This window comes from Primulina tabacum, chromosome 1 (assembly GCF_025594145.1).
Source record: "Primulina tabacum isolate GXHZ01 chromosome 1, ASM2559414v2, whole genome shotgun sequence".
NCBI lineage: Eukaryota > Viridiplantae > Streptophyta > Magnoliopsida > Lamiales > Gesneriaceae > Primulina > Primulina tabacum.
Window position 1 is genome coordinate 19152975 of NC_134550.1, and position 144179 is coordinate 19297153.

The 144179-nt window shown below is 36.7% G+C and overlaps 6 protein-coding genes, 1 long non-coding RNA gene and 2 other non-coding genes across 14 annotated transcripts; 4 read left to right on the forward strand and 5 right to left on the reverse strand.

Annotated features, from left to right (window-relative positions):
• The first annotated feature begins 74 nt into the window (after positions 1–74).
• LOC142542692 (7-deoxyloganetin glucosyltransferase-like) lies at positions 75–1794 on the forward strand. The gene is made up of 2 exons (XM_075649467.1): positions 75–642; positions 849–1794. The coding sequence occupies exons 1-2, from the start codon at positions 153–155 to the stop codon at positions 1775–1777; spliced, it is 1419 nt and encodes a 472-aa protein (XP_075505582.1). The 5' UTR covers positions 75–152; the 3' UTR covers positions 1778–1794.
• Positions 1795–14353: 12559 nt separating this feature from the next.
• On the forward strand, positions 14354–14438 carry TRNAM-CAU (transfer RNA methionine (anticodon CAU)). Its single transcript is given in 2 exon segments — positions 14354–14391; positions 14403–14438. It is a non-coding gene; the product is annotated as a tRNA-Met (tRNA).
• Positions 14439–33457: 19019 nt separating this feature from the next.
• LOC142506055 (uncharacterized) lies at positions 33458–34181 on the reverse strand. Its single transcript, XM_075619193.1, has 2 exons — positions 33997–34181; positions 33458–33842 (listed from the first exon to the last, which is right to left on the reverse strand). The coding sequence occupies exons 1-2, from the start codon at positions 34179–34181 to the stop codon at positions 33458–33460; spliced, it is 570 nt and encodes a 189-aa protein (XP_075475308.1).
• A 132-nt stretch (positions 34182–34313) lies between these two features.
• Positions 34314–35084, reverse strand: LOC142506064 (uncharacterized). Its single transcript, XM_075619203.1, has 2 exons — positions 35039–35084; positions 34314–34984 (listed from the first exon to the last, which is right to left on the reverse strand). Exons 1-2 carry the CDS (start codon positions 35082–35084, stop codon positions 34314–34316), a joined length of 717 nt encoding a protein of 238 aa, XP_075475318.1.
• A 14125-nt stretch (positions 35085–49209) lies between these two features.
• Positions 49210–54332, reverse strand: LOC142542699 (protein HIGH CHLOROPHYLL FLUORESCENCE PHENOTYPE 173, chloroplastic-like). The gene is made up of 13 exons (XM_075649478.1): positions 53520–54332; positions 52796–53008; positions 51925–52129; positions 51727–51802; positions 51282–51417; positions 51067–51171; positions 50849–50929; positions 50609–50698; positions 50461–50526; positions 50300–50356; positions 50140–50217; positions 49706–49753; positions 49210–49472 (listed from the first exon to the last, which is right to left on the reverse strand). Exons 1-13 carry the CDS (start codon positions 54180–54182, stop codon positions 49401–49403), a joined length of 1890 nt encoding a protein of 629 aa, XP_075505593.1. The 5' UTR covers positions 54183–54332; the 3' UTR covers positions 49210–49400.
• Positions 54333–55267: 935 nt separating this feature from the next.
• On the forward strand, positions 55268–55353 carry TRNAY-GUA (transfer RNA tyrosine (anticodon GUA)). Its single transcript is given in 2 exon segments — positions 55268–55304; positions 55318–55353. It is a non-coding gene; the product is annotated as a tRNA-Tyr (tRNA).
• Positions 55354–73522: 18169 nt separating this feature from the next.
• LOC142542721 (uncharacterized) lies at positions 73523–95278 on the forward strand. 4 transcript variants are annotated; one of them, XR_012819573.1, is made up of 4 exons: positions 73523–73820; positions 73900–74003; positions 94567–94667; positions 95123–95278. It is a non-coding gene; the product is annotated as an uncharacterized LOC142542721 (long non-coding RNA). The 4 variants fall into 4 exon arrangements; XR_012819574.1 differs by lacking the exon at positions 95123–95278 and having other exon boundaries at positions 73524–73820; positions 94585–95106; XR_012819572.1 differs by lacking the exon at positions 95123–95278 and having other exon boundaries at positions 73524–73820; positions 94567–95105.
• Positions 74830–76291, reverse strand: LOC142542707 (uncharacterized). 3 transcript variants are annotated; one of them, XM_075649500.1, is made up of 3 exons: positions 75837–76291; positions 75524–75628; positions 74830–75431 (listed from the first exon to the last, which is right to left on the reverse strand). In XM_075649500.1, exons 1-3 carry the CDS (start codon positions 75912–75914, stop codon positions 75141–75143), a joined length of 474 nt encoding a protein of 157 aa, XP_075505615.1. In that variant the 5' UTR covers positions 75915–76291; the 3' UTR covers positions 74830–75140. The 3 variants fall into 3 exon arrangements, with proteins under 3 accessions (XP_075505615.1, XP_075505621.1, XP_075505606.1); XM_075649506.1 differs by having other exon boundaries at positions 74994–75349; positions 75547–75628; positions 75735–76130; XM_075649491.1 differs by having other exon boundaries at positions 75007–75431; positions 75735–76108.
• A 45016-nt stretch (positions 95279–140294) lies between the features above and the next one.
• Positions 140295–140744, reverse strand: LOC142506082 (uncharacterized). Its single transcript, XM_075619232.1, has one exon. It carries the CDS (start codon positions 140742–140744, stop codon positions 140295–140297), a length of 450 nt encoding a protein of 149 aa, XP_075475347.1.
• Between the last annotated feature and the right edge of the window lie 3435 nt (positions 140745–144179).

Consider the following 144179-nt stretch of genomic DNA (forward strand, 5'->3'; position numbering starts at 1 on the left):
CCTTGGGAGCAAAAAAAAAAGTCATCCATCAAGCTCGATCAGTACACATTACAAGTTGTTGAATATAATATTCATCCATTATTTTTCTACCAAACCCAAATTCATGAAACTAGCTCTTCATTTCCCAACACAAAAATAAGGCCAAGATCGATATGAAGCCTCACGCCGTTGTTATTCCATATCCAGCACAAGGCCACATCGCCCCTGTCCTAAAACTAGCCAAACTGCTGCACCACCGGGGCTTCTTCATCACCTTTGTCAACACCGAATTTAACCACAACCGTCTGGTTCGAGCTCGAGGGCCCCAATCCGTCGCGGGTCTCGAAGATTTCCAGTTCAGGACGATCCCCGATGGGCTCCCGCATTCCGACAAGCACGCAACACAAGACATACCGCAGCTCTCTGATTCACTCACGAGGAATGGCTTGCCTCCTTTCTTGGAACTCGTCAAGAATCTCGACGAGTCGCCCGATTGTCCTAAGGTGAGCTGCATAGTGTCCGATGGGGTGATGAGCTTCACTCTTGATGCTGCGGAGCAGCTCGGGATTCCTGAGGTTGTGTTCTTTACTACTAGCGCTTGTGGCTTCATGGGATACTGTTGCTATGTTGAACTTGTGGAAAGAGGGATGTTTCCTCTTAAAGGTAAGAAGGATTTATATATGGCAAAATTAAATATTTTTCTAGATGGGCTATCTCTACACTTTTTGGCACATTAAATTGGAAGTGCTTTTTAGTTAGTCCCGATGTAATGGTTGGTTAATATTAACAAGTGAAGCGACAGATGGATATCTTGAAACCGAGCTATAATTGGTAAGATTAACATTAATTTTAGTTTCTTGGTGTCGCAGATGAAAGTTACTTGACTAATGGATATCTTGAAACCAAGCTGGATTGGGTGCCGGGGATGAAGGATATCAGACTAAGAGACTTTCCAAGCTTCATTCGATCCACCGATCCCGATGAAATTATGGTTCATTACAATATTTTGCAGACCAAAAACGCCTCCCGGGCCAAGGCAGTGATAATCAACACCTACGACGAATTGGAGAAGGAAGTACTGCACGCCATCGGGCAGAAATTCGATCGTGTCTGCACCATAGGTCCACTCCAATTGCTCGAACGGGTCGTCAAGAGGCCGGAGGTGAAGTCCATCGGCTCGAGTTTGTGGAAAGTAGACGACGAGTGTATCAACTGGCTCGACCAGAGAGCACCGAATTCCGTGCTGTACGTGAATTTCGGCAGCATCACGGTCTTGTCCCCTGAACAACTGCTGGAGTTCGCGTGGGGGCTTGCGAATAGTAATCAGAATTTTCTATGGATCATTAGACCGGATATGGTCAGTGGGGATGAGGCGATTCTCCCCAAGGAGTACTCAAAAGAGGTTAAAGATCGTGCCATGATGGTGGAGTGGTGTTCCCAAGAACGAGTGTTGGCTCACCCCTCGGTGGGCGGTTTCTTGACGCATTCGGGTTGGAACTCGACCATCGAATGTATATCAGAAGGTGTACCGATGATCTGCTGGCCGTTTTTCGCTGAGCAGCAGATGAACTGTCGATACGCGTGCACCGAATGGGAGATCGGATTGGAGATCGAGGGGGACGTCGAGAGGGAGAAGGTGGCAAATTTGGTTAAAGTTTTGATTGATGGGGAGAAGGGGAAGGAGATGAGGAAAAAGGCTTTGGAGTGGAAGGATAAATCGCAGTTGGCTGCTAAGCCTGGTGGCTCTTCTTACCATAATTTGGAGGTTTTGATCAATGAGATTCTTCTCATGAATTAAGACCAAATTTGGATGTTCCATTTTAGTTTCTTTGAAGCCTTTTTCTCGTACATGGACATTTCTTCGATTTCGATGTGTTTAAATTTGGTGTGGAATAAATATTTGTTTTTAATGAAAAGGAGAGAAATATTATTAATCAGCCGATGAACGACGGAGGAAGTAATCACGTGGTTCTAAAATTTTACATTTGAATAATGATGATAGTGATCACTTACAAGAAATAACAGAGTGCCAAGGCGAAATTAAACAAATCTCCACTCATTTACTCCTAACATAAAACATAATTTTGGGAGGAAGATGGGTGAAAGATATGTCGAAAAATGCTATTAGAAGAGTTTTGATAAAGTAGATTTGAAAATAATGAATGAGTAAATTTCGTGGCTTCCTTTGGTATACGTTCTAATTTACCATGTCTCGAGAAAATCTCTGATTTAATCAACGTGCAAAATATAAAAAAAAAAAAAAAAAAACAGAGACCTTTTTGAATATTTACTCAATCACCATAGGCCTCACATGTTCTTATGTAGGGCCTCTGAAAGCCACAAATCCAATGAGTGTACTCCATCGCGCGTGGGGCTTTTTTAAAAAATATTATTATTTAAAAAATAATTCATTAAAATATTGTGAGACAGAGAAGGTTGTAAAAGTGATGCTTTCCCGGATTTTATTTTATTTTAATTTTTTTTAAAAAAAGAAAAACAAGTGGTCACGAATTATTAGAAGACCTTCGTGTGACACTGGGGGCATCGTTATTATCACCATTAACTAATTCTCTCGAGATGAAAAATTACTTGCGTCGTATTATGATATGTCAAACTAATTTATATATTTTAATTTGATGTATTTTATGCAAGATTTGATTACATATTGATCCTATCGTCAGTAGTTTTCGTACTTGTTGTGATAATATTTATTAAATGTCTACGATTTTTTACATGATATAGTAAGTTTATTGATGCGATCCTGGTGAAATGAACGAGCAGGGTCCGGTGCTCCACCGGATCTGCTATCAAAATAATAAAGGAAACTGAGCAAGGACTATATATGTGATGAAGATATATCTCTGCAATATGGCTTCAGCTATAACCTGCAAACAAGAAAAGAACTCGTGAATGGGCGCCGGAGGGGGTGTCCGGCGTGGCCACTCCGATGCTTAAGTCAGCAGGTGAAGATGATAACCAGTGTTGCTTAAATAAAAGTAAAGGCTACTGGTGTAAATATGTGTGTTAACATGTGTTGGTGAATGAATCATTCTCCAGAACTAGAGAAGAAGAGGAAGCCAAAGTCCCCCAGATGAATTACATACCTGCTATTTATAGGAAGGAAAATCAAGAATTACCTCGATTTACGCATACAACTACCACTCATAGCCTTTGATGTTGACTTCCTGTCAAGCCACTCTACTCTTCCATCATGTCACATAATAGGATTCAATCAGGTGCGCTTCTCGAGACAAGATCTTATCTTCTGAACCACTCGAGTGCGGCACTGTTATCGAGGTGCCCGGGTAGGATGCCTCCCGGGAGATTTATACAAGAGCCCGAGCGTCTGTTTACTCGGGGAATAGAGCCCGGGCTTGCACCTGCCCGGCTTCAGAAGAATCCATCCTGCAGATTAACCCAGATTTGGGCTATCCACTTAGCATCCATGACCCGGGCTATCCTAAGAGTATCATTTATATTGAAACAGTATAATTTTTTAACATAAACCAAATTGAAAATAATACAACACTTAATGAAGCAAATAAATCAAAACACTTGATATTCTAATATTTATAAGACAATTGAATACTGAACCTCACGAAAGAATAAAATTTATTTAATACTCTTATAAAATGCGAAATCGGCGTTGCGAACATAAGTATTTGCCATAATAACTCCACCTTCTCACGTGCACCTAAATTCATGAGAACAATTATTTATTACTAAGTAATTTTATAACAAAAATTATAATTACATTAATCACTTCACATGATATCAAGTAAAAATAATGAAGAACACGTTATTATAGATTTTTTACCTCCCACATTGTCTCTCTTTCAATGATGGTTGATCCATCTCATTTATTATGTGTGTCATGCAATCTCTACAAACCTACCTCTTTTCTTGCCTTATGCTATTGTGTTGTAATTGGAATGTTGGTTCATCCCAGTATTGTCATCATGAACAGGGTAGAATCTTTCATCATATGTGTTCACGTATTCGCTCGGTGTAAACCATGGTTGTACAAGCTGTGCGGGATTTAATCCAAACCATTTTGCTGCTGATATAACATATGAACAAGGAATTCTAAATATTGTCCATTTACCACACGTGCAATCACGTGTAGAAATGTTAACAGCTTGTATGTGATGCTAACGACCTGGTCTTGCTCCTTTGGTCAAATTTTATTACTCGATGTTCAATTGTAGAAATGTTAACAGCTTGAATGTTCAATTGATTTTTTTTTACCATCATTTTATTACTTCGGGTTCTGCGTTGAATGAAATAGTGAACGCATCGTTGTAAGGTCAACTCTACTATTGCAGTTTTAATGAGACGTCGAACCCCTTTCAACACACCATTAATACACTCAGACATGATCGTCATCATTATCACTGATCTCCATACATCCACCATCATGGGCCAATGACCAGTTTTCCTTTGGGATGTTTGGCAAATAAGTGAAAGTTGCTGCATTATTTGTTCTGATTGATTTCATTGTAGCATTAAATTTTCCTATTTGGTGTTGCGTCCCTGCTTTCCAACATAAGTCCTTCAAATGAATGTCTTTGAACTTACTGTTGAAATTCGAGCTTACATGCCTCGAACAAAAACGATGAACACCACGGGGAAGCTTGAAGTCAGGGAGATCTTACACTGCACTTGTCATACCCGCATGTCTATCAGATATAAGGCACACACCTCTACACCCTTTGATAACATGTCATGCAACATTACTTAGGAACCAATGCCAAGACTCATAATTTTCTTCATCAACAAGCACAAATGCTAGAGGCAAGACCTGTTTATTGGCATCCAAGGTAACTGCTATAAGTAGTTTGTGCTTATACTTGGTGTACATATGGGTACCGTCTATACTGATTATGTTGCGACAAAGTCGAAAACCATCTATACATGGTTTGAAGGCCCACAATACAAAGTTCAAAATTTTATGTGGTTGGTCATATGATCGAAGGTGCTTCCACTCTACAATAGTTCCTGGATTGTACTTCGACAAAGAACCCATATATTTAGGAAGCAAAGTTACAGAGCTTTCCCAAGTGTCATAGACGATCTCCACCGCTCGCCTTAAACTCTGTCATGCATTAACATACAATATATCATACCCATATTTTGCTTTTATACTTTCTCGCATATACTTGATCTCGTATGCAGGATCACAACGTACGATTCCCAAAAGTGTACTGGCTATCATGTTGACGTCAAGATTGTGGTGATCTATCCCCACTTGGCTAGATATGAATGTGTGTTCATCATTATATTTTGTGATCATTAAATACCCTGATTTCTTTTTCATTGATGCTCGAAGTCCCTACCCACAATTGCCACCTTCTGACCCGTTCTTGTATTTGACCTTCCAAATTGTCAGAGAACTTTCGACAACAATATATTCACGTCTCAAAACTTGAACAGAAAAATCATTCATTGAAGCTATTAAATCTTGTTTGCTCTTAAAAACCATTTTCACAGCGAGCTCAGGCCTATCAGGATTGTAAAATTTGTTCGTGGTGTTGAAGGAAGAACAAACGAATCTTGAATTTGTTCGTCAAATACTTCATTGAAAAATTGGAGAATTTCACGTAAATGTTGCTCTGGTGCATTAGGAAAGTTCTCTGTCATGGTAGCTCCAGACATCAGGACACGCGACGATGTGCCTTCATTTGCATTGTCAACATAGTCATTATCTTCTCCGTCAATTGATATAGCATATAAAAATCATCATCGTTATTCATGACATGATGAGATCCGGGATATGATGAACCTGTAGCAGTCGAGACTTCTAGCAAAAACCTAGGCTTGCTACCCACCCTCATTTTCAAAAATTTAGACCGAAACCTAGGGTTTGGAAAAGCTGTAGCAGCCGAGACTTCTAGCAGACCTAAGAGGGATTTTTTGAAGATTTTGGAAGAATAAAGTGTAGGAAAGTCGTCTCCCAATCGTCTCTACCATTCTCTCGCACCAAATATCGAGTTCTGAGTATTTTAAATCACAAAATCACGCCCTGTACCTTTGTTTTCTCATCATTCACAGCATAATACGTATTTTTGAATTATCTTTCATGGTATACGATAGATCTAATGTTTTATTTATGTTTTGATCGAATATGCATGGAAAAACCTTTTTTTCTTCCCTTGAGGCTCACGTTTTTGGCATGGTTTGAAGGAGGCTTCCAGGTTCAGTGTTTAGGTGTTGAATCACAGCAGGTTTGAAGGTTTTTAATTGCTGGAATCGAATATAGATCAAGCCATGTAGAGGGCCGATCGGATCATAAGGTTTTGGGGACGTTTTTAGCTCGATCGGGTAGGGGAAGAGGGACAGCTGTGCATGGGCTCGTTCCAGGCATTGTTTCAGGTTCTGATGGGTCTGAGTAAGGTCTCGGTGTTCCATGGTTGCTGGTCGAAAGGGCTATCACCGTGGGCTAGAGGCTAGGTCGCACGAGTTAGGGGTTGGGGCGCGTGGGTGTGTTTCTACGTGCTTGGCTCTCTTTGGGTGGTTCAGGCAGGTGCTCAGGGGTTTCATCTTGGTCCTAAGTTGGGTGGTTAGGGCCTGGTCTTGATGGCTTGGGGCTAGGGCCGATGGTTAGAGCCTAAGGGTTCGAATTAGGATTTCAGTTGTTGTGCAGAAATTTTCAACGGGTTAGGTCAAGGTTCCAAGGGTCATAAAGGGTTTGATTGGTGCTGTATAAGGCCTGGTTATACATTGTTAAGCTATGGTTTAAGTTTGGGAAAAACTGATTGAGTTTCAGGTTAAAACCGGTACTCCGGTCCAAGTTTTAAAACGAATTATGAAACTTAGTTAATGGGCTTGGGTTATGTCTAAGAAGGATTAAAAGTGTGTTTTACGATGTTTTGGTAAGTTTGAATGGATTCGGGTTGAAGTTCTAAGGTCCAAGAGTAAAATGATCAAGTTAGTGTTTCAGAGGCAAAATGGTCATTTTATACTTGAACAAGGTTAACAGTCCTGGCATTGTCCTCATAATTGAAAGTTTATGTATAAAAATGTTTATCTTGAATGAATGTGAATTTTTATGTAAAATGGTAAAGAATACGTTGCATGCTTGCTTTCAAAAAAATGTTATATGCATGAATTTTTATAAGTGATGGATATGATAAATATTTTGAAGGGGTGATTTGATTGTGACTAATATGAATACGAATACAAAATAATACAATGACATGTAAGGCCAATGTTCAGTTGACGAGTGATAGTGTCGCTAATGTCCCCATCACCTGGTACCATTGTAATAGTAAGATTGATCAATCGACAAACAGCTAATATAAAAGTCATAATTAATGATCTCATTTCATCTAAGGGGAAAACGTATATGTACATGATGTCAGGAAATGATTATGTTTATGTTTATGTAAGATCATGAAAGTTATGATACTTACAGTACTTTCACTGTTGCATATTATGTATATGTGTATTTTGTTATCGTTGTTAAGGTGTGTTTGATGCAGGTGAGAATGAGGAGACAGGGGGTGCCGATGATTGATCTGATTGAACTGGTGGAGTACGAGAACCCGAGGACCTTGCGTTATTTCCGCAAATATGATCTTTGAGGATATGTTTAAGCTGCATTTTAAAACAGTTTATGATTTCAATGTGTTTATGGTTTGACATATTGTACCGTCTTACTTGATTCTTTTGTTTTTACACAGTAGACGCGTAGGGTGGTTCATTTCTATGATTTTAACTGCAATGATTTATTCAGTAGTCAAATTTATTTTTAATAGCAACTTTCGAATGTTTATACATATGGGCGTATGTATATGCTTCGGACATTGGCTAGATTTTTTTTTTAAAAAAAGTCAGTAAACGTTTAGGGTCGTTTCAGCGTCTGTCTCACAACCCGTTCTTCTCGGGCACGCTATGGCGAGTAGAAACCTCCGCCCCAGCACGCCTATCTCGGCTTTCATGTCCATAGCACCTGTAAATCAACCCAAACACATGAAAAACAATGTTGATTCCTAACATGTAATAAAAATAACTAAATTTACACGAAATCTCACGACACATGCATAAATGTGATGAAATGACACAATAAAAAATTCAAAAACACCTATCAAGCACAAGGTTGGGATGAAATTTAAAAGTGAGAATGGATTTTTTAAATTTTACAAGAAGTAATGCATATGCATGGATTTTTTTGTAATTTAATTTATTTTTGTAATTTAATAATAACATATAACCCTCTATGTAACCACTCGTAACATTTTTCTTATTATTGAGTTCCTTATATATTTGTATCATTCATTGTATGAGTCAACTCAAATTGATTAGACGTAGAATGAGAATTCCATATTAAAAAATCGAAAAATTAAACATTTTCAAAAAAATAAAACATGTTGTGAAAAGTAAAATTTTATGGTAAAAAGTAAAAATCTCAAACTCTCAAAATTTACCAAACTACACACTTTATAATATTTTTCTCTCTACTCAATTGTGAATTTCTTCACAAATGGTGAGGCTATTTATAGAATTTCTTTACAAATAATCCAAAAATAAAATGCATCATTACCTACATCATCACACACTAATTTTCAATATTTACAACTTTTATTTTCAACATTCAAATATTCAATACACGCATTTTAAATATTATTTTTCAACACTCTCCCTTGTGATGATGATCATAATGATTGTATTCATTACGTGTTTTTATACTGCCTCGTTAAAAAACTTACTAGGAAAAACCTATTGGTATAAAAACCATAGTAAGGAAAAAAGAGTGCAGTCACGTAAACTCCCCCTCATGTTGACATGAACAATTCTTCACAAATTTCGTAGATTGCGCATCCCAATATTATATATGTGCTTTCTGAATATTGTCGTAGGAAGTGCCTTTGTGAAGAGATCTGATGAGTTTTCACTTGATTGAATGTGACGAACATCAATATATTTATTCTTCTCAAGCTCCTTGGTGAATGCGAAAAACTTAGGAGGAATATGTTTAGTTCTATCGCTTTTTATGTATCCTTCTTTCATTTGAGCAACACATGCAGCATTACCTTCATACAGTATCACAGGCTTCTCGTCGAATGATAATCCGCATGAGATTTGGATATGTTGGGTCATGCATTTTAACCACACACATTCACGGCTTGCTTCATGTAGTGCAATAATTTCGGCATGATTTGATGAAGTTGTTACGAGTGTTTGTTTCTGTGAACGCCAAGAAATTACAGTGCCTCCACGAGTAAATACATATCCAGTTTGGGAACGTGCATTGTGTGGATCAGATAAGTATCCAACATCAGCATAACCAATTATACTTGGATTAACATCTTTTGAATACAAAAGTCCCAAGTCTGTCGTTCCTCGTACATAACGGAATATATGTTTAATTCCGTTCGAGTGTCTCTTTGTTGGATATGTGCTAAATCTTGCCAACAAATTTACAGCAAAAGATATATCAGGCCTTGTACAATTTGTAAGATACATAAGGGCACCGATAGCACTTAGATATGGTACTTCTGGACCAGGAATATCTTCATCATCTTCACATGGACGGAATGGATCTTTTTCTATGTTTAATGATCTAACAACCATTGGAGTACTTAAAGGATTTGATTTATCCATATTAAAACGTTTAAGGATCTTTTCTGTATAATTTGTCTGGTGAACAAATATTCCACATTCTTTTTGTTCAATTTGTAAACCCAGACAATACTTTGTTTTTCCAAGATCCTTCATTTCAAATTCTTCCTTCAAGTATGAAACAACTTCTTGAATTTCCTTATTCGTTCCAATGATGTTTAAATCATCAACATATACAGCAATAATTACGCATCTGGATGTTGTTTTCTTAATGAAAACACAAGGGCATATTGAATTATTTACATATCCCTTTTTCATCAAGTGATCACTTAGTCGATTATACCACATTCGACCGGATTGTTTTAACCCATATAATGATCTTTGTAATTTCACAGAATAACATTCTCTGGGTTTTGAACTTTGTGTTTCAGGCATCTTAAATCCTTCAGGGATTTTCATATATATATATTACTATCAAGTGATCCATATAAGTAAGCTGTAACAACATCCATAAGACGCATTTCTAAATTTTCAAATACCGTCAAGCTAATCAAATACCGAAACGTAATTGCATTCATCACGAGAGAATACGTTTCTTCATAATCAATTCCAGGCTTTTGAGAAAAACCTTGTGCAACAAGTCGAGCTTTATATCTTACTATTTCATTTTTCTCATTTCGCTTTCGAATAAAAACCCATTTGTATCCAACAGGTTTTACACCTTCAGGTGTAAGGACTACAGGTCCAAAAACATTACGTTTATAGCGAATTCAATTCAACCAGGATGGCTTCTTTCCATTTTATTCAATCCTGCCGATTTTTACATTCACCAAAAGATTTTGGTTCATGATTTTCATTATCATTTATGATGTCGATTGCCACATTATAAGAAAATATATCATCAATTTCTTCTATATCTTTTCGGTTTCATATTTTTCCAGTATTAATATAATCGATAGAGATTTCATTATTCTCGTCAGTTTGTGGTTCTGACAGAACATTTTCATCATCATGTGTTTCTTCAGGAACACCATTCTCTATTTTGTGATCATCATGTGTTTCTTCAGGAACATCATTTTCTATTTTGTGATCATCGTGTTTCTCTATGAATTTTCTTTTTCGAGGATTTTTATCCTTGGAACCGACTGGCCTTCCACGCTTCAAGCGTTTAATGATATCATGAGTATCTTCAATTTGTTTCTTCGGAATTTCAATTCGAGCAGGGGCATTTGCAGCATGTATATATGATTTAGTTACCCCTTTTGTGTCTACAAATGCATCTGGTATTTGATTTGTTATTCTTTGCAAGTGCACAATTTGCTGTACATCTTTTTCACATTGTTTTGTTCTTGGATCCAGATGTATCAATGATGATACATACCATGTAATTTCCTTCTCGGTATTTTTCTGTTCTCTCCCTAACATTGGGAAGATTTCCTCATTAAAATGACAATCAGCAAAACGTGCTGTGAACACTTCGCCGGTCCGAGGTTCAAGATATCGAATGATTGATGGACTATCATAACCGATATAAATTCCAACCTTTCTTTGAGGTCCCATTTTCTTTCGTTGCGGTGGTGCAATAGGCACATACACCATACATCCAAAAATTCTCAGATGAGAAATGTCTGGTTCTTTACCAAATGCAAGCTGCAATGGGGAGTATTTATGATATGCACTTGGTCTGATGCGAATTAATGAAGCAGCATGTAAAATTGCATGTCCCCATATAGAAATAGGGAGCTTTGTTTTCATAATCATTGGTCTAGCAATCATTTGCAGACGTTTAATCAATTATTCAGCCAATCCATTCTGTGTATGTACATGAGCAACAGAGTGTTTAACAATGATTCCCATAGACATACAATAATCATTGAAAGTCTGGGAAGTAAATTCATCAGCATTATCAAGTCTAATTTTCTTGATTGTATAATCGGGAAATTGATTCCTCAATTTTATTATTTGAGCAAGTAATCTTGCAAATGCATCATTTCGAGTTGACAATAAACATACATGTGACCATCTGCTGGAGGCATCAATCAATACCATAAAGTATCTGAATGGTCCACATGGTGGATGGATTGGTCCACAAATATTACCCTGAATACGTTCAAGAAACATTGGTGATTCAGTTTGGATTTTGGCTGGTGATGGTCTTATAATAAGTTTTCCAAGAGAACATGCTTTACATTGAAACTTATTATTCTGAAAGATCTTCTGGTCTTTCAGCGGATGACCATGTGTATTTTCTATAATTCTTCGCATCATTGTTGAACCAGGATGTCCTAATCGATCATGCCAATTGGTTAATATTGAAGAATTATCAACTACCATGTTTGATTCAATGGGACTTATATGTGTATAATGCAATCCAGTAAGGAGCATTGGTAGTTTTTCAATAACATATTTCTTTCCTGATTTATATGTGATAAGACGCATATACTTCTCATTCCCTTAATTCATTGTTTGAGTATCATAACCATGAGAATATATATCATTAAAACTCAACAATTTTTTTTCGATTGTGGTGAATATAAAGCATCATTGATCAAAAATTTTGTACCGTTAGGTAACAAAAATTGTGCTTTACCACATCCTTTAATCAAGTCTACAGGACCTGATATTGTATTCACCGTTGTTTTTGTTGGTTTTAGTTCCAAGAAATATCTTTTATCTCGGAGGATAGTATGCGTTGTACCACTATCGGGTATGCAAACTTCAGCTTTGCTCATAGTATTTTCCATATTTGAACTTCAAAAAAAATATGCAATGAAATAAAATTACTGACAATACATATGTAAATATAACACATATCATAATTGTACAATAAAACATTATTATATGAATACATGAAAAATAAATTATTGTACATTTATATTCTACCATTATATTGTTCATTTTCAGAGAAATCATTGAGAAAATCTGTAGTATCAATATTGTTCATTTCTATTCCACCAACATATTAATCATTTCCAGAGAAATCATTCATAAAATCAGCAGCATCAAAATGAGTTGAATCACTCAAGCGGTCACTGCGTTCTGTGAAGTTGGTCTCTTTTTCTTTCCCCTTTATCGATTCTTTATAGAGCTTGCAAATGTGCTCAGGGGCTCGACAAATACGAGACCAATGTCCTGGAGTGCCGCATTTGAAACAAGAACTTTCAAATCTTTTCAAGTGATTTTAATTAACACTCATGTTCTCATGATGCATTTTCTGTGGGTGGTTCGTGACGCCCTTTTGAGATGAGTTATAAAAATAACTATCTCTATTCTTTTCAAAACAACGGCCTCGACCACGACCACGACCACGACCACTTCCACGTCCACGTCCACGACCACGACCTCGACCTCGACCAAAACCTTGTCTCTGGATTTGATTTTGGTTTTCAGGTTTAAATTCATTTTTACTCACAACATTTACTTCTGGAAATGCTGTTGATCCAGTGGGTCGGGACTGATGATTTCTCATTAATAGCTCATTGTTCTTTTCCGCCACAAGAAGACAGGCGATGAGTTCAGAATATCTCGCAAATCCACGCAATCTATATTGTTGCTGTAAAGTTATATTTGATGCGTGAAACGTGGAAAATGTTTTTTCAAGCATTTCCGATTCTGTAACCTCATGTCCACAAAATTTTAGCTGCGAGATTATTCGATACATCGCTGAATTATAATCACTGACTTTCTTAAAATCTTGGAATCTTAACATATTCCATTCATCACGGGCGGTCGGAAGTATAACTTCCCTTATATGTTCAAATATTTCTTTCAATCATTTCCACAGAGCCATGGGATCTTTTTCGATGAGATATTCTCATTTTAAACCTTCATCTAGATGTCGACGCAAAAATATTATAGCTTTTGCTTTTTCTTGTGATGAAGATATACAATTTTCTTTAATGGTCTCGCTTAGACCCAATGACTCAAGATGCATTTCCACATCGAGAGTCCATGGCATATAATTTTTTCCCGTGATGTCGAGCGCAACAAATTCGAGCTTTGTCAAATTTGACATGGTGGTACTAAAAAAATTACGATGCATTTTATTAGTTAATGAATATTGCAATACAAAGTAATGGATAAACAACAAGTACAAGCATTTGTAAAAATAAAGAAAACACACGAGGAGGATATTCTCCGATAAATAAAAGACTCGTGAGTATGATAACCAAAATAATTAAAAATAACCTTGAGAAAAACATCTTCTTTTTTCTTCGAAAATGTGATGAAGAATAATTTTTAGATAATAGGAGAAAGTTGGAGTGATTGAAAGAGTTTGTGAGATCATATTTATAGAGCAAAAACTAGCCGTTTTGTTACCGTTTATGACCGTTGGTGTACAAAAAAATAAATGTATGTATTTGTATAATTTTATGATAATAATATGGTGTATATAATATTAGTCATGTTTAAATAATTATGTATATCATATCATATTATTATATTGGGGTGTCTCATAAGTTATTTTGTTTAAAAATCTTAGAGGCTTTTGTACTTGTCGTATCTCTTACCGGGTTAGGTGGGTTAGGCGAGGGGGTAGCTTCGGCAAATCTCCAACCACTCTTCAACGCTTTAAAGATAACGTAGTCAATCAAATAAAAACATTATATTTACTTTTTTTTTTTATGTATTTATACAAATACTGTCTACGATGAGACTACCACGTGCATTCTAATATGGGAATTTAATAATTCAGAATTATTGTATAGCTTTTTCCCTATAAATATGTTGGTATGTAATACAAATATTTTATTTCTATTGGACTTTTTTAAATATTTTATATATATGAACAACTCAGGTATTTACAGCAATTGGGGTGGTGGCGCAGTTGGCTAGCGCGTAGGTCTCATAGCTTCTGAGTTATCCTGAGGTCGAGAGTTCGAGCCTCTCTCACCCCAAAGTTTCCTTTTTATCTTTTTAAAAATATTCACATTTCTAATCTAAAAATTATGTATACTTACTTAACTCTCTCTCTCACCCTCATTCACAAATATAATAAATAAATTACTATTTGTTAAAACTCTATTCCACTGATATTTGGAACAGCTAAAAAATCTCTCTAGGCTCCTCGAGTGCGTAAATGGTTGACGACATCTTTCAAATGGTGAGAAAAAGTTGGCCGATGATTCTGTTCCTAATCGACTAGGATGTAAAATATTTTTATTTTGCAGTACAAAATGTTTAAACATAAGTGAAAAAAATATTATTTATAACTTAGCACAGCTGATTCTAAAATTGTGAGAAATAACTTCGATGAAACTTCATTTTAAAAAAATATAATCTCTAAGTGCATATGAATATTTTCAAATACACATAAAAAATATTTAACTGAAGTTATTTTTCTAACTATTCCGGACTGCTATTCGATACTAGAAAACAAGACATTACACATCAAAAGAAAAATTGTAAAATAATTTCGGTGAATTATTTAATTAAAAAATGATATTTTCGTGTGTATTTCAGCATGTTAAAAAATAAAATAGACCGCACAACGAAGGACAGATAGTGTGTACCAAGTAAGTAGTATTCACACCTGTTCAATGGGGTTCCACATATCATATTTGATACGATCCGGGTGAAATGGAAGAGCCGGGTCGGATGCTCCACCGGATCTGCTATCAATATATGAGAAATAAGAGCAAGACGTCTGGATCAAAAACTTTCTTCCTGAGATATCTGAAAGGATGTGCAACTAAGAAAGTAATCACGTGAATGGGCGCCGGAGGGGTATCCGGCGTGACCACTCCGATGCTTAAATCAGTGAAGGACTCAAGTTGTAAACCAATGTAACCAGGTGATGGTTGTGGTAGTGGTGTGGAAGGTGAGCAATAAATGTGTGTATTTAAGACCTGAATAGGGAATAAATACAAGGAGAGAACCTGTTATTTATAGTAGATGATATAATGATGATCTCGTTCTTTGTGCTGATCATTAATTATAGTAGGACGGCTGATTATACTCTATTGTTCTGACATATCAAATCTCCTACTAGTCACATCCAGCCTACCTGATTTTTTTAACCACTTGTATTAGTGTCAGAGATAGGTCGGCCGCACACACCCTACTTTGTCGGCGTAATTAAATGCAGCACTCATATCGAAGTGGCCCAGGTAGAATGCCTATCGGAAAATTACATGAGAGCCCGGGCATCCAATAACCCTAGGGAGGTTATGTCCCGGGTGTTTCAATGGTCCGGCTTTTGACTGGCCTCTTCACATATTCTCCCTGTCAAGTCATACTCTCAACGTCTCGAGCAGCTTGAGATCCGGATTTCTATTCAGATTGTCGTCTTATTGACCCGGGAATAGTCCATCCTCCTGACTCGAGCACTATCCATGGCTCGGCTCTGTAATAGCCAAGCCTGGTGAACGGTATGGTTTAAGATTTCGTATGATTATTGGCTATTTGGGTAAGTTTAAGTATAGTTTTGATGTTAAGGATGACGATTTATGATTTATAGTATTGTTGATGATAGATGTTGTGTAGTTTGATTGTAGCGTCATTACGATTAAATTTATGATAATTCGTATGTTGAGCCAATTGGTATGAGGCCAATTGGAGTGGTTAGATAAGACATAGAGGTGTAACTTTCTTATTTTGAGTTTTGTTCAAATCATTGTGGAAGGTAAGCCACAAGTGCCTCGAAGTGTGTCGTGTGTTTCGACTTTCCTCCAGTGATACATGTTGGGAGATTTAGCATAACTTTTTACTCAAACCTCCAAATGATCTGAAATTTTGAGAGGTTCAAGAAAAGACATAGAACTACAACTTTGTAGTTTACCATTTTTCCAAATTATGACGGGAAGAGGCGTTTCGGAGATGATTTTTGGAGAAGTTGTGCGCAGAGTGGAGAGCGCACCCGCGCTCTAAAAGATGACCGCACCCGCGGTCTACTGTTTCAAATTTTTGGATGAGTTGCCGAAGTCATAGCGCACCCGCGGTGCATGGGCTAGCGCACCCGCGGTCTGTGAACAGTAAAGTCGTGTTTTTGGTGTTTTAAGGTATAAAATAGGTGGAGACTTCACTTTTCTCTCATTTCTTTCCCATTCTCTCGGTTTCTTCAGAGCAAGGAAGCTAGGGTTCCTTTTCCTTTCATTTCATTCCTTTGATTCAAGCATTTTGTTGGATTATTGAAGTGAGATCAAGATAGTTTTGGGTTCAAGGAAGCTAAGGTAAGCTTTTGGTCTAGTTTATTCTTAGTTTTTGGTGTTGGAGATGATATGGGTTTGTTGATGGTGTTGGTTTATGGATTAATTGATATGGGTTTTTGATTATTGAGATATTGATGGTATTATATATGGTTTATTGTTGTAGGAATTCAACCAAGGGTTTAGATTGAAGGTGTTCTTGTTGGTAGTAGTGGAATTTCATTCTTGTGCTCACATGATAATATATGTATGGTATTTCAATGGTTGCTATTCCCTTCATTTGATTCATGATTATGTATTGATACACTTGTTATATATATTGGAGGCATTTTATGTCTCAATTGTGAAAAAGGGAATACAAGAGAAAGAGTATGCAAAGTGTTTGATAAAATGCCCAAGAGAGAGTTCAAATGTTTTATGGATTGATAGATACATAGTCAGAGATTGCATGCAATTAGTTGATCAACGACCATCTTATATCCCTCAGAGTTGTCGATTTATATCGATGTGATATAGGTACAGAGATAGAGATACTATATAGATATCAATCCAACCAGAGTAAAGAGAAATACCATCGTTATTGTTATTATTGCTATGATATTCATGTTTCAGAATATTCATGTTTCAGAGTTGATGGTATTTAATGCTTTCAAAGCCATGTTTTACAGAATATGCTATGTATCCATTGTTATGTAAGAGTTCCACTTGCTGAGTTTTATACTCATTTCAGTTATTCATGTTATGCAGATAAGAGCGATGGACCAGGACGTTGATTGGAGCCGGGGTCATATGCATATCATAGATGGAAGGAAGAAGATATTTTGATAGCTCTTTGGACATGATCATACAAATGATATTTTGTATTTTGGTTTCATCATTTGATTGATCATGTATATACTTTTGTTTGTAAAAAGTGAATTTATGTGGGTGTCAAGAAAATTTTTAAATCCTTCCTCCCTTCAAAGAAATGTTTATTTAAATTCCGCTGTTATTTTACTAAAACGGGCTAGAGCGTTACATTTAGTGGTATCAGAGCACCGTTATTTGGACCAATGCATATGACTTCGTCTACTTTCAACGGTCCGGGTATGTCTTTGCTTGCATCTATTTATTGTTATCGATTGATATGTATTATGTGAGCACATTGTAGGAGTTATGCCTCATAAGAGAAAGGCTTCAGAGGGTGAGGATAGTTCTTCATCTAGAGTTGTCGATGAGTTCGGCAAGTTATTGAAAGAGCAGGCCAAGGTCCATAGTGAGCAGATCCAGCAGTTGCTCCGTCTGCAAGGTACAGGCCAAGGTAGAGGACAAGGGAGAGGCCAAGCGGCTCAAGCAGTTGGAACCGATGGGATATTTACTGCTTTCAAGAGAATGGATTCGCCTGAGTTTGCAGGAAGCACTGATCCATTGGTGGCATTAGAGTGGATCAAGGCACTTGAGGCTATTTTTGATCATCTTAACTTTGAAGACAAGGACAGAATCAGTTGTGCAGTGTTCATGTTAGTCAAAGCTGCACGCATTTGGTGGAATGCTACCGAGGTAAGTGTGGATGTACCGGCATTGAAGTGGCAGGAGTTCACTGATCTTTTCTATGACAAGTACTTCCCTGATTCACTTCGAGCTCGGAAGGTGACTGAGTTTTTGGAGCTTCGTCAAGGAGGTATGAATGTCGATGAGTATATTCTGAAGTTCGAAGAGGGCTGTCTCTTTGCCCCGTATATTGCCTCCAATGACAAAGACAAGGGTGCTCATTTCATTAGAGGCCTTAGAGCAGAGATCAGAAGGGACATCAATATGTCGAAGGCGGTGACATTCAAAGAGATTGTGGCTAAGGCTTTGTTGGCCGAGCAAGATGAGAAAGATATTGCAAGAGAGAGACAGGCGAGACAGCAGGCCATTGCTCAAAGAGGCCAGGGTTCGAATCAAAGAGGAAAGGATCGTTTCAAAGGAAAAGGCAAGTTTGAGTCGAGTCCTAAACCACCAGCAGTTCCATTTGATCCAGAGAGGCCCTTGTGTCCCAAGTGCAGTAGGCATCACAGGGGAGAGTGCAGGTTTGGTTCTTATACTTGCTACCGATGTGGCACTGCAGGCCATATTGCCAAGGATTGTCCGAGAGGATCGGGTAAAGAGAAGGTGCAGGGTCGCATCTTCACCATGACGAAGGAAGGTATAAATCTTGATTCTTCTGTGATCTCTAATACTATTTTAATTTCAGGCAGAGTAGCTACGACATTGATAGATACAGGTGCTACTCATTCTTTTATGTCTGAATTATTTTTGAGATCTTTGGGTATAGTTCCTTCTGTTATTCCCCTCCAGTTTAATGTTGTATTGCCTTAAGGAGATGTGTTGTGCCCGACGTCTATTGTGTATTCATGTTCTGTTCAAATTGATGAGCGAGTGGTTTATGCCGATTTGATTGTTATTCCGATGGTTGCGTTTGATATTGTACTTGGCATGGATTGGCTATCAACTTACCGTGCAGTGATTGATTGCGTTGCCAAGACAGTGAAATTTGCAGATGATGCAAATAAGGAAGGTATGCTTGCCAGTACAGGTACTTCGCTGGTTTTTCCTTTTATTTCGTGTCTTGAGGCTAAGAAGTTGTTGTTTAGAGGTTGTGATGGGTTTTTGGCTTCGATTGTTGATATGGATGGAATTGTGAAGTTGAATATTGATGATATTGATGTTGTGAGAGAGTTCCCTGATGTTTTTGAGGATGATGTGTCGGGTTTACCGTCGGACAGAGATGTAGAATTTGTGATTGATCTAGTTCCAGGTACGGTTCCTATTTCTAAGGCTCCGTATAGAATGACCCCTACAGAGATGAAAGAGTTGAAGGCGCAGTTGCAGGATCTTTTGGATAAAGGTTTCATTCGGCCGAGTTCTTCGCCTTGGGGAGCTCCGGTTCTTTTTGTTAAAAAGAAAGATGGGTCTTTGCGGTTATGCATTGATTATAGAGAAATCAACAAAGTGACGATTAAGAATAAGTATCCGTTGCCACGGATAGACGATCTTTTTGACCAATTGCAAGGGGCTACAGTGTTTTCGAAGATTGATCTTCGATCTGGCTATTATCAGTTGAAAGTTAGGGAGTCTGATATCCCTAAGACGGCGTTCCGGAGCAGGTACGATCATTATGAATTTCTGGTTATGTCGTTTGGTCTGACTAATGCTCCTTCAGTCTTTATGGATCTGATGAACCGGGTGTTCAAGCCGTATTTGGATAGCTTTGTCATTGTTTTCATCGATGACATTTTGATCTATTCCAAGAACAGAGAGCTTCATGCAGAGCACCTCAGAGTTGTTCTTCAGTTGTTGAGAGAGAAGAGGTTGTATGCTAAGTTGAAGAAATGTGAGTTCTGGTTGGAGCAGATTTCTTTCTTAGGCCATGTTGTCTCGAAGGATGGTATAGCTGTTGACCCAGTAAAGATTGAGGCGATTCAGAAGTGGTCTATTCCTACCACTGTATCAGAGGTACGCAGTTTTCTTGGTTTGGCGGGTTATTATCGTCGTTTTATTTCAGATTTTTCCAAGATTGCCCTGCCGTTAACCAATCTGACGAGGAAGACTGTGAAGTTTGAGTGGTCCAATGATTGCCAAAGTTCATTCCAAGAGTTGAAAGATAAGTTGACGTCAGCTCCTGTACTTTCTTTGCCCAGTGGTTCAGAGGACTTTGTTGTTTATACCGATGCGTCGAAGAAGGGTCTTGGTGCAGTGCTGATGCAGCGTGGGAAAGTTATAGCTTATGCTTCTCGCCAGTTGAAGGACTACGAGAAGAATTATCCTACGCATGATTTGGAGCTAGCAGCAGTGGTTTTCGCCTTGAAAATCTGGAGACATTATTTATATGGCGAAAAGTGTGAAATTTTCACGGACCACAAGAGTTTGAAGTATTTGTTTTCTCAGAAAGAACTCAATATGCGACAGAGGAGGTGGTTAGAGCTTGTCAAAGATTATGATGTGACGATTAGTTACCACCCAGGGAGAGCGAATGTTGTAGCAGATGCTTTGAGCCGTAAGTCAAGTTTTTCTTTGAGTTCTTTGATTCAGAAGCCGTTGTTGTTAGACTTGCAAAGAGAAGAGATAGCTTTAGTAGTACCGGGAACCATTGCTCGCTTTTCAGCGTTGGTCATTCGGGCTACATTGACAGACAGGATCCGTAGAGAGCAAGCCAATGATGTACAATTGACAGAGATGAGAGCTAGAGCAGAGGAGAGAGGTAATTCAGAGTTTGGGATGAATAGAGATGGTTTGTTGACATTCAGAGGTCGTATATGCATTCCTATTGGGGATGATATTTGGCGAGATGTTTTGACAGAGGCACATACCATGCCATATTCGATACATCCAGGTAGTACCAAGATGTATCAGGATCTTCGTAGACTCTATTGGTGGCCAGGTATGAAGAAGGATATTGCCATGTTTATTTCTCAGTGCCTAACTTGTCAGCAGGTGAAAATTGAACATCAGAGACCTGCTGGGACATTGCAGTCATTGCCGATTCCTCAATGGAAATGGGAGCACATTACGATGGACTTCGTGACTGGTCTTCCCAGAACGCTGAAAGGTTTTAACTCTATTTGGGTTATTGTTGATCGGTTAACCAAGTCAGCGCATTTTCTCCCAGTTAAGACGACGTAGTCCATGAACCAGTATGCCGAAGAGTATATAGCAGAGATTGTTAGACTCCATGGTGTTCCTGTGTCGATTGTGTCTGATCGTGACCCTAGATTTACTTCAGAGTATTGGAAGAGTTTGCACAGAGCCTTGGGTACACGGTTAGCATTCAGTACAGCATATCATCCCCAGAGCGACGGTCAATCAGAGAGAGTTATTCAGATTTTAGAGGATATGCTCAGAGCTTGTACTATAGACTATCCAGGTAGTTGGGATTCCAAATTGTCTTTAGTTGAGTTCACGTACAATAACAGTTACCAAGCGACAATCGGCATGGCACCATATGAAGTGCTTTATGGCCGAAAATGTAGATCTCCCTTGTATTGGGATGAGATTGGTGAGAGGAAGATGTTGGGTCCAGAGTTGGTCCAACAGACAGCTGATGTTGTTACTGTTATTCGAGAGAGGATGAAGACAGCACAGTCGAGACAGAAGAGTTATGTTGATGTGCGTCGTAGGCCGTTGCAGTACCATGTGTTCTTGAAGATAGCACCTCTTAAGGGTGTGATGCGGTTTGGCAAGAAGGGAAAGTTGAGTCCGAGATTTATTGGCCCATTTGAGATCTTGGATAGAGTTGGTGATCGAGCCTACAGGTTAGCCCTACCGCCAGATCTTGACAGAGTTTACAATGTTTTTCATGTATCTATGCTCAGGAAATATATTGCGAATCCTTCCCATGTTCTTCGTCACGAGCCATTGGATTTGACGCCGAATTTGACTTACCAAGAGATTCCGATCCAGATTCTGGATCGCAAAGATAAAGTATTGAGAAACAAAGCGATCGGCATTGTTAAAGTCCTTTGGAGGAATCATTTGATTGAAGAGACCACGTGGGAACCAGAGGACGAGATGAAAGAGAAGTACCCTGAGTTGTTTGCGCAGTGACGTCAATTTCGAGTACGAAATTCCTCTAAGGAGGGGAGATTGTAATAGCCAAGCCTGGTGAACGGTATGGTTTAAGATTTCGTATGATTATTGGCTATTTGGGTAAGTTTAAGTATAGTTTTGATGTTAAGGATGACGATTTATGATTTATAGTATTGTTGATGATAGATGTTGTGTAGTTTGATTGTAGCGTCATTACGATTAAATTCATGATAATTCGTATGTTGAGCCAATTGGTATGAGACTAATTGGAGTGGTTAGATAAAACATAGAGGTGTAACTTTCTTATTTTGAGTTTTGTTCAAATCATTGTGGAAGGTAAGCCAAAAGTGCCCCGAAGTGTGTCGTGTGTTTCGACGTTCCTCCAGTGACACATGTTGGGAGATTTAGCAAACCTTTTTACTCAGACCTCCAAATGATCTGAAATTTTGAGAGGTTCAAGAAACGACATAGAGCTACAACTTTGTAGTTTATCATTTTTCTAAATTATGACGGGAAGAGGCGTTTCAGAGGCAATCTTTGGAGAAGCTGTGCGCAGAATGGAGAGCGCACCCGCGCTCTAAAAGATGACCGCACCCGCGGTCTACTGTTTCAAATTTTTGGATGAGTTGCCGAAGGCATAGCGCACCCGCGGTGCATGGGCTAGCGCACCCGCGGTCTGTGAACAGTAAAGTCGTGTTTTTGGTGTTTTAAGGTATAAAATAGGTGGAGACTTCACTTTTCTCTCATTTCTTTCCCATTCTCTCGGTTTCTTCAGAGCAAGGAAGCTAGGGTTCCTTTTCCTTTCATTTCCTTCCTTTGATTCAAGCATTTTGTTGGATTATTGAAGTGAGATCAAGATAGTTTTGGGTTCAAGGAAGCTAAGGTAAGCTTTTGGTCTAGTTTATTCTTAGTTTTTGGTGTTGGAGATGATATGAGTTTGTTGATGGTGTTGGTTTATGGATTAATTGATATGGGTTTTTGATTATTGAGATATTGATGGTATTATATATGGTTTATTGTTGTAGGAATTCAACCAAGGGTTTAGATTGAAGGTGTTCTTGTTGGTAGTAAGTGGAATTTCATTCTTGTGCTCACATGATAATATATGTATGGTATTTCAATGATTTTAATGTGCTATTCCCTTCATTTGATTCATGATTATGTATTGATACACTTGTTATATATATTGGAGGCATTTTATGTCTCAATTGTGAAAAAGGAATACAAGAGAAAGAGTATGCAAAGTGTTTGATAAAATGCCCAAGAGAGAGTTCAAATGTTTTATGGATTGATAGATACATAGTCAGAGATTGCATGCAATTAGTTGATCAACGACCATAGGCTTATATCCCTCAGAGTTGTCGATTTATATCGATGGGATATAGGTACAGAGATAGAGATACTATATAGATATCAATCCTACCAGAGTAAAGAGAAATATCATCGTTATTGTTATTATTGCTATGATATTCATGTTTCAGAATATTCATGTTTCAGAGTTGATGGTATTTAATGCTTTCAAAGCCATGTTTACAGAGTATGCTATGTATCCATTGTTATGTAAGAGTTTCACTTGCTGAGTTTTATACTCATTTCAGTTATTTCATGTGATGCAGATAAGAGCGATGGACCAGGACGTTGATTGGAGCCGGGGTCATATGCATATCATAGATGGAAGGAAGAAGATATTTTGATAGCTCTTTGGACATGATCATACAAATGATATTTTGTATTTTGGTTTCATCATTTGATTGATCATGTATATACTTTTGTTTGTAAAAAGTGAATTTATGTGGTTGTCAAGAAAATTTTTAAATCCTTCCTCCCTTCAAAGAAATGTTTATTTAAATTCCGCTGTTATTTTACTAAAACGGGTCAGAGCATTACAGGCTCCATGACCCGGGACATCCCGAGATATCATCACTCCCTCCTTAAATAGTCGGGGTAGAGTCGTACTCGCTTTCTCGATTATTCTTGTGCCCGGTCAGGAAAAATCATTTGTCGTTTAGTATCTAAGTCATTGGTGCTGATGCCATGATATTAGGGCTGACGTAAGCCCTATAATTAAAATCTGTCAGACATTTTTCATATTCCGAGAAAAGAATCATTGCGTCGCCTCGATTTCCGAGCCTGTCTTTTCAAATAACCCGCGCGATTTCCCAGGCGAATCTCAATCGTTCATTTTCTTTACGATCAACGGCTCAGATTAGTTCCTTCATCCCTATATATATCCGTAACTTAAGTTCATTTTCACTTTTTCACTTCTCACGCTTTCCTTCGAATTTCATTTCTGCTCCTCCGGCGACGCGTCTTTCCTCAGGCGATCTCCCCGTTACCAGCCACTAGCTACTCCCTTCTCCTCGTAAGTTTCTCTTTACTTCCTACCTCTCGCTTCTTATTCTTTTTCATCATGTCCAATTCTACATCTTCCACTTCTGGTAAAAATGTCAGGATCGGCGGAGGATAACTCCCCGACTCCTTCTGAAAATTCCGTCCACATCTCCATAGGTATCCCCATTCCTTCATTCCGAGTTCTTCCTAAACAAACCAAAGCATCTTCTTCCCGACCTACTGGCCCCCAGGGCAACGGGACCACTGTGGTTTTCCACTAGTGACCTCTAACCTTCGCCCCGGGGCTTCTAATGAAATTAGGTCCCTAGGGTCGATCTCCTCCACCCATAAGATTAGGATACCCGAGCCAAATGATCACCCGGATGCTCCACCCCGGGCTTTCAGACCTTCTTCATAGAACAACTTAAGAGTGGTCTTCGATTCCCCATTCATCATTTCTTCGAGGGGATTGCCCGGTTCTTTGGGCTCCCGATTAACCACCTCCACCCTAATGTCTTTAGGATCAGGGCTGCCACCTTTATTCTTTTCCGTATGAAAAATCTACCCATCAACTCCTCCATCTTTCATTTTTTTTATTCATGTCGCTATAGTGAAGGGGTCTTTTCTTTCATGGCCCGTATGAAGTATCAATTTTTGACAGACATCCATTCCTCCTTGAAGGGATGGAAAAAATTTTTTTTTCTTTTTACAACTCCCAAATCTTCCAACATGTGCCACGGGTTTTCTATCCTCTCTTCCCGAGCAGCCTGAACTCCCCCGAGACTATAAACTTCTCCCTCCTTTCACCCAGTCCTGGGATGATATAGAGGGCCAGTCTTTCCTGTCTTCATTGTTAATTGGGGGGATAATCTGGTGTACTATGGGATCAGGCCCTGGCCTGAAGACCCCGTGGACCAGATGATCGATGAATTTAGCCAGGCTGGGTCACGGGCCGGTAAATTAATTTCCCCTTAATCCTTCTTAACATGTTTTTATTGTTCTAACTCCTCTCTTTGATGCAGCAGAAGAAGAGATGATCAAGGTCAGCCTTCCTGAAGCAGCTGCCAAGAAAAAGGCTGAACAAAGGCAAGCCCGAGCAGAGAAGAAGGCCCGAGAAGCACAAGAAGAAGAACGCTGAGCCCGGGCAGAGCTGAGGCCCGGGAAGAATCTGTCCCTACCAGGGAGGAGGCCACCTCTCTGGCTAGTGAAGAGGACCCGGTTCCTCTAAATCACCGCAAGAGGAAGGCTGTAAGGTCCAAAATTAAGACGACGTAATCCAACGGCATGCAAATCTAGGAATTCTGAAAAAAGGTTAATTAAATTATTTTAATTGCTTACTTGATTATGTGAATATGCATGATTATATATTAAATAGGATTTTATTGTCATTATGCATAAAATTGTATTTTTGAGGATTATTCAAATTGCGATCGAAGAATGGAGACCGACAGCTGAAAAACGTAAAATATTTTTATTAAATAGCTGTTTTTAATTATTTAAAATATGGTTATTGCTTTTTAGTATTTTTGAAAATAAAGGGTTTTGAGGTGATTTTATACGTCGGGACGTAATTTTTATCGCTGTCAGTTTTTCATCAAAAATATGAACTTTTAAGTAACCCGGCTATTAAATTCACCAACCTATTTTTATCAAACCACTTTTATGATCTAATTAAATCATATTTGAGACTAATGGGCTTAATTTAAGTGGCTTAATAGGCCTAGCCTAGTTAGCAAATTAAATTAGCTATTTAAAAGTTTTTAATCATCAAAACCCTACACTTTTTACAATCAATAATCGGCCACCAAATTTTTATTTCTGAAAATTCTCTCCCAACCACTCTCAACCCCACGGCACACACACTCACAATTTCAAGAGAAAATTCGAAGGGTGCTAAGGGAAACAAGCCAAAGGTTTTGTCCCGTTTTTCGCCGCCAACGGTTTTTTGTACGTATATAATGCAAAGACACGCCATATTCTTCCTTTTACTCATCATTCACACCATGGTATTTTTTAAATTTAGTTTGCATGGAAAACAAGTGGTAACTTGTGATATTCACGTTCTTTTCATGTGTTGTTGTTTTTGGCTTGTTTTTGATTCCATATTCATGTTATTATGTGGTTATGAGGGCTGCCATGTTAGGAGTACAATCAAGGGGGTTTACTCGAAGCATTAGGGTCATAAAACTCAACCATAACACAGCACACTATCAAGGGAAATAAGCTGAACCACTTTTCTGTCAAGGGGGATGAGGGGCTCGTCTTTTTGAGTTGGGTTGCTTGGCTGGTGTTCGGTTGGGACCATGGCTTGGCTAGGTCAGTGAGGGGTCAGGGGAAGAGTCCTAGCCATGCTAGGACTCGAAATCCAGGGGCTGGAAGGAGTCCTTGCCAACAAGGACTCCACCCGAGAATAAGCTGTGAAAGTTGCGCAGGTTGGCAGCAGCTTGTGCAGGCTTGTGGCTCGGCCAGGGGCTTTGGGGCTGGGCTAGGTTAGGTCCTTAGGGTCCTAGGAAGGTGCTTGAGGGGATGGTTCAAGGGTTGGCTTGGTGGTTGGGGCCCTAGCAGCAAAAAACGTGGGAAACGTGAGTCGGCAGCAAGGGGGCTGCGTGAGGTTGCTGTCAGCTTCAGGGGTTCGCTGCTCGGGTTTAGGGGATTGGGCTGGTCTGGGTCGAGTCTGGGCGTGGTCTAGGGATGGTCAGGGTTAGGTGGGTTCGGTGGTTAAGGGTTGGGAGAAGTCCTAGACTAGTTAGGAACTCTTTTGTTCAAAGACACTAACACACGCACGCAAGAATGCAATCAGACCTTCTGTCCAGCAAGTTTTTGAGCGGGCCAGGGCCGGGTTTTTCGGCTGGGCTTGGTCAGTAGGGTCCATAGGTGGGTTGGCTAGGTTTTGGCTCAAGGATGGCTTGGGCGTGGCTCGAGTAAATTAGGAGATGGCTTGGTGTGTTCGATAAGGTGTCAATTTCGAATTTAATTAGACTAAAATTGAATCCATGGGTTCATGGGGGTGGCTCATGACTTTTAAGGGTAGAATAAATATTAAAAATATTATGTTAAAAATTTGGGATCAAAATAACGAGTTTTGGATTTATTCGGGATTTAATTGCCGCACGAAACGCTAATTAACGAGTTAATTGAAACGCCTAATTTTAAGCTTTATAAAATTATGAAAAATTAGGTTTAAGCTTAAATAATTATTATAAGCCTAAGTTTTTAATTTTGGAATGTTATATTAAGCTTTGGTTTAATTCGGGATTAAAACACATTAATACGTCACATTTAAAGATTAATTTAAAAGTCGTCGATTTAAGCCAAATAAAAATATGAGAAAATTCACGTAGGCTTAACTAATTATTTGAGACATGTTAGAGTCAAGGAAATTAAGAAAAAAAATAAAAAACGTGAAATTTTACGTCTAGGGGTAAAGCGGTCATTTTATACCTAGAAATTAGTAAACGTCGTGGCAATGTCCTGAATGCTTTTTAATATGCTAATATGATTATTTTCAATGATTACGGATGTTTATGAATTTTTATATGTTAATATGTAAATTTTAAATGTTTATGAATTTTTAAGATGTTAAAACGTTTATTTTAAATGTTTACGGATTTTTAATATGTTAAAATGTTTATTTTAAAATGTTTATGGATGTTTATGATTTTAATATGTAAAATTATGATTTTTAAATGTTTATGGATTTTTATGGTTTAACATTAGCATTTAAAAGATATGTTGCATGTTTGGTTTAAAAGAAAAACAATATTATATGCATGTTTTATTAAGTGATGGAAATACGAAATGTTGAAGGACGTGAATGGATTGTGACTAAATATGTTGGAAATATCGTGAGGGTTATGGTCCCAGTGGGAGCCCGACGATCGTGTTTCCTTGGATACGGATACGAATACGAATACGTGATACGAATACGAATACGAATATGTTAATACGTTGGCCAAGGCCCAGTTGACGGGTGAGAGTGTTGCTGGTGTCCCCGCCGCCCAGTACTGTGGTTACATGTAGATGGATCCATCGCCCAATACGATTAAGAATACGAGTCACAATCACGATCTGAATTCAACAAACACGAACATGAACATGAATATGGATATGGATACGAATATGAATATGTTTATATGATTATGTTTATAAAAATGTTTAAGTTAAAGTTTATGTATTATTATGAAAACGATATTTAAGTACAAGTAATTTTCACTGTTGTATGTGAACTGTATTACGTATTACTAGTTATCAAGGATATGACGTGTTGAGTCTTTAGACTCACTAGGTGTGTGTGATGCAGGTGATATAATAACTATGATATTGGAGGTCTTGATGGGTGATTTTGCTGGACTGTCGGTGCACACAACCCGAGGACCAGCGCTTCTTCTTTTCCGCATTTACGTTTTATGATTCATGATTTACGTTAAAGATTTTAAGACTATTTATTTACGTTTTTGAGAGATTTTGAGAGGTTTATTATGGGCTATACGTTTCAAACTTATTGCTTTTTAGGTTGGTAAAACATGCGATGATTTCATTTTTATGACTATTTCACTTGATTTTTAAAATGCTAGTTGGTGGGCAGACGTTTCAAAGGCTCCCATGGAGCCGATCACAGAGGCCATTACCGTGGAGAAGGAGCCCGAGATACCTGTCCGCTCACCTATTCTTCCCGGCTCTTCTGTTGGCCACACTTTCCAGGGTGAAGTTCCCTTGAATTTGCCAAATCTTTTTAGCGATGAGGTGAGCATAGATCTGACCAAGATGGTGCGAGGCCTTCTTCGTCCCATAGAAGTGGATCACCCCAATGGACTTAATTCCAACCAAAAGTTGTATGAAGGGGTTTCCCGGTCCTTCTCTGTAAGTTACTCAACTCCTCCTTCTCCCCCTTCTTTTTTTTTTGTATCACCAGTCTGACCTTTCTTTAATTTGCAGGGCTTGCAGATGCCGATATTTGCATATGAGCAAGTGTCTGGTGCGGCCAAGAATGCACACCAACAGGCCTCCTCCATCGGGAGATGCATGATAAACTGCAGGAGGAACTGATCCGGGTGAAGAAGATCCACGAGCACGTCTTGGCTCGGGAAAAAGCTAGCTGGAAAAAGCAAGTAGATTTGGCCCAATCAGCACTGGCTGAGGCTCGATCAGAGTTGGTGTCATTCTGCAAAAAGTTTGACGACTCCTCAGAGACTACCAAGCTAGAACTACAGGCTGCTAGGGAAGAGGCAGCATCCTCTCGGGCCCGGGCTGAAGAAATGACGGCTGCTCTGGAGATTTTGAAGTCTTCTCAAGATGAGAAGATGGCCCAATTCTTGAAGTCCCGGGAGTTTAAGAAGATGGTGGCTGATAAGGCCTTTCCTTACTTTGACCTGGGTTTCAACAAATGCCTAGAGCAATTCCAGGAGGCAGGCCTCATTCCTCCAGACCAAGAAGACTTCCCTGATCTGGTCAAAGCTGCAGCTTCTGTAACGTCCCGAAAATTTGAAGGTCCATGTGAACCACATGCATGCACGTCCCGAAAATCTGAAGGTCCATGTGAACCACATGCATGCAAATTATTAAATTTCTTTGGTATTTTATTAAATTCTTTTAAAGCATAAAATGCATGTTTATTTTATTAATTTGTGTTTAATTGTATTCATGCATTTTATGCATAATTATTGCATGATAGGGATTTATTTCATGAATTTTATCACTTCATACATTAGGGTTTCTAGATGCATTTCACGCTCGAACGAGGAACGGAGACCAGAGAATTTTCAGGAAAAATTATTTTATAAAATGATTAAATTTTATTAATTTATTTGAGGTGTTTTTAATTGTATTTTTCTATAATGGGATTTTACCGGGTATTCTTACCCGCAGGATTTTATTTTAACGGTACGCGAATTTTATCGAATCAGGGGACTTTAATGGTTCGGCTAATATTTTAAAAATCTTTTCAACACGAAATATTTTTCGGAAGTGCGTTTGGAATTATTGGACCAACTTTTGGACTTCTTGGGCTTAAAACTCTTTTATAAACCTTTAAAATACAATTGTGGCCCATTAACCTATCATTATCTATTTAATTAACATTTAAACACCATTTGCCCTAAACCTAATCCCATCTCAGCCGACACCCACCTCTTTCAGATTCCCACCCCTCGGTTTCATCACCAGCAGCTGGAAGCTTTCGGTGTTTGGCTTGTTCTTGCAATAAAATTTCACCCGGGTCTCCATTTGCTTCGTTTTTGGTTCTTCCTCTCATTAAGGCATGCTTTGTATCATTTCTTTCTGCATCATACATGTATTATATACTGATGAATGTGTTTATGCATGATATGTTTCGATCCAGCCCTATACGTAACAGATGGGTTCGGTTTTCACACGTTCATGCTATCTTCTTATTTGTGCTCACGTTTTTCTTAATTGAGTTGCAAGGGGCTGTGGCTTGGGGCTGTTCAAGATCTGATGGTAGTGTCACGATGGAGTCTTGGAGTGAAAATGGTGCAGTGCTGCTGTAGGAGGAGAGATCGAGAGGTGATGTCTTGGGTTTTGTTCGGTTTGGCATGATCGAAAGGTTCGGAGGTGCTGCGATGCATGGACTCGAACCAAGATGGGTTTCAGACCTTGTAGAGTCTAGTAAAATGCTAGGAATGAGCCATGAGTGTTTGGTCGAAGGGAGAGCTCGATCCTTGGTAATCTAGCGTGAATCGTGAATGGAGATGCTAGTTTCGGGTGGGTTCTGCACTGTGTCTGGTGTAGCAATCTTAGGCATCGGTTAGCCTCTTTTTATAAGGGTCATTAGAGTCCTAATGAGGTGCCTTAAAGGCTGGACAGGTGGGGGCTTAAGAGGGGACCGAAAGGTTAAGAAAGGGGGAACCATGTGTGTGAAAATAATTGAGCGGCCGATAAGGTTTTGAGAAGATTAGGTGCTGGCCGAAACTTCAGGGATTTAAAGGACTTAATTTAAGTAGTAATAGGTATAGGAGTTGTTTAAATTATGGTTCAAGTTGGAAAAAAAAAATTGGGTTGTGTTTCGACTCGATTCGGATTAAAACCGGGACACCGGTCCAAGTTTTAAAACGAATCGGTTAAGTTTGGTTTTGGGCTCGAATTTATGTCTAGGAATGCTTTTGAAAATATTTTGGGACATTTTAAAGAGTTTGGTAATCTTCGGGTAAATTTTAGAGGTCCAGGGATGAACGGGTAATTTTTGAGTTTCTAGGGGCAAAATGGTCATTTTGCAACCGGGGTGAGATTTTGGTCCTGGCAGCGCCCTGAGCACAAATTCATGATATTTTAACTGTTTATGCATCATGTTCATGATTTTTACGCAATTACGATAAATACGATGCATGCTTGGTTTAAAGGAAAAATTACGTATATGCATGCTTTTATTAAGTGATGAATATGATGACACGTTTTGAATGAAGTGATTTAGTTGTGACTAACACGATGATATGATTGGAGATATCGTGAGGGAAAAGGCCCCAGAGGGAGCCCGTTTACGGGAGAAGGCCCCAGAGGGAGCCCGACGATCGTATTTCCATTGACATGATATGATAGGCCCAGGCTCAGTGGGCGGGTAATGCCGTCGCTGATAACCCTCGCCGCCGGGTACCGCGGTTACACATAGATGGATCCATCGACTGACATGATGACATGATTATACGAAAGTCACAGCTAATGAACGGAATTCAAATTAAGATTTTAACACGTATATGATGATACATGATGAGACATGTTTTGACACGTTACGATTTTACACGACACGCATATGTTCAAGTTTTTAAGCTCATGAAATGTATGTTGATTATGCTATTTTTCACTGCTGTGTGCTACGTATATGTACTTGTTATTACTGGTACAGGTGTGTTGAGTCTTTAGACTCACTAGGCGTGTGTGATGTAGGTGAACATTTTGATCAGGGGCCCGGAGTGCCGAAGACTAAGTAGGCAGGCGGAATGTGCGGTGACACGACCCGAGGACCATTATTTTTCCGCATATTGATTCACGTGTTTTGAGAGGAGTTGCACATTTTTATATATTGATGATATTACGATTTTTATACGTTTACGTTTACGTTGATTTTGGATGTCGTTAGTTATTTTTTAAACTGCGTTATTCTTGTTGGCAAATAAATACGATTATTTAAAATGTTACTTTGTAATTGCGAGCTTTAAAAAAATATATATATTTCCGCATGTTAAAACGAGTAGACGTTTCAGCTTCTCTCCTGGAAGAAGAAGAGGAGGAGGCCCCCAAAATAGACTAGAGTTTCTTCTCTTTTTCTTTTTTTTCGGACTTCCGATCACTATGTAATGGTTCTTTATGTTTAATGATAATATTCTCGTGCATTTGATAATCGTTTTAAAATATTTCCAAGTGTTGTGAATGACTTGAAATTTCTTCAAATATCCTAATGGATTCTAACCAACCTTCACCAAGCATATTAGTAATCGGAGTATAAGCGCTTGGGTTCCATAAATAATCAATCTTGGTAAATCAAGGTGCAGGTCCCCAGGCCAGGGTATGGGTCCCTGGACTTAGGAGATAACCAGGGTGTGGGTCCCTGGGCCAGGATACGGGTCCCTGGACCGGGCCAGGGTACGGTCCCTGGACTTAGTAAATGACCGAGGTGCGGGTCCCTGGGCCAGGGTACGGGTCCTTGGACTTAATAGATCACCGAGGTACGGGTCTCCGGGCCAGCGTACGGGTCTCTGGACTTAGTAGATGACCGGGGTGCGGGTCACCGAGCCAGGGTGCGTGTCCCTAGACTTAGTAGACATTTCCTTGAATATTTTATTTATTTGATGCATGTAATAGATAAAAAGACTTTTAAACATAATATTTCTTCAAATGAAACGCATTCCATGGTCTCTTAAGTGCGTGCCCATGAGAATCTTCTAAATATAAGCTGCCCCCGAGCTGACTCTTTGAATTACTTTGAGAGGTCCTTCCCATCGTGCTTCTATCTTCCCCACATCACCTACCGGCTTTACTTTTTTCATAACCAGACCCCCCACTTGAAAATATCGTGCTCGAACGTGTTTATTGTAGGATTTCATTACCCGGCTTTGATAGGCTTCCATTCGAATGGCTGCCCGATCTCTTTTTTCTTCAACCAAATCAAGCTCAATGGCCCGGGTCTGATCATTGTTACTCGGATAAGATTCTATCCGAGTAGAAGATTGTCCGATCTCCACAGGTAAGACAGCTTCCGAACCAGCCGTTTGAGGTGTAGTTCGATATGCCCACAATATACTCGGTAATTCTTCAACCCAGTCCTTTCTTTTTCCATGAAGTCGGGCTTTTAATGCTTGTACAATGATCCTGGTTGGTTACCTCAGTTTGGCCATTGGCTTGTGGGTAGGCTACTGAGGTGAAAGACTGAACTATCTTCATTTCTTGACACCAAGATGTAATTTTCTTCCCCTGGAATTGCCTCGCATTATCTGGAATCAATCTTCTTGGGATGTCAAATCTGCAAACAATATTTTTCCAGAGAAATTTCATCACCTCTTCCTCAGTTATTTTGGCCAAAGGCTCAGCCTCCACCCATTTAGAGAAATAATCCACAGCCACAAGAAGGAATTTTTTCTGTGCCCGGGCTATTGGAAATGGGCCCATGATATCCAACCCCCATTGATCAAAGGGACAAGATGCTGAGATGGGTTGCATGTCAGCAGCTGGGCGATGATGAAAAATTAGAATGGCGCTGGCAACCCTTACATTTCTGAACAAGTTGAGAAGCATCTTGATTCATCCGGGGCCACTAAAATCCGGATAATATATCTTTTTCCGAGACATGGCAGTCCCACAGAGATGTTCACCACAGCACCCTTCATGTATTTCTCTGAGGACATATTCCACCTCGTTTTCTGATAAACACTTGAGGAAAGGGCCTTGATATGATCGTCTGTACAAAACGTCACTCAAAAAGACAAACCCGGGTGCTTGCTTTCTGATTTTCAGAGCTTGAGCTCGATCTTCCGGGAGTTTTGCATGGACTATACACTCGATTAGAGGAGTCATCCATGAATTTTTTCGAGTAGGTGGCACCTCTTCATCAATAGAGAGCACCAGCTGGGTAAAACACAGGACTTCCCGAGTACTTATGTCTGACATAGAGGCGGCTAATTTGGCTAAGGTATCAGCCTCTCCATTCTCTTCTCTGGGGATCTGTTCAATGCTCCATTCGGTTAGAGATGCTGCCCGGGCCGTGATGAGCCCTAGATATTTGAGCATTTTTTCATTCTTGGCCTCGTATGTTCCTCTTATCTGCTGGGCGACTAGTTGAGAATCAGAGTTAATAATGACCCAGGAAGCGCCGACTTCTCGAGCGGCTTGTAGTCCGGCTAGAACGGATTCATACTCAGCTTCATTATTGGTGACCCGAGAATCGATTCTCAGGGCCAATTTAATCTTTTCTCCTGATGGAGCGATCAGAACCACCCCAACTCCACATCCTTATAAGTTCGATGCACCATCAACAAAAATTCTCCATATTTCCTCTCCTCCTGGTTGGGCCATTTCTATCAAGAAGTCTGTCAATGCTTGGTATTTTATAGCAACTCGAGATTTATATTCAATGTCATATTCCCCGAGCTCTATTGTCCATTTAACCATTCTGCCCGATACTTCAGCATGTGTCATGATTCTTCCAAGCGGGGAGTTAGTGAGAAACACAATAGGATGTGAGAGAAAATATGGTCTCAGCTTCCGGGCAATCATCACCAAGGCTAGGGCTATTTTCTCTACTTCACTGTAATTCAACTCTGCTCCTCTGAGGGCATGACTGACGTAATATTCTGGCTTTTGGTCGGTCCCCTCTTCTCGGATAAGTACGGAGCTAACAGAATATTCCGTGTTGGACAAATAGACCCACAGCTTTTCCCTGGGCTCAGGCTTGACAAGGACGGGTAGTTCGGATAAATGCTTTTTTAGATCTTGAAAATCCCGTTAGCATTTTTCATTCCATCCAAACTTTTGCGCCTTCCTCAGGACTTGAAAGAATGGGTAGCTTCTATGGGCAGACCGGGAAATAAATCGAGATAAGGCAGCGACTTTCTCGGTCAATTTTTGTACTTCCCTGGACAGATTGAGGCGAAGGCATGTCAATCACTGCTTTGATCTTTTATAGGTTTACTTCAATTCCCCAATCGGTTACCAAGAATTCCAAGAATTTTCCACTTCTGACCCCGAACACACATTTGGCTGGGTTGAGTTTTATTCCATATTGCTTCTGGGTGGTAAAGGTCTCGCCAAATCATCAACAAAGCAGGAGACTTCCTAGGTCTTGATCAGAATATCATCCACATACACTTCAATGTTCCTTCCTATCTGCTTCTGAAAAACATGATTTATCAGACGTTGGTCTGTGGCATTGGCATTCTTCAATCCAAAGGGCATAACCACGTAGTAGAAAGTGCCTCCAGAAGTGATAAAACTTGCTTTATCTTGATATTACCGGGCTAAAGAGATCTGATGGTACCCCTGATAAGCATCCATAAAGCTTAATAATTCGAAACCAGATGTTGAGTCCACCAGTTGATCAATCTGAGGAAGTGGATAACAATCTTTGGGACAAGCTTTATTTAAATCCCGGAAGTTTACACACATCCTTCATTTCCCGGTGGCCTTTGGAACAAGGACCACATTCGAGAGCCAAGTAGGGAATTGTACTTCTCGAATGTGGTCGGCCCGTAACAGCTCTCTCACTTGTTCGTCAATGACTTTATCTTTCTTCGGGCCAAAATGCATTTTCTTCTGCTTCACGGGGCGGGTTCCCGGGATAATATTTAGTTTATGCTCGGCCACCTGGGGCGAGATCTCGTCTAATTCCTGCTGAGACCAAGCGAAAACATTGATGTTAGCTTTCAAACAATTTAGTAGATTTATCCGGGTGGACGCATTGATGTCTCGGGCCACCCGGATGTGTTTCCCCGACTCAATTTCCATCGCCTCTTGTTCTTCCTTCGCAACAAAATGCACCTCTCTCTCCTCTGCCACGTCCTCCTCCCTTCGAATTACCCTTTTCCCCTTGTCCTCCCTCCTCGCCCTCTTTTGATCCACTCGGATAGTCTCCCCATAACATTTCCGAGAAGAAGGCTGGTGTCCCTTGACATCCCCGACTCGTCCTCGTACTGGGAATTTAATTTTTTGATGATAATTGGAGGCCACAGCTCTCATCTCATTCATAGCTGGCCTCCCAAGGATAATGTTATATGAGGACGGGGCATCCACCACTGTAAAGACCGTCATGACTGTCTTTGGCAAATCTCCAGTTCTTAGGGTTAATGGCAATATTATCTCCCCTTCTGGATATACAGCGTGACCCGCGAAACCAAACAAGACAGTCTCAACCGTCTCCAATTGGTAGTCATGTAAATCAATTTGAATCATGGCTTCTTTGAAGATCTCCAATTGGTAGTCATGTAAATCAATTTGAATCATGGCTTCTTTGAAGATGACATTGACAGAGCTGCCATTGTCAACGAAAACTCTGAGTACATCATAATTAGCCACTCGGGCTTGAATAACGAGAGCATCATTATGGGGTAGGCTTACTCCCCTGAGGTCTTTTGGGCCAAAAATTATGACTGGTTCATTCATTCCCTTCCCATCAATTTCCAGACATTCTCTTCTGCTTCTTGCCTTCCGAGCCCAGTTAGAGTCACCATCTGTGGACCCTCCTGAAATAATTTTTATCAGCCCTCGAATCGGGGAAGAGTCTTTCCTTTATGTCTTCTTACTTCTCTTCTCCTGGGATTTCCCCTCTTCTCTCCCACTTCCACACGGGATATCAGCCGTTCTCATAGGAGCATCAAGTCCGGGACGCCGAGATAACCAAGGTGGTTGTCTGGGCCTATCTCGAGAGGGATGAGATTCCGGCATAGAGCGCCTACCAGATTCCTTCCTCAGAGTTCGGCATTCACTTGTATCATGAGAACATTCTTTGTGAAGGGTGCAAAACCCCTTCTTCTCTGGTTTTGGTAATCATGCCATCGAACTTGGAGGCAGGGCTACGTCTGAACTGCATTCTTGAATTTCTCGATCCCGGGAAATTCTCAAGGGTACATGAGAGAACTGCCCTGAGCCACTCTTCTTGTGAATTCTCTCCTCGGGCCTGACATCCCGATCTCCCCTGGCTCTTTTTAAGGCCTCTCTTTTTTGGTTCTGCGCCTCTTTCATGTTGATGTATTTCTCTACCCGGGACAAGAGAACTTCAAAGTTCCCGGGCAATTTCTTTGTTAAAGATCGGAAGAAATCTCCCTCCCATAACCCTTGCATAAAAGCAGTAGTTTTTGTCTCGGGGGCGCAGGCGGGAACATCCAAAGCTACTCGATTAAATCTCTTGATGTATGCCCTTAAAGTTTCATCCTGGCCCTTCTTCTCTTCAAACAGACTAAAAGCAGTCTTCTTATATTTCTTGCTGCTACTGAACTGGTGCAAGAATATTTTTTGGAAATCTTCGAAGGATTGGATACTTTCAGGCACTAATCCTTCAAGCCACCTCTGAGCCGAGTCCACCAAAGTAGTCAGGAATACTTTGCATTTGATTTGATCCCCATAACAATGTAACATGGCCATGTTTTCGAATCGAGCAAATTGTTCTTCAGGGTTAGAACTCCCATCATAGTCTTTGATTTTGGTTGACTTGAAGTGCCAGGGAAGTGGTTCCCGGACAATGATATCAGAGAATGGACAACCCTTGACAACTTGAACACTGCTTTTAGAACCAACTTGCCCCTCCAAGACTCACCTTCTTCCTCAACTTTTCTAACTCCTCTGCCACAGTAGGAGACTTAGAACCTGCACTTGACTCCCTCTCCTCCTCCCTTCTCTCTTCCTCCTGCTCCTTTTTCGCATGCTCTTGTTCTTGCTCTGGCCAAGTAGAATGATTAGCAAGGGGCCTCTTTGCCAAAGCTGCCTCCACATCATCAGATACAATTTTGGCCCAATCCTCAGGTGTTAAGTTAATAGTAGGCCGGGGACCAGTGAGTGGCTGGCCACCTGCACCAGAAAGATGTGTGTTATTCTCTTCCTGGATCCGAGAAGTGTCTTGGTTCGTCCTCCTGGTAGGAGCCATATCAACGTCTTATAACTCTATTTTTCCCACAGACAGCGCCAATGATGCGATTTGGGTGAAATGGAAGAGCCGGGTCGGATGCTCCACCGGATATGCTATCAAGGTAAGAGAAATAAGAGCAAGACGTCTGGATCGAAAACTATCTTCCTGAGATATCTGAAAGAATCTGCAACCAAGAAAGTAATCACGTGAATGGGTGCTGGAGGGGTATCCGGCGTGACCATTCCGATGCTTAAGTCAGTGAAGGACTCAAGCTGTAAACCAATGTAACCAGGTGATGGTTGTTGTATTGGTGTGGAAGGTGAGCAATAAATGTGTGTATTTAAGACCTGAATAGAGAGTAAATGCAAGGAGACAATCTGGTATTTATAGTAGAGGATATAATGATGACCTCGTTCTTTGTGCTGATCATTAATTATAGTAGAGCGGCTGATTATACCTTATTGTTCTGACATGTCAAATCTCCTACTAGTCACATCCAGCCTACCTGATTTTGTCAACCACTTGTATAATTGTCAGAGATAGGTCGGCCGCACACACCCTACTTTGTCGGCGTAATTAAATGCAGCACTCATATTGGATGGCCCGGGTAGAATGCCTCTCGGGAAATTGCATGAGAGCCCGGGCATCCAATAACCGGGGAAGTTATGTAGAACCCGTAAATTAGACTACGTATAAGCCATGCATAATTTCTAGCATTTAAATTAAAATGATTTTTATTGCATGAGTATTTAAATTCTTTTCTTTAAATTTAATTATTTTACGAAGTAGTTTAATTGTTACATTTTTAGTTAAATAAGTGAGGCCGGACTGGAGTTGGAGTATTGAGATAAAATTTAATACTAAGAAAACATTCCTAGAATTTATTTAAGATAAATAATAAGTTTATTTAATGTAAAAGAATTTTTAAGGAACTATTTGAATAATTTGAAATAAGTAGTAAATAAAGTTCAATAATCAATTTCTTAATTCACTAAAATATTTAATGAGTAGATAAAACACTAGATATTTAAAATTCAATAATTAAGAAATAATTTTCCCCTCCATTTTTATTATAATTTTCGGCCATAGCACTTTAAAAGATTTAAATATTGTCAACTCTCCATCATTAATTTATTTCCTTATCTTCTCTTGGGAGATAATTCCATCACATTTAATCCTCATTTAATTATTATTTAAGCAATATTTATACCATGTTTATCTAGCAATATTTTCCTCCTTTTTAAATTAATAAAATCGGCCCCTCCATTATTTTAAAGATTTGAATTAAAATTTGCCAACTCATTTTCATTGATATATATTCCTAATCCATTTCTTGATAATTAATCCCCTCACTTTAAATCCTCATTTAATTAGTAATTAAGCAATTTCCCTACCCTACTTTAACCAAATAAAATCGGCCACCTCTTGGTAGGATTTGATATTGATTTGTCAACTCATCATTTTATTTCTTTCCTTATCTCTTTTCTTGGTAAATAATCACTCATTATTTAATCTTCAACAATTAAATAGTTAAGCATTATTTCCTCCCTTGCTCCTAGACACCATAATCGACCAAGTGCACCCCTTGATTAGCCTACAAATCTTTTGATATCATTCTTGTTTCCTATCTAACCAATAAACTAGGATAGAAAGATTCATTTCCTTCCATTTATCTTGCAACCTCCCATCTATCTTCCTAGACTCCCTCCCCACCATTATCACCGAATTTCAGAACATTTGAGAGAGGAAAAAACGTGAGGTAGCAAGGAGAAAAACAAGAGAGAAAATCGAGAGAAACAAGAAAGTGAAGAGTACTTCGTCTCCTCTGCGCCGCGTCGTTGTTTTTCTTTTGTTTTCTTCAAAACAAAATCCAGGCATGTTTATATTTTTATTTACTCTTCAATCAAGCCATATAGATATTTTTAAACATAGCATGTACATGAATTTATTGCAAGAAAACCGAAATACATGAGTGACATTTTCGAAAATGCATGTGCAGAATTTTCTGTTTTCTTTCGTGCTTCACGGGTTCCATGTTTGTGTTGTTTCAGATGGTTGGCTCGTGTCCAAGCTCTCAAGGCTGCCCCTAGACATGTGCTAGGGTGTATTACGATAATTTTGGTTCATTTGTTCCAGCCCTATGCATGCTGAAATTCAGAATTTACAGCAACTCATCCCTAGTGCCACTTTGTGTCCGATTTCTCTTGTTTGCTGTCAAAGGAGGATGTTACTGATCTTGGCTGCCCTAGGGGCTATATCCATGGTTAGAACATCTCCTTTTCATGTCTAGGACATGACCAAGTCGGCCTTTCATGGCTTGGTTCATGGTCCTATCAGTTTTTAAAAACAAACAAGAACATCGCCCATCGGTTTCGGTTTTCTGATTTTCGCGTGTGTGAGTTTGGTTTCGGTTCAAGGGTGTTGTGTGGATCTTGGTTGGCTTCTAGCCCTTAGCCACGGTTCACACAATACCTCATGATGTCTAGATAATGCCATGATCAATCAAATGGTCACTGGAATGGTCCATGACAGCCGAACAATCGCAGCACCCCACGCATGAAGGTGTGCTCTCGGGTGGAATCACTTGGCTTGTTTCCGTTGTGGTTTGGATTGTGGCTGGACTAGGGCCCTTAGCCATGGTCCAAGCCAACCCTTAGGATGTTGGGAAGAGGTTCTTGTCGGTGGTTCAAGCCCCAATGGCCATTAGCCTCGCAAACAACGCAAAGAAACGCAAGCGCCACTGCTGTATTTTTGTGACAGCAAGTTGTGCTTCGGTTCAGAGGTGTGTTTCGAGTTCTTGGTTGGCTTTTAGCCTATGGCCTTGGACTGGACAGTACCCCATTGAGTTAGGAAGGTCATGTTTTTGGCCGTTCCTGATCTGGTCAAGTTTAGAGGTCGTACGAGAATTTACGGTGCAATGTGACAAAGTGACTCTCGAAAGAGAGTTTCATGTTTTTTGCCTCCATTCACCAAATTTCGAAGTACTGAAATGTTAGGAGCATTATTTCATCATTTTAAGTGTATTTTAATCATGACTAAATGATGGTTCGGTGTTGGTTCGGGTTGGCACGGAGTCATGATTAAATACCAAGTTATTGGGCATAATTGATGTATTTCATGTTGATGTATTTCTCTACCCGGGACAAGAGAACTTCAAAGTTCCCGGGCAATTTCTTTGTTAAAGATCGGAAGAAATCTCCCTCCCATAACCCTTGCATAAAAGCAGTAGTTTTTGTCTCGGGGGCGCAGGCGGGAACATCCAAAGCTACTCGATTAAATCTCTTGATGTATGCCCTTAAAGTTTCATCCTGGCCCTTCTTCTCTTCAAACAGACTAAAAGCAGTCTTCTTATATTTCTTGCTGCTACTGAACTGGTGCAAGAATATTTTTTGGAAATCTTCGAAGGATTGGATACTTTCAGGCACTAATCCTTCAAGCCACCTCTGAGCCGAGTCCACCAAAGTAGTCAGGAATACTTTGCATTTGATTTGATCCCCATAACAATGTAACATGGCCATGTTTTCGAATCGAGCAAATTGTTCTTCAGGGTTAGAACTCCCATCATAGTCTTTGATTTTGGTTGACTTGAAGTGCCAGGGAAGTGGTTCCCGGACAATGATATCAGAGAATGGACAACCCTTGACAACTTGAACACTGCTTTTAGAACCAACTTGCCCCTCCAAGACTCACCTTCTTCCTCAACTTTTCTAACTCCTCTGCCACAGTAGGAGACTTAGAACCTGCACTTGACTCCCTCTCCTCCTCCCTTCTCTCTTCCTCCTGCTCCTTTTTCGCATGCTCTTGTTCTTGCTCTGGCCAAGTAGAATGATTAGCAAGGGGCCTCTTTGCCAAAGCTGCCTCCACATCATCAGATACAATTTTGGCCCAATCCTCAGGTGTTAAGTTAATAGTAGGCCGGGGACCAGTGAGTGGCTGGCCACCTGCACCAGAAAGATGTGTGTTATTCTCTTCCTGGATCCGAGAAGTGTCTTGGTTCGTCCTCCTGGTAGGAGCCATATCAACGTCTTATAACTCTATTTTTCCCACAGACAGCGCCAATGATGCGATTTGGGTGAAATGGAAGAGCCGGGTCGGATGCTCCACCGGATATGCTATCAAGGTAAGAGAAATAAGAGCAAGACGTCTGGATCGAAAACTATCTTCCTGAGATATCTGAAAGAATCTGCAACCAAGAAAGTAATCACGTGAATGGGTGCTGGAGGGGTATCCGGCGTGACCATTCCGATGCTTAAGTCAGTGAAGGACTCAAGCTGTAAACCAATGTAACCAGGTGATGGTTGTTGTATTGGTGTGGAAGGTGAGCAATAAATGTGTGTATTTAAGACCTGAATAGAGAGTAAATGCAAGGAGACAATCTGGTATTTATAGTAGAGGATATAATGATGACCTCGTTCTTTGTGCTGATCATTAATTATAGTAGAGCGGCTGATTATACCTTATTGTTCTGACATGTCAAATCTCCTACTAGTCACATCCAGCCTACCTGATTTTGTCAACCACTTGTATAATTGTCAGAGATAGGTCGGCCGCACACACCCTACTTTGTCGGCGTAATTAAATGCAGCACTCATATTGGATGGCCCGGGTAGAATGCCTCTCGGGAAATTGCATGAGAGCCCGGGCATCCAATAACCGGGGAAGTTATGTAGAACCCGTAAATTAGACTACGTATAAGCCATGCATAATTTCTAGCATTTAAATTAAAATGATTTTTATTGCATGAGTATTTAAATTCTTTTCTTTAAATTTAATTATTTTACGAAGTAGTTTAATTGTTACATTTTTAGTTAAATAAGTGAGGCCGGACTGGAGTTGGAGTATTGAGATAAAATTTAATACTAAGAAAACATTCCTAGAATTTATTTAAGATAAATAATAAGTTTATTTAATGTAAAAGAATTTTTAAGGAACTATTTGAATAATTTGAAATAAGTAGTAAATAAAGTTCAATAATCAATTTCTTAATTCACTAAAATATTTAATGAGTAGATAAAACACTAGATATTTAAAATTCAATAATTAAGAAATAATTTTCCCCTCCATTTTTATTATAATTTTCGGCCATAGCACTTTAAAAGATTTAAATATTGTCAACTCTCCATCATTAATTTATTTCCTTATCTTCTCTTGGGAGATAATTCCATCACATTTAATCCTCATTTAATTATTATTTAAGCAATATTTATACCATGTTTATCTAGCAATATTTTCCTCCTTTTTAAATTAATAAAATCGGCCCCTCCATTATTTTAAAAGATTTGAATTAAAATTTGCCAACTCATTTTCATTGATATATATTCCTAATCCATTTCTTGATAATTAATCCCCTCACTTTAAATCCTCATTTAATTAGTAATTAAGCAATTTTCCTACCCTACTTTAACCAAATAAAATCGGCCACCTCTTGGTAGGATTTGATATTGATTTGTCAACTCATCATTTTATTTCTTTCCTTATCTCTTTTCTTGGTAAATAATCACTCATTATTTAATCTTCAACAATTAAATAGTTAAGCATTATTTCCTCCCTTGCTCCTAGACACCATAATCGACCAAGTGCACCCCTTGATTAGCCTACAAATCTTTTGATATCATTCTTGTTTCCTATCTAACCAATAAACTAGGATAGAAAGATTCATTTCCTTCCATTTATCTTGCAACCTCCCATCTATCTTCCTAGACTCCCTCCCCACCATTATCACCGAATTTCAGAACATTTGAGAGAGGAAAAAACGTGAGGTAGCAAGGAGAAAAACAAGAGAGAAAATCGAGAGAAACAAGAAAGTGAAGAGTACTTCGTCTCCTCTGCGCCGCGTCGTTGTTTTTCTTTTGTTTTCTTCAAAACAAAATCCAGGCATGTTTATATTTTTATTTACTCTTCAATCAAGCCATATAGATATTTTTAAACATAGCATGTACATGAATTTATTGCAAGAAAACCGAAATACATGAGTGACATTTTCGAAAATGCATGTGCAGAATTTTCTGTTTTCTTTCGTGCTTCACGGGTTCCATGTTTGTGTTGTTTCAGATGGTTGGCTCGTGTCCAAGCTCTCAAGGCTGCCCCTAGACATGTGCTAGGGTGTATTACGATAATTTTGGTTCATTTGTTCCAGCCCTATGCATGCTGAAATTCAGAATTTACAGCAACTCATCCCTAGTGCCACTTTGTGTCCGATTTCTCTTGTTTGCTGTCAAAGGAGGATGTTACTGATCTTGGCTGCCCTAGGGGCTATATCCATGGTTAGAACATCTCCTTTTCATGTCTAGGACATGACCAAGTCGGCCTTTCATGGCTTGGTTCATGGTCCTATCAGTTTTTAAAAACAAACAAGAACATCGCCCATCGGTTTCGGTTTTCTGATTTTCGCGTGTGTGAGTTTGGTTTCGGTTCAAGGGTGTTGTGTGGATCTTGGTTGGCTTCTAGCCCTTAGCCACGGTTCACACAATACCTCATGATGTCTAGATAATGCCATGATCAATCAAATGGTCACTGGAATGGTCCATGACAGCCGAACAATCGCAGCACCCCACGCATGAAGGTGTGCTCTCGGGTGGAATCACTTGGCTTGTTTCCGTTGTGGTTTGGATTGTGGCTGGACTAGGGCCCTTAGCCATGGTCCAAGCCAACCCTTAGGATGTTGGGAAGAGGTTCTTGTCGGTGGTTCAAGCCCCAATGGCCATTAGCCTCGCAAACAACGCAAAGAAACGCAAGCGCCACTGCTGTATTTTTGTGACAGCAAGTTGTGCTTCGGTTCAGAGGTGTGTTTCGAGTTCTTGGTTGGCTTTTAGCCTATGGCCTTGGACTGGACAGTACCCCATTGAGTTAGCAAGGTCATGTTTTTGGCCGTTCCTGATCTGGTCAAGTTTAGAGGTCGTACGAGAATTTACGGTGCAATGTGACAAAGTGACTCTCGAAAGAGAGTTTCATGTTTTTTGCCTCCATTCACCAAATTTCGAAGTACTGAAATGTTAGGAGCATTATTTCATCATTTTAAGTGTATTTTAATCATGACTAAACGATGGTTCGGTGTTGGTTCGGGTTGGCACGGAGTCATGATTAAATACCAAGTTATTGGGCATAATTGTCTCGTTTTTTGGAGTCAATTACAAAGTTTGAGCAAGTAAATCTTTGCATATTTTTCATGTTAAATTTAAGTCGCAGCAAGCCTGGGAACGATCCAAACCATTCGGTAAAATTAATACAGGATATTTAGTTATGTTATTTAATTATATTACGTGCAAAAAAATATAAAATATTCATTTTTGAGATTTATGTGGTATTGCTTGTGGCCATTTCATTATCATGGGATTATTACTTCACCCGGTGGTCACTTACCGGTTCAGTTTAGTTCATTTATTGGTACGGATATCCAGTCCAAGGGCTGTGATGATTTCTACCGCCCAGTATACTGTGGTTTAGTCTGATCAGGCGATCAAGTTCAGTTCAGTTCAGGGGCCACTTGCGTAGAACATAATCTCAACAAAAAATTTATGACATGTTATTTTATTACAGGGCTCGATGGAGCAAACATTTTACTTACGACTTTCAGTTCAGTTATGCACGTATTATAATTACTCATGACATGATATTTTACGTTACGCCAGACTCATGATATTTTTACCATGCATGCAATTTTATTATTATTACTTGTTATTTATGATATATGAATGCTGAGTCTTTAGACTCACTAGACTTGATTGTTGTAGGTACTGATGAGGTCGGGATCGAGGGCGGGGACCAGTGAGCCATCTTGGGTCGGTAGTAGTGGAACCCGAGGACCTCATTTTCAGCATTTACCATTTTTTTTTCTTTTTGCTCAAACATTTTATCTTTTGTAGGATTATTTTAAATGGCTACTTTGCAAATAATAATTACTTCCGCTACTATGTCGAATATTTTAAACATTGAATCTTTTCACCAGTTTATTTATTTAAAGAAGCATTTTAATTATTTAAAGAGAAAATTTCAAATTTTTTCGCAAATTTTCAAATATGAATTTCGGGCATCTACAGGTTTTGTCCCGGGTGTTTCAATGACCCGGCCTTTTGACTGGCCTCTTCACATATTCTCCATGTCAAGTCATACTCTCAACGTCCGGGCAGCTTGAGATCCGGATTTCTATTCAGATTGTCGTCTTATTGACCCGAGAATAGTCCATCCTCCTGATCCGGGCACTATCCATGGCTCGGTTCCGTGGCCCGGGACATCCCGGTCATTATCCATGACCCGGGACATCCCGGGGTATCATCAATATTCAACCAAAACAAAATAATATCAATTTGAGATAGCGAGTAACCACGCATAGAGTAAGTAGCAAATGCATGTAAATGTTTTTAGCTTAGTAATGGATTCGCTTTAGAACGTCTCTCTCGGCCGTTACAGGTGAAAAAAGTAGTGAATATTGAGGTTATTGGGGAAAATCTATTTCTTCAAGATTTTTCTTCGGATATTGATCGTCGTCGTGATTTATATGATGGACCACTGAATTTCTTTAAGGACTTAGTAGTGTTTCAAGAACCAATTGGTTTAAAAAATCCAGCGCTAACGTCTTTTCATGAAACTCCGATTTGGGTCAAGTGTTATAATGTTCCCTGGGCTTTCATGAATACAGATATAATCATCAATATTGGGGAGCAGATTGGTCGAGTGATTGAGGTTGATTCAGGGGAAGATGGAGGTTCTATGGGCAAACACTAGAGTTCGAGTAATGTTGGATATTACTAAACCGTCGAGGCAACGTATATGGGTGAAACCAGAAAATACTGAGGATGAAATCTGGATTATTCTACTTAATGAAACACTTCCGAATTTTTCGTTCTCATATGGTAGGATTGGTCACGTCATACGAGATTGTGGTGAAAAAATTCAGGAGAGGAGTGAATTACAGTTGGGACGGGTGCTTGAGAACTCACGTGCAATCGGTGAAACACGATGTCTTATTGTCGCTAAAGGCTTTACACAGAAAGAATGCATTTACTATAAATATACTTTCTATCTGGTGTCTTTGAAAGAATATTTAAGAATAATAATGGATTTGGTATCATATTTTGATCTTGAGCTTCATCATATGGGTGTGAAGACTGCGTCTCTAAATAGTGACATTGATGAAACGATTTATATGGTGCAGCAAAAAAATTTTGTGACTGCGCATTGTTGATTACATTGAAAGACCATTAAAAATATATTGTGACAATAAACGGTTATGTATTCAAATTACAATAGAAGCTCTACGAAGTCAAAACATATTGATATTATTAAGTTCTTGGTTATTAAAGAAAAAATTAAGAGTGACAAGTTTTCTATTGACCATATCGGTACAAATTCTACGGTTGTGGATCCACTTACTGAGAGACTATAACCCAAACAGTTTCATAGGCGCACTGTTAATATGAATGTTACAATTGAGAAATTTCAGTTTTAGTGAGAGTTTGTTATTTTAAATGCTTTCAGTTGTAGACATTTTAAGCTACAGTTATGTAAATTTATTTTTTGCATAAATAAATTTTAAGTCAAGACACAATCTGATTATGGTTTAAAGTTTGATCTCAATAAAGTTTAAGGATGACCAATTGGAAATAGGCATGCTATGATTACATTGCATGAAATTTTCACACATCCACCTCATGATTTATGTCATTTAGTTGTGTTGGCATATATGATCACTGATGAGTCTAGTTACCTTGATTATAATGTTGATGTGATTGATGAAATTGATTTGTTATAAATATATTTTGGAATGACATTATTTTTGAGCTCATAAGGTTATTTTTACAAACGTAATTATAAGGTTACACACACATAACCCAAGTGGGAGATTGTTGGATAAATTATTTATATGAGCTTATATGTTAAAAGTTATGTGTTGTTGGTTAAGTTAGGCTCAAAACAAAATGATCAATTAGTGCCTCTGGTTTTTGAGCTTTAATGTATCTAATATGTTGTGAGTCTTTAATGTGTAGAGACATAAGTGTAATTTATGTTTTTATGATGAGTTAAAGCAGAAATTTCAGCGTGTTATCACGTTCTCTATTCTCTACCTCCATTATAAAAAAAAGTTTCGAAGAGAAACGGAAGGATTCTCTCAAAGAAAAAGCACGTAGATGTGGAATATCAAGACTCGTTCTTAAGGCGTGATTATGACTTCAAGTATGTTTTTGATAAAATTTCAGTCAAATTCTTAATGATTTGGCATGACGAATTCTGTGGTTATATGAATTTTCCTCCAACATATACATGTCTAGTAGCTCTCCCACGCCTGGCGCCCTCACCACAGATTTAACAAGGTCCCGGGCTTCTTTCTCTCAATCTTACACTTCAGTTCGCATGGCTTCTTGGTGACGTGCATTGCCTCCGGTGTGTGACACGGACTGCCACAAAGCCATATACTGTTTGTGCAGTTGTGCTTGTTTCCGATTTTTTCCGTCTGTTCTTCAACTTTCATATCCATGACTTACATTATATAGAAAAGTACGAATATACAGTCAAAAATGTAGGAAGAAATAAAGTAGGTAAGCGTGAATATAAACGATAAAAACGCATTAAGAATGCCAATACAACTCATGCTTATCAGATAAACATAGCATTATTTACTTTAAATAATTGAGATTTGGTTTACATAGCCCACGTAACAGCACAACGAAAAATTTATGGAATTCTTGAAAATAAAAACAAATATAAACTACTTTACAACATGTACATTCCTTTGAAAATGAGCCTCTGTGTGTGTGTGTGTGTGTGTGTGTGTGTGTGTGTTAGGTGTTCTTCTCAAGAACCGAGAGAGCTGGTGTTAGATAGTTATTTGCTTTGTCTGGTAAATGAGCAACCTGTCAAAAACAACATTCGGCATTGTTAAATTTCATCTATTATTTAAAAACCGTGTTGCAGATTATGGTGCAAGCTAGTCGAGTTATTAGTCATAAGCTTGTGAATGGTTTGGTCCAACTCAAGCTCAATTTTGACAAAACTCAAGTTGTCTTTCAGTATAGCAAATGGTTATTATGTCAGTTTCAAGTAACAAGAGTGATACTTGCCAAACTAGTCGAGACTCGGTTCTTACCAGTTCATAAAGCTCCTTCCCAGGCTCCGCTACATACTCGTAGCAAACCTGCACAGTCAAACAAATGCTTTAGCTGCATTTGCTTATATAAATCGAGGAAATAGATATATAGAATGAATTTGATATTCATAATGGGGCGCGGTGGAGCAAAGCACTTTAAATGAGAAAAACAAGCTAATTGGTCGTGGAAAACTTCATACGGACACGGGCGGAGCCACGTGTTGCTCCACCTGGGCGGTAGACCGGGTGGCTCAGTTTTTTCCCTATTTTTTATCTATAAAATTTTGTCCAATTTTCCGGTAGTCCGGGGACTCCATTTGTTTATATTATCTTAACCTCTGTTTAAAAAATTCTAGCTCAAGAAGAAATGAAAACTTGGTTCCATCACTACATACGGATCATGGAATATAATGAAAGAATTGAATGATACTCACATCAAAGCTCTTGTTTCTTGCTGTTGAGTCATGCAATGCTTTTACACAGATATCAGCCACGTCCGCACAGCTTATTCCCTGTGCAATTTTTCCAAATATAAGCAAACCAAAATGTCAAACAACTATAAAAACAACCACAAATAGACTGCATGTTTTGTACCTGTGATATACGATTCCCTTGGTCAAAAATCAGAGCCCGTTGCCCACCAGGTTCTTCCTGCAAAAATGATGTCTTGTCAATGCAATTGAAGACCGAGAAACGCATATTTGAAGGAGCGGTGGACAAATGAATAAAGAGAGTTTTTGGGTCCATAACTTTACCATCAAGGGACCAGGACGAATAATTGTGTACCCAAGTCCCGATCTTCTGAGCAAATCTTCACCGGCCTATAAAATTTTGATCACGAGGAAACTTAGTGGCAATAGTAAAATGTTCAGTGTGAATAGAGAAAAGCGTGAAGATAGAGACCTTCTTTGCTTTCAGAACCTGCTCTCTTCTGTTGGGCTCAATTCCTGATCCTGTACATGAAACTAAGATAAAATCTGTTTCTTGTCCAGTCTGCCACGATCAGAAATACACTCGAATATCAGAATGGGATATGATAGGCAACGTTTTAAACAAGAATATCAAATCTGTATATCCTGTGCATGGAATAAGTACAATTTAAATTCAACAAACTAGTTTAAAAGAATATAGACTGGTGCTTACGGGCAAAGCTTTGATGTATTCAAGAATCAACTGGAAACTTCTCAAGTCTTGCTTCCCCCCAACAGGTCCATCAACAGGTTTCTGCAATGTAGCATTTCAATCAGAGTTATTATCCCAGTAAAAAGTGAAGGTATATATACTTATCATCTCATGTTTCAGCAAAGGTCAAACAAACATAAATAGCAATAAGAAGAGGAAAGACAACACTTTGAGCAAACCTGCCGTCTTGGCTCAAAACGAATGGTCAAAGTATGCACAAGGAATGGATCCAGCGTTGGATCTTCTGGATTCACCGGTCTGAAAGATGAAAATGGCACTCTTACCTAAAAAGAAGAAATAACTTGCCAATAATTCGACTTTATAAACGAAAACTTAAGCTGATTCATGAAAAGATAAAGCTTATATTATTTTCAGCTTTGTGATTTAAGCTTACCCTGCAAAAGCCAACTTTTGTGCTAATTCTGGCAAAGTACAATTTGCTTTGTGACATGTCAGCCAGAGGGCCAGCTTCAAGGATTATAACGTATGATCTTCCATTCCCACCAACTGAGAATACTATACCCTCGTACCTATGCGACAACAACAAACAAATTGATTCGTCAATTGGAAGTTGAACGGATTTTGGAATAAAAAGAATCAACATCCCAAAATCAATATGTCGAAATCCCTGTAATTTGACTGCTATACAATTTAAATAGTTAAAGAGAAATTTTTTTAAAAAAAGTGAGAGTTTCTCTTCCATCCATGTGACCAAAGTGGGCTCTTGCTTATGCAGTAAGAGTGCCACACCAAATGAAATATGCATGGAATCTGAGAAGCTAATTATAAACCTGAACCATATTATCCGAAAATAGAAATTGACTTAATCTGTTGTATACCTGTCAAGAGTACATCCCAAAGGAAGCGAAAGTTTCTTGGACAGTTCAATATAGCCCCCTCTAGTGAAAACGTATCCTTTTAAACACAAAACGAGTGCAAAACATCAGTTAAAGCATAGAAAATGTGAATTTACGTGGTATTTTGCAGTTATAGACTAGCTAGACAAGACTTCTCAGCTTATGTGAACTATGTTTTACCAGAAAAAACAGCAGCTCCCTCTTCAGTGAACTCGAATTTAGCATCCATTCCTCCATCATATTTGGCTGCAATAACATCCTGAAAATAAGTGCCTTGACGAATTTCCCAGCCATCCAATGCATCCTCAGACTTGAATTTCGAAATTAACAGCTTGCTTTTGCTGCTTTTTCCAGCCCGCAGTTGTGCAAGTTTATTGTTGTAGTCCTACAATTCAGCAGCGATAAAGAATCAAGCTTTTAACTGTGGAATTTTTTGGATTGTGCAACCCTAACTTACCAAATCAAAGAACATTGTGAATGGAATTGTTAAATTTTAAATAGCAAGAATATGGTGACGACTTGATAGAACCCAACACAGAATTTACGTGGCTCAGACATAAATATTTACATTCATGACACAACACCGAAAGGGCAAAAACTCTATTAATCTTTCTTAGTAATATCATTACTCCTTTATAAAGGTGAAAATACCTTGAAATAAAATCTGATACCAAATCTTTCTTAACAATAAAATCATATCAGTGTTAAATCATAATTTTAATAACATTAAAGCGGATTTTAAGTATATTATTTTATCACTATCAAGAATCATGCTAACACAATTTTGTACAATGATGGAAAATTCATTTAAGTCAAATAAAATATCCCGTTTTGACTTTCCAAGTTTAGCGTTATTTTGAGACACCTCCACATTCAAAACAAACCTTTGGGCAAAAAAAGTGTGATTTGAAACTTGCAAGGACTCATTATTTTAGACAACGATAAAAAGTTTCCTGTAAGTTATGGATGTGAACCTTAACAGCATTCAGATGGCAACTCAGGAGTCATCTTTTGCAGTAAAGATATGTTTACATAAAAAAGGATATCAAACCTGAAGTGCTTTGGTGATATTATAAACTCCGAGATGATCGACCCTATTAAGATCCCCGGTGATAGAGGATCGAGCCGTGGCACAATAAATAACCTTGTTGCATCCCTCAACAGCAGTTTTGAGAGTTGAAGGCTCACCAACATCCCCTTTCACTACCTCCACAGCAGTTGGAAGCATTTCCACCACTTCTTTATCATCATTCCTGACCAAAGCCTGTTAACGATTAAAGATCCAAATCCATTCACAAGTCGAACCCTATTTTTACCATGTCTGAAAGATCTGGAAAAGGTAAGAGTGTGTATTTCATAAATGACATGGTGGTCATTTAACCATGAGGTGTTTTTGCCACATTATTCATGAAGAACCAACTCTTGAACCATTATGTGTCTCTTGCCACATTATTCGAGAAAAATTAACTCTTTTCACTAATTCGTGCGCAGTGGATGCATAAATAAATCGCCCAAAACAGAAGCAAAGAGGTCATAAATCCTTTGGTAATGCCAATCATATGGAAAAGCATGAGCCAATTTCATCACACAAAAGCACTCTAATGGATTACGCATCCAAACTAAAGCTTGAAATATTAAGTTACTATAGTTGATAAACACAAACTCCACAATAACAAATAAAGATAAAGTATTCGTCTTCCAAAGGTGAACTCTTTAGTTTGAAACAACAAAATGCAAGTTCACCAGATAAGAAGCAATGGAGATAAAGAAGATACCTTGACAGTGTAACCCCTGAGCATTAGTTTACGAACCACAATGCGGCCAACGCGGCTGGTGGCGCCGACGACCAGCACGGTGGTGTTCTGCGCACCAGGAATAGCGAATTCACACATGGGTCCACCCTCCTTCAATAAAAGCACCGCCTCATCATCATCAGTCCGAGTGGTCCTCGAAATCTGCCCCAGCCCAGAAAACTTCCGCCACACCTCGTCGAATATCTGCCTCGACCGCCGGCCCAGACCTATCGGACTCACCTCCTCGATCCTATTCTTGATAGACGAAACCGAAGAAGTAGCAGTACCAGCAGCAGGTAAAACTTCCTGAATCTCTCCACTTTCTTGCGGCAACTTCCCCTCTTCCTGCACCTCTTTCCTCTTGCTCTTCTTCTTCTGCGGGGGGCTCTTCTTCTGCTTGTCGACTGAAGAGGCGGCCCTTGTTAAAAACGACCACTGGCATACTTTCACCTCCTGCGGGCTTGAACTGAGGTCTCTCCAATTCAATCTATGGCTGCAGGGATGGTTACCGCCGAAGATCGAAGATGACAAAGCCGCAGAAGCAGCTGTACTCATTCTTGTTCCAGTTTCTCCACAATGGCTGGTTTCTTGTCTTGGTTTTGTAAAGTGTGAACTGAAGCTCCCTCCTCCGCGAGAGGTGATCATAAATGGGAGTTTGGGAGTCAGCTTCGAAAGCGACGGACTGTGATTTCAGACCACATAAGATTGGCCAATCCGAAACATGGATTCGGTTTTTCCAGCACGAAATTTGAACAAGACACGCACATACGTCCAGGTCCTCTCAATATTCTCCCCTCGTTTTGGATATACAAATATTCTAGTTTCGACTTGAACAATACGTTTGCCATTAAATAATACAAAAAATGACATTATATTATAAAAATGATGCAAAAAATTACATCTGAGATTGTGTGATTGATGAATTTTGAAATAGTACATTTGATAAATGATGAAATTGCAGGAAAAATATGAAATATAAGATTTTAGATAATAGATTAGGTTGGCCCTATTATTAAAAGCAGATTATTTGATATTCTATTTTGGAATTTTTATCAACTATTTTTCATAATTTATAACCTCACCTAAACACTAGCCAGTTATGTATAATAGTGAATCCAAGTTGGAATGATAAATTCTTTGAAAAGGGACATATTTTAGTATTTTTATTTATTACCGAGCTAATGTATTATAGCAAAAACTTGTGTGAAACGGCCTCACGAATCGAATTTTGTGAAACAGATATCTTATTTGGGTCATCCATGAAAAAATATTACTTTTTATTGTGAATGTCAGTAAAGTTGACCCGCCTCACAGTAAAGATTCGTGAGACCGTATCACAAGAGACCTACTCATATATTAATGATTAATTAGAAAATTGTGTTAAAAAAAAAAACTAAAATACGTGAGTAAAAATGTGTTATTTAGATTTATGTAGTAATATATATTTCTAAATTTTAAAAATAAATTATTTTTCATCAATTATACAAGTATAAACATAATTCATTTTATTTTTTTAAAAAAAAATTCTTAAATGACCGTTTGCTAAATTATTTTGCTAATGTAAGTGTTTCTGTTTGTGTGTGTGGGGGGTGTATATATAAATATATATAGATACATATATTATTTATACTGATTTTCCAGAGTAAGAATGTAACATCATGGATGAATAAATTTGTATGTTAGTTTTTATATTAGTTTTATATTAAAGTATAAACCGAACTGTCCACAAACCGACCTTAGCTCAGTTGGTAGAGCGGAGGACTGTAGTTTGAAAATAGCAATCCTTAGGTCGCTGGTTCGAATCCGGCAGGTCGGAATTTTTTTATGGGATTGTTTTTGTAAATTTAGATTATTATATAATTAAGTCTAAATATAAATTAATCTTTACAAATAATGTATTAGCGACCATTTTGAATTTCGTCCCTAAATCAATCGTCGTTGACCTATAAAGACGATTTTTAAACAATTTGCGGTGACTTGGTTAAGAATGTTGTGCTATTCTCAAAAGCATAGAATCCTTGTATCTTTATTTTAGCCACGATTTTATGAAAACCGTTGTTTAAATCTAGCGACGATTTTTAGATTGATCGTTAAAATTAGCGACGTTTTTTCACAAAAACATTTGCTACATTTAATGACGGAATTAAAATTGTTGCTAAATTATTTATTTTAAAATATTTTTTAATAAAAAATAATATTTAAAATTATTTCTCTAATTAATTAATAATATCTATTTTATATTGATAATTTAATCATTAAAATGTTTTTATATAAAAATTTCATTAATGAATTTAATATTTATCAAACATTAATAAATTAAGTTAATTTTTTGTTCAAAAAATAACATTAAACTAATATATATCAAACAGATTCCGACTGATATTATATAAATAATAATATTTCAAATCCGACTGATATATAAACTTAAGTTTTAAACATCATCAACAAAATATCATAAAATCCTATGGTGTATCGACCTGGTCATCGTGGTAATCGTCGTGGTCGTCACTGTTGTCATCTCGTGTCTCTCGTCATCGTCATCGTTATCGTCATAGCCCAAGTCGTATGATGACCCAATATACTGTTGTGAGTATCCGCGTCCATGTAACTGATGTAGGGATCTACGCTCGTGTGGTGGTCCGATAGCGAAGCAGACGATGTGTGATCCTCTTGCTGTGAAGCGACATATGTGGGAGGAGATGTGAGAGTGGAATGCACCATCGTATGACTGCAAAGGTGGCTGTGTAGATGCTTTTTGAGACATGCTAGCCATCAGAAGACATACTTGATCTTCCAAAGAACACATTCAAATCCTCAACAACTTGTTCTCCTTCTGTGACACCTGAAACTTCATCTAGAATACATCAGACATCGCATTTGTTGTGACTAAATCATCCCCCAATTTTTTGTCTCCACAGTAGTAGCTACCTTTGAACTCTTACCGCTACTAGAACCTCCACGTCGACGTGGAGTTATCTCCTTCAGATAAATCGTGGAAGTCATATATCTACAACCATGCATCCGTCTTTTTTTTTTGGGCTCATATGTCACCAACTTGAACATGATGTTGACCTCATATGGACTAGGAGCATCCAACATCGTCCCATCCTCGGAAACATTAATGACTCAGTCATATATGTCTTCATATCTTCATTTGAGGATGAATACAATTTTTATTATTTATTTGAATTATTATTAATATTAGTTTAAAAATTATTTCATCAAATTACTTCAATAGATTTAGAACAAAAAATTTACATTCACACATCTTGACAGCTCAAGGTAAACGTCACAAATGACTCTACACTAGTACAATACTCATGATTAATAACACATTTTGCATACTATGATACATTCAACTTCTATCGTTGTTATCTATTTTAGCTTATAATAGACTGACAATTGAATTTGTGATTTTGATTTAATTTTTATGGTTAATTTTTTTAAAAAAATAATATACATTAATTGTCTACATGATAATAATTTTTTAATTATAATATATGTACGATCGATATTAATTTATAATAAATATTAAAGTAAACAAAATATATCTAAGATATATACATATATGTTTAAATTAGTTAAAAATATTAAAATTAAGCATAATATTTCATTAATAGCTAGATGTATAAGTTAAATTCAACTCATATTGAACGAATAAAATGAAACATTTAAATCTTAGAATAATAATGAATATAAGATTCTTATTTGGAATTTTACAAAACATAAAAGGATTTATTAAAGATATACCAAAGAAATTAAATAACAAAGGATTTTACCGAGGTCCACCTCAAAAACATAAATTCATAAAAATCACCCATAAAACGTCTTAAACGCAAAATCAGATTCTTTTATTTGAATCTACCAAAATCTTGATTTTAAATCAAATTTTGAAATTATAATTGCATGTACTAGTCTATCTGTTGAAAACTAAGTTTTGGCGTTTGACAAATTGCGAACCAACTGCTTATGCAAATAACTGAATACGAGAAAACCAAACAACTCAACTGAATGCGTATCAGCTAAATATTATACACGTCATCAGCTGAAGCAGAAGTATAACTGACTGATCAGTTGGAAACTGATCAGTTGAAACAATCAGTTATGAGTTTTCCAGCAAATTATCTTACAGCAGATCCCTCAGCTATACACGTCATCAGTTGAGAACGACAACCGAACGACAACCGACAAATAGTACACAACAGACTGCAACTAGTAGTGGAACGCCGCATTTCAGAGATTGCAGTGTACGATTGTCAGAGAATATCGACGTGACAATCAACAGATATAAAGATTCAAATGATATTTAATATTACCGTTGGGAGGGAAGCCTATAAATAGGCGAAGAGAGCAGCTGAGAGAAAAAACACGCGATTACTATTCTATTCAAACTTGCTGTTACTCTGCTAAAATCACAACTCACATTCAGATATCAAAGCTCACTTTTATCAGATTTATCAGTAGCAATCAAGGCTACCTTACGAGCTTGTTAGCATTTTGAGATCTTCGTTAACGATCCATTCAGTTGTGTTATATTGTAAAAGTTTTGTTAATTAAGAGTTTCAGTTTGACAGTGTTAAGTCCAAACTGAAGTGGGTCAGTACAACGTTTGTATTTGATCAAAGTCTTTTAGTAAAAATCATATCATCGTGATAGAAGGGGTGACGTAGGAGTTATTCCATTCTCCGAACATCCAGAAACATATCGTGTGTCTTTCATTTCAGTTACTTTAACGTTATTCTATCTTTCAGTCAGTTTACTTCCGCAACTGATTTTCAGTTAAACTGATTGTTGTCGACTGACGAGATACCGAGTGTCAGTTTATCACTAAACTTAACACAACCTTCGAAAAGAATCTTAAATCAGAGAGTGTTTATTCAAACCCCCCTTTCTAAATACTTTCCACCTACTATTCGATCCTTTCAAGTGGTATCAGAGCGGGGTTGTATCTTGTCTAAGAATATATTTACTCATATTATTAATCATGTCTTCTTTCAACAAAATCCCTATGTTCTCCAGAGAGGACTTTGATAATTGGAAAATCTCGATGCAGGCTCACTTAGCTGCACAAGACAATGATATGTGGTACGTCATCACTGACGGACCAATGAAGATTCTAAAAACTAATACAGCAGTCGCAATCACAGAGGAGGCACCTCACAGACTTGAAAAGCCCAGAGATGAATGGACTGCTGAGGACAAACGTAAAGCAAACCTGGACAATGTAGCAAAAGACATACTGTACAAAACACTGGACAAAGTAACGTTCAGTAAAATCAAAATGTGCAAGACAGCCATAGAGGTTTGGAAGAAGCTGATCCAGCTTTGCAAAGGGAATGAACATACCAAAGAGAATAAACTCTCTGTTGCTGTTCAGAGGTTTGACAATATCAAAATGAAAGCTGGTGAAACGATGCATGAATATGATGAAAGAACCAGCTGCATCATCAATGAATTAAATGCACTTGGAAAGGTGTATACAAATAAAGAAGTTGCATTAAAAATAATCAGAGGTCTTCCCAAGGAGTGGGACGTAAAGACCATGGCGATGAGAGAATCTAAGGATCTGAACAAAGTTGAGCTTCATGATCTATTTGCTGATCTAAAGGCATATGAGTTCGAGTTGCAAACTCGAGAAGGAGAGCCCTCTACTCCAGCAGTCACAACTGCCTTAGCTGCTGTTAGATCAGAACCATCTGGTTCAGTAGAGAAAGTTGCTGATCAACTAAGCAATGATGCCATGTCATTGTTCATCAAAAAGTTCGGAAGATTTATGAGGAAAAATCAGGGAAACTTCCAAAATCACTATCAGAGAGGAAATTCCAAGGAGGAATCAAACGCTTGATACAACTGTGGCAAACCCGGTCACTTCATTGCTGACTGTACTAAACCCAAGAAGGACATCCAAGGCTCAACTGAAAGAAAGAAGAAATCTTATGAGCACAAGAGGAGACCCAAAGAAAATAAGAAGTCCTTCCGGAAGAAGCATGAGGTGCTCTTAGCTGAAGAGAGCAAATCAAAATGGTCTGAAACTGATAGTGAAGAGTCAGAGCCAGAGACCTCGTGGAGTTCCAGTGATAGTGAAGAAGAAGTGAAATGTCTGATGGCTGGTGATACAGAACTGAAGTCAAGCAGTCAACAGGTATTTGACTTTGGCTCAACTGATTTCACCAAAGAAGAACTCATTTTAACTCTGCATGACATGGTTAGTGAGTATCATAAGCTTGCTTTATCATTTGAAAAGGCTAGAGCAAAGCAAAATGATCCTATAGACAATAAAACTACAACTGATGTATCAGTTGATGTGTTGAGTCTTAAAAAGGAAGTTGCTGAGCTTAACACTGAAAGAAGCAGGAATCAATCAATGATTCAAAAATTAATGCTAGACAATTCAAAGCAAACTGAACTTATTCAGGCTTGGAACAAATCATCTATTGCATTAACTAATATACAGAACTCACAAAAATCAGTTACTGATAAAACTGGTTTATGGTTCAATAACCAAGATGAAATGGCTTCCAATGATACTCGACCAAAACTGAATATGGAGAAAGGGAAATACATTCACTTTGTCAAATCAGTTATGGTACAAAAACAACCTGAGCCAAATAAACTGGTTGAACAGCCTACTGAAAGTACGAACAAGGCTAGAAAATATGGTATTGGTTATAGCCCAAAAGTTTCAACTGACTCACGTAGTCAGCCGACGAAAAGTTTCAGCAAAAATTATTCAAATGGCTACTCCAATTACTATAACAACAAGCAGGTTCAGAAAAGATATCGGCCGAACAATCAGTTGAACAGAGGCAAATCACATGTTGTCTCGTCTGCACACTACACACCGAGCACATAGAAGTCGAGAAAGACCATCTGGAATACAGCAACTGGACAGTCAGTTAGACTGATCCAAGTCTGGATTCCTAAAGGACTCATCAATTTCGGACCCAAATAAGAAAATGGTACCAATATTATATTTTGTGTGTGATTGCAGGTAACAGGTACAAGCAAGGAATCAATCTGGTACTTGGATAGTGGATGTTCACGACACATGACAGGAGATGCAAACTTGCTATCTCAACTGATCAATTTCACTAGACCAAACATCAGTTTTGGAGATAACTCCAAAGGTAAAACTGTGGGTAAGGGTAAGCTTATCCATGGTAATTTATAATTAATGATGTTTTATTAGTTGAGAATCTTAAGTATAATCTGATTAGCATTAGTCAGTTATGCGATAATGGATTCTCAGTTCAGTGTGACAAACATTCATGTTCAGTCAAACATGCAACTGATGAGGTCATACTAACTGGCAAACGATGTGGAAACACTTACAAAGTCAGTTGGAATGATCCACCTTATGACCAGTATGTTTTATTGCTTCAAAATCTTCTAAAAATTGGTTGTGGCATAAGAGATTAAACCATCTGAACTTCAAATCTATTGCATATCTAAGTAATCACGATCTTGTCACTGGTTTGCCCAAAATGGTTTTTACCAAAGAGAAAATTTGCTCAGCATGTCAGTTTGGTAAACAAGTCAAATCTTCTTTTAAGAACAAGGGCAGTAAATCTTCTTACCGATGCTTAGAGCTGTTACATATGGATCTATTTGGTCCAATACCAGTCATGAGCTTAGGAGGAATGAAATACACCTTGGTGGTTGTAGATGATTTTTCAAGATTTACTTGGGTTATATTTCTCAAATCCAAAGACCAAACTGCTGCTCAACTGATCAAGCTTTTCAAAAGACTATTAAACGAGAAATCAGTTGGAATTGATAGAATCAGATCTGATAGAGGAACTAAATTCATCAATCAAATTCTTTCAAAATTTTTAGAAAATGCTGGAATTAGGCATGAGCTCTCAGCAGCTAGAACCCCTCAGCAAAATGGTGTAGCTGAGAGGGGAAATCGAACCCTTAAAGAAGCTGCTAGAACAATGTTTGCTGATTCTGGTATTTCTCAAAGGTTTTGGGCAGAGGCAGTAAACACTGCGTGTTATACTCAAAACAGGTCGATGATTAATAAGAATTATTTGAAAACACCTTATGAGATCTGGCATGGACGAAAAAGTGTGGTTTCCTACTTTAAAATATTCGGCTGCAGATGTTTTATTCTTGACAATGGCAAAAATCTTTTAAAAGCCTTTGATGCTAAATCTGCAGAGGGAATATTTCTGGGATATTCATCAGTTAGCAAAGCTTATAGAGTCTTTAACAAGAGCAGACTAAATGTTGAAGAGTCTATCCATCTGATCCGGTAAGAACCAGAAATCAAATACTTAATTTATTCATTCAGCTTTTGTATCACAATTGGAACCAAAGAAAACTGATGAAGCCCTTGCTGATCCAAATTGGACAAATGCAATGCAAGAGGAGCTGAATCAGTTTACCCATAACAATGTCTGGAACCTAGTTCTAAGACCAATTTCAAAAACTGTTATAGGTACAAAATCGGTGTACAGGAACAAACTGAACGAAGATGGTTCAGTTGTGCGCAACAAGGCAAGACTGGTAGCACAAGGATATAAGCAAGAAGAAGGAATTGATTACGATAAAACATATGCACCAGTTGCAAGACTGGAAGCTATAAGAATATTCCTTGCCTACGCATCATTCAAAAATTTCAAAGTCTACCATATGGATGTAAAGAGTACATTCCTAAATGGCCAGTTGCAAGAGGAAGTCTACGTTGAACAACCTCCAGGTTTTATCGATCACCTTCTTCCTGATCATGTCTACCATTTGAACAAAGCCTTATATGGTCTTAAACAAGCTCCAAGAGCTTGGTATGAAACTCTTTCTAAATTTCTAACTGATCACGATTTCTCTGTTGGATCAGTTGATAAGACATTGTTCAAATTTTCAAAGAATGATCATATCTTACTCGTTTAAATTTATGTGGATGACATCATATTTGGGTCAACTAACCCCAAATTATGCGAGAAATTTGCTAAGTTGATGCAGGAGAAATTTGAAATGAGCATGATGGGTGAACTGACATTCTTTCTTGGACTTCAAGTGAAGCAACTGGAGACAGGCACCTTTATCAGTCAGACTAAATATACAAAGGAGTTGCTGAAGAAATTTGACATAGAATCATGTTCAGCTGCAAGTACTCCCATGAGCTCATCAGTTAAACTAGACACTGATCAAGGGGGGATATCAGTTGAGGCGACCCTTTACAGAGGTTTAATAAGTTCACCTAACTGCTAGTCGCCCTGATATTGTTTTTGCTGTCTGTATGTGTGCCAGATTTCAAGCAAACCCTAAGCAATCACATTTTTCAGCTGCCAAACGTATTTTAAAATATTTGAAAGGCACTCAAAATGTTGGGTTATGGTATTCTAAAGACTCCTCTGTCAATCTAGTTGGCTATTCAGATGCAGATTATGCAAGATGTAAGCTTGATCGAAAAAGTACAAGTGGATCATGTCAGTTTCTAGGAGACAGACTGATCTCTTGGTTAAGCAAGAAGCAGACATCCATTGCTACCTCTACAACTGAAGCAGAATATCTTGCTGCTGGCAGTTGCTGTGCTCAACTGCTCTGGATTCAGCAACAACTGAGAGACTATGGAGTCATTGCCAAATAATCGCCCATATTTTGCGACAATACAAGCATTATTGCTATTACCTACATTCCAGTTCTTCACTCCAGGACCAAGTACATAGATGTCAGGCATCACTTCATCAGAGATCATGCCTTGAAGAAGGACATCCGACTGGAATATGTCTCAACTGAGCAGCAAGCAGCTGACATCTTCACCAAACCGTTGCCCGAGACTAAGTTTTCTCACTTTCGCAACATATTTGGTTTAATTGATTTATCATAATCAGCTCTACTGCTTAGATGTCGGTTTACTATCTGTCATCTCTTATGTTTAGTTCGTGATTTATTTATCTACTGTTGAGAATAACTGTTGCAGGTAAATAAGAGACAAAGATAAACCAAAATACACTTTATTTATTTAAAGAAATTGGTGCGAATTACATCATACAATTCTTCCTGAACAAAAGCTCTCCACTTAGCCATCCACTGTCTTATATCTCCAGTGGAAGTCTTGAGGAAGCTGTCAGACTCAGCTATGAGCTCTAGGATTCTCCTTTCCTTGTAGAGCATCAGCTCGTAGATATGGTCTGGTTCGAAAATGATCACCGTATAAGCAACATGCAAGCGCTCCCGGTACTTCTCCAGTTTTTCCACCAGGACGGGGGTAGTAGCCATCTCATTCTCCCAAAGAAACTGGAGTCCCTGCAGCTCTTCCCAGTAGCGAAGGATTTGATGGAAGACTTCATATTCCATATCAACCTTTCGTTTCTCCAAAGCTGCGCTCATGAACTCTTCAGCCATGTTTGGAGCCTTTGAACTACTTGCACCTGCCATTTTAGTTGTTGAATATTATTTGTTGTTTTGATTAAAACTAACTGAGCTACTCTTATTTATAGCCCAGGGTATAGGAAGATGAAAGGACAAGTCATTACGGAAGACGATTAACCTTCTAAGCTTAAGATTTAATTTAATTCGTCTCGGTTAAAGTTCTCATAATTTCTTTTATGCATTTATTAAGGGGGAATATTGGTTTAACAAGTTAACTGAGAAAACAGCAGTTGGTAAATCCTCAACTGAAATGAGAAAGTTTTACAACTGATCGTTCAGCTGATGATTTCACTAATCTTCTCACGTAAGTTAACCAGTTAACCATTGTTATTCCAAATCAAGAGACGTGACTGATTATCAAGCATTAAATACTATCTTCCATCAGATGACAGGTTGAATCGTGGAATCTTTTAATCCACATATTCCTAACACGCTTGCAGCACACGTACACACATTTTTGAATTCAAAATTTCGTGGACTAACACGTCTCCAATAATTCGAACAGTCACGTACATTAGTACTATACCCGCTCCATTTCAGTTATTTTTCTTATGCTTACAACAAATTTTCAGAGCAAAAGCAAAATCAAGCTTTCTTTTTCGCAGGAAATTACTCACAACAAATGGCAAATCAAACTCCCGCACATATGCTGAATGCAATGGCGATTAACTTTGAATCAGTCCTAACAGTTGGAGAAACCGATATCAAAAACGTATTTCTAAAGCTGGAATCAGCATGACTAAGAACGTTTTTGGGGTAATCGTCTCAAGAGATATACCCAAAGGAACTCCAAGAATTTTACTCCACTGGAAAAATCACCTCTGATGGAAACATCGTCTCCACTATCAATGGTCAGTTGTTCATCACTTCTGAAGATTCCTTTGGAGAGTTATTCTCGCTACCTTCTGATGGAATGGCACATCTTGCTGAGGTGAAAGCATCTGACGTTGAAGAGATGCAAACCCTTCTCTCCGCTGATGGACGGAAAATCAAGGTCTCTGATCCAAAGAAAGAATTAAAGCATGAAGTTCAGTTGTTGGCCGATATTTTGGCCAAAGGGCTTTTGGCGAAGGCAGGATCCTTTGCTGTCCCTTACGTTGGAGAAATTTCAAGACATCTCTGTCATCATGGCTGAACGAAGACTCAACTGGAAGCGTCTTATTTTCAATATTTTAAAGAATATGCTCCAGTCCTCCAATCAGTCCAAGGGATTTGCTATTCAACTGAGCTATTTGCTGAAAATCAAAGGGGTAGTGGCTGATGACTCAGAAAAAACATCAAAGTTTAAGGTTTTCAATGCCAAAAATGTTCAGCCGCCGAAAACCAAACTGGAAATCTCTCATGATCAGTTTGTAAAAATCAAGAAGGAGATTGGGACTCAACTGGCTGCTCCCAAATCAGTTAAAAAGGCCAAGATTCTGGCACAACTTAAGACTACCAAAATAAAACTGATCGTCAGTGGATCAGATTCTGAGGACATACCTTATCAGTCGATTACTAAGAAGCAAAGGACTCAGAAGACAAAGCCAGTGGCTACGTTGGCATCTATCCCAGCTGAGAGACTGAAGTCATCAGATGCCCAACAGCCTATCCAGGCTATTCCTTTGAAAGCTATTCCCACTGATAAGAAGAAGGAATAAGCAAAAGTTGCAGTTCCTTTGATTCAAATCACACGAACTACGATCCTTGCTCTTGCTCGACCCAAGGGAATCGTTATTCAGGAACGAGTGGACTCTACTCACTCTGGACTGAACATTCCACATATTCTTACTGATGAGAAAGGAAAAGGCAAGTGGATTGAAGAGCCAAGGCCATCCAATGCCATTCATACTCACATTGACCTCATCTGGGAGCAGGTCAATGCTTTTGCTGAGTCTAAACTGAAGATTTATGATACATGGACTAGATTCAGAACGCACACATTTGCCAAAAAGCTTAAAAAGCAGTCTAAGCTGAATAAATTCATCAAGCTGGAGGCAACTGTTATCAGAATGGTCAAGGCCGCTACAATAATTCAAGCTTTGGGGAGAAAGAACTATTTCTTTGATCAAATTAGAGCCAAGAAGTTGGGCCAACTGATTGAGAAGTTGAAAAGCAAATATATTCCCACTAGTCCAACTGCCTATAATGATCGAGCTGTGATCACGCAGCTAGAAAGTGATCTTATGTCTCTGCAATCTCAAATAAAATTTTGGGAGATGGATCAAGAACTCGTGAATCTTGAAGGAACTTCAGAAGATGAAGAAGATAAATCGCCTTCTCAACAAAAAGAGCCATCCCCTGTACAAGCTGCTGCTACAACTGAAGAGCCAGTATAGGATGTACCCCAATCTTCTACTGCTGATCATCAAATTTATTCAGAAGCTGACTTGTCCCTCGCAAATATTGATGAAATCATTCAGTCAGTGGTACAAGAATCTCAAAATGATGTACCTTTTTCTGAATCAGTTGATCCCTCAACTGATCAAGCATCTCAAGAGAATTCTATTTTATCTAAAGAGTCTGCTGAGCATGTTGTCTCTGCTGAACCTGTTGATTTAACTGATGAACCAATTCAGTCATCTGATCGAGAGCTTGCTGACACTGTTGAGGCTCAGTCGCTCCTTATTGAAAATCTACCATCTGACGAGCATGCACAAGTATCAGCTGATTATCAAACAGTAGCACCAGTTGATGATCCTTCAGTTGAAAATCCCGCAAACTCTCAAATTCAGTTAGAACCTTCATCTGCTGCTCAGGATCCATCTTCACCTGCTCGAATTCAAGAAGAAGTCATTGAAACCATTGTTTCAGAACAGACTATTGCTGAAACGATCGTATCTGATAGGACCTTGGTGGTCCTTGATCAAGTTTCAAAGGAACAAGAACCTGAAACATCTGGACAGTCACCTCCTCATTCTTCCACAGTTTTTGACTTAGTTCTCGAAGAAATTCAGGATCTTCAGAATAATATGAATCAGATGGTTACTTCCATCAACAAAATCCAACATACTCAACTAGCTCACACTCTGAAGCTAGAACATTCTGAAGTATTCAACACATAGAATCTGAAAGCTATTCAAGCTGCTGTAACCTCTCTTTCTCTTGCAGTCGATGACATTCAAAAGAACAGGGGTTTAGCAAAGAGTCTCACTGCGACTCAAGAGTCTATTAGTAAGCGAGTTGAAGGTCTGGAGAATTCTGTATCTAGAAAAATAGACTTGTTGTAAACCATAATGCTTACTGCTGTCTCAAGCATCTCTACTACTGTCAACGTACTATCAACTGATGTTCGAAGATTATCTATTAAGATGGATACGTTTGACAAAAAGAGGGAAGAGATTAAAGAGATTCTAGAACAACAAAAGAAGTCTTCTAGTTGAAGAGCAGTTAGTTTGAAGTAGCAGTTCTTGTATTTTTTGAAGACTATATTTTCAGTTCTATTGATCATATCCTTATGTTATCTACAATGAGTTCAGTTATTCAGTTATTATTGACTTAGTTTTGTCAAACACCATAAAAGGGAAAATTGTTGAAAACTAAGTTTCGGCGTTTGACAAATTGCGAACCAACTGCTTATGCAAATAACTGAATACGAGAAAACCAAACAACTCAACTGAATGCGTATCATCTAAATATTATACATGTCATCAGCTGAAGCAGAAGTATAATTGATTGATCAGTTGGAAACTGATCAGTTCCAACTGATCAGTTGAAACAATCAGTTATGAGTTTTCCAGCAAAGTATCTTTCAGCAGATCCCTCAGCTATACACGTCATCAGTTGAGAACGACAACCGAACGACAACCGACAAATAGTACACAACAGACTGCAACTAGTAGTGGAACGCCGCATTTCAGAGATTGCAGTGTACGATTGTCAGAGAATATCGACGTGACAATCAACGGATATAAAGATTCAAATGATATTTAATATTACCATTGTGAGGGAAGCCTATAAATAGGCGAAGAGAGCAGCTGAGAGAAAAAACACGCGATTACTATTCTATTCAAACTTGCTGTTACTCTGCTAAAATCACAACTCACATTCAGATATCAAAGCTCACTTTTATCAGATTTATCAGTAGCAATCAAGATTACCTTACGAGCTTGTTAGCATTTTGAGATCTTCGTTAAAGATCCATTCAGTTGTGTTATATTGTAAAAGTTTTGTTAACTAAGAGTTTCAGTTTGACAGTGTTAAGTCCAAACTGAAGTGGGTCAATACAACGTTTGTATTTGATCAAAGTCTTTTAGTAAAAATCATATCCTCGTGATAGAAGGGGTGACGTAGGAGTTATTCCATTATCCGAACATCCAGAAACATATCGTGTGTCTTTCATTTCAGTTACTTTAACGTTATTCTATCTTTCAGTCAGTTTACTTCCTGCAACTGATTTTCAGTTAAACTGACTGTTGTCGACTGACGAGATACCGAGCGTTAGTTTATCACTAAACTGAACACAACCTTCGAAAAGAATCTTAAATCAGAGAGTGTTTATTCAAACCCCCCCTTCTAAACACTTTCCACCTACTATACGATCCTTTCACTATCTAATAAATCTTTTTTATTAGGAATAGGATGCCTAATTCATTTAAAATCTTATTAAGAGGTTTGTAATTTATTACTAATCTAGGAACTCCTCTTTCTTGCTCAGAATGTTTATTAACATAAAAAGCAGTAAATGACCAAGGATATTGAGAAGGTTTTATTAAGCCTTTTTCTAATAATGAATGAATTTCATTCTTACATAATTCTAAAAATTCAGAATTCATTTGACAAGGACGAATCTTGGTAGGAATATTATTTTCATCAAAATTCTCTTCATATGGAGGAGAAATAATATGCTTTTTACGATTTCAAAAAGCATTTAGAAGATCATTACATATTTCTAATGAAAATTTATTATAAATAATTTTAATTTTTTCTGTAATTTAAGACTTTGTAATTTATCATCTATAGTTAGAATTTTTACTTTTTAAAGAATTTATTTGAAAAGTTTTTCTATCAATCTTTTCTTGTAATTCATTTAAAATTCTAAGAACATGTTTAGTTATGAACTGAAAAGAAATAGGATTACCTTGAAAAGTTCCTATGATACCTGTTTCATCAACACAAGTTAAAGGATAAATTTGATGATAAAAGGGAGACCAATTATAAGTTGGATAGAAATATCTTTTGCTAATAAAAAACTGGTTTGAATACAGTTTTTATCTTTGCAAATATATGTTTTTGGTAATTTATAATTTATTTCTAAAGGTTCTCCTCCTGCATGAGAAAAAGAGAATAAGTAGTTTTATGAAAGTATTTAGTAGGAATTAATCCTTTCTATATAACATTTAAATCTGCACAACTGTAAATCATAACAATGAAATTTTTCGTATAAGAATTATCAATTAATAAAGTAATATTAGTATACCATTTTTGAGATATTATCATACTTAAAACAGATAAATGTTTTTGATTTGGATTGGGAAATGAAATGTCTTGAAAATTATCAAAACTTTCAGAAACTAAGTCTTCTTTGTTATTTTCAATAACAGAAACTATGTTGATTTCAATATTGGATCCTTAATCATTTTAAGAAATTCTAAAATATTATTATTTGTTAAAACATTTATATTTAAATGAAATTGAGACATAAGTTTATAAAAATCATCATTTTTATTATTATTATCATTTATATGATTTATACAAGATTTTCCTTGTATACAGTTATTACATTATTCTAATTCTGAAAATATCTAATTCATTGTCTATAATATCTTCGGAATTATATGATTATGAAGAATTCTCAGTTTCACTATCAGAATTATTATTTGAATCCATTATTATTTTAAATAATGTTTATTTTAGATTTTCATCTATATCTAAATTATTAATTTTGTTTTTAGCCCAATCTTGATTAACATAATGTCCTGGCTTTTTACATTTTCTACAAAATATTAATTTATTTTTGTCTTTATACTTTCTGATTTCCGTAAATCACGGCTTTCTTTTTTTTTCTTCTTTTTCTCTTTTTGTCTTTCAGAAAAATGTCTTTTCTTTCTAAAATTTTCTTCTTCTTTATCTATTATTTTCTTCTTACCTTTATTAGGTAGGTCCATACCAAATTGATCAAAAATTTACCTAATTTATTTTTCTCAAGTAAATTCTGTCTTTTAATTTGATTATTTAATTTAATTCATTACAGAGAGCTAAACCCTCTTGAATACAAGTACTTATTAATTTTCCATAAGTATAATTCTCATATGGAATATAAATATCATCTTTTCTTAAAAATTTTCTAATTCTTTCAGCAAATTAAAAAGGTAAACCATCTATAAATTTGGCTTTCCAAAGATTATTATTACGGTCTAGTATCTGATATATTCGAGATAAAAATGTATCTTTATACCATCTAAAATTAGTAAGTTTTTTATATTTTAGATTACTTAATAAAATACGAATTTGTTCACCATTATCAGTGAATATATAGTAAAATGTTCAATCATTGTCATTATTAATGAATAAACTGAATTCTCTATTTGAATTTGATTCTCAATTTTAATTGAGCTAAGAATTTCATCTTTATGAGATTGATTTAAGTAATTATCTCACCAACCTTTAAGTTGGCCAGTAAATCCTGCTATAATCATTTTAGCAATATTTTTATCATTATTGCCTGATGTTGTATACACAGTGCTATACATAAGCATTCTGTGAGCAGTATTATAAATTTGCTTATCACTAAAACCATCAATATTCAACTCATAAATACTTTTCCCATTATAACTATTGGAAAAGATATATTCTTGTTCTTCAAAAAGAATATCCATAGGAGTGAGTCTATCATAATAATATTTGTTTTGGGTAGGTTTATCTGCCCATTTAATTTTATTAATTTCTTCATCAGAAGAATTATTAATTTTTTCAAACTCTTCATTAAGAGTATTTAAATTAAGATTTTTAAATTTTTCTTCTAATAATTTTTCTAAATCAGAAACAGAAGATTTAAATTTAAAATCTTTTATGTCTGGAGGGGATTGTATAGAAGAAGTTGCAATAGAAACAATATTAGTTTCTTTTTTAGACTGTATATGAACATCTGGTCTAATTCGATTAATAGCTAAAATAATTTTATCAATACGCTCTTTAAGAGAAATTATTTCTTCTCCTATTATCGTAAGATATAAATTTGTATAATTTTGTCTTTTAATTATCTGATTAATATGTTTAACAGTTATTTGTAACATATCATTGTCAAATAATTTTGAAAAAGCAGTAAAATTTAAAATTTTATTATTTTTTCTATAATAAAAGATTATTGAGGAGGATAAACATATTTTTGAATCTGTCATGAAGAAAGTTTATAATTTCTTTCTAGTATAGAAATATAATCTATAATAAATGTTTTAAAAAACCAAGGAACAAAATGAATTAATTTATTTTGGTTTTCTTTATAAAATTATGTAACAATATAATCAAATTATTTTTCAGAGAAACTTTTAAAATACCAATCTTTGAAAGATTCTCATTTGGGTAAATAAAATTCTGAATTTATCTTGGCTCTAGCTATAGAACCTTTAGTAAAATCTATTTTTGATTTACTATCCATTAAATAGTAAAATTCATTTCTGAAACTGTGTCAGTTTCTCTAACGTTTTGAAAGTTATTTTTATGAACAATATTATTTGATTTATGATTAACTCTTCTACTGTATCTTGTACAGAGGATTCTAAATCTTCTCTTATCTGAGAAGTAGAGACTCTAGAAGTTTGTGGTATATCTACCATATAATCTAGAAGTGAAATAAAAGAATGAATAGATCTTGATCTAGCATAAACAGAAGATGGTAATAATCTTCTTTGTTCATTATTGAACTGTATTTGAACATATCCTTCATTTGTTTGCATAACTTGTTGTAGATCCCTATTTATCATAGGATTTCTAGGAACAGCTTGTTCAATTATCCAGTTTTACGGAAATTCAATTTCTTCCTATTTTATAGATCTACGGGTTGTAATATTAGATCTATTAAAATTAGTTTCTATTAGAATAGTTTCATTTAATTTTTTATCTATTCTTTTATATATAAGATTTAGTGTAAATAATGGTTTATCATAAATACAATAATAGATACATATTACTTCTGTTCCAGAAGTATAATTATAACCATGTGTTTTAACATTTAATGTTAAAAAGTTTAATATATTTATGTCAGACAAAGATAAAGATAAATTAGGATAAACATCAAAATATACTGGACCATGTGTCAGACTAGATTGAATTATTCCCATAAGAGATTGTTTCCAATTTAAATTTCTACTATATTTTAAAGCTGTTATAAAGCTTTCTGGTAAATTTTCTAAAGTTAAAGGTCTAAAAGCAATTTGAATTAAACCTATATGAATAAATCTATAATTTTTCCTATAAGGTAACATATCTTTATTATTTAATAATCTAATAACCATTTCTTCATTATGAAGAGGTACCGAAAATTCTATAGTTTTAACTACTTGTTTGAAACCAATTCTTTCAAAGGTTCCTAACTTATAAATCATTTTAGATTCTATCTTAGGAATAGTCCATTTATTCAATAATTCTAAATTTTCTAGTCAATCATATTCTTCATTTAAACTGTTTTGAACAGTTTCTTTCATAGTGAAAAGATTCATTGAATAAAAGTGCTAAATTATTAACCAGACGATTTCCATGGCTCTGATACCATCTGAGGTTTGGAATCAAAATGAATATGATACATGGCGTTGTTTTACCAAATTTTTCCGTGCTAAATTATTATCTTACTATGACATGATCTATATTTATTTGTAATTTGAAATTAAATTGAGATAATAAAAGATTTATTTAAATTTTTGAAATTTAATGTAATATAAGAGTCTTTGGTTAGAACATAAGGTAAAAAGATGAACCAGGAAATAGTAAACACAATGTTCGAGTTTAACCAGGAAATAGTAAATTCATGTTGTAGCCCTTCAGCCTGCTTAGGACGAGAAATGACGTTTAAGGCGTTTTATGAGTGATTTTTATGAATTTATGTTTCTGAGGTGGACCTCGATAAAATCCTTTGTTGTTTAATTTCTTTGATATATCTTTAATAAATTCTTTTATGTTTTGTAAAATTCCAAATAAGAATCTTATATTCATTATTATTCTAAGATCTAAATGTTTTATTTTATTCGTTCAATATGAGTTGAAAATGGTATATAGGCTGAAAACCAATAACCTCCATGTGTGCGAAAGCCAATAAGGAAAAATTTGGTAAAACAACGCCACGTATCATATTCACTTTGATTCCAAGCCTCAGATAGTTATAAAATAAGTATACAATAATTAATATCTATCACTATTTTCTCGCTATTTTTAGGGATATATTAATTTAAATTGTCGCTAAATTAGTGATGATTTTTGGAAGATCGTAAAATTTATTATCCAGTAATTTGACTTTCTTAAAATAAATAATGAATTGATTAATTAGAATTTGAATAATTAAATATGCCAAATAAATTTATAAAATATGTTAAAATTATGTAATTTGAATATAAAAGAATTTAAAAATTATAAAATACATCAGAAATTTAAATAACATATTAGGTAAATGTTAAATATAAAATCAAGATCAATGGGCACGAGTTTTTAGCAATCTTACACACACACACCTGTTATAGAAAGGAAAAAATAAAAGAACCAAAAAAGAACAAGCTCAAATCGTGAACCCTTCTTCCGGCTTCCAAACCCGTCGGCTTCTTTCCCTCTCCCGATTTCTGACCGTTAAACCTCTAGTTTCTGGTCGGCAACCACCGTGGAGTGCAGCTAAGATCTGGGCGAGCTCGCTAGGACTGGAATTGAAGAAAATCGAGCTCCATGGAGTAGATCGAGCCATGTTCTCGAGGCGCTGTTTCTGCGTGATTCTTGATCAGATTTCCGGTAAGTTTTGATTCGATTTTTTTGGTAGTTTCATGATGTTAGCTAAGGATTATAAGCCTTTAAGTTACCCTGTTTTCAGCCATTGTACAGCCAAGAATTGAGCTTCTCCGACGAGTTTCCCGGCGAAGTTCCGCCACCGTATTGCCGCTAGACCACCTTTTTCCGATCTAGTTATGATTCCAGGTATTAACAAGCTTCCAGATTTTGTTTTGGTTTAGGAGCTGCCCATTTTTGGGTTTTTATCCGTCCAGATTTAATTCATTTTCATTGATTGAAATGTGTTATATTGCCGTATACATTGGGTTTATACTATAGGTTCGCTCGTTGGAAAACTTCAAAAGATAATTCGACGAGTTATAAATTAGTATCGAATTAAAATTGCCAGATTTAATTTGTGAAATGAAGAATTATTGGAAGTAAATGTGTATTGCTGAAATATTGGGAATATTGGGACAAAATTCTAGTAATTAAATTGTTAAGTTTGATTTTTAATAAATAAATTTAATTTTAGTAATTTTTGGGAAATAAGTTGATTATTTTAGCTTTGTTGACGAATTGTGGATTTATTAGGCATGTTATCTTATTTGTTTGTCCAATGAGATCAAAGTTGAGCTTGCTGTGGTTCAAAGTTGGTTTAGATATGTTACAGTTCGGTAATATATGAAGATAATGTATAAATTATGTTTTAGATATATTTATGTGTTTTATAGGTTTTAATGTGATTCTGTAGAGTTACATGAGCTGTTAAATGCATTGATGATTTCATGTTCAATTATTTGACATATTGTATGACATTTAATATAGGGCATGATATAACACTACAACAAAAATGAATTTTCGCAGCGCGCAAATTCAAAACTGCAAGCTGTTGAAACTTCAAGATTATCAACGGCGTGCGTATGCGCCGCGGATAATATTATCAACGGCGTGCGTAAGAGCACGCCGCGGATACTATTATCGATAGCGCACGCACGCACGCCGCAGATAATATTATTTGTAGCGTGCTACGTACGCTGTTAATATCCATATCCGCAGTATGCAAACAAATTCTATATCGTTCATTTGCAAGCCGATAAAATCAAATTCGTAAAAAAAAAAAATCAATCGAATGGACACAAACAATAAACCAAAATTTTACAAAAAAATTAGTGTAACTTTAAGTTTAATCAACACAAAATTGATAAAAGTCATTGTTTTTCAGTATATCAAAACAGAAAGTCTGAAAATCCAAAGCAAGATACGAAATCTGTAACAACGTCTAGCTGATACATATATAACAATGATTAAACTTTCAATACATGCAAATCAGTAGAATATGCATCAATCGCACAGTACTATAAATTTAGATAACCATGCCACCGTGCTTCCTATCGCGTCCTCGAGAAACTGCATTTCATCATTTGGTCGAATTAGGTCCACCTTCTCCACCAAAACCTTATCAACCCAAACTTTCCAACAAGATCTACCAAGAACAACGTGATGCACTTTTGTGTTTGGATCTGTGGATGCAATTCGATCTTCTGCCACAGCTAATTCATCAGCACACCAATGGAGCAGCTTACATTTAGTATTAGCACGAATATCTTCAAGACTCACATTTCTCAAATTTGACTGTAAATAAATAATGAAAAGTTATTGATTCAACCGTGTCTATTTTTGTAAATATTTTGCGGTTTAAAATTACATAATTTAAAGATAATTACCTGAGAAACATGATCAAAATCACCATTTTTCTTGGCACCAATATCGATATCACCATTGCTACCAACTTCATTCCCGATACCACTACTAATACCACCACTAGCAACCTAATTTTACAATCAAATCGTGTCAAGCGATGTAATCATGATAATCCAAAAGCATTTAAGTTTGTATATATACCAAACATATTTTTTATATGTTGTTTTTACTAACCTGTTCTTGCTGATTTTGCTTATTCATACTTTGTAAAAACATGGACCTCATTTCTTGCATTTCTAGCTGATTTTGTTGCATTTGTTGTTGAATGCTTTGTACCATAGTTTGAAGTTGTTGAACAGTTCTATTTTGTTTCACAGAAGCTCCAACTTTCGATGGTGTAAATCCGAAGCCCATTCCGCACACTCTACCTCGAGCTTCCTTGCCAAACACAAGGCTAATTGCATCATCAGCAATGTTAGTTGTGTTTTGAGATTCAGGTGGACATTCTTGTATTTCTTTCTGCAAAAAATTTTTTTTTATGAGAAAATAACATGGTTATCTGCAAGAGCCAAGAGAAATAATCGGATTAAAAGAACTAGTTTGAAGGTTATAATCTCATTAACCCGTAAAACTACATGCTGGTACCTAAATATGAGCGACAAATACAAAAGCAGCGATAACCATGGAAGTTTCTTGCCAACATGACGCAACTGCAAATAATAAATCTCTCCAACAATTCTTTGGCAGGTTCAGAACAATTAATTACCAAATATGCACATGTTAATTCCATTTTCCCAGCAAAGTTAACCATGTTATTTTCTCATAAATTTTTTTTTTCAGAAAGAAATACAAGAATGTCCACCTGAATCTCAAAACACAACTAACATTGTTGATGATGCAATTAGCCTTGTGTTTTTTGGCAAGGAAGCTCGGGATAGAGTGCGCGGAATGGGCTTCGGAGTTACACCATCGAAAGTTGGAGCTTCTGTGAAACAAAATGGAACTGTTCAACAACTTCAAACTATGGTACAAAGCCTTCAACAACAAATGCAACAAAATCAGCTAGAAATGCAAGAAATGAGGTCCATGTTTTTATAAAGTATGAATAAGCAAAATCAGGAAGAACAGGTTAGTAAAAACAACATATAAAAAATATGTTTGGTATATATACACACTTAAATGCTTTTGAATTATCATGATTACATCGCTTGACACGATTTGATTGTAAAATTTGGTTGCTAGTGGTGGTATTGTTAGTGGTATCGGGAATGAAGTTAGTAGCAATGGTGATATCGATATTGGTGCCAAGAAAAATGGTGATTTTGATCATGTTTCTCAGGTAATTATCTTTAAATTATGTAATTTTAAACCGCAAAATTGTTACAAAAATAGACACGGTTGAATCAATAACTTTCGTTGTTTATTTACAGTCAAATTTGAGGAATGTGAGTCTTGGAGATATTCGTGCTAATATTAAATGTAAGCTGCTTCATTGGTGTGCTGATGAATTAATTGTGGCAGAAGCTTGAATTGTATCCACAGATCCAAACACAAAAGCGCATCACGTTGTTCTTGGTAGATCTTGTTGGAAAGTTTGGGTTGATAAGGTTTTGGTGGAGAATGTGGACCTAATTCGACCAAATGATGAAATGCAGTTTCTCGAGGAAGTACGGTCGCATGGTTATCTAAATTTATAGTACTGTGCGATTGATACATATTCTACTGATTTGCGTGTATTGAAAGTTTAATCATTGTTATATATGTACCAGCTAGACGACGTTACAGATTTCATATCTTGCTTTGGATTTTCAGACTTTCTGTTTTGATATACTGAAAAACAATGACTTTTATCAATTTTGCGTTGATTAAACCTAAAAATACACTAAATTTTTTGTAAAATTTTGGTTTATTGTTTGCGTCCATTCGATTGATTTTTTTTTTTACGAATTTGATTTTATCGGCTTGCAAATGAACGATATAGAATTTGTTAGCATACTGCGGATATGAATATTAACAGCGTACGTAGCACACTACAGATAATATTTCCGCGGCGTGCGTGCGTGCGCTATCGAGGACAATATTATCAACGGTGTGCATAATCAAGCCGCAGATAAGATTATCAACAGCGTGCGTATGCACGCCGCGTATACTATTATGGCGTACATATGCATGCCGTTGATAATAGTATTCGCGGACGCACGCCGTTGATAATCTTGAAATTTCAACAGCTTGCAGTTGTGCAGCGTGCAATGCGCGCCGCGAAAAGTGACTGCCAAAAGTCATTTTTTTGTAGTGATTACTCATGTTGTTATCGTACCGTTTATTTGATCATATTTCTCATGTTGTAATTGGGCCATGTTTCATGCATTGCATAATTCATGTTATATATGTTTATGAACGATTTAGGTGTATTGTTATTGTTGAACTATTTTATACCAGAATTGTAACGTCCGAAAAAACAACCTACGTAAACCGTATGCATGCAAATTATTTTAATTCCTTAAATGTTTTTATTGTTTTCAAATGCTTGCATGATATTTATTATATGATTAAATACACGATTGCATAATTAGATGATAATATGACATGATTACATGAAATTAAAGATTTTACCCGAATATTCGATAATAGGGAGGGAAAAGAAGACCGGGGACGACCAAGACAAGAATATGTATTTTCATTAAATAATGGCAAAGCTTCCTAATATGATTTAAAAATGATTTAATTTTCCTAAAAATGTTGGAGTTCGAATTATTTTACGAGTCGAACTCGATTTTTCTCGGGAAGCCGGTTTTTGGGCAAACAAAGAATTTTAAAAGATCAAAAATATTATTTTATGAAAATTTATTCTATAAACTTTTATTATTTAATTAATTAAGTGTTATTGAGCCCAATTTAATTAATTTAAGTAGGCCCAATTACCCTTAAACTTGGAAGCCAAAAACCAAAGCCCATTAGTATACAATTAAATCTATAAATAACTAAGTGTTTATTCACCCTAATTCATCACATCAGCAGCCGTAAATCACACCACAAGCGCACACAATATTTTCGAAAAATAGGAAAGAAGAAAAGCTTGAGTTCTTCGTCACCCGTTTGTCCTTTCTCGCCGACGATTGAAAATTCGAGCGTTATAAACGCAAAGACACGTTTCCTAAACCCTTTTTAAACATCATACAAATCATAATATGTGTGTGTCAATTGATTATGCATGAAAAATATTGGTGTTCGATTATTTTACGGTACGTTGCGTATTTTCAAAGTTCTAATGATTTTACGCTTGTTTTAAAAGCGTTTTTTAATCCAACGAGTACGCTGCCAATACACGATAAAATATGAATGAAACATGAACAAAACGTGATAAAATTGAAGGAAATAACAAGCTGGAATCGTGGGAAAGAATCAGAGAAGGGCCGAGAGTTTTGTTGGTTTGTTCAAGGACAAGAAGTCGGCTGCTATGCATGGGCACTTGGGGCTCGACCAGGTCTGGAGGTTGGGTCCTAAGGGTCGTGGTTAGGTCCTAGGAAGAGTCCTAGGAGGGTTAGGGCTCGAGCCTTGGGATGGGGAAGGGTCCACGTGAAGAGGGACTCTCCCCCAAGCATGCTCGCGGCTGGTTTCGAGAGAATGAGACTTGCGGCTTTGCCTGGGGACGAGCCAGGGTGGTCTGTCAGGGTCCAAGGGAGATGGTCAAGGTTCGGGTCTTGGGCTAGGCAGGGTGGCTCGACGTGGGCTCGAGCAAAACTTGGGAAAAGGTAGCTTGCGTGGCTGGTGCTGTGCGCGCAGCTTGTCTTTGGGCAGGGCTTTGTGCATGAGGGCAGGGGCTTAGGCTGGGCTTGGTTGGGTCTGGGCGTGGTCCAAGGTTGGTTAGGGTCAGGTGGGCTCGGTGGTGGCTCGGCTGGAGGAGTCCGTCCTAGGGTCACTAGGAGTCTCGAGTAAATAGGGAGGCTTGTTCACAGGTTTTGGGTCTACTGTCCAGGCGAGATTGAGCGAGCTAGGGTCAGGTTCTTTGTGCTGGGCTTTGTCAGGAGGGTGCCTAGGTGGGCTGGCTCGGGTTTGGCTCGAGGTGCTTCGGGCATTGCTCGAGTATTTTGGGAGATGACTCGACGTGTTCGAATATGTGTCAAAAGCGAAAATATATGAACTAAAATTGGAACCATGGGTCCACGGGTGTGGTTCATGGCTCACAAGGGTAGATTAGGTAATAAAAATGTTATTTTTAAAATTTGGGAAGAAAATAATTTATCTGGGATTTAATCGCCGCACGAAACGTTAATTAAAGAATTAATTGAAACGCCTAGTTTTAAGCTTTATAAAATTATGGAAAATTAAATTTAAGCTTAAATAATTATTTAGAATAAGCCCATGTCATTAAATGTAAGAAAAAGATAAATTCGAGAATTTTTATTACCAGGGGCATAACGATAATTTTACACGTAGGAAAATACATAAAAGCTTGGCAGCGTCCCGAAGAATCATAATGCATGTTAAATGATATTCTATGATTTAAAATGATGATTTTGATGAAAATATGTTATTTTACGATTTATGGTATAGCTTTGCAAATTTTACTGTCTAAAATGATATTTTTGGAAAGTTATGCTATTTTATGATTTTTAAAGAAAAGGAAAATTATTTTGAGAGATGTGAACTGACTGTGACATATGATATATTATTTGTGGGGGATCCGTTTTAAGAAGGAACATTGAACTTACAATTTTATTGGGATGTCGTGAGGGGAAAAGGCCCCAGAGGGAGCCCATTTACGAGAGAAGGCCCCAGAGGGAGCCCGTTTATGGGAAAAGGCCCCAGAGGAGCTCGTCTATGGGAGAAGGCCCCCGAGAGAGGCCCGATGATCGTATTTCCATGGTAAAGCCTAGTGCATAGCCCCATGGGCAATGTGGAGCTGAAGACTGATCAGTCGACCGGAAGATAAAAGCTAGTCACTTTCAAGGATCAAACTTCACCCAAAATGATATAGCATTGAAAGCTTTATGATTAAAATGATTTTATGATATATGATTTCCTCGGTCTGTGGCTGCCTTCTGGGTCATTTTTTCACTCGAATGCTTTGTTGCTCGACACGTCTTCATGAAATGATTCATTGAACTGTTTCAATCATTTGAATATGCTTGGTTCTTCATCTTTAATCATCATCAAATTTGTATGATCGAGACAACACATCTGTCTGAATCTCCTCCCAAGATTTAGCAAGTCATGCCCGGTCAGATTCATATTATACTTTGCTTCTTTAAAAAAATTTGTCCTCAAATCTTCGCTACCTAAACAAAAACGAAGTAACTTAGTAAAAAAAAGAATTAAATTATTAATATGCTTACCTTTCAACTCTAGTCTGTAGGCGTTGTCGGCCGTGTGCTCTATCATCGTTTGGAACCCAATCCATGGTTGCCTTCTCCATGTAATCATCAATTGCACCATACATCAAATAACAAATGACACCAAATGACAAATTATCATTAAGTATCACAAATATCATATTCCTCCTCTTCTTAAACCTAGTTAACACAAAAATAAAATCCATACAAGTGTACGACATTTGCTTACTAGGAATAAGACGTAGCTCATGCACGATATAAGAATCTAGCCAAAATTCCAATCTCCTATATGAAGTGCAACTATCACAATACCAATTAATATATCTCTTTATATGCAGCCATAGTAGAAATTCATACGTTATATCTATGGTTCTAGCTACTCCATAGCTACAAGTCAAACAAAGATCATGTGACTCAATAACAATTAACAACTCATGCAATGGATGTAGAATGAAAAATTTATTCTCTTTAAAAGTATATTCATCATGAACATTGAAAACCTCATTTTTAACCATGCAAGTTTCACAACTATCACAAAACAAATAATTATCCTGCAACTTGGACATGCCACTTGTACCATCCATGTAATCTTTTATCACGTCACAAGAATTCAAAGCTAATGCATATAATTCATTGCTACTACTAATTCTTATCCATTTTAAAACTTGTGACAAAATCAAGATTACCAACAATCAAGCTTACCGCATACAACTTCTCACGGCTCCCACATCCGTAAAGATTAGACACGATAGTAAAACTTAGGGGACGGTTCAACCCGAAAAAAATAAGGTTTGGGGTTTTCGGGTTCGGGTCAGATCGGGTTGGACCCGATAGCTGACCCGAAAAAAATGATCGGGTTGGGTTGGGTTCACCCGGGTTGACCCGAAAATTTAATTTTTTTTAAAAATATATAATTAATAAATATTACTTTTTTTAATATCTTTTATGTCTGAAAAAATATTTATTGTATATTTATATCATAAATTTCATAATTTAATATTTATTTTGAACATTTTTTATGTTTTAAATAATTGTTTTTTTGATTTAGTAAATATTCTTTATTTTTCTACGATTAGACTTTCAAATTTAAATCATATATATGAGGTAGCTTTTGTTATTATGTGTTTAAATTAAAATATTATTATTATTATTATTATTATTATTATTTTTTGAATTTTATTTAATTTTCTTTAAAAAATTCAAAATCGGGTTATACGGGCTGATGGGTTGATCGGGTTGATTCGGGTTGGGGTTCGGGTTTAGGTTGAGAGTTTTCGGGTTGGCTCGTGTTCGGGTTGAACAATTTTCCCACCCAACCCACCCGAATTGACACCTCTAGTAAAACTTAAATCATGTCCCTTTACTATCACATGGGTAACCTTGTCTCCAATTTTTGAGAATAGAACAACAAAGAATTATGGTAAGGAAACAAGTCATACATCATGGTCGTTTTGTTGGCAACTAACATTACCTCATCTCGGTTGTTTCTGAATTCATATGGTTCAACAACACATGGCATTATCTCACCATCAACACTTGCTTGCCTCCTCATCATGACGTCTCCAGAATCCTACAAAGAAGAACTAACAATGCGCGGGATTGAACCGGCTATATCAGCACAATTAGAATAAACCTCTTTGTACGAAGGTAGTACAAAGGTACTTGAAGGGGTTTATACAAAAACAAGTACATCTCAAGCTCATTTTTTTCGGCCATCAATTTATTTATTTTTCTTTTTTCTTGGCCTCTTTTTCTTTTTAATTTTTTTTCACTTCACTCTTTTGTTCACTCATTCTTTCGGCCATTTCACAATCATTTTCACTCACTTCAAGAAATTTCTATTGACCCTCAAGAACTACATTTGGATTCGATTGATCAAGAAAATTATATGATCCCTCCAAACATGTATGCAACAAAGTCTCATTGTGTCTACTCTTCTCCTCCACGGTAGACATGATAGGAACTTCCTCATCATCTGCTGATTTACCTTCCACCACATACTATTCAACACTCGCATCAACAATCAGTGGAATATCATCATCAACTTTCTCAATCTCAACTTCACGTTCAGGTTCAAGCTCAACTTCAAATTTTGATTCAACTTCTAATTCAATTTTAGAGTCAAACTAAATTTCAACGTTGGATCTACAATCAACGACGACTTCGGGTTCAAGCTCCACTTGAGAGCCCATCACTGTAACCGCTTCACTTGGTCATTGACTAATGTCATGTCCCACATCTAGACACCAACAACAAATAATATCACAAATACGAGTATTGACAATTTCAGATGTACCTTGATATTCATGCTTGGTAATCTTGTGATTCGAATCCTCCATTGGCCTAGCCACGACATTCTCCTCCATGCTCGACCTCCATGTGGATGCCAACGACTCCTTATGCAAGTCATGTTCACTTCTCCAATCAACTCTCTTATCATATTGATTAGGAACAAACCGCTTTCTCATCATCCTTTTCATTTCATCCCACGTGACAATCATGCCAGGATTGTTAGAGTAGTGAAGGAAGAACAGATTCAATGGATCATCAATGACGGACTTGTCGATTGATGCGGAAGGAGACATCGAACTGTGATTATCCATCGTCGATCTGAGTATTGTATCTTAGGGAATTGGAAATGAACAACGATCGATAATTGATTAGTGCGATCAGACTTGAGAGATCGCGCGGTTGTGTGAGAATTCTTCATCTGATACCATATTAGAACTAAGAACGCGAAAGAATGAAGTATGTGAAAAATTTCTTTCTCCTCAATCATCCACTCTGATCTGTACATTGGGCATTTATATACATGAAAAATACTGTTTTGTGGGTTAATGAATTAACCTCTTGACTAACTATGCTAACTAACTAACTGTAAAAAAATGAAAAATTAGACTAATGCTATGAAAAAGAAGGAATGGTTCAAGGCCATGTTTTCTTAAAGATCTCTCAATTTGGTCATTTTTCTGCTTTTAATTTTTTGATTTGAAGGTTCACTGGATGTATCAAGATTCATTCAAAACATACTGGAAAAAAACGAAATATCAAAATTGTGCAGCAGTGACTAATCATGTGATACCCTTGTCCCACATCTTAAATAGTAAAGATTTAAAATGAGTTTATAATGGGCTTTAATGGACTTCTATAGCAACTTGGGTTAATCATTTTCGTAAAAGCGAGGACGAATACGAAGTAGTTGCTATAGGGGCCCATTGTGCAATCACGCAGGCGCGGGCCTGGGCTCGGGCTCGGGGCGTGACAGAATGGTATCAGAGCCGGTCACCGGCATGGAACACCGAGAAATAAGTGCTATGCGGGGCAAAGTGCTACGTGCATGGGAGCCACCTCTTGAACCTGCGGGGCAAAGTGCTACATGACGGGAGCCACCTCTTGAACCTGTAGGAGCCACCTCTAGATTCTCGGTGTTGGTAGATCGAGGGGTCAGGCCGCGACGAGGACGTCGCGTTCTGAAGGAGGGGTGATTGTGATACCCTTGTCCCACATCCTAAAAATGAAAGATTTAAAATGAGTTTATGATGGCTTACAATGGACTTCTATAGCAACTTGGGTTAATTATTTTCGTAAAGCGAGGACGAATACGAAGTAGTTGCTATAGGGGCCAATTGTGAAGTCACGCAGCCGCGGGCCCGGGCTCGTGGCGTGACAGAATTGTAACGCCCCAGATTTGACGACTGTCCTCACTGTACCAAGACTAGTCTTTCCAGCGTGCTTATGTCCTCACTCACACGCACCCTAAGAAACTTCCCAGGGGGTCACCCATCCCAAAATTGCCCCAAGTCAAGCACGCTTAACTTTGGAGTTCTTATGTGATGAGCTACCGAAAAGAAGATGCACCTTCGTGATATGAGTAGTACCAATCAAATCTTTTAAGCCCTCTTCAACTGTACAGTCCATTACATTGAACAGTCTCGGAATCCCTCTCATTCCGGTGTGGGATCGGTTCGTTCATGTTCCCTCCACCTAGAAGCCTGCCTGGAGCCGCTCATTGTCCGTGCAACCTCATGGCACCGGCGATCACGCCCACCCTCTTTGGCCCCGGGCCTCACATGCCCACCAGCTTCCGCTTGGTTCGTCTCCGAACCACACCATCCTAAGAGAGGTCAGCTCTGATACCAACTGAAACGTCTGCTATTCGTTTTGCTTTAAAAGTACTAGAATTTTTATTTTTTTTAAAAAAACCTCACTTAGCATCGACCGAACTATAAAATATTTTTGATATTATTTTAAAATAACTCGACCAACTATAATTTGAAAACCAAAGGAAATAGCCCATACTATAACCTCTCAAAAACCACTCATAAATAATTAAAAGTCATAGAAATATTCTTAACATAACTTAAAATCATGAATCGTAAACTAGTGCGGAAAACTAGCGTCGGTCCTCGGGTTATGTGCACCTTCAGTCCAGTCAGATCAACCATCAAGACCTCCATAAACATAATCATCATAATCACCTGCATCAATCACACCTAGTGAGTCTAAAGACTCAACACATCATATTCTTGATAACAAGTACTACATATACAAATCACATACAACAGTGAAAATACTTGTACTTAAAATATCGTTTTCGTGAAGATGCATAAACTTTAAAACAATAACCATTTTCATAAACATTTTCATGATGCATAAACTTTAAATAAAAACATTTTCATAATCTTATGCATAAACATTTTCATATAAACATAAACATATTCATATTCGTATCCATATTCATATCAACATATTCGTGTCATCATATTCATATTCGTATTAACATATTCATATTCATGTTCATGTTTGTTGAATTCAGATCGTGATTGTGACTCGTATTCTTAAACGTGTTGGGCGATGGATCCATCTACATGTAATCACAGTACTGGGCGGCGGGGGACACCAGCAACACTCTCACCGGTCAACTGGGCCCTGGCCTTACGTATTAACATATCATGTCATTGGAAATACGATCGTCGGGGCTCCCTCTGGGGCCTTTTCCCATAAATGGGCTCCCTCTGGGGCCTTCTCCCCTCACGACATCTCCAATCATATCATCGTATTCGTATCAACGGAAACATGATCGTCGGGCTCCAACTGGGACCATAACCCTCACGATATTTCCAACATATTTAGTCACAATCTCTTCACGTCCTTCAACATTTCGTATTTCCATCACTTAATTAAAACATGCATATACATATCATTTTTATTTTTGAAACCAAGCATGCAACATATCTTTTAAATATCGACATTGAATAATAAAAATCCATAAACATTTAAAAATCATAATTTAACCTATTAAAATCATAATTGTCCATAAACATTTTAAAATTTAACATATTAAAAATCATAAACATTAAAAATAAACATATTAACATCTTAAAAATTCATAAACATTTAAAATTGATATATTAGCATATAAAAATTCATAAACATCCATAATCATTGAAAATAATCATATTAACATATAAACAGCATTCAGGACACTGCCATGACGTTTACTAATTTCTAGGTGTAAAATGACCGTTTTACCCCTGGACGTAAAATTTCCCGTTTTTGACATTTTCTTAATTTTATTGACTATAACATCTCCCAAATAATTTTTTAAGCTTACATGAATTTTTTCATAATTTTATTTAGCTTAAATCGATGATTTTTAATTTAATCTTTAAATATGACGTATTAATGCGTTTTAATCCCGAATTAAACCAAACCTTAATCTAAAATTCCCAAATTAAAAACTTAGACTTATAATAATTATTTAAGCTTAAACCTATTTTTCCATAATTTTATTACGCTTAAAACTAGGCGTTTCAATTAACTCGTTAATTAGCGTTTCGTGCGGCGATTAAATCCCGAATAAATCCAAAACTCGTTATTTTGACCCCAAATTTTAAAACCTAGCATTTTTAATATTTATTCTACCCTTCCAAGTCATGAGCCACACCCGTGGACCCATGGCTCAATTTTTCCTTCTTTAATTTTCGTTTTTGACACACTAACGAACCTACCGAGCCATCTCCCAATTTACTCGAGTCACGCCCGAGCCACCTTGAGCCAAAACCTAGCCAACCCATCTAGGGACCCTACTGACCAAGCCCAGTCCAAAAACATGACCCTAACCCGCTCAAAAAGCCTGCTGAACTACAGACCAGATTGCATGTGCATGTGCGTGAGTGCTTTCTAGCTTATCTAGGACTCCTAGTTGCATTAGGACTCTACCAGCCCTTAACCTCCGACCACCCATGACCCTAACCTCCCTTGGACCATGCCCAGACCATCCCAAAGCCTGGAACCCAGCAGACAACCTTCTGAATCCAAGGAACAACCTGCGCGTCTTCCTGATAAATTGAATTAATTTGTAATCTTGGGAAATCAAAGGATGTCAATAACCTTCTAGAATTGCATATGAAAGGATGGTCAAAGCTTGAAGAATGAAGAGTTAATCTTGGGAATGGTCGTCATTTTAATAGTGTTGTTTAAGTCTAAGTGTCTTTGTTTAATTATAAATTGGCTCTCATGTACGTGAAATGTAGAAGAAGAGAAGTAAGAAAAACAACAACAAAATATAGGAGTGTGCTGTAGCTACTCTCAAAATTCAGTCAATAAAATTCTTTTTACGCTTCCGAACCCAACAAATTTGGTATCAGAGCCAGGTTCACCTCTGAGTCCAGCACTTGGGCACGTTACTCTTGGAACCTTTCTGAAAACTTCAGCCTTCTTTGTCTTCTTCTCATCCTTGGTTTTATTGATTTCTTCCTTAATTTCACGTAAAGCAGCTTCACGTGCAACCAACCATATTTTTTGGTGGAGACCTTGCTTACGAGAAGCATCTGAATCTCTCAAAAAGGCATAATGACATCCAGTTTATTTGCTTACTCTCCAAGTCAGGTTCCTATTTTTGAAGGAGTACATTATGCTTTTTGGAGCAGCCAAATGGAGACTTTCTTCATCTCCTTGGATCTTTGGGATGTGATTGATGATGAAGAACTCGAAGAAGAACCAAGCAAAGACGATGAAGGATACTCAAAATTTCAAAAAGAATATAAAAAGAGAGATGCATTGGCGCTGCGTTATATTCAACAAGGAGTAGGGAAAACTATTTTTCCTCGTCTTTTTAATATAAAAAAGGCTAAAGAAGCTTGGGAGATATTGAAGCAAGAATTTCAAGGCACGGAGAAGACAATTGCATTACAGCTCCAATCCTTGTGGAAGGATTTTGATAATTTCAAAATGGAGGAAAGAGAGACGGTACAAGATTTTTCTTCACGGGTTTCGAATATTGTCAACCAAATAAAAAGTAATGGAGACAAGATTGAAGATAAAAGGGTAGTTGAAAAAATTCTTCGAAGTCTTCCTCCTAAGTTCGATCATGCCGCTGCCGCGATCGAAGAATCAAAGGACTTGTCAAAAATGACTATGTATGAATTGACAGGTTCACTTTTTGCACATGAGCAAAGAATTAACCGTTTAAGTACTCCATCACTGGATCAAGCCTTCCAATCTAGGCAAGCAGCAGTAGCAGATTCAAGAAATCATGGAGATTCTAAAATTGGAGGCTCAAAATATAAGAAAGAAAAATTTGGGAAGTGGAAGAAAAATGAGAAGCAAAACAATTGGAAAGTCAAGGCACCACAACAATACGGTAACTCTCAATCTTGCATTATTTGCAAAAAACCAAATCATGAGTCAAAGGATTGCTATTTTAAATGCAAGATATGCAAAATTCCTAAACCATTCACGGAGGGATTGTTGGTTTCAAAATAAGGAGAAAAAAGAAGATGCAGTGAATTTTTCAAAGGAAATTCATGAGATTCTGTTTTATTCTCAAAATAGTGACAATGAGTCAAAACATCAGTGGTATTTGGATAGCGGTGCAAGTAATCACATGACAGGAAATAAAGATATGTTTGTAGAGCTCAACTTAAACCTCAGCTCAAGCATCATTCTTGGTGATGGAACCTATAGGAATGCTGAAGGAAAAGGAACTGTTGTTGTCCAGACTTCCGTAGGTAACAAAAAACTCATTACCGATGTTTTATTTGTTCCGAGTCTTTCATACAATCTCTTAAGCATTGGACAACTTATACAAAAGGATTTTTCAGTCCATTTTGACGATGGAAGGTGCAGAATTTTTGATAAAAAGAAAAATATTATTGTCGCGAATGTTGAGATGAAGAACAAAACTTTTCCTGTCATGCTGCCACTAAACAATGATTTTGCACTGAATGCAGATTTGTCTAATCTGTGGCATTTGCGATATGGTCATCTAAATCGACGGGGTCTTCAATTGCTCAAAGAGAAAAATATGGTGATCGGACTTCCTAATATTCAAATGATGGATAACGTCTGTGAAGGTTGTGTTTATGGTAAGATGCATAAGCTTCCATTTCCACAAGCTTCATGGGGAGCAAAATCACCACTTGAACTTGTACATTCAGATATTTGTGGGCCAATGCAGACTCCTACTCCAGGAAACAAGAGATATTTTATTATCTTTGTGGATGATTTCACGAGAATGATGTGGATTTATTTCCTCAGTCAAAAATCGGAAGCATTCTCTGTTTTTCTGCAATTTAAAGCTCTTGTTGAAAGACAAAGTGGGTATCTTATGAAGAGTTTGAGGACTGATCGGGGAGGAGAATTTCTCTACAATCCTTTCATGGAATATTGTAAAGTTAATGGCATTAAAAGGCAGTTGACAGTTAGCAGATGTCCTCAACAAAATGGGGTAGCCGAGAGAAAGAATCGCACGATTGTGGAGATGGCAAGAAGCATGCTAAAAGGCAAAGGAGTTCCAAATCTATATTGGGCTGAAGCTGTACACACAGCTATTTATATTCTCAATCGATCTCCAACCAAAGCTGTCAGAAATAAAACACCGTTTGAAGCTTGGTACAAGAAAAAGCCTGGAGTTGATCATTTCAGAATATTTGGCAGCATCTCTTATGCACTTATACCATCCCAAGATCGCGAGAAATTTGATGAGAAAGGCCAGAAACTTGTGTTCATTGGCTACAGCGATGAATCCAAGGGATATCGTTTGCTAAATCCATCAACAAACAAAATTTTTGTATCTCGAGATATTGTTTTTGATGAGAAAGCTACTTGGGATTGGAAAGAGAAAGAAACTGTAGACATGGCATCACATCAATTTGATAATCCAGTAACTTCTCAAATTGGTACATCTCAAGCTCCTACACTAGAATTTTCCACAAATCAAGAATCTGATTCAGAAAGCCCTCCAAGAAAGACCAGACTACTAAGTGACATCTACGATTCATTTGAGCTTGGATTGTTCTCGTGTGAACCCCAATCTTTTGAAGAAGCATCAAAATATAAGTGTTGGACAAAATCAATGGAAGAAGAATTGTCCACAATTGAGAAAAACCAAACGTGGGAGCTTGTTGACTTGCCTAGAGGAAAAAGGACCATTGGTTTAAAATGGGTCTACAAAATAAAATACAATGAGGATGGATCGATTCAAAAATACAAGTCTCGGCTGGTTGCAAAAGGATATTCTCAACAACCAGGAGTTGATTTCACAGAAACATTTGCTCCAGTTGCAAGAATGGAGACAATTCGTACTGTTTTATCCATAGCAGCACAGTTGGAAGTAAATGTTTTCCAACTTGATGTAAAATCAGCATTCTTAAATGGAGAGATTCAAGAAGAAGTGTATGTTGAGCAACCTGAGGGTTTTGAGATCAAAGGTAAAGAAAACAAGGTATTTCGACTCAAGAAAGCATTATATGGGTTGAGGCAAGCACCCCGAGCATGGAATAGCAAAATCAATAGCTATTTCATCAAAAACAGCTTCAACCGAAGCACAAGTGAATCATCTCTATATGTGAAGAGTGTTGAAAAGGATTTCTTGGTTGTATGTCTCTATGTTGATGATGTCATCTACTTTGGAACCAATAAAGTCATGGTGGAAGAATTCAAAAATAAAATGATGAAAGATTTTGAGATGACTGACATGGGACTCATGAAATACTTTCTTGGAATTCAAGTCAAGCAGAGTCCAGGAAGAATTTTTCTATCTCAAGAAAGATACATTGAGGATCTTCTAAAAAAATTCAACATGAGCAAATGCAAGCCTGTCTCCACTCCTATGGCATTGAATGAAAAATTTCAGGTTAATGATGATGGTGAAAAGGTTGATTCCACTCTCTACAGGAAATTGATTGGCTCTTTGATCTATCTCAACACAAGGCCGGATATCACGCATTCGGTAAGCTTGCTTTCCAGATTTTTGAATGAACCTAGTAAGATTCATTGGGCAGCAGCAAAAAGAATCTTAAGGTACCTCATGGGTACAAAGAATCATGGAATTGAGTTTAAGAAGGAAAATAGTTGTAAGCTCATCGGGTTCACAGACAGTGATTGGGCAGGATCGGTGGATGACCGAAAAAGCACATCTGGATATATTTTTTGTCTAGGATCAAATGTGATATCATGGAGTTCAAGAAAACAAAAATCTGTAGCATTATCTTCGGCAGAAGCAGAATATATAGCTGCCACAGATGCAGCATGTGAAGCAGTTTGGCTCAGGAGAATTTTGAAAGATTTGAAATTTGAGCAAGACGAGGCAACAATAATTCATTGTGACAATATGTCAGCAATTGCAATGACGAAGAATCCAGTCTTTCATGCACGATCCAAGCATATCGAACTACGACATCACTATATAAGAGATTTGGTTAATCAAGGAGAAATATGCATGGAGTTTGTCAAGACAGATGATCAACCAGCAGACATTATGACAAAAGCTATCACTATCGACAAGTTCGACAAATTCAAGAAGCAACTCAAGATTACAAATTAAGAGGGGGTGATAAATTGAATTAATTTGTAATCTTGGGAAATCAAAGGATGTCAATAACCTTCTAGAATTGCATATGAAAGGATGGTCAAAGCTTGAAGAATGAAGAGTTAATCTTGGGAATGGTCGTCATTCTAATAGTGTTGTTTAAGTCTAAGTGTCTTTGTTTAATTATAAATTGGCTCTCATGTACGTGAAATGTAGAAGAAGAGAAGTAAGAAAAACAACAACAAAATATAGGAGTGTGCTGTAGCTACTCTCAAAATTCAGTCAATAAAATTCTTTTTACGCTTCCGAACCCAACACTTCCATGCCCACTCACGGCTCCATCTTTTTTTTTTCTCACGCCTGCAGCGACCCAGCCGCACAGCCCTTGGCCCAGCCCTTACGCACCCTCCTAGGACCCTAAAGAGTCGACCTAGCCCAGCCCAGAACCCCCAGGCCAAGCCCCTTCTTCCCTGTACAACAGCATCTCTGCGCTGCCTCATTGATGCTCTCGGGTGGAGTCCTTCTTGGCAAGGACTCCTCCCAGCCCCTGGTCTCGAGTCCTAGCATGGCTAGGACTCTTCCCTTGACCCAACCACGTCCCTAGCCAGGCCCTGGTCCCAACCAACCCCAAGCCTAGCCTTCCATCCCATAAAACCGAGCCCCCTCAACTCTAGGACAGAAAATTGTTTCCAACTTGCATGTTTCTTGCTGTGATTTTGTGTGTGTTCTAGGCCTTCAAACCCATGTAAAACAATGTGATCATAGCCTAAATCACGGCAGCCCCTTTTTAACATATTAAACATGATTTTTGAAGGAAAATATAAGCTTCAATAATCACCTAAGGATGTCCAAACGAAAATATAACATGGTGCACTTGTTTTTCATGCAAAAACGTTTTTAAACTAATACTATGGTGTGATAGATGTTTGAAGGAAAGAAAACGCGCGAAAAACCGTTGACGATTGCGAAGAACGGAGCAAGAACCGTGGCTTGAAATCTCCTTGAAGCTTCCACCGAATTTTGGCTCAAAAGTTTGTGTGTGTGCCATGTACTTGAAGTGTTTGGGGGAGTGGAAATTCTGATTGGAGGCGTGAGCTTGTGGTGGTGTGGGGAGGGTTTTATATTTAATATATACTAATTAAACACTAACAAGTCTTTAGGCCTATCAAGCCAACAATTAGGCCCATCAGTCTTAATTAGGATTTAATTAAAATATTAAAATAGTTTTGGTAAAAATAAGTTTGTGAATTTAATAGCCGGATTGCCAAAAAGTTCGTATTTTTGTTGAAAATCCAACACCGATAAAAATTACGTCTCGGCGTATAAAATCACCTCAAAACCCCTTATTTTCAAAAATAAGAAAAAGCATCACCCACATTTTAAATAATTAAAAACGAATAACCAATAAAAGCATTTTCTATTTTTCAGCCCTCGGTCTCCGTTCCTCGATCGCAACTCGAATAACCTTTAAAAATACATTTGTATGCAACAATGTAGAAAAATATATTTTAAACATGCAAATATGCACAACATAATTAATTTATGCAATTAAAACAATTAATTGAAATACACAAGGAAATTAATAATTGCATGCATGTGGTTTGCGTGGACTTTTAAATTTTCGGGCCGGTCACCGCCAAAGAACACCGGAAAATAAGTGCTATGCGGGGCAAAGTGCTACGTGCATGGGAGCCACCTCTTGAACCTGCGGGGCAAAGTGCCACATGACGGGAGCCACCTCTTGAACATGTAGAAGCCACCTCTAGATTCTCGGCGCTGGTGGATCGAGTGGTTAGGCCGCGACGAGGACGTCGCGTTCTGAAGGAGGGGTGATTGTGATACCCTTGTCCCACATCTTAAAAAGTAAAGATTTAAAATGAGTTTATAATGGGCTACAATGGACTTCTATAGCAACTTGGATTAATCATTTTCGTAAAAGCGAGGATGAATACGAAGTAGTTGCTATAGGGGCCCATTGTGCAATCACGCAGGCGCGGGCCCGGGCTCGGGCTCGGGGCGTGACAAATCACATCTCAACGACCAAATTTTTGGTGCAGAGCATGTTTTTCTCATATCATTTTACACTGTAATGTTTGTTTTTAATATAAAAAGACTTATATATGGTGTGAAAAATTCTCTCAACTGAGGTATGTCAATTTCATGTGGTTGTCTTTCTGTGCCTTTCCATGAACTTTCAAGAATGTTCCTACAAATACTTTTCTTATATTTTCCAGATTGTATTAAATAGGTCTAGAAGTGCCGCTACATTTGGTTAACTACACAAAGGTATTCCTACAATTGACTGTAATCCGTGTGTAGCTAAACATATCAATGGCATTTGGACACAAATTAGGCAATACAAATTGACAAAGTATTTTTTTTTGTTGATTCTGTGAGCATATTGATCATTTTGTTGTAAAAGTGATATTTGAAATGGAATGGTGATTCATAATGAGAGCTTTTTTTGTATTTCAGCCGTTGATAAAAGTTAGCATCTTCGAGTTTTAGGTACAATATGGCTGTGATAGAAAGTATATTTTGCCTAATAATGATGATGCTATACCACTAACTTTTCATTTGATTTCATTCTAAGCATTAATAGATTAGATTTGGTATGATGTTACCTGGTGAAAGTTGATTCAGCTTTGTAGCATTCATTAACGCAATGTTGTCGGTTTGATTACTCATTTCACATCTATACGATATCTTTTACTATATTATAATAGTTGAGAGGCTTAGAAAAACTGTTTTTTGATCCATAACATGTACACTGATTTCTCTTTATTTGATGCAGATTGAACGTATTAATCCCGTAAAAATGTCTTATGTTACCTTTCCCCTCCCAATCCGCCAACCACTCCTCTATGTTTGAGTTACACTAGATTTATTTTTATTTATTTCCTAATTGTTTTGCAAATAGTTTTTTCTTGTCTTGCAGAAAAGGGTTAAACCAGGAAGCTCAAAGAAAATTCATATTGATTGATTCGTTCTTCAAATTTATGGGTCAATGTTGCTTCTTTGGTAATTTTATTTAATTTGTAACTTTTGATTCTGCTTTTCACCAAGATTCATATTCATCAAATTATTACTGATATGTATACGGATCAGATTACTACATATTTTTTATGTTTTAGTCATAAAGTTTTGCATCAACTTACTCAGAGAAATGCTCTTTACATTCTTGATGAAATGTGAAAAGAAGAATTTTTAGTAAATGCTATTAAATTTCTTATTCACAAGTTTTATTTCCTATTTTTAATGTGTAATTTTATCATCGAACTATATATTTCACCATGTAAGCAAAAAAATTCTCAGACTGCATGATAAAAGTGCAGCAAATGACCTATTTTACAGTGGCATAGACACTTTGCATGTTCTTTTTAGGGAAACATTGCATGTGTGTTTTATTGTTTCTATCCTTAATATTTTTTTAGTTTTTGTTATTAATCTTGGATTTGTGTTTTTTGATTTTGCAGGAGATAAGAAAACGATAATAAAGATTTTAGACATATTTTTTTGCATAAATTCCTGAATACAAATAATGTTGGATTGAATGAAATGGTTATATTTTTAGTTACTGAATATTTTTTGTGCAAACAATTGCGACATTTGTTAATATTTTTCAACATTTCATTAATTTATTTATCATCACCAAGGTACAACTTTTACTTCGTGATTAAAAAATAATTTAACTTCATCTTTTTTTTTTGGTAAATTATCATAATCAAATCGCATATTTTTAATAATTATTATGCATATATAAATCATGATATTTAAATTTCATTACACACATAATACGTTTGCTTCGGTCACCTGTTCATATTAAAATGTTTTGATGTTAACTATTTTTTGTGTAAAAATTTATAGAAATTAAAAACTTTAGAGATGATTTTTATAAAAATTTCTAAAAATTAATTAGAATAACGATTTACATATGATATTTTTAATTTTTTTTTAAGTTAATGATATTTTTATGATAATCATTTTTTTGTGTGTGCTGAGAGTGATGTAGTGATTTTAACATGGGATTGCCACAAATCTTGCAGTTAAATTTGATTAAGATAATGTACTTCAGTTATTACGATAATATTTTTTTTTTATTTTAATTAAACATGATATAGGTTCTAAACATGGATTAATTTTCACTGAAAAATGGACTTTGATACCAAAATTAATTAGTTTCGCGTAAAAAAAAATATATTTACATATTCAAATTCAAGATTAAAATTAATCGAGTCGGTATACGTATGACTCAAAATAGAATTCATGCTGGGTTTGTAATATTTAAACCTCCTATGAATTTCATTAACGATAAGTTCCAAGTATTGCACTAGGTTGAATATTAAACTTCAATCCTGTAAGCAGGGGTTGTTCGGTATGGTATGCCGAGTTTAACAAAAAAAATCGTATATCGTACCGAAAATACGGTATTGAAATATTGGATGTCGATACCGTACCCAAATTTCGATAATGAATACGATATCGGTAAATTACTATTGATACCAAAATTATGTGACGCCCGGTTCATAATTATTCCCTTACTGAGTGCCACATTTTCTACAATATTTATTTAATGAATTGCTATCTTTATTTTTACCATTATTATTAAAAATATTGTAGATAAAAATTTAAATATTTTCTACTATCATTAAAAGATTATACACAAATATTTACATTCTTATTTTAAATATGTACAATTATTTTACAGCGGAAGTTTAACAGTTATTTATAAACAGATCATCACGACTTTCAAATGCTCTTATTTCAGCTTCAGTTATTTTCCTCATGTTCCAATTCTGGGGTTCCTATGTCTGGAAATTACAATAGACGAAAAGAAACAGATGGTTAAGTCTTTGAGGACTTAGTGAGTTTAAATTAGTATATGGCTTTTAAATAAATTAAAATAGCGCTTCATTAAAATTATGCATGAAGTAATAGGCACAACAATTTAGATGTTATGAATGCTATGCAATGGAATAATAGATAAAAGAAAATTTCATAAATTAACATTGGTGGCTCTAATTGAGCACTTTTTACGAGCCGGGTGAACCATTCTCCGGACCGAAGTATTCGGTGCGCGTTTTTCAGATGAACCATATACCCGGGACTTTTGACCCGTTGTTCATTGGACTCATTTTCCGGGCCGAAGCCACGTTGTCCAGTGGACTCAATTTCCAGACCGAAATCCGTTGTCCATGACTCCATTCATTAATGGTATATCAATCCATTCATAAATATGCAAGAAAATATATCAGTAATCGAAATGAATTGTAGATGATATTTGAACATTAAATAAATGCCATTGAAATTTCCAGACCAAATGCCAAAGGCTTTAATAGAATAATGAATAGTAATTTCCTCACCTGATAACTTACAGTTTAGGCTTGATTAATAATCCGAATTTGTTGAAGCAAGTCCTAAAAATATATTATGAATGATATTTATATGTTAGAGTTTAAATAAATAGCTGATCATTTCCAGATTATTTTCTGTTCAAAATTTAATCCGGTTGATTTTTATTTAAGTTTGCAAAATTCATATTAATTAGAAGATATATCTAAACATTACGAAAGTTGGCCAAAAAGTCGGAAATATCACCAGGAAGGTTCGGCCACCGGAATTCCAGCGATACGGCGGCGCGTGCGTTACACGCGCTGATGGTTCCGGCGCGTGACTGGCCTTCCGGCGGCCACGCCCGGCTGGATTTTTTCCAGAATATGTAACTTTGCAAGATCTTTAATTCTTATGTTGAAAGTTTTTTCAAATTCCTAACCGATCAATAACAGATTTAAATATCGTCGTATGGATAACTAAGGTACTCCGGCATCATGGAAATGTTAGTTCCGGCAATATTTTGGGACGACGAACGGTATGTACCTTATATATGCAACAAAAGATACAACTTTTGTGTTCAAGTCAACCTCTAGTTTGGTGTGTAGCTATAAGAAAGATGAGCGTAGATTACCTTGCTTGAAACGGGATTCCGTTGCCGTTTCTCGGAATATTGACCGATGATTTCGGTTGAAAATAAATCTAGCAAGCGGAGTAGGTCAAGTTATAGTAAATGGATGATGAGTCCAAGTATCGATCCCACAGAGACTAATATTTAATTAATAGAATTTTTATCACTTAACTTAAGCTAGACAAAATAAATAAAAATATGATACGTGGATTATTAATCTAAAATATTAAATAAAATAATATCAATTAAAACGACGTATTCAGATATCAAGGGGGGATTCAAATTCAAATAAATAATTAAGACATACAACAGTACCAAACTCTACTATGTTAACACGTGTTAAAATTCAATTAATTATTTAATTCTTGACAATCACGCTGAAATCCCCGAATTTATTTATTAAATGATTTCTCGAGTTAATAAACCTGTTTAAAACTAACAGTCCAATTTTTTCTAATTAAATTTAATTAGATCTAAATGCATTAAATTTTCGTGGAATTTCAGTTTTTACCTAAAACTGCACACTGAAACCGAATACTATTTCTAGTCAGTTTAACCATGTGTTGATGACGTCTTTGTTGCTATATTTAATCAATCATCTTCCGATTCGTGATTAATCAACAGACATGTAAATAGTTGATCAGGCTATTAACAAGAAATATTAAACTAACATCAATCAATAATTAAAATCAAGAAAAATAATATATTGAAAATAAACCAAATATCAAACAAAATATTGTTTGGCCCTATTGTGGTCTTATCCCAAAGAAATTATTTCATGAATTCAAAAAAGAAGTGAAAACACATATTTAAGTTCATAGAATGAAAACAAAATTAAGAATGAGTGAAAGGAATTCTCAGTGATTTGTGGTGTGTGATGAGGAATTCCTTCAGCTTTTGCCTCTGTCTTCCTCCCTGGTGTTGTCTTCCGTGTAGTCTTATGTTCTGCACTTCCATCTTCTCTCCTCTGCCTCTCTCCTCTGCTGTTACGGATCTCCTCCTTTCTATTCACTTCCGCTCTCTTTTCTTTCTTCTCTCTCCTCTACCTCTCTCTTCTTTTCTCTCACTGTTCACGTCTCTGTACGCTTCTGCCTCTCTCTTCCTCCTTGCTTCTCTGCCTCTCTCTTCCACGCTGATTTTTTCTCTTTTGTGCGCCTCCCTTTTCTGCTCACGTACTCTACCTTTTATAATTCTTCATGGGCCTCATCCTTTAAATCTTTGAAGCTCTTCTCATGTTTAAAATTGTAGATAATATTTTATTTTTCAATTTTGAGTCTTCCTTTCTCAATATCTGCACAGATTTTCTTCCAAAATTTCAACATTATCAAGGAATAAAATATAAGAATATTTTATTTCCTTTCTCTTGGTATTTTGTTGCCTTTGAAGTCTTGCAAAATCATATTATCTCCCAAATTATGCATTTTTTCCTCTTATATTCAAATCTACAATCATTATAAACTTAATTAAGATAAGCACAAAATTAGGGATAATAATTCTAGATAAGCACAAATATTATAAAATAGAATCCCTAAAATCTTTATAAGATTTGGGCTTATCAATCTCCCCACACTTAGCCTTTGTTCGTTTCGAACAAATCAAAGAATAAAAACATAACCGAGGAATATTCAATGATTCACCACAAAAATGACACAATCAAAACTTTTCAACCTACCAAATTCCGTCACACTCAATCAAAAGATCACACTTCGAAGATCATAAAATTCACTTTCGTTGCAACTTCAAAACTCAAGCATTCACTAGAAAAGATCAAGATAATGAGACGTGTGTAGTGTGGAAGTCAAAACTCATATTCCTCAAAGGTGTTTTAGTACAAGGGGTGCTCATATTTTCTGAATTTTTTTTTTTTAAGAAACTCTCCATAAGTTTGTCTTTCATACCTGTAATGTCCGAGATTTTAGCTTAATAATTTTGAGTTATCATGTATTATGAATAAGGGAATGGAAGAACAGACATGGAAAAACGACGTTGCAATTTGAGTTTAGTGGCGAAGAGACACCGCACCCGCGCCAGAATTGCTACCGCACCCCCGGTGTTGGGGCAGTAAGGTTAGTGCACTCGCGGTCCAAAAGCCAGCGCACCCGCAGTCGTTCTTTCTGAATTTGTGGAAGTAATCCAGTACACTCAGCACACCCGCGGTCCAAAGGTTAGCGCATCCGCGGCGAGACGTGTTTTGCAAAGAATGAGCCACCTAGCCTCTCATGCAACATGTATATATATATATCAGCTTCGTTTCCTGAGAAAAGATAATCGAGAAACCTTCAGAAATCCCTCAAACTTCACTTTGGTTTCAATTTAGGATTTTGTGGAATCCGTCCGTCTGATTTGTAATCTGACTTCAGTACCGAGTTCCTAGCGACGACAGCTACAACAGGACGTAAGTTTTATTGAATTCTGGTATCATTTGAAATTATGATATTGGGAGAATTATGATTTGACTGATATATTGTGTCCTGGATATACTGCTCAGTATATAATTGAAGTCAGATCGAAGAACATACTGTTTATGTAATTGTTATGATTTTCAGAATTGATATGATCGAGATATGTACAGATTTGAGATTATAATCTGTTACTATTGAGATGATGAGTGTATTGATATTAATTATGAGTTCTGGTATTATATCTGTGATGTTGATATTGACGGGGCTATCAAGACTGTTTTACTATGCCGTTGAAACATCAGTAGATCGGTATCGATCAAATTCAGTATTGATTATGATTGTATCGTTCCATCGTGACATTGATCAGAATATGTTTTGAGTTGAGTATCGATCAGAACAGGTCTTGATTTGAGTTATACATTGATACAGTGTATTGATATTGTTGTTGCCAGATTGATATTGATAGGCAGTGAGTTCGAGACTTCGACAGAGTCCGATCGACAGAACGAAACGAAATGTATAAATTGATGTTGATGCGGGATTGCACAACTCGAGTTGGATTCGACTTGAGTTTCCCAAAATCACATACTTTATGCTATTGCATTGTTATTTGCAATTGAATGTGATTGATATCTTTGGTCTATGGATTTATAGACAATGTATGTATTGAGTCATAGGCGGATGTGCCTAGTCGTATACATTTGATCTCGTGACAGAGGTGTCTGATTGTGATGGAATCGTCACTGGCCCATTGCACATTGTCACCGAGGTTTGGCTATATCGAAGTGGATAGAATTGGAGTTTCTTCTATTACTGATGTTCGATATGGACTCCAGGGTCGATAGGCCCAGTCTGTGGCTGATTCGCCAAAACGCCGAATGTTTGGCTATATCGGAGTGGATAGAATTGGAGTTTCTTCTATTACTGGTGTTCGATATGAAAAGGGCCAAAGTCCGTGAATAAGAACATGCCACCACCCCGATCGGGAGTGTAGGTGGGTGTATGTTCTTATTCCGATCGGGATCCCCAGATTAGGACGAGCCGAGTTAGAGTCCATGAGTCACTGAGTGTGATTCAGAGTTTGTGTTGATTCATGTGTCGTATTTGATACATGTTATATTCAGAGTTTGTGTTGATTTACATTTCTGATTTGATACATGTTATGAATATCTAATTCATGCTTTTATACATGTTATATGATTGCATGTATACATGATTTATACTGAGAATGTAATTCTCACCGGAGTTATCCGGCTGTTGTCTTGTTTGTATGTGTGCATGACAACAGGTGGGACAGGATCAGGATCAGGAAGAGGATAAGAGATTATAGTTAGCGTGGAGATCCGGGCCCAGAAGCAAAATAGGATTCAGCACTGGATGTATAATTGTTGAACCTAGTTGAGATAGAGACTTGTAGTACATGATTTGTACTTTTACACTGACATGTATATTAAATAGATTTACATTACGTTTCCGCACTTATATTTAAAAAGAAAAAAAAAATTTTAGTCCCACTTTTCTTAATTGTTATATTTGACCTTAATAATGATTAAGACTTGAATTAGCGTCCGGGTCCCCACAACAGGTGGTATCAGAGCGATAGATTCATTAGATTGAGACTAAGATAGAGGCTAGTGAGCGGGGTAGAATGAATTTTCTTTCCTTGCATGTGATTGCTAGCATGATTTACTGCTTTGTTGATACATGTTACTTGATTTATCTGATTTGATATAGTAATCTGTATTATTGAGGTTGGATCAGAACCGACTCTTGATCAGCTGTAAGATGATCAGAGGAGGACTGAAATTTGAAACAGGTTGTTGTATCTGGTTACTAACCCTTATGATAATCAGATTAGCTCCTCGAAGAATCCCAGAACCAGGGACATATCTTGATTGATCAGATGGATGTGTCAGAAACTACGATGGAAATACAGTTGAAGAGGTTTCAGTTGTTTCAACCGCCGATTCTGAATGGTACTGAGACGTCTGAGAATCGTGAGAATTGGCTGGATGATATAGAGATATTGTTTGATTCACTTGAATACTCGGATGAATGTAGAGTTAAACTGATTGGACATCAGTTACAAGAAGTCGCAAGGAGTTGGTGGATTGCAACCAAAGAAGCCTTGGAACAATGTGGTACGGTGATTACGTGGAAGATCTTCAAAATTGAGTTCTATCGAAGATTTTTCCAAGTTCGTACCGAGAGGATAAGAAAACGGAGTTTGAAAATTTGAAATAGGGTCAGCTAAGCATTGAAGAATATGTTGCTCAATTTTCTACCTTGCTACGTTTTGTTCCTCACGTGGCTGGGAATGATGAAGCTGTGTTTGATCAGTTTGTTAAGGGATTGAATCCTGAGATATTGACATTAGTAAATACAGGCCGACCCTATAGTTTTGTTGATGCTTTGAGTAGGGCCAAGAGAGCCGAAGCCAGTCTGACAAGACAGAAAGGAGCTTCGTTTGTGCCTCTAGAATCGAGACCACAGCAACCACCTCTTGGACCTGAGACTGGTAGTAGTAGTGGTGAAAAGAAAGACTATTTGAAAGCTCGAAAGAAGAAGTTTAAGAAGTTAGGCAGCAGTCTTTCTAGCTCCAGTAGTTCGAGTCAGAGTTATACCGGAGTGTATTGCAGCACTTGCGGAGGGAGACATCCCATTGAGCAATGGAAAGGAGTATTTGGTAGTTGCCATATCTGCAAACGATCCGGACATTTTGCAAAAGTATGTCCACAGAGAGGTTCTCGAAGATTCCCGGGAGCAGAAGCGTCTGATGGTAGTGACCGAGGAACAGATCCAGGATGCACTTGATGATGTAGTAACATGTATCTGTTCTTTTATGATTTTGTTGCATATGTATTGGGAGATTCTCATACATCTTATACATGATTTCTGAATGAATTGCATTGATGTATGCTTTATCTGTTGAGTCTGTATCTGCGGTAGTTGTTATCTCTTTACCTTTTGGAAAGAGTATTTATATCAGTGAATTCTGTGAGACATCGTATACTGCAGTAAGATGAGAATGAAATCGAATTAGCTGATGTGTACTTGTATTGTCTGATTGTGACTACATTTTGAATAATGATATGCTGACCAAGTACAGAGCTATTACAGACTGATCCCAGAAGATGGTAAGATTCGGACCTGACATGGCCGAAGGATGAACATTATATGGTAAGGATTCTGGATTTAGAATTCCTTTGATACCCGTATTCTTTATGACTCGAAGATTATCAGAAGGAATGGAGGGACTCCTTATTGATTCAGTTGATTTACTAAAATAGAATTTATGTGTGGCTGATTTGCCAATGGCATGAGTGTTGCTATTGTTTCCAGATGATATTTCGGATTTGCCTTCAGTTAGGGAGATTGATATCTGCCTTGACTTGATACCAGGTACAGTTTTTTTTCTTTAGAACTTTGTACAGAATGGTACCGATAGAACTGAAAGAGTTGAAAAATCAGTTTGAAGATTACTGACCGAGAGTTACATCTGATTGAGTAGTTCTCTTTGATGATATATCAGCTATGTTTGAAAGTTGATAAACTCTGTATTCAGAAATATTTTGATGATTCTATGCTTGTGTTAACGGTGATATTCTGATATATTTGAAAAATACGACTGATTTTGTTGAATATCGGAGAATTGTATTGAATATTCTGAGGATTGAGATATTTTATACATAACTGTTGAGATGTGAATCTTGCCTGAGACAGATTGTATTCAGAGTATGTGATATCTGAAGACGATATATCTGTTGAGCTGAGTACAGTGAGGCTGTGATCAGTTGGCCGGGATTGATGTTATTGTCAGATATTTGCAGTTCTATGAGTTTAGCAGGCTATTATCTATGACTGATATTATGAATTTGATTTGAAATTTCGGTTGTTCTGAATGAATAATTGGGACAGATTGTAAACCATTGACATTTGATATTGTACCGGCCGAATCAGAACGGATTTTCAGAATTAAAGCAATTCATAAAGTTGATCAGAATGTTCAGGGTTTGATATCGATAGTCAGAGAAGGGGTATCAATCAGAATGTCAGGTATGTGATACGGTATTGTATGTGAATAACCGATCTGTTGTGCCAGATGTTTCGGATTTGAAACGACAGGTGTTGTTATATGTGTACCGTAATTGATTCAGCATCTATCCTGATGGTAGGAAAATGTATGATAATTTGAAAAGACAGTTTTAATAGAAACAGATGAGATCAGATATGATAGAGTCTATATTGAAATGTCTGAATTGTTGACATATACAGACGGAAAGAATGAAACCAGGAGATTGGTTATGTAGCTTATCGATTCCTGAATGGAAATTGGAGCACATTTCCAGGGATATCGTGGTGAAGCTATTGCAATACTTCCGAGATGAAGTATCGATTTGAGTAAGAGTGACAGACTGATGAAGTCTGCAAGTTTTATTTCGTGCATGAAAGACGTACATATACGACTAGATTACTGAGATTTCTGTCAGAAAAGTGATCAGAATTTACAGAATGCCAAAAGTTGATTATAGTAGATTGTGACTTCGATTGACTTTGCATATTTGACAGAGTGTACAGCAAGAGTTGGGTACGAAGTTACATCTGAATACCATATATCATCCACGGACTGATGGATAGTCGGAAGTAGACTATCCAGACACTGGTAGATATGAGTAGAGCGGTAGTGCTTGATTTTAGCACTAATTGGCAGGATTCATTGCCATGTGGTGAGTTTTGTACGACCACGACTATCAGACGAGTATAGAGGTGGCACCATTTGAGACGTTGTACGGTAAGAAACATGGATCTCCTCTTGATTGGGGATAATATCTCTGAGGTTCCTGAGTTTGGACCTGACATGATCAGAGATATGATAGGGAAAGCGAAACTGGTTCGAAAGAAAATGAAGACAACTCAGAATAGACAGATTCAATATGCCAACATCAGATGACGACTAATGATATTTAAAATAGGAGACTGAATATTGAATTGATTTAGCCTAAACAGATTTGATGGCGGATGACGATGTTGGTTTGTTATGAGCTATTGATGGGTATATACGGATGTTGTATAGCCAGTATTCTAAGATCGATTCTATCAGAATTATTTCAAATTGTATTATGATATTATACTTCTTGAATTATTGTTTTAGATTTGGAATCAGAATTAGCAGAAGAAAGATGATTCAGAATGAAGACTATTCCGTTGTTGGAAGTTCCAAGGAATGGTTAGGACATCTAGGAAGCTATTTAGAAGACAGAATCTGGAATGAAATAAAGATTCTAGAATTGTTCCAGTGGAGTAAGTTTTCTTTTAGCTTCTGTATATATATATCTCCTTCTTCTATCAGATTTGGTGTCTGATATGATTACCTGTGATATACGAATTGATTGCCTGTGATTTCGGGGACGAAATCGCATCTTAGGGGAGGAAAAATGTAATGTCCAAGATTTTAGCTTAATACTTTTGTGTTATCATGTATTATGAATAAGGGAATGGAAGAACAGACATGAAAAAACGACGTTGCAATTTGAGTTTAGTGGCGAAGAGACACCGCACCGGCACCAGAATTGCTACCGCACCCCCGGTGTTGGGGCAGTAAGGTTAGTGCACCCGCGGTCCAAAAGCCAGCGCACTCGCGGTCGTTCTTTCTGAGTTTGTGGAAGTAATCCAGTACACTCAGCGCACCCGCGGTCGAAAGGTTAGCGCACCCGCGGCGAGACGTGTTTTGCAAAGAATGAGCCACCTAGCCTCTCATGCAACACGTATATATATATATATATATATATATATATATATATATATATATCAGCTTCGTTTCCTGAGAAAAGATAATCGAGAAAACTTCAGAAATCCCTCAAACTTCAATTTGGTTTCAATTTAGGATTTTGTGGAATCCGTCCGTCTGATTTGTAATCTGACTTCAGTACCGAGTTCCTAGCGACAACAGCTACAACAGGACGTAAGTTTTATTGAATTCTGGTATCATTTGAAATTATGATATTGGGGGAATTATGATTTGACTGATATATTGTGTCCTGGATATACTGCTCAGTATATAATTGAAGTCAGATCGAAGAGCATACTGTTTATGTAATTGTTATGATTTTCAGAATTGATATGATCGAGATATGTATAGATTTGAGATTATAATCTTTTATTATTGAGATGATGAGTGTATTGATATTAATTATAAGTTCTGGTATTATATCTGTGATGTTGATATTGACGGGGCTATCAAGACTGTATTACAATGCCGTTGAAACATCAGTAGATCGGTATCGATCAGATTCAGTATTTATTATGATTATATCGTTCGATCGTGACATTGATCAGAATATGTTTTGAGTTGAGTATCGATCAGAACAGGTCTTGATTTGAGTTATACATTGATACAGTGTATTGATATTGTTGTTGCTAGATTGATATTGATAGGCAGTGAGTTCGAGACTTTGACAGAGTCCGATCGACAGAACAAAACGAAAGGTATAAATTGATGTTGATGCGGAATTGCACAACTCGAGGTGGATTCGACTTGAGTTTCCCAAAATCACATACTTTATGCTATTGCATTGTTATTTGCAATTGAATGTGATTGATATCTTTGGTCTATGGATTTATAGACAATGTATGTATTGAGTCATAGGCGGATGTGCCTAGTCGTATACATTTGATCTCGTGACAGAGGTGTCTGATTGTGATGGAATCGTCACTGGCCCATTGCACATTGTCACCGAGGTTTGGCTATATCGAAGTGGATAGAATTGGAGTTTCTTCTATTACTGATGTTCGATATGGACTCCAGGGTCGATAGGCCCAGTCTGTGGCTGATTCGCCAAAACGCCGAATGTTTGGCTATATCGGAGTGGATAGAATTGGAGTTTCTTCTATTACTGGTGTTCGATATGAAAAGGGCCAAAGTCCGTGAATAAGAACATGCCACCACCCCGATCGGGAGTGTAGGTGGGTGTATGTTCTTATTCCGATCGGGATCCCCAGATTAGGACGAGCCGAGTTAGAGTCCATGAGTCACTGAGTGTGATTCAGAGTTTGTGTTGATTCATGTGTCGTATTTGATACATGTTATATTCAGAGTTTGTGTTGATTTACATTTCTGATTTGATACATGTTATGAATATCTAATTCATGCTTTTATACATGTTATATGATTGCATGTATACATGATTTATACTGAGAATGTAATTCTCACCGGAGTTATCCGGCTGTTGTCTTGTTTGTATGTGTGCATGACAACAGGTGGGACAGGATCAGGATCAGGAAGAGGATAAGAGATTATAGTTAGCGTGGAGATCCGGGCCCAGAAGCAAAATAGGATTCAGCACTGGATGTATAATTGTTGAACCTAGTTGAGATAGAGACTTGTAGTACATGATTTGTACTTTTACACTGACATGTATATTAAATAGATTTACATTACGTTTCCGCACTTATATTTAAAAAGAAAAAAAAAAATTTAGTCCCACTTTTCTTAATTGTTATATTTGACCTTAATAATGATTAAGACTTGAATTAGCGTCCGGGTCCCCACAATACCTTTCTCCACTAAATCTTGGAGGAATATGACCCAATCAATAGTTCTTTTCAAGCTTATAACATTAGGCTACGGCTCACGGCTACAATAAAGGTTGGGAGATCAAAATGAAAGAAAATAAACAATTATTCTTTCAGTGCATTCCTTCATCTCTTATCTTCCTCCTTATTAAGTTTCATCATCCTCCATCAAATTTTTTTTTCCCATCTTCCTTCAACTTTCATTCATCTTCCCCCATTATTTTTCTCTTTTCTTTCAGTCTTTTTTTTTTTTCAATACTTAACAACATTCCCTTTTAGGTTTTTCAATCACTACATCAATATTCCTCTTTCCTCTCTTTTTTATTATGTATATATATTTTTTCATCAATCCCCTTTCCTTCTTCATGATTTTTTTTTTCAAACTCCTCCAATTTTTCTTATCAATTATCAGCACATGTGAGTTATTGAAAATTTTAAAGTGCTAAAGGGTTTATTTATCTCAAAATTAAGGTAGATGAATAGTGTATGATCTAAAATTGGGTAGTTGATGTGGGATTTCGAAGGAATACGAATGGGGCTAATTGTATGTCTTTGACACACTCCATTCGATTTATTAGGCTCAACAGGAATACTAGGGATATAAATGATGCATCGGGTAGGCTCGAAAGGCTCAAACGGTCCAAAGATCGCCTAAATCATCCCTAAGTCATTCTCCTCCGTATTTTCGCCTCGAATGATAATCAGACAAGTTCTAGATTGTTTCTTTTCTTTCTTTCTTTTTCAAATTTTTATTTTTATTTTTTATGAGCTCATCTTTTACCAATTCACGATTAATTCATATAAGTATGACCTAAAGTGCATAGATTATGTCTCAAAATATGATACAAAACTAATTTGTGCTTAAATCTTTCGGCTACAAGTACAACTCATCTCAATCAGTTCTAGGTATGATTCAATCTCTTGAGTGATCAAAAATCTAGAAAATCAATTAGTGTGTCATGTAATCACAAGTGCAGTTTCTCAAAGAATAACCAGCAAAAAAAAAATTCATGCTCGAGGATTAAACATTGAAGCACATGCTAAGTGTGGTGGCGTGAAACAAACACAAATCAAATCCCCCCCACACTTTAGATTTACACTGCCCTAAGTGTCATGCCATTCAAAAAGAATATAGAATTTGGATGTAGAATAGTAAGAGAACACTTCCTTGGCAGTGTGCTTTAATATCCATGGAGTATAACATGGGGATGGTAGAATTCCTCAGTCCTGGAAATCATTTATTTCAACAGTTTAGTTTTTCCACAATCTAAATCATCTTGCTTCATTCCAATATTCCCTACACACACCAAAATCACAGAGGATTAAACTAACAAATGAAAAAAAATATAAAAAAAGGAATGACAGGAAATAAAATAAATCACTGGGTTGCCTCCCAGCAAGCGCTAAATTCATTGTCTATAGCTTGACTACGAAGAAGCATCCATCAAATGGCGGCTTCCGCCCATAGTAAATATCATACAATATTACATATGGGTCTTGATTATATGTGCCCTCGAGCTTGGCATGATATTGACATTGCACGCTCGTCGCTCCAACAACACTCGACAAAGACTGATTATCAGGGGAATAACAACCTAATCCATGATCAAGCTCGTAGAAGATGTAATATTCTTGAGTTTGCTTTGATGGAAATAAAGAATCTGCTGGTGGAATACATGTTAAGACTATATATGAGTTCAAATCCTTCGACTTGTGTTCTTCTACATCCTCCAACTTCACTTCTGCCTCATCTTCGTATAGGAATTTCTCGAAGAATTATTTTTCCTCCAGCTTCACTTCTGCCTCATCTTTGCATAGGGATTGCTCATAGAATTCTTCTTCCTTCAGCTCAAATACTCGTGGAAGATCAGATTCAGATGAAATTTCTCCATGATTTGAATCACTCTCCAAACCTTTATTGTTTGACTTGTCATCATTCACCCATACCTGATTGGTCATTTGATCGACAAAAATCGCTTCGTTCTCTTGGTGGATTTCAGAAACTGGTTGCATTAAGAGCTCAATCTGTTCATCGATGAAACACAAAGAGTTGACCATCTTCTCCCACTGGGCCATGATTTCATCTAAATGTGCACTATGCTCTTCTTGTTGCTCAAATGCTTGGTTTAACAAATTGGGGCAAAATTGTGGAGGATATTGGTGACTCCAACCCTGCAGTGAAGGATCACAATGCCAGTGGTAGTCGAAATCTGCCATATCATTTAACAAGTGCATCGCACTGTTGTATTCTCTATTAAATAAGTGACTACCAGTTGCCAAAGCCCCATAATTTACCCAACTTCTTGTTGCCTCATCCAAACCAAAATAGAAAAATTGAATAAGAGTGTAGTTTGACAAATCATGAAACCGAAAGTTGTTTGCCAGATCATTGAATCTCCCCCAAGCAGCATAGAATGGTTCTGAGTATTGTTGGACAAAATTCGTGAACACTCCCCGATGATCCATCTTGAAGTACCTCGCAATAAAACAAATAAATTAGAAAAAAACGATTTTTATCTTTTTTTTTTTTGGAAAAAAATGTCTAGTCTCAATAAAGCAATTTATTCCAATATTAAATAAATTAGTCCTCGGCAACGGCGCCAAAAATTTGACCGACGATTTCGGTTGGGAATAAATCTAGCAAGCAGACTAGGTCAAGTTATAGTAAATAGATGATGAGTCCAAGTATCGATCCCATAGAGACTAATATTTAATTACTAGAATTTTTATCATTTAACTTAAGCTAGACAAAATAAATAAAAATATGATATGTGGATTATTAATATAAAATATTAAATAAAATAATATCAATTAAAACGACAAATTCAGATATCAAAGGGGGATTCAAATTCAAATAAATAACTAAGAGACACAACGGTACCAAACTCTACTATGTTAACACGTGTTAAAATTCAATTAATTATTTAATTGTTGACAATCAAGGTGAAATCCCCGAATTTATTTATTAAAAGATTCCTCGAGTTAATAAACCTATTTAAATCTAACAGTCCAATTATTTCTAATTGAATTTAATTAGATCTAAATGCATTAAATATTTGGGGAATTTCAGTTTTCACCTAAAACCGCACACTGAAACCGAATACTATTTCTAGTCAGTTTAACCATGTGTTGATGATGTCTTTGTTGCTATATTTAATCAATCATCTTCCGATTCGTGATTAATCAACAGACATGTAAATAGTTGATCAGGCTATTAACAAGAAATATTAAACTAACATCAATCAATAATTAAAATCAAGAAAAATAATATATTGAAAATAAACCAAATATCAAACAAAATATTGTTTGGCCCTATTGTGGTATTAGCCTAAAGAAATTATTCCATGAATTCAAATTAGAAGTGAAAACACATATTTAAGTTCATAGAAGAAAACAAAATTAAGAATGAGTGAAAGGAATTCTCAGTGATTTGTGGTGTGTGATGAGGAATTCCTCCAGCTTTTGCCTCTGTCTTCCTCCCTGGTGTTGTCTTCCGTGTAGTCTTATGTTCTGTACTTCCGTCTTCTCTCCTCTGCCTCTCTCCTCTGCTGTTACGGATCTCCTCCCTTCTATTCACTTCCGTTCTCTTTCCTTTCTTCTCTCTCCTCTACCTCTCTCTTCTTTTCTCTCACTGTTCACGTCTCTGTATGCTTCTGCCTCTCTCTTCCTCCTTGCTTCTCTGTCTCTCTCTTCCGCGCTGATTTTTTTTCTTTTCTGCGCCTCCCTTTTTTGCTCACGTGCGCTACCTTTTATAATTCTTCATGGGCATCATCCTTTAAATCTTTGAAGCTGTTCTCATGTTTAAAGTTGTAGATAATATTTTATTTTTCAATTTTGAGTCTTTCTTTCTCAATATCTGCACAGATTTTCTTCCAAAATTTCAACATTATCAAGGAATAAAATATAAGAATATTTTATTTCCTTCCTCTTGGTATTTTGTTGCCTTTGAAGCCTTGCAAAATCAAATTATCTCCCAAATTATGCATTTTTTCCTCTTCTATTCAAATCTACAATCATTATAAACTTAATTAAGATAAGCACAAAATTAGGAATAATAATTCTAGATAAGCACAAATATTATAAAATAGAATCCCTAAAATCTCTATAAGATTTGGGCTTATCAAATATCTTTGTTTGTTTTGTCTTGTTTTTGATCGATCCTCTTATGTCACCTCCAGCGCTATATTGTTTTACGATATGAGTTGAATAGTTGGTGATTTATTGAAATTTTTCGGAAAGGTTTATGGATTTTCTTCTATTTTTCTTCCTCTTTTTTGCTTTCCTTTCTTCTCTCTTTCTTCTCTCTTCGGTTGATTTCTGCTGTTGGTTTGAAAGGGTTCAGCTATATATATATAGCGAGAATCCGAGAATCCAAGCGTATCCTTAATAAATTTTATTTTTTTATTTTATTATTTATTTATTAAATGGAAAAAAAAATTTATGTTTATCCAAACTTATTATTATTATATTCTTGTATATATGTATTGAACCTAATTATCTTGTATTGAACTTAATAATTATTGTACTTAATTACTTAACATATATGTTGAGTTCAATTATAATATTTTATTATATTTTGGGTATTTGATTTTGGAATGAGAACCTTATAGTGCTTGATGAATTTTTAAGTGTATTGTGATGTATTTTAATGTATTTCTAGATAGTTTGGACAAATGAAATTTGTATCGAAAAATAATGTGAAAAATTAAAAAATGAAAATAATAAAATTTATACTAATAAAATGCATTTATGCACCTTTGTTTTTAGGGTATCACACTATCCTCTTCTTTTAAAAATCTGGTCCCCAGATTTAAGAGTTATTGAAAAAAATGAGGATATTGACATCTCATATCTTTCTCTGTTTCCCACGTTGCTTCTTCAATGTTGTGGTTCTTCCATAAGACTTTTATCAACTGAATTGGTCGACCACGAAGTTCATTTATTTTTTGGTCCAAAATTTTCACAGGTTGTTCTTCATGTGTTAGATTTTTTTCCAGATCTATCTGTTGGTGGTCAATCAATTGGGCTGAGTCTACTTTGCATTTCCTTAATTGAGATACGTGGAATACGTTATGTATACCGAAGATATTTTCAGGTAGAGATAGACGATAAGCCACAGTGCCTATTCGTTCGATCACTTCAAAGGGTCCAACAAATCGAGGATGCAACTTTCCCTTCTTACCAGTACGCTTGATTCCTTTTCTTGGTGATACTTTTAGTAATACGTAATCTCCGACTTCAAATTTCAAATCTTTCCGCCTCTTATCTGCATAACTCTTCTGTCGACTTTGAGCTGTTTGTATTCGTTGCCTGATAAGTTGTATTTTGTCGATAGCTTCTTGTATAATGTCAGGCCTGATTTCTCGTTCCTGTCCATTCTTTGTGCCTCTCCATTCATCCATATCCTAGTTAAGAGGAGAGCGACATTTTCTTCCATATAATGCTTCATATGGTGCCATTGTTATTGAGGACTGATAACTATTGTTGTATGAAAATTTAACTAGAGGCAAATGTTTTCCCCAGTTTGCCCCAAAATCCAGCACACATGCGTGAAGCATGTCTTCCAATATTTGAATGGTTCGTTCAGACTGACCATCAGTTTGCGGATGTGCTGCTGTGCTAAAATTTAATTTGGTACCAAGGCATTCCTAAAGTTTTTTCCATAATCTTGACGTAAACTTCGGATCTCTATCAGATACTATGGTAGTGGGGATACCATGTAACCGTATAATTTCCTTCTGATAGAGTTCAGCCAGTTTTTCCACCCCATTTGTGACTTATGGGTATGAAATGTGCTGACTTGGTTAAGCGATCATCGATAACCCATATGCTATTAAAACCTCCTGGGAGCTGGGGTAATCCAGTCACAAAGTCCATAGTTATTCGATCCCATTTCCATTCTGGTATAGGCAGTGGTTGCAAAAGACCTGCTGGTCTTTGATGTTCAGCCTTTATCATTTGGCAAGATAGGCATTGTGAAATGAAATCTGCAATATCTCGTTTCATTCCTTTCCACCAGAAGTGTTTTTTAATCTCTTGGTACATCTTAGATCCTCCTGGATGAATGCTGATCCGAGACTGATGTGATTTTTCCATTATTTCCTTTTTCATTGAGCTAGGTACACAAATACGGTCATGATAGAATAGTATTTCTTGTGAATTCGTGACGAAATTGGTGTCAATACGGAGTTTTGAAACTTCTTGGTCCAATTCTTGATTTTGCTTAATTCTGGTATGAAATTCAGGTTCAATTCTCAATCCGACCAAGTGCCCACGCGAATGGATGTGTACCCATTCTCTTACTTCTTTCATTTCCAAACAAGCCATGCTAATCTTTCTACTTAAAGCATCAGCCACTACATTAGCTTTACCTGATTTATAAAGAATGGAACAATCGTAATCTTCCAAAAATTCAATCCATCTTCTTTGCCTCATGTTCAACTCTTTTTGAGTAAATAAATACTTCAGGCTTTTGTGGTCTGTATAAATATCAAAAGTGGAACCGTACAAGTAGTGTCTCCATTTTGCTAATGCAAACACTATTACTCCTAATTCTAGATCATGAGTGGGATACTTTAACTCATGTTTCTTTAATTTTCTAGATGCATATGCAATAACTTTATCGTTTTGCATTAATACACATCCAAAGCCTTCTTTTGAGGCATCTGTGTAAACCACAAATCCTTCTGTCCCTTCTGGTAAAGCTAATACAGGTGCACTGGTAAGCATTTCTTTTAATTTGCAAAAACTTTTCTCACACTCATCATTCCACAAGAAAGGGTTGTCTTTGCGAGTTAGCTATGCCAAGGGAACAACAATTTTCGCAAACTTTTTAATGAATCTTCGGTAGTATCCTGCTAAGCCGAGAAAACTTCTAATTTCTGTGATGTTGATTTGTTGTTTCCAACGAGATATGACTTCTATTTTTGCAAGATCTACTTCCAGTCCTTTCTTGGAGATAAAGTGGCCAAGAAATGACACTTTTTCTAGCCAAAATTCACACTTACTGAATTTGGCATATGATTGATGCTCTTTCAAAGTTTTGAGAATCAATCGTAAATGTTGAGCATGTTCCTCATGACTTCTTGAAAATATCAAAATGTTATCTATGAATATGACAACGAATTTGTCCAGGAATGGTTGAAATATTCGATGCATCATATCCATGAAACCTGCAGGAGCGTTGGTTAATCCGAATGACATTACCACAAACTCATAATGTCCATAACGGATATTAAAAGCCGTTTTGGAGATGTCATCCTCCTTAATTCTCAATTGGTAATATCCTTTCGCAAATCAAGTTTTGAATATACTTGATATCCTTGTAAAACATCAAACAATTCTTCGATATGCGGTAGATGATATTTGTTTTTGATGGTAACATTGTTAAGTTCTCGATAATCAATGCACATCCTTAGAGTTCCATCTTTCTTTTTGACAAATAATACAGGAGCACCCCATGGAGATGTACTAGGTCAGACGTATTTCTTGTCCATGAGATCTTGTAATTGGAGTTTTAATTCTTTTAACTCTGAAGGTGCCATTCGGTATGGAGTTTTTGATCTGGGTTGTGCTCCAGGTATTAGATCAATGGAAAACTCTATGTCTCTCTGATGAGGTAAAGTATTGATTTCTTCAGGAAAAACCTCTGGAAATTCTTGTACTACTAGGATTTCGGAGATCTTGAGTTGATCCTTTGGTTTATTTATCAAATAAGCTAGAAATCCTTGTCCGTTGTCTTTTAGTATAGCCTTAGCTTCTGCTGTTGATACTATTCCCAGGGTATGGTTAGCTTTGGAATTGATTGGATGGGAAGTTTGAATATAAACTTCTTTTGTGTAGCAATTGAGCTGGGCTTGGTGTCTAAATAACCAGTCCATTCCAAGAATAATATCATAGTTCTTGATAGGTAACTCATTCAAATCTGCTAGATATTCTTTTTCTTGGAATTTTAAGGAACAGTTTTTGTAAATAATGTCAGTAATCATCGTGGTCCCTAAAGGTGAGCAAATTTCGAAGCTATATGGTAGCTGCTCAAATAACAGTGGTAATTTATGTACAATAACTTTTGAGATAAAAGAATGAGTAGCTCCTGGATCAAATAAAGTTTTTGCAGAACTGGATAATATGGTAACAGTACCTTCTACGACTGCAGTGGGGTAAACTTCCTCCTCTTTATTTCCTAAGAGGGCATAGGCACGAGCAGGTATCTTTGGCTTTGTTGTGGGTTGAGTCTTCTGCGTTCTTTTTGGACAATCTTGAATACGGTGTTGCTCACTTTCGCAAATAAGACATTTTCCACCTTTTCTCCAGCACTTTTCTTATTCATGATTTGGTAATCTGCAATATCCACACTTTTTACTGTTGTTTCTTGGAACTTTTCCTTTGACAGCTTCTCCTTGCCTGACTGGTTGTGTTCTCTTTTCAAATTTTCTTTTTCGGTTATTATCCTAAAAAAGGTTGGGTTTCCTGATTTTCTTTTCTTCTTCCTCTTTTTTAAGAAGTACCTTGATGTCTTCTTCCACTCGTAGAGCTTGATTAACAGCAGAAACATAACTGGCAACTTCTATGGACAATGTTGCCCAACGAATATCTAGATTTAATCCTTGAACAAATTTTTTTCTTTTTCTTACCTCACCTTCCATGTAGTGTGGTGCATAATGTATAAGACGGTGAAATTCTGCCTCATATTGAGCTACGGTCATGTCACCTTGGACTAAATCCATAAATTCACGTTCTCGGGTATTTAATATAACTTGAGTTATATATTTACCTTCGAATTCTTGCAGAAAATTGTCCCACGTTTTTGGGGTGTGATTCTTTGTCCACTTATGTTCCACCGTACGCCACCAGTTATGAGCTGCTTCTTCAAATAAGTAAGTGGAAAAATTCACCTTTTGTTCTTCAGAATAATTAAGAATAGAGAATATTTTGTTGATTTTGCTTATCCAAGATTCTGCCTGATACGCATCTGGTTTGCCTTCAAACTTTGGCAGTTTGAATCTCAAAAATCTCTCAAGAGCTCGATCATTTCTCAATATGATGTTCTTGAGCTTGATCATGAGGTCGTGGTGGATTTTGCTGACAAAACTGCACAAATTGATGCATTATTTCAAACATATTTTGTACATTTTGTTCTTGTGGGGGGGGGGGGGGGGGGGGGGGGGGGGGATTTTGTTGAGCGCTTCTGAAATTTCCACCAGTTGCCGAGTTGTGGTCATCTTGAGAGGGAATTCCTTGTTTGATTCTGGCTTGAGTACTATTTTGTGAAGACGTTATTCTAAACACATAAATATAAAATATGAAATATCTTGCACTATATTTATATTTATATATATATATATGAAATATCTTGCACTATATTTATATATCATAAATGTACATAATTATGTCAGAGGGTAAACAGTCAGTTTTATTTATAAACATGACATGTTTCAAATATTTACAATACCCAAGCATAATACAAACAGAACTAGTAAACTGGGTCATCATGCCTACAAAAAGTGATGACCTTGATAATCATCATACCTACAAAAGATGATGATTATTAATACTAGTTATATACTAGTGTCAAATAGTCATTGTCTTCATTCGTCGTCTGAGATATCAATAAAAGTTGTGTGGCTTGAGCCTTCATTTGTGCCTGTGGTTTCCATTGTAACATTTTGATCCGTATTTGGCAGTGATGTATATGGTTCAACTGGGTCTAGTTCATAACTAAGCTCATTAACATTTTCACTTTCAGGTATGATAGTCATTGGAACAAGTTCATCTACTCCAAATACAAAGTTTTCCTCCGTGAAGTCAGGAAGAAATTCAACTTCAGGTGACTGCAACAGATAATCTTCTATCATAAAGGGTTTTTGATCTAGTGTTGTGTTCATGATTCCAGGATATTCTACAAAAGGGGCTGGTACATATTGTGGAATATTTTTAGTCAAGCTACTACCTCCAGTTTCAAATGTGTTAGTGATAGGAGGGGTTGTGGTCTGATTAGATTGATTTGTGTAAGATGGACCGATAACACCAGGTTCCATTCCGTGGATAAATTGATAAACAAGTTCATGCCCATGCATGATTAAGTGGTCAATGTGGATTGAAGGGTGTGATACTCCTTTTAGGAAATTAATCAATCCTCGGTCATAGAATTCATGCATGTCTAGTAAGTATATAAGAGTGCGGTCTCTTTCATACAGTACATGACCCACTTCTCCCTGATATGCTAGATTATCAGCCCTCATCCGTTCTTCAATAAATCCATGAAAAATTTCAGTTGTTCCAAAGGTTTCAAAATGCTCCTGATACATATTCACTAGGCATTTCAAATCCGAGTTTTCTGTGTTTAATTTTGTTATTTCTTCCTCCATTTGTTTGATGATTATAGTTTGTTTATTTCTTGATGTCCCACTAGACTCCGTCATCCTGAAAGGAAAACATTTCAATTATGAGAAAAACATAAAGATTAACGTATGACATTATAATAAACCTTAGGCTCCTGTCTCTAGACTCTAAGAAACCATGCTCTGATACCACCTCTGTGACGCCCGGTTCATAATTATTCCCTTACTGAGTGCCACATTTTCTACAATATTTATTTATTAAACTGCTATCTTTATTTTTATCATTATTATTAAAAATATTGTAGATAAAAATTTAAATATTTTCTACTATCATTAAAAGAATATACACAAATATTTACATTCTTATTTCAAATATGTACAATTATTTTACAGCGGAAGTTTAACATTTATTTATAAACAGATCATCACGACTTTCAAATGCTCTTATTTCAGCTTCAGTTATTTTCCTTCTGTTCCAATTTTGGGGTTCCTGTGTTTGGAAATTGCAATAGACAAAAAGAAACAGAGGATTAAGTCTTTGAGGACTTCGTGAGTTTAAATTCGTATATGGCTTTTAAATAAATTAAAATAGCGCTTCATTATAATTATGCATGAAGTAATAGGCATAACAATTTAGATGTTATGAATGCTATGCAATGGAATAATAGGTAAATGAAAATTTCATAAATTAACATTGTTGGCTTTAATTGAGCACTTTTTACGAGCCGGGTGAACCATTCTCCGGACCGAAGTATTCGGTGCGCGTTGTTCAGATGAACTATATACCCGGGACTTTTGACCCGTTGTTCATTGGACTCATTTTCCGGGCCGAAGCAACGTTGTCCAGTGGACTCAATTTCCAGACCGAAATCCGTTCTCCATGACTCCATTCATTAATGGTATATCAATCCATTTATAAATATGCAAGAAAATATATCAGTAATCGAAATGAATTGTAGATGATATTTGAACATTAAATAAATGCTATTAAAATTTCCAGGCCAAATGCCAAAGGGTTTAATAGAAGAATGAATAGTAATTTCCTCACCTGCTAACTTACAGTTTAGGCTTGACTAGTAATCCGAATTTGTTGAAGCAAGTCCTAAAAATATATTATGAATGATATTTATATGTTAGAGTTTAAATAAATAGCTGATCATTTTCAGATTATTTTTTGTTCAAAATTTAACCTGGTTGATTTTTATTTAAGTTTGCAAAATTCATATTGATTAGAAGATATCTCTAAACATTACGAAAGTTTGCCAAAAAGTCGGAAATATCACCAGGAAGGTTCGGCCACCGGAATTCCGACGATACGGCGGCGCGTGCGTTACACGCGCCGATGGTTCCGGCGCGTGACTGGCCTTCCGGCGGCCACGCGCGGCCAGATTTTTTCCAGAATATGTAACTTTGCAAGATCTTTAATTCTTATGTTGAAAGTTTTTTCAAATTCCTAACCGATCAATAGCAGATTTAAATATCGTCGTATGGATAACTAATGTACTCCGGCATTCCGGAAATGTTAGTTCCGGAAATATTTTGGGACGACGGACGGTATGTACCTTATCTATGCAACAAGAGGTACAACTTTTGTGTTCAAGTCAACCTCTAGTTTGGTGTGTAGATATAAGAAAGATGAGCGTAGATTACCTTGCTTGAAACGGGATTCCGTTGCCGTTTCTCGGAATATTTTTGTTTGATTTTTCTTGTTTTTGATCGATCCTCTTACGCACCTCCAGCGCTATATTGTTTTACGATATGAGGTGAATAGTTGGTGATTTATTGAAATTTTCGGAAAGGTTTATGGATTTTTTTCTATTTTTCTTCCTCTTTTTTCCTTGCCTTTCTTCTCTCTTTCTTCTCTCTTCGGTTGATTTCTGCTGTTGGTTTGAAAGGGTTCAGCTATATATATATAGCCGAGAATCCGAGAATCCAAGCTTATCCTTAATAAATTTTATTTTTTTATTTTATTATTTATTTATTAAATGGAAAAAATTTTATGTTTATCCAAACTTATTATTTTTATATTCTTGTATCTATGTATTGAACCTAATTATCTTGTATTGAACTTAATAATTATTGTACTTAATTACTTAACATATATGTTGAGTTCAATTATAATATTTTATTATATTTTGGGTATTTGATTTTGGAATGAGAACCTCATAGTGCTTGATGAATTTTTAAGTTTATTCTGATGTATTTTAATATATTTCTAGATACTTTGGACAAATAAAATTTGTGCCGAAAAATAATGTGAAAAATTCAAAAATGAAAATAATAAAATTTATACTAATAAAATGCATTTATGCACATTTGTTTTTAGGGTATCGCAAATTATATGTACAAAAAAAGAACTTTTTCATCCTCTTGGAAACTGATCGTCAAGCACAAATTGAAAGACCAATTTGGATGTACACTCTCGGTAAGAGCATATTTCATCATTATATATTTAGGCTAGGTTATCATCTAGTAGGAATACATATAGGCAAGAATATGTCAAGTTCTGGAAGCCATAAAGCATTTCTCATGTTCTGGAATAGAATGAAGCCATAAAACCACAACACATAACAAGAAAATACATATAGGCAAGAATCTAATCAAAGTTTGGCTCTTTAACGAGCACCCTTTCCTGCTCAAAGCTCATTGCGGCGGCGACATAGGTTGTTCATTATCCTAATGAACAACCAGATGGTGGCGGACTCTAGGAGAACAACATGGCGATTCATAATGGTACAAGACAAACATATGTTGCTGCGTTCTTGGCTTCTTCCCAGCTAACTCTACGCAAAAGCTGTTGGTTTCTCAAATCGAATTTCAAAAAAAAATTAAATTTTGCGGAAGCTTGCCATAGATCGAATCGTATAAAACAAAATTTTTCACCAAAATGTTGAACGATCAATACCTATATTAATTTAATAAATAATCAACAACAGATAAAATATACATATACTTTTGTTGAATGAAGTTGGAAAATATTGTTCTTCTTTTTTCTTTTTCTCGCTTACCAGTACACTGATATATTTCTCCATTTATAAATCTCAACCATTGAGAAAAATCAAGAGAAAAAATATTATTGTATAATATCTCTCAATTTTTTAAGATTTTTCATCCCAAAATCATATCTTCTGTATATGATATAAAAACAAACTTTTTGTTTAAATTTAAAATCACTTCCCTAGACCTCTTTTAGGGAAGTGATTTACGTGATTGAAGTGGAGGAGGCATGATCTCCTCCACTATTCAATCTATTATTATATTATATATAACATTCCATATCCTTTTATATATATATAATAAATATTTCAAAGAGAAAATAATTGATATTAATAATTCAAAATTAAATATTTGGAATGTGTATCTTTTTGTGATCTCTATAACAAATTATTGTTTGACAATTAATTCAAAATTAATTGATTGAGATGAGATAAATGAATCGCTAAAGAAAAAAACATTTTTCTTTACGATTTTCCAAACAAATTAAAATTGAGCAATGACTTAAAATTCAAAAATTTTATGTTAATAAATAAGTGTTGGAAGTAAATCGGAGATGACATGGGGAACAATGGACCTATAATTTCAAGCTCCAATAAAATTGATAATAAATTAAACTCTTTAATTTGCATATATTAATTTTATCAATTCCAAAAATATTCCACTATAAACTTGGAATTGCATTCTTGAAAAAATAGATATAAAATTACTCAACAAAAAATGAATAGTCCATTGATATAGTCACTACATGTGAATCAATCCTCCATAAATTGTCCATAATTAAAGCTAGGTAATTTTCGCTTAACCTCTTTAATTATATCTTTTTCCTTAAGTCCCATTGATTCTCTAATGAATAATATGTTTATGATCTAATCATAAATTGAGCGCTCTTATTATTCAAGTCCCGAATCAACACTTAAGGGAACAATTTATCTATCTTCTTTTACGAAGGAATGGATTTCGTCTTGTATTTTATTGTATTTCCAATGTATCAAGAACTTTGACACCATATAATTTGTGTCATTACTCGATATGTCAAAAAATACAATATAATAAATAGGAGTTTATTAATTACTCAGAATTAAGATTGACTCATATATGACCATCATTGATTAATATTGAAATCTCAATGAGATACGAAAATTTAAAGAGATTCAAAATTAATCATACTTCAATCCTATATAATCAAATTATATAAAGCATTTTCAGAATAATCTCACTAACAATAATCCAGATAAGATCATTCTAAAATGAACCACGCTAACAATTTTAAATTAAAGTTCCCAACTTTACTTTCTAATTGCGGACATATTTAGATCATTATATTTTAAATATTATCCTCATGTATATAACACTTATATACAAATATTTAAAATCACATAATAATAATCTTGTGATTCCAGATATTTATAAAGCATCAAAAAACATGCATGCAAGAATAATATTGAAATATTTCTCACATTAATTAAAAACATTTGTTTTTGGGCACAAAACCCAACAATCTCCCACTTCCCTTAAAGCAAATGAGACATGTTTTTGAGTCTCATCCCTTCAAGATGTTGTTCAAAACTTCAAGCAGGCAATGTCTTAGTAAATGGATAAGCTACATTGTTCGCAGAAGCGATCTTTTGAACTGACACATCTCCTTTCTTGATAATGTCTCTTATCAAGTGAAACTTTCGCTCTATGTGCTTTCCTCTGCGGTGGTTTCTAGGTTCGTTGGCATTGGCCACCGCTCTACTATTATCACATTAGAGCTTGATTGGTTCATGTAGGTTTGGAACAACTTCCAGATCTCTCAAGAACTCACGAAGCCAAACTGCTTTTTTTTCCTCTTCACAAGCTGCTACATACTCGGCCTCCATAGTTGAATCAGCAACACAAGTTTGCTTAACACTCCTCCATATAATGGCACCATTTCCTGAAGTGAACATCGCACCGGAAGTAGACTTTCTAGAGTCCCTATCTGATTGAAAATCAGAATCTGTATATCCAATAGGAATCAAATCCCCAATAGAATATACTAGCATATAGTTTCTAGTCCTTCTCAGATATTTGAGTATATGCTTCACTGCTACCCAATGATCTAATCCTGGATTTGACTGATATCGACTAACCACTCCCACTGCAAAGCATATGTCGGGTCTTGTACACAACATTGCATACATGAGACTACCAACTGCTGATGCATAGGGAATCCGTCTCATTGTCTCTTCTTCTTGTGGTGTTCTGGGACACTGCTCTTTTGAGAGATGAACTCCATGTCTAGAAGGCAAGTTTCCTTTCTTGGAGTTTTGCATAGCAAATCTGACAAGTACCTTGTCAATGTATGATGCTTGAGACAATGCCACAAGTTTATTTTTCTGATCTCGAATAATCTTAACCCCAAGAATGTAACTTGCTTCACCCAAATATTTCACTTGGAATTTGCTGGCTAGCCTATTCTTTATGCTAGATAAAATTTCCACATCATTCCCAATTAGCAAAATATGATCTACATAAAGAACTAAGAAGACCACCTTTTGTCCTTTGATTTTCTTGTATACACAAGGTTCACCTATATTTTGATGAAAACCATAAGATTTTATAGCTTCATCAAATTTTATGTTCCATGATCTAGAAGCCTGCTTAAGTCCATAAATAGATCTTTGCAGCTGGCAGACTTTCTGCTCTTGGCCTTTAACTACGAAATCTTCTGGTTGTACCATAGAAATGGTTTCATCAAGATGACCGTTCAGGAAAGCTGTCTTAACGTCCATTTGCCATATCTCATAATCATAATGAGCAGCAATGGATAAGAGAATCCGGATAGATTTTAGCATGGCAACTGGAGAGAAAGTATCCTCATAGTCTACTACTTCTTTTTGGGTGAAACCCTTCGCCACTAATCTAGCCTTGAAAGTCTCGACTTTCCCATCAGGCCCTCTCTTTTGCTACCAATAGGCTTAATACCTTCAGGTTGATCTACAAGTATCCAGACCGAATTCAAGTACATAGACTCCATTTCGATTTTCATGGCTTCTTGCCATTTTTCTCGATCAACATCAACCATCGCCATCTTATATGTCAATGGATCATCGTCACCTCAATCAGTGACTGCAACTTGTGCTTCACCTATTTCACTATAGCGAATAGGCAATCTTATTTCCCTTTGACTATGTCGTGGTGGAGGCGGGGTGTTGGACCTTGAGTATTGGTCTCCATCCTTACTTTTTCAACAACTTTTGTTGGTATGGGGCTAATCTCATCAGCCAACAACTCTTCCAGAACTACTTTACTTCTGGGTTTGAAATCTGCAATGTATTTATGCTCAAGAAAAGTAGCATTTGTCGATACAACCACTTTGTTTTTAGTAGCATTATAAAACAGACCTCCTCTTGTCCCCTTGGGATAGCCTACAAAAATACACACTTCTGAACGAGGTTCCAATTTTCCAGTCTTTCCCTTTAGCACATGTGCAGGACACCCCCACATGCGGATGTGTCTCAAACTAGGTTTGTGACCATTCCACAACTCTAGGGGAGTTTTAGGGATTGACTTAGATGGAACGATATTCAAAATGTATACTGCTGTATCCAATGCATAACCCCAAAATGAGTTAGGGACATAACATTGATCTCATCATGTCGAGCAAAGTTCGATTTCTTCTTTCGGCTACACACCATTTTGTTGTGGTGTTCCAGGTGCCGTGAGCTGTGACAATATTCCATTTTCAATCAAGTGGTTCTTGAATTCATAATCCATGTATTCTCTTCCTCGATCTGATCGAAGAGTCTTGATTGACTTGCCGAGTTGATTTTCTACTTCAGCACAGAATTGTTTGAAATTTTCAAAAGTTTCGGACTTTCTTTGCATTAAATATGCATATCCGTATCTTGAATAATTGTTGGGACCCTGACGCTAATTCATGTCTTAATCATTATTAATGTCAAATATAACAATTAAGAAAAGTGGGACTAATTAATTTTTTTTTTCTTTTTAAATTATAAATGCGGAAACGTAACAGTAATCTATCTGATATACATGTCAAAGTACAATCATGTACTACATGTCTCTATCTCAACTAGGTTCAACGACTATATATCCAGTGCTGAATCCTATTCTGCTTCTGGGCCCGGATCTCCACGCTAACTAAAATCTCTCATCCTCTTCCTGATCCTGATCCTGTCCCACCTGTTGTCATGCACACATACAAACAAGACAACAGCCGGATAACTACGGTGAGAATTACATTTCCAGTATAAATCATGTATACATGCATTTCATATAAACAGATATAACAGCATGAAACAAATATTCATAACATGTATCAAAATAAGAAACATGAATCAATACAAACTCTGAATCACACTCTGTGACTCTTAGACTCTGACTCGACTCCTCCTAATCTAGGGATCCCGATCTGAATAAGAACGTAACAATCTCTCACCTACTCCCTCGATCGTGGTGACGGTACGTTCTTATTACGGACTTTGGTCCTAGCTAAACCGAATATCGGAAATAGAAGTCGCTCTTCTTCTAAGTCACATCGATATGACCAAACGTCCGGTGTCTTGGCGGTTCTGTCCAAGACAAGGCACATCTGCCCTGGCATATCTTGCCGAACCTCTGTGACAATGTGCAATGGCCCAGCGACTATTCTATCACTATCAAGCCCTTCTGTCACGAGATCAATCGCCTACGACTAGGCGCATCAGCCTATGACTCAATACATAAAGCAATAGACCAAAGATAACAATCACATCAATTGAAAATATCAATGCAATAAGATGAAGTATGTGATTTTGGGAAACTCCAGTCAAATATAACTCGAGTTGTGCAATCCCGCATCAACATTAATTTATACCTTTCGTTTCGTTCTGTCGATTTGACTCTGTCGAAGTCTCGAACTCCCTGCCTATCAAATCAATCTGGCAATAACAATATCGAATACATTGTATCAATGTATAACTCAATTCAAGACCTGTTCTGATCAATACTCAAATCAAACATAATCTGATCCATATCAATGATATCATGATACAATCTCAATCAATACTGAATCTGATCAAAATCAATCTACTGATGTTTCGACGGCATAACAATACAGTCTCGGTAACCCCGTCAATCTCAACATCACAGATATAATACCACAACTCATAATCGATATTAATACGAATCATAATCTTCAATAATCACAGATAACAATCTCAAATCTGTACTATCTTGATCATATCAGTTCTGAAAAATCATAACAATTACATACACAGTCCGTTCTTCGATCTGACTTCAATTATATACTGATCAGTATACCCAGAACACATAATATCAGTTAAATCACAATTCTCCCAATATCATAATCTCAAACGATATCAGAATTCAATAAAACTTACGTACTGTTGTAGCTGTCGTCGTTAGGAACACAGTACTGTACTCGGATTCAAATTCGGACGGCCGGATCGTTCACAATTCAAAATCTAAAATCAAAAGCTTACGATCCTCAAATTCTCAATTCTTTCTCCTTTTCCGGTTGTTGAGGAAATGAACGATTGTATATATATATATTGCATGAAATGGTACAAGTGGCTCGTTGCATGTTCTGCACGTCTCGCGCATATGCGCGACCGTCATCGGCGCATATGCGCGAGACCTACTGGTCTCGGCGTTTGGCTTCGCAACAGCTGGCGCATATGCGCGACGCATCTCCGCGCATATGCGCCCAACTCTCTGGACTCGGCTTCTTGGACACCTGCTCGCGCATAGCCGCGTCATGTCTCGCGCATATGCGCGATACTTACTGTCTCGGCAATCACTCCAAGTACCTGCCTCACGCATATGCGCGCCCCTTCTCGCGCATATGCGCGAGGTGTTCTGTCCCCGCGTGTGGTATCTCGCGCATATGCGCGCCTCTCTCCGCGCATGTGCGTGATGCCTACTGGTTTTCAACCTTTGATCATGCTATCCCATGTCCTCTTCAATGTCATATCATCCTCAAATCATAATTCACGTTTTCTTCCGTCTTTTCCGATCTAATCCTTTCCATCTATAATCACCTCAATTATCACCAAATCATTTCAGATTACGGTAATCAAATTCTCGGGCCTTACAATAATCATAAATGAAAGTGATGAAATATTCATAACCTCCTCTTGCTTTGACATTCAAAGGTCAACATACATCGGAATGTATAATATCCAGAGGTGTTTTAGCTCTTTTACCTTTTGACAAAAATTGTCTTTTGGTCATCTTTCCTTCAAGACAAGATTCACAGACTGGTAGAGTACTAAGTTTTAACTCTTTCAAAGAACCATCCTTTACTAGTCTTTCTATCCTTTCTACATTGATATGACCAAGCCTTAAATGCCACAAATATGTATCATTATTTTCATCAGAAATTTTTCATATCTTAGGGGTTGGTTCAACGACTTTGAACATTTCAGTTTGAAGTAAATTATGTGAAATTGGCTTAATAAAAAAGACCATTCTCAACATAACCAGAACAAATATTCATACCATTCTTATTAATTGAAATAGAATCAATATCAAAAGAAACAAAAATAAATTGTTCATGCAACTTCGAAACTGAAATCAAATTGCGTTGGAAACCAGGAATAAAATAAACATTGTTCAAAATCAAATATTTATTATTCTTAAATGTCAGTCTCACTATCCCAACTGCCATCGCTGTCAATCTTTCCCCATTGTCTACTCTCATCATGGAAGCTCCCTCATGAAGATCACTTGACGACTCCAGCATCTGCAAAGAAATACAAACATGGTTAGACGCTCCTGAATCAATTATCCAGCTTGAGAAATCATTTTCAACAAAGCATGTTTCCATGACTAGCAAATCTAATTTACCTTGTTTCTTCTTTTGTTTCAGCTCATCAAGGTACTTCTTACAGTTCCTTTTTCCAATGGCCATCCACGTTGCAATGGAATAATTTTCCCTTTGGTTTGGGTTCAGCACCCTTCCAATTCTTCTTTTGAATCTTTTTCTTGCCCTTAAACTTTCCCACATTTTCTTCTTTTTATTCTTAGAAGAAGAAGCCTTTCCCACAGCCACATTAGCTTTGTGATAGACATGAATTAATTGTGGCGATGAAAATAAAAACCAGCAGACCAGCAGCACTCTTTAAGAAAACAGTAGACAAAAAGAAAATCAGAAGCTACTGGTCTAGTAAAACAAAAGCAGTAGAAAGGATAGAAAAACAGAATCAGTAGAAGATGTTGTCTAACGTGACTACTTTAAATATTACCGTTAAAGTTACCAAGTACTAGTATTAATTGCAGCATTAAATACTATACGGAGTCATTTAATTCACTTTACCGAGTTTAGTATAAAACAGGACTGATTGTTTTATAGCTTTTCTGCATGAACCTTTTTTTTGGTAATAAAGCTTACTCTATGAGAAATCTAAAGACATCTTCTGATCATAAACGTTGAACTCAGTCGCTTATATATACATGGAACAAACCCTTACAGAAAAAGAACTCTACGCATAATATCTTTTCAAGGATCAACGCTATTCACTCAACGAGACAACCTCGAAATTCCTTGATAACTTTGAGTTCAACACAAAGAAAAGTAGCACATGCTTCATAGCAAATATCTGATCTTTTGAAGATCATCTTGTGCTACTGATTCTTACACTCTTCACAATCTTTTACAACACTTATACTTTATCAGGAAGAGCTTGTAATCTGAAAAGAGTCTTTTCAGAACCTTTTGTATCACGTTCTTTTTGAATCGAGTAACTAAGAGTTTCAGTAGGCAAAGGTGTAAGTCCTTCTGAAGTGGGTGTGTACAAGAGTTGTACTGTAATATCCAAAGTCTTTTAGTTATACCTTCTGGAAACAGGAGAAGGGGAGACGTAGAAGATTTCATCTTCGAACTTCCATAAACAACTACTGCCTACTGTTATTATTGTCTTTCACTTACTTCATCAGATTGTTTCCGCACCTATAATTGTAATCTAGGTGAAGGTATACGCAACAAGATAAACTACTATCTCTAACAGGATTTTAGTACCTCATCAAAAGAAAGGAAAAACGAGTAGAGTTTATTCACCCCCCCCTCTAAACTCAACTTCGATCCTCAACAATTGGTATCAGAGTAGGTTATTCTTGTTCGTGAAAAACTACAACAGATGGCACACTTTAGCAAGATCCCTATGTTCTCTAAGGAAGATTTTGATGATTGGAAGATTAGAATGCAAGCTCATCTTGCAGCACAAGATGATGACATGTGGTATGTCATCACAGATGGTCCATTGAAAATATTAAAGCCTAACACAGCTGTTGCTATTACTGAGGGTGCACCGCAGATGGTTGAAAAATCAAGAAGTGAATGGACCAGCGAAGATAAGAAGAAGGCCAACCTTGATAATGTTGCAAAGGATATATTATATAAAACTCTCGACAAGAATACCTTTAGCAAGATTAAAATGTGTTCTACTGCAAAAGATATTTGGGAAAAGCTCATCCAGATATGTGAGGGAAATGAGCAAACGAAAAAAAACAAACTGTCTGTAGCAATGCAGAAGTTCGAAAATCTAAAAATGAAAGCTGGTGAAACTCTAAATGAGTTCGATGAAAGATTCAGTAGCTTGGTAAATGAGCTAACAGCTCTGGGTAAAGAGCATAGCAACGGAGAAATAGCTCTCAAGGTGATGAGAGCCTTACCCAGAGAATGGGATGTAAAAAAAATGGCTATGAGAGTGTCCAAAGATCTAAACAAGTTGGAACTGCACGACTTGTTTGCAGACCTGAAAGCATACGAGTTCGAACTGGAGGTAAGAAGTGGAGAAGAGCCCTCAAGTCTACCTACCAAGGCTCTTGCTGCTACTGCTACTGCTACTACCTCTTCTACTGCTGCTACAGCTGTACCTCAAGCATTAACTACTGTGATCATTGACAGTACATTGGAGAAGACTGCTGAACAAATCAGTAGTGATGCTATGTCCTTGTTTGTAAAGAAATTCTCCAGGTTCATGAAAAAGAACCATCGAACTTATCAGGGTCCCAATCGAAACTTCAAGAAAGATTCACCATCTGGTGATACGGGATGCTTTAACTGCGGAAAAATAGGTCACTTCATTGCTGATTGTCCTAAACCAAAAAAGGATGACCAGAATAGAAAGGATCACAAGAGGAATGAAAAAAATTCCAGAAGAGATCGAAAAGCAATGATTGCTGAAGAAAGCAAATCCAAATGGGCGGACTCCAGTTCTGAGTCATCTGATTCAGAAATTCATTCCAGTGACAGTGATGCAGAAGAAGTTAAATGTCTCATGGCAAACACTGATTCAACCTCGACATCTGGAGAGGTATTTGATTTTGATTCTAACGAATTCACACGAACTGATCTGGTTAATGCATTACATGACATGGTAGAAGAGTATTCTAGACTTTCTCAATCATTCGAAGAAGTTAAGATCGAAAATCAGGACTTAAAGGATCAGAACAGTAAGTTAACTTGCTTGCAAGTAGACAGTTGTAATGATTTACAAGTTGAGATGAGTAAATTAAAAACGGAGAATGAAAGAGCAAAAGCAGATTACCAGAAGATGCTTTCTGAAAACCAGAAGTTATCACTACTGGTAAATGCTTGGAACAAGTCTTCTATTTCACTGGAAAAGATGCAAGAGTTACAAAAACAATCTGGAGACAGGAGTGGTCTCGGATTTTGTAATAATGAAGGCACCTCTGAAACAAATACTAAGCCAAAACTGGATATGTGCAAAGGGAAGTATATTCACTTTGTGAAATCTAGCGTGGTACAGAAACCAGAAGTACCTACTGTTTCAGTAGAAAGGAATGTAAATCAGATGAACAGAAGAATGCACTATGGTCTGGGTTATGTTAAACCTAAGAAAAAAGTTGACCAGAGTTCTAGAATCATGAGTGGATTCAACTCAGGAAGACGACCTCCTATGAAGGTTAAAAACTACCAGGACTATAATTCTAAACCTGTTCAGAAGAGATACAGGCTGGACAACAGAAACAGAAGGGAAGAACAACATACTAGGATGCACAATGTTAAATACAATAGACCCTTTGTTGCACACAATTCCATGGATACCCGAAGTTCAAAAATTGTACAAATGTGGGTCCCCAAAGGACTGATAAGGCTTGGACCCAAATAGATTTGGGTACCAGATACTAAAATTTGTGTTTGCAGGAACAGCAGAAGAAAACAGAAATCAGTAACTCTACATGGTATCTGGACAGTGGATGTTCCAGACACATGACTGGACAGAAAAACCTACTCTCCGAGATAATGAGTTGCACTGGACCAAAGATAACTTTTGGAGACAACTCAAAAGGTAAAACCGTGGGTAAAGGTAAGATTATTCATGGTAACATAACCATTAATGATGTGTTATTAGTTGACAACCTTTGTTACAATCTAATTAGCATTAGTCAACTATGTGATAATGGTTATTCTGTAGCTTTTCAGAAGCACTCATGTGTAGTTAGAGATTCTGCTGAAACTACTGTATTAACTGGAAAGAGAGAAGGCAACACCTACAGAGTCTCTTGGAACTCAAATCATGTCAACACTCCTACATGCTTAGTTGCCTCGCTTAGTAATAAACATTGGCTATGGCACAAGAAATTGAATCATCTGAATTTCAAGTCAATCAATCATCTCAAAAAGCAGAATATAGTTGATGGCCTACCTGATATTAATTTTGTTAAAAATCATGTTTGTTCTGCTTGTCAGCTTGGGAAACAGATAAGATCTAGTTTCAAGAACAAAGATAGTAAGTCAACTTCAAGATGTCTGGAATTACTGCATATGGATCTATTTGGTCCAATCCCTATCATGAGCTTAGGGGGAATGAAATATACTCTTGTTGTTATTGATGATTTTTCTAGATTCACTTGGGTAATATTTCTCGCAGGAAAAGATCAAACCAGTAGCCTCCTGATCAAGCTTCTGAAAAGGATTCAAAATGAAAAATCTTCTTCCATCATTAAAATCAGAAGTGATCGGGGTACTGAGTTCACTAACAAAAATCTTGAGTTATATTTGGATGAACAGGGGATTCATCATGAATATTCAGCTGCTAGAACACCTCAACAAAACGGAGTAGCTGAGAGGAGAAATAGAACTCTAAAAGAAGCAGCTAGAACAATGCTAGCAGATGCAGACATCTCTCAGCGCTTCTGGGCTGAAGCAATTAACACTGCTTGTTACACGCAAAACAGAACTATGGTGAACAAAAGGCACAATCAAACTCCGTATGAAATATGGAAAGGGAATAAACCCAACGTATCTTATTTTCATGTGTTTGGTTGCAAATGTTTTGTACTAAATAATGGCAAAAATCACTTAACTGCATTTGACTCAAAATCAGATGCTGGACTATTTCTTGGTTACTCTGCTGTAAGCAAAGCCTTTAGAATTTTCAACAATAGTACTCTTAATGTTGAAGAGTCGATTCATGTTGTCTTCGATGAAGACAGCAGTGCTCCTGAAATATCTAACACGTCAGATTTAAGTAAGAGGTTAGACAGGATCCACTTGGAACTGGACAGTGAAGATGATGTAGAAGCAAACATCAAGGATCTTCAAAATCCAGAACCAGACATTCCAATAGTGGAACCAGAAGTACAGACATTAGATCTGCCAATACCAGCAGAAGACACTCAAGAACCTACTACTTGTTCCGTCGAGAACAATCTCAACATATCAAATCAGGAAGATATCCTTTTAAATCCTTTTATTTGGAGAAAATCTCATCCTCCATCATTGGTTATTGGTAATCCAGCAGCGCCTTTGAGAACCAGAAGGAAAATGATAAATGAATACATACATGCTGCGTTTATTTCTCAAGATGAACCAAAGAAGATTGAAGAAGCTCTTTTGGATCCCAGTTGGATAGAAGCTATGCAAGAAGAGCTGAATCAATTTGAGAGGAATAAAGTTTGGTTTCTAGTACCTAGACCTTCTCACCAAGCTGTCATTGGAACTCGGTGGGTATTCAGAAACAAACTAAATGAGGAAGGAACAGTTGTAAGAAACAAAGCAAGACTGGTGGCACAAGGATTTAGACAAGAAGAAGGAATAGACTATGATGAAACCTTTGCACCAGTAGCTAGGCTCGAAGCTATCAGAATATTCTTAGCTTTTCTGCTTTCAAAAACTTCAAAGTATATCAAATGGACGTAAAGAGTGCGTTTCTTAATGGTCTACTACAAGAGGAAGTCTATGTCGAACAGCCTCCAGGTTTTTCTAATCATTTGTTACCAAATCATGTTTTTAAATTATATAAAGCATTGTACGGTATGAAACAAGCACCTAGGGCTTGGTACGATACACTTTCACAATTTCTCATTAATCATGGTTTCATCGTTGGTACTGTAGATAAAACCTTGTTTACCTTAGCCAAAAAAAACACATATTATTAGTTCAGATTTATGTTGATGATATCATATTTGGGTCAACTAACCCCAAATTATGTGCAAAGTTTGCTAAGTTAATGCAGGACAAGTTCGAGATGAGCATGATGGGAGAATTAACATTCTTCTTAGGATTACAGATTAAACAACTTGATACTGGAATTTTTATAAATCAAGCCAAGTACACCAAGGAGCTTCTGAAAAAGTTCGGTATGGAAGCATGCTCTGCTGCTTCTACTCCAATGAGCTCATCTATTAAACTTGATAAAGATGAAAGTGGAATTCCAGTAGAGGTAACTCAGTATCGCGGTCTTATTGGTTTATCGTTATATCTGACTGCCAGTAGACCAGATATCATGTTTGTTGTTTGCATTTGTGCTAGATTTCAATCAAACCCTAAACAATCACATTACATTGCTGGTAAAAGGATTTTAAAATAACTTAAGGGTACTCAAAATGTAGGCCTCTGGTATACCAAGGACTCGTCGTTTAATCTTATTGGATACTCAGATGCTGATTATGCAGGATGTAAACTGGATAGGAAAAGCACAAGTGGTTTTTGTCAATTTCTTGGTGACAGACTGATATCCTGGTTTAGTAAAAAGCAGACCTCCATAGCCACATCTACTGCAGAAGCAGAATATCTGGCTGCTGGAAGCTGCTGCTCTCAAATATTATGGATTCAGCAACAGTTAAAAGACTATGGAATTCAAGCCTCCGAATCACCTATTTTCTGTGACAATACAAGTGCCATTGCAATCACACAAAATCCAATACTTCATTCCAGAACGAAGCACATAGACATCAGACATCATTTCATCAGAGATCATGTGCAGAAGAAGAACATTCATCTGGAATACATTCCTACTGATCAGCAAGCAGCAGACATCTTTACAAAACCTCTCCCTGAGAATAAGTTTTCTTACTTTCGAAATACACTTGGATTGATAGATTTAACTTAATTATTTATCATTATCTGATATTTTGGCTTAACTTTTCCTCTGTGATTATTCAGTTTCTAATTTTGCAGAAGGTAAAAGTACGATGGAGACAATCAGTAGACATAATATTTCATTAAAGATAATAGAAATGGGGGCGTACATTTTTCACTTCTGTTTTAACGTAAACTCTCCAGGATACCAACCAAGCGGTCAGCTCTCCAGTAGAGGTACGTAAAAACTCATCTGAAAAAGCAATCTTTTTCAGAGTCTTAATCTCCTTTAAGAGCATAAGAAGGTAGACGCCATCATCAGAGACAACGTCAGCACTATCGGCACTATGGAGACGTCGATAATACTTCGACATCATCATCAACTCCTTAGTAGAAGATGTTCACCCACTCTCGAAGGAAGACCTAAGCTCCTGGATTTTAGTCCAAGTAGCAAGTGTCTTCTTCAGCACCTTGACCTCTATTGCCTCCTTTCTTGCAGCAGTCACCTTTCTCATGAACTCATCAGCCAAATCAGGACTATTATCTCTTGCCATTTTTTTTCTTAAGAATGACTATCTGGTTTAACCCATGTTCATATTTATAGATGAAAACCAGGGACCAAAGCTCGAGAAAGTCTTGACTACAGTAGATATATGAAACATCCCATATCTAGCTCTCATCGGGTTTGTTACCATATATTGCACTAATTTAGGAAAAACTTTATTCTGATATTCTGTGATTCTGTGTCAGAAGCAAAAGGTATTTTGTCTCATTAACAAAACAAGGCTTATTTTATCTTCCAGTAGAAGCTATCAAGACGACTTCTCTTCTTCTAAATTTTATTCATCATTCATCAGTTATTTATCTTATTTAGCCAACAGTAAGTTATTTGCAGGAAAGCAGAAGGGAATATCAAGTACTTAAACTGAAATTTTATTAGAAACCATTCCAGTACATTAAACGATGCAGAAGTAAAAGCAGTAGATCAACAAATGCTCTTTAACAAGAAGCTTTACATTAAACTTTTTGCATTCAGTAATATTAGCAGATCGTAGTATCTTCAGCAGGAAAAGGATGGTCTGCTTCGAAAAGATTCCAGCAAGCTTGGGTCTAGTAAGAATCTAGCAAGCTTGGGTCTTGTTAGCACTAATGTATAATCAGATACTTTACAGGGCATCAGCTTCATCGATCAACCAGCACTCTCTTATTGCATTAGAAAGCCTCCGGAAAAGATCGATGCTACATCTCCGACTAAATGGAAGCAACAAATCTTTTTGATTGTTGACATTACAACTCCAGGAGTTTGATCCAAGGATCATTACGTAAAAAATGACATCTTCAAACTTCCTTCTGAACATTTTTGCTTCGGCCCCTGGATCAGACTCTAACTCTTCTTTAACTTGAGCTTTCATTTTAGATTATGAATGTTTAACTTCGTTTAAGTTGTGCAGGCATTTATAGTAATCTTCGGAAGACACAAAGACTCTTGCGACTGTTCATTTTCAACGGTTCAGATTGAAAGATTGCCAAAAGTCGTTTGGTGTTTAATATCCACTTATTAGTTGCATTTACCGAGGGGGAACAGTATCTTAGTCAGACTAAGATTTTTATACCTTTTTCAGAAAACAGATAGAGTATTTGTCTTTTCGATATAACAACAAGTCTGCTGGTTTTGTCACAGTGCTCAAATATTTCAGCACTCTAAAACTTCCAGCAGACGTTATCATAAAACGACAAATCTTCTTCTGATTATTTTTAGTAACCGTCTGGACAGCCCGCCTATTTCAAATTTTTAAATCATTCGCATCTCTGACAAACTTTGCAAGTCTTTTCAAACATTCAACCATAAACATACTGACACGTGTCCTTATGTTTACTTGACGGCTGTACATTCATTTTAAAATATCACCTTCTCATTTTTCATTTTTACCGTTTCAAAACTGTTGCTACTCAGCTACTGCTTTCTCTTAATCATCTTCTATCTACTGCAAATTTTATCTGATCCTTTCATCGTAGAGAAATGGCCGGAGCATACACTCTTAATGCATATCAAGTCAACTTTGCTTCAGTTCTCAATGTCAAAGATAAGAATCTTGTTAAAATGTTTCAAGACCTTGAGAAATCAGGACTTCGAAACTTCTTGGAAGCACCAGCTGTGATATACAAAAATGCTCTTCTGGATTTCTACGCTAAGGAAACTGTGCATGAAGGAAAGATCGTCCACTCTCAAGGAGATGCATCCATCTCCATTGATGCCACACTATTGGGCGCAACTTTTCTCCTCCCACTTTCAGGTACTTCTGAACTATCTGATATTTCCAAGCTAGAAATGTCTATTGCTCTTAGCACTTTCTCAGCCACTGGAGAAGAATTGTCTCCTTCTTGACACAAAAAGTTACTCAAAATGGAATATCAAATTCTGGCTGATATTGTGGCGAAGGCTATATTAGTCAAAGCTGGCACGTTCGACAAGTTAACAAAGGAGAAAGTTCAAGTGATGGCTGCCATCACTAAGGGAACTAAAGTGGATTGGAGTCATTTCATATTCAGAATCATGAAAGACATGGTCATCAAGAAAAGTTCTGGATTTGCTGTTCAGATCAGCACAATGCTCAAGGATGCTGGTTTCGCTTTTACAAGTGAACAGGATGCTGTTTCGGTAACAATGATTGATGCTGAGAATGTACTCGCTTTAAGGCCCAAGCCAACCGTGGCTGAATTTGTTGCCTTGAAAAAGGATATTGGAGAGACTATTTCTGAGACTCAGAAACCTCAACGAAAGATTAAAAGGAAAAGAGTGATCGTCTCTACTGATTCTGATAAAACAGTATCAGAAGAGTCTGCTGCTGATGTTCAACCATCCCTACCAACTCAAATCAAAAAGAAAGCACGGACTGTTCTTAAAATCAAGAAGACAGCAGCAATTTCTGAAATTGAGAAAGTGCCAATCAGACATGTGTTTCCAGAAGTGGTTCCATCTGCACGATCCAATGCTCCTACTTCAGTGCAAGCTGCTGCATCTGTTCCAGCAACATCTACTGCTTCTACTTTCAGACCAATGTCTGGAATAGTGATTAGAGAACCAACAAGGGGGTCTTCTGCATTTCGACCCATTTTGCCTATTTCATCAACCGACAAAGGCAAAGGAAAGATGATTGAAGAACCACAACTTTTTGGACTCAGAACAACTGTGACCACAGGTATTGATCTTCATTTGGCAGAAATAGAAAGCTCTGCCAATGATGACATGAATTTCTTTGACGAGTGACACAAGGTCCGAATTTTTCATTCTTTTGCTTACTTCAAGAAGAAAGGATCCTATGGGAAAATAATGAACGCTGAGAAGAGGGTCTTTCAGTTTGCCAAAACAGAAAATGTAATCGAGGCCTTGCGTAGAAGAAGCTACATCCTCGAACAGCTGAAATGTCAGAAGTTGGAATCGGTTCTGAAAATTCGTAAATCAAATTTTGATCCTACAATTCCTACTGCTGTTCAGGATCAAAACGTCATTCTGATTCTAACTGACAAATTGAAACAGATGAGTGAGCAACTTCTTGATCAAGAAAAGGGCTTTGGCGAGCCAATTGAATATCAAGTCGGCCTTGTTCCAGACTTTCCACAGATCCAGACAGTTGAGGAACGGACTACAGCTTCACCAAAAGCTTCTGTTCTCAGTACTCCTGCATCACCAACAAGGCCTCTTCAGCCATCATCTCTTTTGTCTGTGCATGAACTGGCTTCCGTTGAAGAAGTCATTGAGTCAATTGTTCCCACGTCCCCTACTACTCAGGAAGCAGTTCCAGCTACTTCATTGCCACAATCACCCTCTCCAACCGCAGAACAACATATGGCAGAATCAGATGTTGTATCTCTTTTGCCAAATCTAGAGAAATTTTCTGCTGCTCATCAAGCTGAAATGAAAGTTCTTCTGAACCAGCAATCTGAACCCATAACTGCAGAACAATCAGCTTCACCTACTGCCGTTGCTCCAACAGAAGAAAACTTGGTCTCCAACTTGGTTGCTCCTGATGAAGAGATTGTTCCTACCATAATTGCTGCCGAACCAAATGTCTCTGCTATTCCAGATGAAACCTCTGCTGACCCTGGTCCTTCTACTGCTGTGATGGACACCACTTCCCTCACCACCAATCAAGTCTCTACTGCACTAATTGTCATTGATCCTGTTCAAACTCTCACGAACACTCGTGCTGCTGAAATGAGGCAACGCATGCTTGCGCGAACCCCCTCACTTGAATCAGAATCATTCAATTTGGAGTTTCAGATTGACGTTCTGCAAAGGGAACTCAATAACCTGTCTGATTTAGTCAAGCGGATGTCCTGTGAAAGCATATCAGAATTTAGTGGTGCTCAGTTCTTCAGAGAACAAATGAGCAAACAAATATATAAAACGGCGGAATCCGTGGAAAAAATGCATGCTGAAACCATTGTTTTCAGACAAGCTGTATCGAGAAATTATAGTCACATCGTGCTTGCTCAAACTGATATACTAAATTGACTCACCGAGCATGATGATCTCATTCGATCATTTTCCACCTCCATGGAAGTAATGGATGCCAAGATTGATTCTCAAACTCAATCTCTCACTACTCTCAATGATCGTATCTCTACTCAAGCTCTGTATCTGGAGATGTTAACCAATGGCATTCAAAACTTGTCTGGAAGAATGAATGATCTTATGGCCCATGTGATTGCCGCTGATGCCAAAAAGGGGGAAGAAAAACGAAGAGATCCATCTGAAGCAGAACTAAGGCAATCAGAAGCTGAACCTTCAGATAGAAGATTTCAGGATCCTCAAGACGAAGAAGTCATTTACAGGGACATTGGAACTGATTGACAATTTATTGTGTTAATTTCATTGATATTATCCTTTTGCTAACTGATTATCTGTTATTTAACGCTTTCCTACTGTTTAGGTTTTGGCATCACCACAAAGGGGGAAATTGATAGACATGAATTAATTGTGGCGATGAAAATAAAAACCAGCAGACCAGCAGCACTCTTTAAGAAAACAGTAGACAAAAAGAAAATCAGAAGCTACTGGTCTAGTAAAACAAAAGCAGTAGAAAGGATAGAAAAACAGAATCAGTAGAAGATGTTGCCTAACGTGACTACTTTAAATGTTACCGTTAAAGTTACCAAGTACTAGTATTAATTGCAGCATTAAATACTATACGGAGTCATTTAATTCACTTTACCGAGTTTAGTATAAAACAGGACTGATTGTTTTATAGCTTTTCTGCAGGAACCTTTTTTTGGTAATAAAACTGACTCTATGAGAAATCTAAAGACATCTTCTGATCATAAACGTTGAACTCAGTCGCTTATATATACATGGAACAAACCCTTACAGAAAAAGAACTCTACGCATAATATCTTTTCAAGGATCAACGCTATTCACTCAACGAGACAACCTCGAAATTCCTTGATAACTTTGAGTTCAATACAAAGAAAAGTAGCACACGCTTCATAGCAAATATCTGATCTTTTGAAGATCATCTTGTGCTACTGATTCTTACACTCTTCACAATCTTTTACAACACTTATACTTTATCAGGAAGAGCTTGTAATCTGAAAAGAGTCTTTTCAGAACCTTTTGTATCACGTTCTTTTTGAGTCGAGTAACTAAGAGTTTCAGTAGGCAAAGGTGTAAGTCCTTCTGAAGTGGGTGTTTACAAGAGTTGTACTGTAATATCCAAAGTCTTTTAGTTATACCTTCTGGAAACAGGAGAAGGGGAGACGTAGAATTGTAATTATTGTTATTATTGTCTTTCACTTACTTCATCAGATTGTTTCCGCACCTATAATTGTAATCTAGGTGAAGGTATACGCAACAAGATAAACTACTATCCCTAACAGGATTTTTGTACCTCATCAAAAGAAAGGAAAAACGAGTAGAGTTTATTCACCCCTCCCTTCTAAACTCAACTTCGATCCTCAACACTTCGGCAACATTTGCCTTGCCATTGTTATCATCTATCAGAGATTCATAACTTTGCAGCTCATTTAGGAGTTCTGTCATATTACATGCCCTATGATTCATAACATAGTTTGTCCTAAATTGAAGAAAGCAGAAGAAAGTGTCTCTAGGATCATGCCAAATTGAGTTTTTTCATCAATGTTCGCACCATTGATATCAGCATCATTGAAATGATTAATCATTTTCAACACATGCTCACGAACTGAAGAACCGTTCTTCATCTTGCAGTTCATAACTTCTTTCACAGCTTCATAGCGTTCTTGTTCAGATGGACGTCCAAACATTTGTTGTAGAGATTCCATAATCTCTTTAGCAGTCTCAAAGGCTTCATGCTTAGCACTAAGCACTTCATTCATTGATGCTAACAGGTAGCAACGTGCCTTGTTGTTTGCAACAATCCAATTGTTATATGCTTGTGACACAGTCCTTGAAGTATTAGCTGGAGGCACTGGAGGACAATTCTCCTTGAGGACAAAATGGTAACTTTCATTGATCAAGAGGATATTCATGTTGCTTTTCCATTTAGAAAAATTTTCACCAGTCAAAACTTGCGATGCAAGAAGAAGAAGAATATGATTTGACATATTTTCTGAAAAAATGATAAATATTTTCAATGTGTAGTTGCATAAATATCACAAAATAATTTAAAGACAAAGTAAATAGAATGCATAAAAGCACGTGATAATACACAAAACATGTTACTTGAAGTTTTAAAGAATTATAATCACCACAATTAAATGCCGTCGTAGAGTAGTTCAAAATTGCTAATTATAATAAGACTTTCTCAATTATAAATGCTATCTAAAATATCTTATATTTCTAGCATCTTTTAATTTCTTATAAATTTTAGTCAAAAAGATAATTAACTAATTTAATCACCTTTTTTATGAATGTAACCCACCGTATCAGATTTTAAAACTTAATTTAGTAATTGCCTCCGTAGGGTAGGTCAAAACTAAAATACATTTTAAAATCTTATCTGTAACGACCCAAGGCTATCCCGATCATGGGCTCTCTCTGGAACTCTAGACTCTTCCCTCACGGGCTTTCCATAGGTTCGATCCTGGAAAGGTACAAACTTCAGTGCATGGGCTGGAGTAGCTTATGAGTAACGATGCCTATGGAAAGCCCGTGAGGGAAGAGTCTAGAGTTCCAAAGAAAGCCCATAGTGAGAGTCCAAGATCGGGATAGCCTTGGGTCGTTACAATAAAAGGATATATAGGTACTTAGCACAATCCTGGTACCAATTGAGCTACATGTGGTCTTAGGTTCGATCCTGGGGAGTTACAAACTCCAGTGCATGGGCTGGAGTAGCTTATGTGTAACGATGCCTATGGAAAGCCCGTGAGGGAAGAGTCTAGAGTTCCAGAGAGAGCCCATAGTCAGAGCCCAAGATCGGGATAGCCTTGGGTCGTTACATTATCTCATGGAAAACAACTTTGCTATTGTAATTTGTAGTCACCCTCCGTAGGGAGGACATAATAAGAACGTCTCGAAGCGCTACAAAAAACTCACGGTATTGTTCTAACGGTGGAGACCAAAGGTTAATATTGTCATATTACCCGCTCCCACTCATTATTTTACAACAATGTATTTGATTTATAAAATAACTCTTATTTTATAATAAATAGTGAATTTAAACATTTTAAACCACTAATATAAAATTTATAAAATAACTCTTATTTTATAAAACTGTTAATCAATTTAAACATTTTAAATTGTCAAGTCCTTTAATTTTAAACAAATTAAAATTATAAATATTGCGTGCATCACGATAAAGGCACCACAAGCAGTACAAGAATAATTTTAAAATTAACATGCACATGCCTTGAACACATCAAATCAATCATCATGAATACTAGATATATTATGCACGAGACATAGGAACCGATATTGAAAAAACAAATTCGCAATTTGTTGTATGAGATAACACTATAGAAAAAATTGTCACCCTCGATATTTAATATTTAAATTAAATTTTAAACATTTTAAAATTATAAATCGATGATGACAATGATTGAAATTTAACAATTAAATTCATAATATTCATTGATCAGTCCATACATCAACATGAATGTAACAATCAAATTGCATGGAGAAAAAATAAAAATAAAATCATGCTAATTACAGGAAAGGCTTTGACGAGGGAGTGGAACATATAATCATAGACCAACCAAGATAAATAAGCACGAATGTATCCGAAATATAGAGAAAAAAATCTCTATAAAATTAAATTAGTATAGAGTATTGACCGCTCTGATACAAATTGTTAATTTCTCAAACCGAATTTCAAAAATAAATTATATTTGCGGAAGCTTGGCATAGATCGAATCGTATAAAACAATATTTTCCACCAAAATGTTGAACGATCAATGCCTATATTAATTTAATAAATAATCAACAACAGATAGAATATACCTTTGTTGAATGAAGTTGGAATACTTTGAGTTAAGACACCGTAATTCTTTCACGCCTACTATCTCGAACCAACGAACTGACGTGTGGGCTTCACCAAAATATTGCTCTTCTTTTTACTTTTTCTCGCTTACCAGTACACTGATATATTTCTCTATTTATAAATCTCAACCATTGAGAAAAATCAAGAGAAAAAATATTATTGTGTAGAATATCTCTCAATTTGTTAAAATTTTTCATCCCAAAATCATATCTTCTATATATGATATAAAAACAAACTTTTGTTTAAATTTAAAATCACTTCCCTCTTTTAGGGAAGTGATTTACGTGATTGAAGTGGAGGAAGCATGATCTCCTCCACTACTCAATCTATTATTATGATAACATTCCATATCCTTATATAAATATATATATATATATATATATATATATATATTATCACAAGGATTATCATGAATAATGGAGAAGATCTCATCTCCATCGTAATTCAAAAATTAGTTTCTCAAATATTTATCTAATAAATATTTCAAAGAGAAAATAATTGATATTAATAATTCAAAATTAAATATTTGGAATGTGTATCTTTTTGTGATCTCTATCACAAATTATTGTTTGACAATTAATTCAAAATTAATTGATTGAGATGAGATAAATGAATCGCTAAAGAAAAATACTTTTCTTTACGATTTTCCAAACAAATTAAAATTGAGCAATGACTTAAAATTCAAAAATTTTAAGTTAATAAATAAGTGTTGAAGTAAATCGGAGATGGCATGGGGAACTATGGACCTATAATTTCAAGCTCCAATAAAATTGATAATAAAATAAACTCTTTAATTTACATATATTAATTTTATTAATTCCAAAATTATTCCACTATAAACTTGGAACTGCACTCTTAAAAAAATAGATATAAAATTACTCAACCAAAAATGAATAGTCCATTGATATAGTCACTACATTTGAATCAATCTTCCATAAATTGTCCATAATTAAAGCTAGGTAATTTCCGCTTAACCTCTTTAATTATATCTTTTTCCTTAAGTCCCATTGATTCTCTAATGAATAATATTTTTATGATCTAATCATAAATTGAGCGCTCTTATTATTCAAGTCCCGAATCAACACTTAAGGGAACCATTTATCTATCTTCTTTTACGAAAGAATGGATTTCGTCTTGTATATTAATATTCCCAGCTATTTATTTTATTGTATTTTCAATGTACCAAGAACTTTGACACCATATAATTTGTGTCATTACTCGATATGTCAAAAATACAATATCATAAATAGGAGTTTATTAATTACTCAGAATTAAGATTGACTCATATATAACCATCGTTGATTAATATTGAAATCTCAATGATGCTATATCTCTCTTTGTGAAAAAGTTCTCCAGATTCATGAAGAAGAATCACCAAGCTTATCAAAGCCCTAATCGGAACTTCAAGAAGGATTCACCACCTGGTTACATGGCGTGCTTTAACTGTGGAAAGATCAATCACTTTATTGCTGATTGTCCAAAGCCC

Coding starts and splice junctions, on each gene's coding strand:
- LOC142506082 (XM_075619232.1), bottom strand. CDS start 140,744: ATGAATATCCTCTTGATCAATGAAAGTTACCATTTTGTCCTCAAGGAG.
- LOC142542699 (XM_075649478.1), bottom strand. CDS start 54,182: ATGATCACCTCTCGCGGAGGAGGGAGCTTCAGTTCACACTTTACAAAA. Junction 53,009..53,519: donor TCAGGGGTTACACTGTCAAG/GTATCTTCTTTA, acceptor AATCGTTAACAG/GCTTTGGTCAGGAATGATGA. Junction 51,803..51,924: donor GGGAGCTGCTGTTTTTTCTG/GTAAAACATAGT, acceptor TGTGTTTAAAAG/GATACGTTTTCACTAGAGGG.
- LOC142542692 (XM_075649467.1), top strand. CDS start 153: ATGAAGCCTCACGCCGTTGTTATTCCATATCCAGCACAAGGCCACATC. Junction 643..848: donor AGGGATGTTTCCTCTTAAAG/GTAAGAAGGATT, acceptor TTGGTGTCGCAG/ATGAAAGTTACTTGACTAAT.
- LOC142506055 (XM_075619193.1), bottom strand. CDS start 34,181: ATGGGCCCATTTCCAATAGCCCGGGCACAGAAAAAATTCCTTCTTGTG. Junction 33,843..33,996: donor TTGATTCCAGATAATGCGAG/GCAATTCCAGGG, acceptor TCATGGAAAAAG/AAAGGACTGGGTTGAAGAAT.
- LOC142542707 (XM_075649491.1), bottom strand. CDS start 75,914: ATGGGCTTCGGATTTACACCATCGAAAGTTGGAGCTTCTGTGAAACAA. Junction 75,629..75,734: donor AGCAAAATCAGCAAGAACAG/GTTAGTAAAAAC, acceptor TTGTAAAATTAG/GTTGCTAGTGGTGGTATTAG. Junction 75,432..75,523: donor ATTTTGATCATGTTTCTCAG/GTAATTATCTTT, acceptor ATTTATTTACAG/TCAAATTTGAGAAATGTGAG.
- LOC142506064 (XM_075619203.1), bottom strand. CDS start 35,084: ATGGCCCAACCAGGAGGAGAGGAAATATGGAGAATTTTTGTTGATG. Junction 34,985..35,038: donor ATGGAGAATTTTTGTTGATG/GTGCATCGAACT, acceptor TCGCTCCATCAG/GAGAAAAGATTAAATTGGCC.